The 143,159-nt window shown below is 37.6% G+C and overlaps 2 protein-coding genes and 1 non-coding gene across 7 annotated transcripts; 2 read left to right on the top strand and 1 right to left on the bottom strand.

Moving 5' to 3' along the window:
• Positions 1-7,972: 7,972 nt before the first annotated feature.
• On the bottom strand, positions 7,973-8,086 carry LOC112585876. The gene has a single exon (XR_003110450.2). It is a non-coding gene; the product is annotated as a small nucleolar RNA SNORA26 (small nucleolar RNA).
• A 13,513-nt stretch (positions 8,087-21,599) lies between these two features.
• Positions 21,600-40,043, top strand: IFI44L (interferon induced protein 44 like). 3 transcript variants are annotated; one of them, XM_025288393.3, is made up of 10 exons: positions 21,600-21,750; positions 28,596-28,733; positions 28,956-29,089; positions 29,592-29,640; positions 30,359-30,554; positions 32,846-32,998; positions 34,338-34,509; positions 38,251-38,351; positions 38,631-38,805; positions 38,957-40,043. In XM_025288393.3, the coding sequence occupies exons 2-9, from the start codon at positions 28,606-28,608 to the stop codon at positions 38,799-38,801; spliced, it is 1,104 nt and encodes a 367-aa protein (XP_025144178.2). In that variant the 5' UTR covers positions 21,600-21,750; positions 28,596-28,605; the 3' UTR covers positions 38,802-38,805; positions 38,957-40,043. The 3 variants fall into 3 exon arrangements, with proteins under 3 accessions (XP_025144178.2, XP_006056718.4, XP_044800743.2); XM_006056656.4 differs by having other exon boundaries at positions 28,596-29,089; XM_044944808.2 differs by lacking the exon at positions 32,846-32,998 and having other exon boundaries at positions 28,596-29,089.
• Positions 40,044-43,942: 3,899 nt separating this feature from the next.
• On the top strand, positions 43,943-68,375 carry IFI44 (interferon induced protein 44). 3 transcript variants are annotated; one of them, XM_045166116.1, is made up of 9 exons: positions 43,946-49,050; positions 49,283-49,734; positions 52,898-52,934; positions 53,833-54,028; positions 54,204-54,350; positions 60,655-60,826; positions 62,045-62,145; positions 64,218-64,392; positions 67,901-68,375. In XM_045166116.1, the coding sequence occupies exons 2-9, from the start codon at positions 49,293-49,295 to the stop codon at positions 67,903-67,905; spliced, it is 1,275 nt and encodes a 424-aa protein (XP_045022051.1). In that variant the 5' UTR covers positions 43,946-49,050; positions 49,283-49,292; the 3' UTR covers positions 67,906-68,375. The 3 variants fall into 3 exon arrangements, with proteins under 3 accessions (XP_045022050.1, XP_045022052.1, XP_045022051.1); XM_045166115.1 differs by lacking the exon at positions 67,901-68,375 and having other exon boundaries at positions 43,943-49,050; positions 64,218-64,846; XM_045166117.1 differs by lacking the exons at positions 62,045-62,145; positions 67,901-68,375 and having other exon boundaries at positions 43,944-49,050.
• The last annotated feature ends 74,784 nt before the right edge of the window (positions 68,376-143,159 follow it).

Here is a 143,159-nt window from a genome sequence, read left to right as displayed (position 1 = left end):
TCCTTGGGAAAGAAAGAATTCTACCTCAAGACTGTAATACAAAGATCTTGCCTGAGTTTCCAGCCTGATGACCTGCCCTACAGATTTCAAACTCAAAACTGCAGAAGCAACTCTTGTCTGAGGTTCCAGTCTGCCAGCCTGCTGTATATATTTCAGAGTTGTCAGCCTCCACAATTGTTTGAGACAGTTTCCTAAAATAAATCTTATTTGTTGTGTTCTTCTGGAGAACCCTCACTGACATACTGTGTAACCTTGGGCAAGCTACTTAATGTCCCTTTTCCTCATTTTCCTCATCTATAAAATTGGTGTAGTAATGGTACCTACCCCCACTGGGTTTTCTACATTAAAATGTATAAATTGAATAAATATTTATTCAATTTATGAATTGAATAAATTAATAAATTGAATAAATATTTATTCAATTTATATTTTTTAATGTAGAAAACCCAATGGGGGTAGGTACCTATGACCAACCTAGATAGCATATTAAAAAGCAGAGACATTACTTTGCCAACAAAGGTCCATCTAGTCAAGGCTATGGTTTTTGCAGTGGTCATGTATGGATGTGAGAGTTGGGCTGTGAAGAAAGCTGAGCGGCGGAGAATTGATGCTTTTGAACCGTGGTGTTGGAGAAGACTCTTGAGAGTCCCTTGGACTGCAGGGAGATCCACCAGTCCATTCTAAAGGAGATCAGTCCTGGGTGTTCTTTGGAAGAAATGATGCTAAAGCTGAAACTCCAGTACCTTGGCCACCTCATGCGAGGAGTTGACTCATTGGAAAAGACTCTGATGCTGGGAGGGATTGGGGGCAGGAGGAGAAGGGGGCAACAGGATGAGATGGCTGGATGGCATCATGGACTTGATGGACGTGAGTTTGAGTGAACTCTGGCAGTTGGTGATGGACAGGGAGGCCTGGCGTGCTGTGATTCATGAGGTCGCAAAGAGTCGGACACGAGTGGGCAACTGAACTGATCTGAACTGAACTGAAAGTATATGTATGCACACACATAGCTCATTACAGTGTCTAGCACTGCCTAGTAGATAATTGTTATCTATTTTATATTCTAAGAAGCCTAATGTTAACCTCAGTTATTAAAGGAATATCACTCTTAATTATGTATATTACTTTGGCTCAGCAGGTAAAAAAATCCGCCTGCAATACAGGAGACATGAGTTTGATCGCTGGGTTGGGAGGATCCCCTGGAGGAGGAAATGGCAACTCAGTCCAGTATTCTTTTTTTTTTTTAATATAAATTTATTTATTTTCATTGGAGGTTAATTACTTTACAATATTGTGTTGGTTTTGCCATACATCAATATGAATCTGTCACAGGTATACACATGTTCCCCATCCTGAACCTCCCTCCCTCCTCCCTCCCCGTACCATCCCTCCAAATCCTATGGAGAGAGGAGCCTAGTGGCTACGGTCCATGGGGTTGCAGAGAGTGGAACACAGCTGAGCGACTAAGCACATAGCATACATACTACTTCTGAGCAGATTATACTGAGGTATTCAGAATTTTCTCAACACAGATATAAGCCTTCTTTGTGTATTAGATCTGTCTTGAGCAATATGCCCTAAATACCTTCTGTCTCACCAAAATACACATTGACACTGCAAATAACTATAGATCCTCAGGTATTTTGAGGTGTAACTAGTACTCATTAACTGTGTTGGAAGACACAAATGATTTACTACCTTTTAAAAAACATGAAATGAAAGATGTTTTGTGGTTTATCCACCTTACTTTCAACAATCTGATCTCATGTTTCCATTGGGACTGAATTTGTGAATTCATATCTTCATTCAGGATATCCCATTTCTTCTGTACTTCACAGCCACTCTTTTATAAATTTGCGATCTGTAAACAGACTCTGATGCCTGGGCAACTTTTCACCTAATTCATCATTTTTTAAAAAATATAGCAATGTCATATATTTTATTTGCACATTTTGATATATGGCAAAACCAATACAATATTGTAAAGTTAAATAAAATAAAATTAAAATAAATAAATAAATAAAGTCAAAAAAAAGAAGAAAAAAAAGCTCAGTAGAAATTGCAGTCTTTTTTCTTATACATGAACTTTCATAATGTGTATATTTTTGTACCACAGCCGTAGTTGCCACTATGGTTTATTTCACAGTGGAGTCTTAAGTTGTATCTTTCTTGACACTGAGATACTTTATTCAGACATACATTCATTTGGTTTTATCTTGGTTTTCCTACTTTTGACAGGAAAATGGTTTTGTGGATGCTACTGGGTTTCCCCAGCCACCTCCTCTTCAAGCTTTGATTTTGGATCTGGCTGTGACAGATACTTTTCTGCTTTGTGCCTCAAGCACCAGCAGTATTGCTCAATTTTTCTGCCTCGGGGTTTTCCCCAAAGCCAAGGGAGCTGATTCTGCCCCTCGTGGGGGTGGGATGAAGTGTCCCTGCTGCAGCTCTCAACTAATGTAGAATGGGGAAAGCAGCGGATGAGCACAACAGCCTCTCATTATTTGAAGGAATGATTCAGATGGTAAAGAAACTGCCTGCAATGTAGGATACCAGGGTTCAATCCCTGAGTCGGAAAGATCCCTTGAAGAAGGAAATGGCAACACATTTCAGTATTCTGCCTGGACAGTCCCATGGACAGAGGAGTCTGCTGGGCTACAGTCCATGGGGTTGCAAAGAGTCAGACATGACTGAGAGACTAACATTTTCACTTTCTTTTTGCTGACATCTATACAGTTCTCAGAGGTCCTTGGGGGGATTGTGCCTCCATTGTTTACCGCACTAACCAGTTCAGTAAAGTATATTCCCTTGTTTTTCTCTCTCTCCCTTTCTCAATCTTCCTGCTCCCTCATTCTGGCTTCCTTCATTCCTTCCCAAGTAAACTCTCCACCTTCAAAGTCCTTGTCACAGGCTATGCTTTCTGAGAAACTCAACCAAGACACATTTATAGGAAATGTTCTATTTTGCTAGCTCTTTATTGGAAAAACTATATCAACAACAGCTTAAGAACACATGTTTATCCATTCTTACTCAGCCTTAGTTTTGGAATGAAACAAGGAGTAGTGGAGATGAAAGTGAACTATAAAGAGCATTTCCCATGTAAAGGGAACAGTGCACCTAAACTCCAGCCAGCTGGTAACTTCTGGGAAGAGGCTAGATCTTTTAATTTTTCAAAAGGACCTGGAATAATTAAAGTTTTTGAAACAAAAAATTCAAAATAAAACATCTTGCTTTTAGTCTGGATTGAGTCTTTGGTTTACCAGTTAACAAAATAAAATTGCTGCTGCCAAGTCGCTTCAGTTGTGTCTGATTCTGTGCAACCCCATGGACTGCAGCCTACCAGGCTTCTCCGTCCATGGGATTCTCCAGGCAAGAACACTGGAGTGGGTTGCCATTTCCTTCTCCAATGCATGAAAGTGGAAAGTGAAAGTGAAGTCGCTCAGTCGTGTCTGACTCTTAGCAACCCCATGGACTGCAGCGTACCAGGCTCCTCAGCCCATGGGATTTTCCGGGCAACAGTACTGGAGTGGGGTGCCATTGCCTTCTCCAAAATAAAATTATGTATCTGTAATAGCTTTCCTGTGTGGTAGCCAAACCAGTGGGTATCATATTTCTAGGGATAAGCATAATAAAAATGTTCAGGATCTAAATGAAAAATACAAAATCTTATTAAGAGACACAAAAGAATCTTCAAAAATTGTAAGTATATAAAACTTCCCTAAATTAATCACTAAAAATAGCACAGTACCAGTGAAAATTACAATTGTTTTCAACCTGAAAATATTAATATAAAGGCCATTTAAAAATAAATAAATTAGCTTGATTGCTTCAAAAAACAGGAAGAGATACTTGCTAAAGAAGAAGTCATTAAATTTATTACATTAGGGTAATTAAAACATTGTGAAACCACAATAAGACATCATTTCACACTCACTAAGGTGAATTACAAGCTGGAATCAAGACTGCAGGGAGAAATATCAGCAACCTCAGATATGCAGATGATACCATTCTAATGACAGGGAGTGAAGAACTAAAGAGCCTCTTGATGAGGTTGAAAAAAGAGAGTAAAAAAGCTGGCTTAAAACTCAACATTAAAATAACTAAGATAATGGCATCTGGTCCCATCATTTCATGGCAAATAGATGGGGAAAAAGTGGAAACAGTGGCAGATTTTATTTTCTTGGTCTCCAAAGTCACTGTGAATGGTGACTACAGCCATGAAAGTGAAAGACACGCTTGCTCCTTGGAAGAAAAGCTATGATCAACCTAGACAGTGTATTAAAAAAAAGAAGCATCACTTGGCTGACAAAGGTCCATCTAGTGAAAGTTATGATTTTTCCAGTAGTTATATAGGGGTATGAGAGCTGGACCATAAAGAAGGCCGCATACTGAAGAACTGATGCTTTAGAACTGTGGTGCTGGAGAAGACTCTTGAGAGTTCCTTGGACAGCAAGGAGATCAAACCAGTCAACCCTAAGGGAAATCAACCCTGAGTATTCATTGGAAGGAGTGATGCTGAAGCCCCAATACTTTGGTCATGCGAAGAGCTAACTAATTGTAAAAGACCCTGATGCTGGGAAGGATTGAAGGCAAAAGGAGAAGAGGGAGGCAGAGGATGAGATGGTTAGATAGCATCACTGACTCAATGGAAATGAATTTGAGCAAACTCCAGGAGATGGTGAAGGACAGGAAAACCTGGCATGCTGTAGTCCACAAAGTGGGAAAGAGTCAGAAATGACTTAGCTATGAAACAACAACAACAATTCAAGACAAATCATTAAGCAAGATAATTTTATATGAATAAGCATGGTTCATAAGAACAATATTATGGTCATAAACCATTTCCTCACAGTATTTCGTGTAAAAATGTGTTAGATACACATAGATAACTTGATAGAAACAATAATTTTAGAGAACCCAATTAACTAAACAAATTATACCCAAAAGCTAGATATTTCAATAATGCATTTAAAATAAATTATTATGTAGAATCATTTAAATTACTATTAGATGTAAAATAAAGTTGAAACTCAATTTCATACTATTTAGAGAAAGTGAAGATGTAATTTTCATATTAAAATATGAAATACATCTAAAAGTCCATTCAAGAGAAAATTCAAAACTTTAAATATTTTATTATTGAAGCAGATGAAATTTAAAACAACTGAATTAAACATTCATCCAATGCATTTGAAAATGAACAACAGCAACAAAAATATTGAAAGCACCATGAACTAAAGGAAAATGTGTAGGAAATTCAAAATTAATGTCATTCCCCAAACTCAGAGGATGAGCACAGCACCAAAAATGATAAAGAGTACAGAGCAAATAAGAGATTAATGACTCAGGAAATAGACAACGGCAACTGATAAAAATGTAAAAATCTGTTACTTGTCTAAGAGTTGAGAACCCAATAATCTAATATTCTTGAAAAGCCTAGCAAGCAAAATTGAAATAAAGAAGAAACTACTAAAACCAATGATAAGAAATTAGAGTAACACATTTTTAAAAGTTAAGAAGTGCTGCACACAGTTCCAGGCTTATGATATTAAAAAATCTGGATAAAGTTGATTGTTTCTATTCATCCTAGTTTCTCCTGTCTCAACATACAATGTACAAGTGAATAGTATTTTGCAGTGTTTGATACTGGTTTGTTAACCAGTTGTATGTTAACTGTGCTGTATAGCAGATCTCTACAACTTATTCATCTTGGAAAACCGAAAATATGCATATATCCAAACTCAAGATTTGCCTACATGAAGTGTGTACAGTTTGTTTGTGCATAAATTATACCTCAGTTAAGCTAAAAATGAACAGTATTCAACTAATTTCTTATAATGGCACAGGCTGAATTAACTTCACAATATAGACTCTATTATTGTTTTACTTTTTTTGAAACATTGTTTGATTTGTTTTGTCTCTGGTCGCTTTGTCTAATAATACTTTTGCATACTACATCTCTATCTCTCCACCTGTCTATTAGATAATTTATCTTTTATCCATCTTTTAAAAAAAGTTTTATTGGAGGATAATTGCTTTGTGTATGCTAGTTTCTGCCCTATATCAACATGAATCAGCCACAGGTATACATATGTCCCCTCCCTCGTAAACCTCCCTCCCACCTCCCACCCCATCCCACCATTCTAGATTGAGCTCCCTGTATTACACAGCAAATTCTCACTGTTTTACATACGGTAATGTATATGTTTCCATGCTACTCTTTCAATTCATCCCACCCTTTCTTTAATCTCTTCTTTCATAGAGTGTTATACATATAAGCCTTCCAGTATTTTCAAAACTCTTTCAAAGTTTCTGAAAGCAGGTTGCTAGCTCCTAAGGTTGAAGATAAATTGGAGTCTCATTGTAAACACCATAATATAATCTTATTCTGTGGATACCAAAGCATCAGCATAAATTTGCGTGGTCTCACATCTTCCTCCAAATGCACTATGTTTTAGTGGTCTCAGCTGGATATCTGGGTCAAAATACAGAATCTTGGTGAGAAGCTCATGCTTCACTATAGCTCATCTTTCCCAAGGTCATAAATAATCAAAGACAAATTGTGCCTTCCTAGTATTTCCAATGAAGTCATCAGGCCAAAAGGCATGGCAGTGTAACAGGGAATTAGGAAATAATCAAGCAATTTGTGCATTAATAGAAACAACATCTGTTGGATCCTGATCTCTGTACTTTGTGTTCTTCAAAACAGGTGCTTAATTTTCTAGTGTTAATAACTGTGTAAATTGTAACACTATATCATCTTCATGGGAAATACTAATCTTTCCTTCCCTCTTAACAAATATTTGTTAAACTCCTTTCAATATCTCCTAAATTTAAAAGCCATATATTAAAACTATGTATTAATCATTAAGCTCATGGTAACTGAGTGGTCAATGTTCATTTCATAAGAATAGAAAACACAATGGGAATTTGAAGTCTATATTGGGTTTTATCAATTTAAGAACACCTGGTAGTTTTAAGCATAAAATAATTTGTCCTTAGTTTCTTTTTAAAAAATACTTTATTAAAATATAATTGGTTTACAAAGTTGTGTTAGTTTCTGGTATATAGCAAAGTGATTCAGTTACAATGAATCACTGAGGTCAGCAGTAAAGAATCTGCCTGCCAATGCAGGTGACCTGGCTTTAGTCCCTGGACTGAGATCTTCTGGAGAAGGAAATGGCTACTCACTCCAGTATTCTTGCCTGGGAAATCCTATGGACACTGGAGGCTGGCAGGATGCAGTCCATAGGGTCACAAAGAATCAGACATTACTGAGTGACTAAACAGCAGCAATATATATATATATATATATATATATATATATATATATATATAATAGTTTACATGTGCTAATCCCAAACTCCCAATCCATCCCTCCCCCACCTCTCCTCTCCTTTGTTAACCACAAGTCTGTTCTGTATGTCTGTGAGTCTGTTTCTGTTTCATAGGTAAGTTCATTTGTATCATATTTTAGATTCCATATATAAGTGAAATCATATGGCATTTGTCTTTCTGACTTGCTTCATTTAGTATTATAATCTCTAGGCCCATCCAAGGTGCTGCCAATGATATTATTCCATTCCTTTTTTTTTACAGCTGAGTAGTATCAGGGTCCATGGAGGAGGACATGGCTACCCACTCCAGTATTCTTGCCAGAGAGTCCCCATGGACAGAGGAGCCTGGTGGGCTGCAGTCCATCGGGTCAAAAAGTGTTGGACGTGACTGATTGACTAAGCACAACACAGCACAGTTTCAGGGTGCCCATGTTCCATGCCATGTAACCTACCAGCCATGTATGACTATATCAGGATTAACACTTTTAAGATGGCCTGGAAAGGGCTAATGGTAATTAGTAGGTCCCACTAGATTCATTCATTTTTTTTTTTATTGTCAAACCAAAGGTCAAGTTTAATGACTTTGGTATTAACTATACACATACTAGTAAGTGCTGAGACTTAAAATCTTCTGGTTCAGTTGTGACTCCAGACAGGATCCAGAGAGGAGCTCTAAAATCTCTTCTCTGGGTTTTATGGAGACTTTCTTTACCCTCCTGTGTTAGCCTCTTAAGGCACTGCATCATAGATTCATTCATTATCAAGAATTTGGATATGGAAATATAGAGGAAATTAGTTAATTGATAGCTAGAGGGGAAACAGACAACTGAGCTGTGTTGGTAGCAGAAAACTAGAGTGATGTGAGGACTGTCATAGTGGGGAGGATTAAAAGCTGACCAGATTTTTAGAGCTGTCCTGGTGACTGAAAGATGGTTTGGTGCCTTGAGGACCAAGAGTGCTGTGGACTGGGAACTTGACTTTTTGTGAATTTCTTTGATGATTAATCATGTGCCTAGGGTTCTTACTTTCTTTGTTTGCCTGTACATACTATCAATTAGATTCTTATTAATTAAAATAAACATTCTGTTTATGAATGATGCACACATACAACCACACACACACGTACTTTATTTACTATTTTCAAACATTTTTGCTATATTCTAACCAAGATTTTAAGGAAATAGCCAGTAAAGTGAAATCAAGCACTCATGAAATCATGAGAGCAATATCTCTAAATTAAGATGAGTAAGGAAGGGCTTCTCAGGTGGCTCAGTGGAAAAGAATCCACTTGCCAGTGCGGAAGCCTCAGGATATGCAGGTTAGGTCCCTGGGTTGGGAAGATCCTCTGGAGAAGGAAATGGTAATCCACTCCAATATTCTTGCCTAGAAAATCTCATGGACAGAGGAGCCTGGCTGGCTAATCCATGGGGTCACAAAAAATCAGACAGGATTGAGTGTGCATGTAAAAGTTAGTGAAGTCTCATCAATGTTAATTACTTTATATAGAATGAAAAAATATAATAGTTATATTTTTTAAAAATAATAGAATTATGGAGTGTACATAAGTTAATTTCTAGATACCTTGAAATTTTAACTGAAGCCATGTCAAATAAAATCAAGCACATTTAATATTATATTAGAAAATATATAAAGAAGCTGGGGAGTATAGCTGCCTATAAAATAAAATTATAAAGACTTTAAGCTTTCATAAACTATCTGTTGTGTGGTAAAAAGAATAAACAATGCTTACCCAGTATTGACTATATGGCCAATACACAAACTGAATTTTCCAGAAAAACTTTGTTAGACTATTCTTCATCAGTCACAGACACAGAATTGTATGGTGAGTCAGAAATAATCTTAGTGACTAGGACTTGAGAAATTTAAAGATATTGAAAGCAAAAGATACTCAGATGCAGTGTTATCACTGCACGTAACTTTCAAGTGCCAAAGATTTGAGAAGACACCAGGAAACAGATTTATGAGTTATATCTCAGAACCACTGGCTAGTATATGGTCTGAAGTCACTGCAGTCCAAAGAGTCTGACAGTGTTGTTCCTCCTCTGTCCTCCAGTTTGTGAGTTAATCCCACCATATCCCAGCTTGCAAATTTCCCATCCAACTGGATTCAACTCTACTTTTCTTGGACTATCTTGATACACTTAAAAAACACTTCTATTGAGTGAGGAAAAGGATTGTTGATTTAAATAGTTATAATTATGATCTCTTTTATATATATATATATATATATTTGTGTGAATATATTCTCAAAATCTGGGTCTGCATTGCTTGGAAAACCTCTGTGAGGACAAGGACCCTCTGCTGTGCACATTTCTCTCTTCAGTGCTTAGCTCAGTAACCAGGCACATAAAAGATGGTCCATAAAGATTTGGTACATTAATAATACTTGAAAATAGTTTTAAAATTTCTCTGCCCAGTTCTCCAAACCTGCCATTTTTAATCAGCTGTTCATTCTTTGTTTCTTGACCCTTAATGGCATGGTTTAGACTTACTGGAATCTGATGCACAATAAGAGGGATGATATGAATAATACAGCTGAGGAGATACTTTACAATCTGGCTTTCTAGAACACTGAAATGTACAACTTAATCAATATAATTCTCACAACACTCAAATGTCTTGGAAGTTTTTCAGGAGATTTAGTAGGTAGAGTTTTGATGATTTGCTGAAGTAGCAGTATGAGAGAGGATTAATATTTGAAAAAAATTGTTGATTGAAACTAAATGGAACGAAAGATTCCAGTGCAAATCCTATTAGTTGCAAAGAATTGTTTTTAATACACTGATGTTTTCTATAATATACTATTTACCACTGAATTAAAAATCAGACTTCAAGTAATAAGAAAAACTTTTATTTATATACATATATTTTCTATTATCATTCTTTATCTTTTAATTTTTGAATAGTTGCAAGGGCCTGTTTGCTGATTTGGTGGAATCCAAAATGCTTTTATTTAATTTCAAGAACTAAGTGAATTAATGACTATTTTATAGAAAGAAAAGAGAGTTTTACTTATAATTCTTTTAACATTTGTTATTTTGTAGATAGTCTTCATGAATAGAAAATATATTTATTGTCTATGGAACTGTCATTATTAATATACTTTTATTATTTTGACTGAATATTGTTTCTATGTTTCACTGAACAAACTTTAAAGCCAAAGATTTTATTTATAACAACTTTAAGATAAAACTTAATCCCCAGAAGTCCTAAATGTTTGCAAAAGGAATCAATATATTTCTCTATAATCTATTTCTTTCCTCTTCTCTCTCTGCCTGTCTGTTTCTTTCTCCCTCTCTTCCTCTCTCTCCTAGTCTTCTCATTATGTTACATTCTGACTAAAATTAAAATGTGGATATTTAGAAGCAGTTTTCTTTACATTAGAAAGTGAAGTCATCCAGTGAGAATGACATGTAAGTAGTGTCCAATTTCACTTTAGATAAATCTTCTTCTATTTTGCCAAACTGGTTTGGCTGCTAGGATTTGTGTTGACCCATCAGGTTAGTGGAGAAAACAAACTTCTAAGTCAGGCAAATGTTGGATATCTGCCTTATTAAAAATTGTCAAAGTTTTGATCTTTGACCTGGCTTAAAAAGTGTCTTTAAGTGATAACATTTGTTTTACATAACTTCTATTTAAGTAATCTATTTTCTGTAAATACTAGCACTGTTTCAGGTAATACAAAAATGGGCGAAAAACAGTTCTGATTCCTGACAACGGGAAATGTTTCCTGATTCCCAGCAACTTTCTACAACATGTAAGTGAAAGTGAAAGTCACTCAATCGTGTCTGACTTTGCAACCCCATGGACTGACTATACAGTCCATGGAATTCTCCAGGCCAGAATACTGGAATGGGTAGGTGTTCCCTTCTCCAGGTGATCTTCCCAACCCAGGGATCAAACCCAGATCTCCCTCATTATGGGCAGATTCTTTACCAGCTGAGCCACCAGGAAAGCCCACAGTATGTAAGGCAGAAGTTAAACTACATTCTCTGTTTTCAGTAATAGCTCCTTAGGGGCATGGTTGATTGCGGGGCAGAGGAATGAATCATTGAACATTATTTAAATTCAGCCTGGGAAATGGATTTCTAAAAATCAGCTCACAGAGCGAGAGAAGAGAGAAGAGAGAATAAAGGGATGAACAAACCACGAAGTGAGGCATTCCTAAGAAGCTCCTTAACACTTGTATGTCTAACAGGCAACTGAAAAAACAAAAAACAAAAAACAAACAAACCCACATATCTGTTTAACATCTAAGTTGGTACACTCAAAGTGGAACTTTTGGATTCATGGGCCAAATCTGATTTTTCCTGTTTCCCTTTGGCTCAGAAAATGACACCTTTATATGGTCAATTGCTTAAGCCAAAAATTTAGAAATTGTTCATTTCTCTCTTTCTGCCAGTCCCATATAGAATCCATCAGCAAGGTCTCTTGGCTTTACCTCCAAAATATTCTTCCTCCCTCTTCATTTACTGCCATCTTGATCATCACCACGCTAGGTCCATCCATTGTAACTCACTTGGATGCGTCACCTACTTTTGCTACCTTCCCTTGCCATCTGTGTTCTCAGCATACTTAGTGATGCTTTCAGACTATCTTTGGATCATATCTTTCTTCCACTGAAAACCTTCACTGGCTCCGTATTACACTTGGAACGAAACAGAAACTCCCTGATGTGGTTGATTGATCCACACCATCTCTGATCCTTGCCAACACTACTGGCCTCATCTCGCACTTCTGCTATTGTTCTCTGTGCACTCTGATCTTCTTCCTCTCTTTCTCATCATGCTTGTTACTGCCTCAGATCTCTGATTGCTATTTTCTGTTTCTGCAACTCTTTTCTGGGTCATTTTTGTGGCTGCTGCTGCTAAGTCGCTTCAGTCGTGTCCTACTCTGTGTGACCCCATAGATGGCAGCCCACTAGGCTCCTCTGTCCCTGGGATTCTCCAGGCAAGAATACTGGAGTGGGTTGCCATTTCCTTCGCCAATGCATGAAAGTGAAAAGTGAAAGTGAAGTCGCTCAGTCATGCCGGACTCTTAGCGACCCCATGGCAGGCTACCAGGCTCCTCTGTCCATGGGATTTTCCAGGCAAGAGTACTGGAGTGGGTTGCCATTGTGGCTGGTTCCTCACAATTCAGGTTTTAACTCAAATAGTACTTCTTTGAAGAGGTCTTTCCTGTCTAAAGGAAAGCTTATGTAAAGTAACTCCCTGTAACTTACTACTACCTAAGTTTGCTTTTGTCAGCTTACCAGGATTTTTGCTATTCTGACTTTAGCTTGCTTATTCATTTGTTCAATTATTTGTTTTCCATTTTTCTCCCACTGAAAACAGAGCTTGAAGGCAGGAACTTGTCACATCTCAGCTTCTAGAAAGTGCTGAGCACCTTACTAGCATTCCATATATACTCAGTGAATGAATGATTGAATTCATGAGTGGACAAAATTATATCAGGAAGTCCTCCTGCAATGCAGGAGATGTAGGTTTGATCCCTGGTCTGGGAAGATATCCTGCGGGAGGAAATGGCAACCCACTCCAGTATTCTTGCATGGGAAATCCCATGGACAGTGGAACCTAATGGGTACCCTCCGTGGGGATTGTACATATATTGTTTAAATATTTGTACAAAATATTTAAACAGGATAACACCACCCCCCCCCCAAAAAAAAATCTGTGTGTGTTTACCCAAATGTCAGTTTAAGAAGTTAGAGACAGAATGTAGCTGATAAAAATACCTCAGTTGCCTTAAAAGGAGCTTGTACTCTGTCCAAAACAGAGAAACTCAGACCTGAAAGACAGAGCAAGAATAAAGGCTAGAAAGGGCAAAGGATGGATTTAAATACTAGATTAAGATGCATTTTCTAGTAATTAGATTAAGAGTTTGCAGAAACATGTCCCACCACTGGATGACCACTTTTGAAGTAATCGTGGAGAGGCTTCATGTTATATTCTATTCTGTAAAGAGAGTGCCTTGCTGAATCCTTCAAAGATAAATAGGTAAAATGCCTCAGAACACCAAGAGAATCTAGAAAGTAGGCTGTGTCATAAGTAAAGGAGTATAGCAAGGGTACCCCCTTGTGGCAGGAGAATATGCATTCTAAACGAAGACTGTAACTAGAATTTGTTAAATCTTTCCTATCTTATACCCAGGTGGCGCTAGTGTAAAGAACTGCCTGCCAATGCAGGAGACCTAGGAGATCCAGCTTGGATCCCTGCATGGTCGGGAAGATCCCCTGGAGAAGGAAATGGCAACCAGCTCCAGGATTCTTGCCTGGAAAATCCCAGTAACAGAGGAGCCTGGTGGACTACAGTTCATGGGGTCGTAGAGAGTTGGACATGACTGAAGCAACTTAGCACAGTCATACCCAATATATTTGAATTGAGTTAATTGTACCATATTCATTAATTTCATGTCATTATGTTTGCTTTTATTTCCTTTTCTCTCTTTTAAGCAAGTTAAAGAAATATAACACATATAGAAAAGTATACAAATTACATGTTGATAAATTTATCATAAATTGAACATACCTATATAACCAGCACCCAGATCAAGATTATACTAACACTTACAACATTCCCCTTGTTTCTGCTTCTAGTCACTACTCCTGCCAGGGGGCCACTATTCTGATTTTTAACACCATAGGTAGGTTTTGACTATACTTGAACATTGATAGATCATTCTTTTCCCACCTAGCTTCTTTCACTTAACATTATGTTTGTGGGATCCATCCAGGTATATTGTGTGAAGGTATCATTCTTTTGTTCTCATTGCTATACAGTATTTCATTTTGTGACTATACCATAGCATATTTATTTGTTCTACAGCCAATGGGCATTTGATAAGTTTTCAGCCTGGGATTATTACAAACGGTGCTGCTGTGAACATTCTTGTGCATTTCCTGTGACGAATAATGCATAGGAGAGTGCACAGGTGGTAGAACTGATGAGTCGTAAGGTACTCTCTGTTCTGCTTTCACTGATATTGTCCACTAATTTGCAAAGTGGTTGTACCAGTTTATACTTGTATAACCAGAAGTGCTATTGTGCCACATTTTAACCAACAATTGGTTGGTCTTTTTCATTTTAGTCAATCTGGTAGGTGAATAGTGATATCTCATTGTGGTTTTAATGTTGATTTTCTTGATAATTGATGACATTGAATATTTTGTATATATCTATCACCATTTATGAAGCACTAATTTTTCTATTGGTTTTTCTCTCCTGAGCTTTAGGTGTTCTCGAAATATCCTGGATATGAGTTCTCTGTCAAATATATGAATTGGAACTCTCCCATCGAAATTTGTGGGATGTATTTTCATTTTTATTGGTGTGTCTTTTCATAAGAAATCCTTAGTTTTTAATATTTTTCACTTCAAAGTCTGTTCTATATAATTTTTTTGTCTAAAAGTATGATTGCTTTACCTTTCACATTTCAGATTTGTAATCCGTTTAGAATTGATTTTTAAGTATCCAAACCCCTATTGCTAACATGTTTAGTAACTGGAATACCATGTTTTACAGATTTTTAAAAATAATTTTTAATTAAACATTTTTAAAATTGGAAGATAATTAGTTTCCAAAGTTTTTTTTGGTTTCTGCTGTGCAAAAAGGCAAATCAGCCGTAAGTATGTGTATATATATATCCCCTCACTCTTTTTATATGTTTATTTTTAATTGGAGGATAATTACTTTATAATATTATGTTGGTTTTTGCATTTCTGCCATATATCAACATGAATCAGCCAAAGGTATAAGTATGTCCACTTCCTCTTGAACCTCCCTCCCACCTCCCGCCTCATCCCACCCTTCTAGGATGTCACAGAGCATCAGATTTGAGCTCCCTGTGTCATACAGCAAATTCCCACTGGCTATCTAATATTACATGTGGTAATGCAGATGTTTCAATGCTAATCTTTCACTTCACCCCACCTTCTCCTTCCCTCACTGTGTCCACAAGTCTGTTCTATGTCTGCATCTTCATTTCTGCCCTGAAAATCGGTTCATCATAGTATTTTTCTAGATTCCATATATATGCATTAATATATGATATTTGTCTTTCTCTTTCTGACTTACTTCACTCTGTAGAGTAGGCTCTAGGTTCATCCACCTCATTAGCACTAACTCAAATGCATTCATTTTTATGACTAATATTCCATTGTATATATGTGTCCAAATTTCTTTATCCATTCATCTGTCGATGGACATCTAGGTTGCTTCCATGTCCTAGCTTGTAAATAGTGCTGTGATGAACATTAGGGTGCATGTGTGTCTTTTTCAATTATGGTTTCTTCAGGGTACATGCCCAGTAGTGGGGTTGTTGGGTCCCATGGTAGTTTTAAAGGAATTTCCATACTGTTCTCCATACTGGCAGTATCAATTTGCATTTCCACCAACAGCCCAGGAGGGTTCCCTTTTCTCCACACCTTCTCCAGCAGTTATTGTTTGTAGAATTTTTTGATGTGGCCATTATGACTGGTGTGAGGTGTTACCTCATTAGGGTTTTGATTTGAATTTCTCTAATAATGAGCAATGTTGAACATCTTTTCATGTGTTCATTAGCCATCTGTATGTCTTCTTTGGAGAAATGTCTGTTAGGTCTTCTGCCCACTTTTTGATTGGGCTGCTTTTCTGATACTGAGCTGAATGAGCTGCTTGTGTATTTTGGAGGTTAAGCCTTTGTCAGTTGTTTCATCTGCTATTAATTTTCTCTCATTCTGAGGGTTATCTTTTTACCTTCTTTATAGTTTCCTTCACTGTGTAAAAGCTTTTAAGTTTAATTAGGTCCCATTTGTTTATTTACTTTTTAATTTCTGTTACTCTAGGAGGTGGGTTCATAGAGGATATTGCTGTGATTTAAAGTGTGTTCTACCCATGTTTTCCTCTAAGAGTTTTAGAGTTTCTGATCTTAAATTGATGTCTTTAATCCATTTTGAGTTTATTTTTGTGTATGGTGTTAGGGATTGTTCTAATGTCATTATTTTACACATAGCTGTCCAGTTTTCCTAGCACCACTTATTGAAGAGACTATCTTTTCTCCATTGTATATTCTTGCCTCCTTTATTAAAGATAAAGTGCCCGTAGGTACATGGATTTATCTCTGGGCCTTCTATCTTATTCCATTGGTCTATATTCCTGTTTTTGTGCTAGTACCATACTATCTTGATGACCATAGCTTTATAGTATAGTCTGAAGTCAGGCAAGTTGATTCTTTGAGCTCATTCTTCTTTTTCTAGATTGCTTTGGCTACTCAGGGTCTTTTGTGTTTCCATACAAATTGTGAAATTTTTTGTTCTAGTTCTGTGAAAAATTGCATTGAATCTGTGAATTGCTTTGGGTAGTATAGTCATTTTCATAACATTGAGTCTTCCAGTCCAGGAACATGGTATATCTCTCCATCTGTTTGTGTCATGTTTGATTTCTTTCATTAGTCAGGGCTTCCCCAATGGCTCAGCAGGTAAAGAATCTGCCTGTAATGCAGGAAACACAGGAGATGCGGGTTTGATCCCTGGGTTGGGAAGATGGCCTGGAGGAGGAAATGGCAACCCACTCCAGTATTCTTGCCTGAGAAATCCCATGGACAGAGGAGCCTGGCAGGCTGTCCGTGGGGTCACAAAGAGTCAGACATGACTGAGCACTAGCATGGATGGATCAGTGTCTTATAGTTTTCTGCATACAGGTCTTTTGTCTCTTTAGGTAGGTTTATTCCTAGATAATTTGTTCTTCTTGTTTCAGTGGTGAATGGGATTATTTCCTCAATTTCTCTTTCTGTTTTTTCATTACTAGTGTGTAAGAATGCAAAGGGTTTCTGTGTATTAATTAGATATCCTGCAACTTTGCTATATTCAATGGTTAGCTCTGGTAATTTATCTTCTGCTGGCATCTTTAGGGTTTTCTATGTGTAGTATCATGTCATCTGCAAACAGTGAGAGTTTTAGTTTTTTAACCCTCCTTCTGGAGCCTCACTCTCCACATCCCACCCCTCCATGTCCTCACAGATAGTAGCATTATTTACATGGCCAGGACATGGAAGCAACCTAGATATTCATCCACAGATAAATGCATAAAGAAGTTGTGGTACATATATACAATGGAAGCTTACAGTTGTTTTCATCTTTAGTGTTAGAGTATTAGTCAAAGTACTATTTTTTGCAGTTACTTAGGTTAGTTCTCCCCCCCCACCCCGCCCTTCTTCAAAGTGGTTCCATCGAGTCAGCAGTGGGGGTGGAGCTCCCGGTCCACTTTAGCCAGCATTTCTGGCAACCTGGCAGTGGGTCTCTGTCCACACTGTCTTGCAGTGCCCCTCCACCAGGCCTGAGCTCCATGCAGTTCAACAAGGGGCCCTCCTGCAGGCTCTCTGGCAGAGGTCAAGAACTGGCTCCTGTAGGAACACGACCCTCAGGAGGAGGTGGAGCTCAGAAGCTGGATCGAGGGACTCATTGGCCTGTCCATCGGCCTGACTTCCAGAAGGCTCTGAGGGATGGGATCATCTTGTGCAGAAACACAAACAGACTCACAGACATAGAAAACAATCTTATTGTTGCCAAAGGGCAAAGGTGGGGGAAGGATAAATGAGAAGTTTGGGATTAACAGATACAAACTACTGTATACAAAATAGATAAACAACAAAGATCTGTATAGCATAGGGAACTATGCTCAGTATCTTATAATAACCTATAATGGACAAAAACCTGAAAAAGAATATATTATATATATTTGTATAATTGAATCACTTGATTCTGTACACTTGATGCTAACATAACATTGTAAATTAACTGTATTGCAATTAAAAACACTAATTGTAGTGTATACTTTTAAAAAAGAAAAATAAAGTATGAGAATGAATCAAATCATCCAGGATGTGAGAGTGTTGATAGAGAAGTGAATGCAGGTTTGTTATGGTTCCTTTTTTATAAGCAAGAGTAGTCAGCTCTCATTGACTTAAAGAACAGCAATGTGTTACATGGATATCAACAGGGAAACTGGAAGTAAACTTGTCCAAGAGTCAAGGGAGAAGGGGCCCAGTCAAGCTCCTGTTACTGGAATAGTTTGCTTAGATCACATGCCCTAACTGCTTTAGGATATACATTGTCCTGCTTCTGGATTCCAAGTCCTTGGTCCAATTCTAAAAATGGAGAGTTCCCCCTAATGCCAGAGCATAAATTCCTAACACTCTGGTATAGCCAAATAAATATTAAAAAAAAAAAAAAAGGAAAAGGCAAAAAAGTGGTCAGTTTTATTTCAGTTTTGCTCTTTGTGATAGTCAGAAATCTATGCTGGCCCCCTCTGACCTATATCATTGTGTTACTGACTCCCTTTGAGTGCAAGAGAGATCTGAAAATGATGGACTGTCATGTCCATGATTAATTTCTTGGCTTTAAAACAGAGATTATCTTCACTGGGTGGGCTCCATACAATCAGGTAAACCCTTAAAAGAAAGGGGCTCTCTCTGAAGAAGATTTGACACGAGGGAGATCCTGCTGCTGGCCTGTAGGATTCTGTTGCCACCATGTCAAGTAAGCCCCTGATGAGTGAGAAGACCATTGGCAAGAAACTGGAAGCAACCTTTTGGAGCTTAGAGTGGCCTCAGACTGGCAAATAATAGGGGGCCTGAGTGTTACACTTGATCGGAACTGAATTCTGCCATTACCTGAAAGAGCTTTCCCAGAGAAAGAGGAGACCAATGCTGGCCAACACCTTAGTGAGAGACCCTGAGGAGAAAATCCAGTTGAGCCATGCTGGTCTCCTGATCCATGGAAACTGTATGATAATAAATGTGAGTTGTTTCAAAGCCTCTAAGTTTATGGTATTTGTTACAAAGCAAGAAACAGCAGAAGAACTTTTGTTTCTAAGACATTCAGTTTTGACTGTGCCACCCCTTGCTCTTAGAGTGTGAATGTTGTCTTTCTGATAAAAATTCAAGTTAAATAAGACTTTTTAGAACCCTGTGCTTCCCTGGTGGCTCAGATAGTAAAGAGTTTGCTTATAATACAGGAGACCTGGGTTCAGTCCCTGGGTTGGGAAGATCCCCTGGAGAAGGGAATGGCTACCCACTCCAGTATTCTTGCCTGGAGAATTCAGTGGACAGAGGAGCCTGGTTGGCTACAGTCCATGGGGTTGCAAAGAGTTAGACCTACTGAGCGACTGACACTTTAAAACCCTGATCATCTCTCTAGCCTTGTTGCCTGCCAATCTGATGTCACTCTATTCCAGTCAGACTAAAATAATTGGAGGTCTCATAATACTGCGCTCTCTCTTGCTTCACTTCTTCCTTGTAATTCCTGTCTCAATCTAAACTTCAATCTTTTAGCAAGTGTTTTACTGGTGCCCTAAGACTAGTAGGGCTTTCCTGGTGGCTCAGAGGGTACAGAGTCTGTCTGCAATGCGGGATACCCAGGTTCAATCCCTGGGTAGGGAGGATCCCCTGGAGAAGGAAATGGTTACCCACTCCAGTACTCGTGCCTGGAGTGTCCCATGGATGGAGGAGCCTAGTAGGTTACAGTCCACAGGGTCGCAAAGAGTCAGACACGACTGAGCGACTTCAATTCACTTCACTTCACTTAAGACTAGTAGGGTGAGACCACCATTATCCTGGTCCCCAGACAATCTAGTTCTTATTCCTCCTGTCAGGTAGGTAGAATAGGGAAAAGGAGTCCAAAATGGTGGTGGCTAAAAGACAAGGAAGGGGAAAGCCCACAAAAATAGAACAAAGGAAGGACCGAGGACCTGAGTGAGGACCTCAGGTAAAACAAAAAGCACTCCCTGTAAATTGGCTGGCCCAATTTACATAAGACAGGCCCAGGGAGAGAAAAACATAAAAAGAGGAGCCAAATCTAGCTCTCTCTCTCTCTCCCGCGTGCTGGGGCACTCTTCTCTTTGCGTCTTTGGATCGACATGCCCTCATGCCTCGAAGATGGATTTTCCTGCTGTCTTCCAAATAAAATAGAGCTGTAACACTGAGCTGTAACACTGATTTGTCTAAGAGCTATAACATGGTCCATTCGAGACCTGAGAGCTATAACGCGGTCTGTCCAAGACCCGAGAGCCATGACACAGCAAGGGGGCTTTAATGTCTGTCACTCCAAATCTTTGTTGTGATGAGACAAAGAACTGAGGAACACACACTCGCGTGACATCTATGGTGCTGTGACTCAGATTTAACCTGGCTGAAACAACCTGCAGAGGCCAAGCACAGCAGGAGCCCAACTCAGCGAAGCTCCCGCGGTAGAAGCAGAACGCAAAGAAAACGCAGCGCAGGGGAAGGCCCATCGTGCGGGAAACTGGGACAGTGAAAAACAAACTCAGCAGAAAGTTCACAAAGCTCAGTCTCAGATTCCAGAAGACCTCCAGTTAAGGTAGGAGGTCCTCGCTCCTATGGCCGGAGGGACATGCCTAATGAAATCTTAATTCCTTCACAATCTCTCATTTCTTGTTTCCTTGAACCTCCCGCGAACAGGCGGGCAGCAGTGGGCACAATTGAGGGACTCTGGAGAAGCTACTCCTCAGCATGTCCCAAAGGCGCTATCTGCTGAGCCCCAGTAGCTGCGACACGTCGAGGGGGCTTTAATGCCTGTCACTCCAAATCTTTGTTGTGAGGAGACAAAAACTGAGGAACATACACTCGCGTGACACCTCCTGTAGCCCTTGGCACACTGACAAAACTGTCGGTTTACCTGCCTGCCTCCCTGAGTACAAGGCATGGTCTCTGAGGGTGGAGGTTTTATCTTACTCAGCATTTTGCTTTCCAGGGTCTAAGTCCATGTTGAATGAATGAACTTGTAAATGGGAAAAGAGAATGCGCCCTGCCTTACATATGCATTCAGGAAAAGCCCAATCATAATCTGTTCGTTCCAGTGCAGAGTCTGGGTTTTGAATACCAGCTGACTGCACAACTCTATCAGTTCAATCACTTTGGGTGAAGTCTCTGAAGTTTCATTTTCATACTTTGAGAAATATGGATGCTAGTAAAGTTTACTGTATAAGATTGAAGAAACTAGGGAAATGTATGTAGCCCCATAGATCAGTGCCAAATACATAGTTAAATGAACAAAAAATTGTAAACTATTAGTTTTATTGTAATTTCTTATTAATAATTGCATTTCATGCATGCTTAGATGTGGGCTACTGAGGGGACCAAACATCTTTGCACCTTTTTCTTGTGCTGAGCAGATCTCTCTTTTTTCTTGTTCTCTGTCTCTTTTTTCTTTAGGGAAAAAGAAACTTAACAGCAGTTGGCTTGCTGTTTCCTGCTCATTTGCTGCTTTGAGTTTCACTTTCCTTTCTCAGGAACAGGAAGCCACTGATTTCAACAGAACCTTTAGTCTCCAAACTCTGGCTAGTCCATAAGTGTGACAGAGCAGTTAACACTGCAGTAAGCCTTGTCCCATTCTGAAAAGCTGGTAAGTGACTTGCTGCCATCCAACGTTTCCTAACTGTGGGCAAAGAAATTTGCTTGTTTTTCTTTCTTTGAAGAAGAGTTTCAAGTGAAATCGCTACTAAGATATGCTTTTTGCTTTTGTTGGTTTTGTTTTTTAATGAATATTTCAAATACAGGGAATACAGAGAATACATAAACTTTACTGTAATCTTATACATTTCTGGTTTTTTAAACGATTTGCTTTATTAATAAGAATAGTTTTTTTCTTGAAAACTTCAAGGCATTACAGATCTCACGGAAATTATTGATGAATCTCTCTTATATTTTCTTCACTTCCCTTACTTTCTAGAGAGAAATTGTACCCAGACTTTGTCATAAATTATTGTCATGTTTGTTTTTAATGCTCTTTTACTGTATATATGTGTGTATTTAAATGACCTCCAGTATTGCTTTGTAAATTAACAGTTTATTTATGGTATCATACTAAGATTCTCATTCTCCACTTGTTTCCTTCCCGTCAATATGAATTCTTTGAGATTTATCTGCGTTAAGACAAATAGGTCTAATTCAGTTAGTTCAATGCTCTTTAGTATTTCCTTTTATCAATATGCAAAAATTTGTACATCCAATCTTCTAACATCACCATAAACAATGATGCTATGCACGTTGTTTCCAAAATGATGCATGGCCGTCAGGACAATGTAAATATTCTTGAATTGCTATATCCTGGTCATCTGTTTCACTGAACTTTTGTTTGATGTGAAGTGATATCCCATTGTTGTTTAATTTACAGTTTCTTGTCACTAGAATTCTTGAACATTTTTTCATATGTTTATAGTCCATTTAAGTTACTTCCACTTGTGAATTTCTTGTTCACATACTTTGACTACTTTTCTATTAGGTTGTTTGTGGTTTCTTTATTGTTCATAAGTGGGATAGTATTTGTAAGATATATGATGTTTTAAGGTTGCATTTGTTGTACCTTTTTTGTAAAATATTTTAAGTTTTAATGTAGTTAAATTTATTTTTCTTTCCTTTATAATTTGTACTATTGGTATCTTATTTTAGAAATCCTTCCCAATGCAAAGGTTGTAATGACAACATCTCATACTTCCTTCTAAAATTTTTTTTACATTTAGTGCTTCATATCAACTGGAATTTACTTTTGAAAATGTTATGAGATTATGAGGATGATATGACTTAATTAAAAATTTCTTTCCTATAGAGCTATTACCTCCCCTTCAAGCTGAGTAAACAGTTGTGTTAAGTTTGTATTTGGTTTAGGTTGTTCTTAATTTCACTTTCTGCTTTATCTCATGTTTATTTCTTTGAAATTGTACCCAGCAGTAAAGTCTCCACATGTAAACTTGGCATTCAGCTTTGTTTTCCAGGGCACCCCACCTATGAAAGTGGGTCAGTCTCAGGGCTCTTGACCATCTTAATGCCATGGTCACATTTTCCTAATTATCGTAATTTTATATAATTCTTAACTTGTTCATCTTTAAAACTCTCTTGGCTATTCTTTTCTCCTTGAGATATCATGGGAACTTTCAGATTATCTTCTTACATTCAATCGAAAGAATGTTCTTGGGCTTTTGATCACCCTTGTGCTGAACTGAAAGATACATTTTGGAGGAACTGACATAATTTTTAAGAAGGCTTTTGTCATCTAAGAAAATTGGATAGGTCTTTATTTATTTGGGTCATTTTTCATGTCCTTTATAACATTCTTCTTGTAATTATCTCTACAGAAGTTATTTGTATCTTTAAAAAATTTTTCTCCCAGGTACATTATTTTATTTGCTGCTTTTATGAATAAATTTTAAAAATCTACTTCTTTTTTTTCTTTAGGCTTGTTAATATTTTGCTGAAGATTTTAAAAAATATTTATTTATTTTTAATTGCTTGATGATTTGCTTACAGTATTACACCTGTATTTAGGAGTGAGACTAGCTTGCAGTGTTCCTGCTTGCAATGCCATTGTAATGTGTTGGTCTCTATTCTCTTGAAGTGTTTTTTTAAGATTCTAATGTTTAGCACTCAAAGTTTGGTTTAGTTATCGGACCCACTTATTTTTGCAATTTATTTGTGGGAAGTCTTTAATGGTGAGTTTTATTTTTTAGAATAGCTATGGGACTATTCTTTTTTTTTTTTTTCTATTTATTTTCATGCAGTTTTGGTAAGTTTTTCTCAGAACTGGCCCACTTCAAATGTGCCTGTTTTCAAATTTACTTTTTTTAAATTGTTCAGCTTAAAAAATGTTTTTACTGTTTGTAGCATATGTACTGATATTCTTGTCTATGTTCTTGATTTTGGTACATTGTCCCTCCCCCCAGCCATTTTTTGTTTATCAATATCAGCAATGTTTTACCAACTTTATTATTTATACTTTTTGAAAACTAACATTGGTTCTGTTAATTTTCTCTTTGTATATTTATTTTTGCTTTATTAAGTTTGGCTTTTACTTTTACTATTTACTTTCTTTTGTGTGTGTGTGTAATTGGCAATTTTCCCCTGACTTGTGAAGCTGAATTTTATATTATTCATTTTCAGTCTTTCTTCTTTTCTAATACATATATTTAATTATAAACACTTTTTACAGCATGTTTTAGCTTCATTTAACAAGTCTTGACAATAATTATCATTTAGTCAATTTTCCAGATCTTATTAAGTTTTCTTATTTGATCAATGGACTTCCTAGTACTGAGTGAAGTCACTCAGTCGTGTCTGACTCTTTGTGACCCATGGACTGTGTAGCCTGCCAGGCTCCTCAATCCATGGGATTTTCCAGGCAAGAATACTGGAGAGGGTTGCTATTTCCTTCTCCAGGGGATCTTCCCGACCCAGGGATTGAACCCAGGTCTCCTGCACTGTGGGCAGACTCTTTAACATCTGAGCCACCAGAGATTTCTTTATTTTCTAATGTATTAGGGAATCTATTTTATGTTTGAAATATTTTGAGACTTGCTTGCTTTTTGAGCTTTGTATGACTACTTTGATATCTGCCATATTCTTTCTTTCTCTCATTCTTAGACTTTAGTTGCATAGATATCCTCTCATTTTACTATACTGTCTACTCTCTTTGGTCCTTTGTTCTTTTTCCTTCTCTTTGTCTCATTTTTTCATTTGATATAGCTTCTTCCAACTAATTCTTTCTTTCAAGTGTGTTTAACCTTCAATTTATTTTTCAGAAATAAATTGAATTTATTTCAGATATTTATTTTTAAAGTCTAGAATTCCCTTCAATTCCCACCCTCCATTTTCTGTCAGCCATTTAATCTTATCTTTTACTTATTTGAATACACCAAGCTTGTATGCTAAGTTGCTTCAGGCATGTCTGACTGATATCGACCCTACGGACTATAACCTGCCAGGCTCCTCTATCCATGGGATTCTCCAGCAAGAAGACTGGGGTGCACCACCACGCCCTCCTCCAAGGGATCTTCCTGGCCCTGGGATCAAACCCACCTCTCCTGTAGCTCTTGCATTGCAGTCGGATTCTTTAGGGATGAGCCACCAGGGAAGCCCACACAAAGCTCAGTTGTTTAAAAATCACTGTGGGCTTCCCTGGTGGCTCAGAGGTTAAAGTGTCTGCCTGCAATGCGGGAGACCTGGGTTTGATCCCTGGGTTGGGAACATCCCCTGGAGAAGGAAATGGAAACCCACTCCAGTATTCTTACCTGGAGAACTCCTGGACAGAGGGGCCTGGTGGGCTACAGTCCACAGGGTCACAAAGAGTCGAGCACGACTGAGCGACCTCATTTTCACTTTCAACTTAATTATCAGTATGGATTTGTCTCTATTTTCTGTTTTTTTTCTCTTGGTTTTCTATCATGTTGTTTTGTCTGCTCTCTGGTGTTTATGATGAGTGTGAGACATTGACTATCAAGAAAATGTAGACCTCATTTAAAGTTAAGAAAATTTTCTCTTCACTCAGACAAAATTTATTTTGCATCTGTCCTATATAGCTAGAGACATTGGCAAGTCTCATTTGTCTTAATCCTATTATAGATTAGATTGAGAAGATGAGAGTTGGAATTAAGTCTGTTTCAGTCCATTGGTGGTTCTTCCCTATTCAGTTCAATTCAGTCGCTCAGCTGTGTCCTACTCTTTGTGATCCCAGGGACTGCAGCATGCCAGGCTGCAGTCCATGTCCATCACCAACTCCTGGAGCTTGTTCAAACTCATGTACATCGAGTTGGTGATGCTGTCCAACCATCTCATCCTCTCTTGTTCTTTTCTCCTTCTGCCTTCAATCTTTCCCAGCATCAGGATCTTTTCCAATGAGTCAGCTCTTCGCAACAGGTGACCAAAGTACTGGAGCTTCAGCTTCAGCATCAGTCCTTCCAATGGATATTCAGAACTGATTTATTTTAGGATTGACTGGTTTGAACTCCTTGCAGTCCAAGGGACTCTCAAGAGTCTTCTCCAACACCACAGTTCAAAAGCATCAATTCTTCGATGCTCAGCTTTCTTTATAGCCCAACTCTCACATCCATACAAGACTACTGGAAAAACCATAACTTTGACTAGACAGACATTTGTTGCAAAGTAATATCTCTGCCTTTTAATATGCTGTCTAGGTTGGTCATAGCTTTTCTTTCAAGGAGCAGTCGTCTTTTAATTTCATGACTGCAGTCACCATCTGCAGTGATTTTGGAGCTCAAAAAAAATAAAGTCTCTCACTATTTCCATTGTTTTCCCATCTATTTGCCATGAAGTGATGGGACCAGATGCCATGATCTTTGTTTTCTGAATGGAGAATTTTAAGCCAACTTTTTCACTCTCCTCTTTCACTTTCATCAAGAGGCTCTTTAGTTCTTCTTTGCTTTCTTACATAAAGCAGGTAAGATGGTCTGGTATTCCCATCTCTTTTAGAATTTTCCACAGTTTGTTGTGATCCACACAGTCAAAGGCTTTGGCATAGTCAATAAACCAGCAGCAGATGTTTTCTGGAACTTTCTTGCTTTTTTGACGATCCAGCAGATGTTGGCAATTTGATCTCTGGTTCCTCTGCCTTTTCTAAATCCAGCTTGAACATCTGGAAGTTCATGGTTCATGTACTGTTTAAGCCTGGTTTGGAGAATTTCTTAGCAGCTTCTGAATTTGACAGATGCAACAATGCCAAGTTTACCTCTCTGCAGTCACTTCTTTTCCAAATCTTAGCCAATAATATAATTCTTTACTGCTTTGTTTTCTCTCCAATGCTTTCAAATATATTTATATCACAGTTACCCTTGTTTTTAATTTTTCTTATTGAAAGTAATGGCATGATGGCTAATGTTCTAGCCATCATGGACTTTCCTACCTATTAAATCCTCTCATGTTTCAATTTCTTTCTTTGTGCACTGTTTTTTGAATTGATTTCTCATTTCTATAATCAGATTCATGGATTGGTAAAATAGGCCCTCATTCCAGCCACCTATTTTTGTAAAAAAGTTTCTATTTGAACACTGTCATGAGCTTTGTTTATGACTGCTTTTGCCTTATGTTGGCAAAGTTGAGTAACTGTGGTAAAAACAATATGACCCCCAAATCTTAAAATTTTTACTATGTGTTATTAAGAAAAAGTGTGATGATCTCTGCTCTAATTCATTAATTTTTCTCTACTTTTTAAATCCAGTCTCTAGTTTGTTTTTCCTATTGACTTAAAAAAATTAATGATATTTAAATGTCTAAATTATCTACTTTTCATATCTATCCATTAATGTTATATATATTAAAATATATAATATATTTGTATATGTATATACATTCAGTTCAGTTCAGTCACTCAGTCATGTCCAACTCTTTGTGACCCCATGAATTGCAGCACGTCAGGCCTCCCTGTTCATCACAAACTCCCGGAGTTCACCCAAACTCTTGTCCATTGAGTCGGTGATGGCATCCAGCCATCTCATCCTCTGTTGTCCCCTTCTCCTCCTGCCCCCAATCCCTCCCAGCATCAGAGTCTTTTCCAATGAGTCAACTCTTCGCATGAGGTGGCCAAAGTATTGGAGTTTCAGCTTTAGCATCATTCCTTCCAAAGAACACCCAGGACTGAGAATGGACTGGTTGGATCTCCTTGCAGTCCAGGGGACTCTCAAGAGTCTTCTCCAACACCACAGTTCAAAAGCATCAATTCTTTGGCGCTCAGCCTTCTTCACAGTCCAACTCTCACATCCATACATGACCACAGGAAAAACCATAGCCTCGACTAGACAGAGCTTTGTTGGCAAAGTAATGTCTCTGCTTTTGAATATGTTATTTAGGTTGGTCATAACTTTCCTTCCAAGGAGTGAGCATCTTTTAATTTCATGGCTGCAATCACCATCTGCAGTGATTTTGGAGCCCCCTAAAATAAAGTCTGACACTGTTTCCCCATCTATTTCCCATGAAGTGATAGGACCGGATGCCATGATCTTCGTTTTCTGAATGTTGAGATTTAAGCCAACTTTTTCACTCTCCTCTTTCACTTTTATCAAGAGGCTTTTGAGTTCCACTTCACTTTCTGCCATAAGGGTGGTGTCATCTGCACATCTGAGGTTACTGATATTTCTCCCGGCAATCTTGATTCCAGCTTGTGTTTCTTCCAGCCCAGTGTTTCTCATGATGTACTCTGCATATAAGTTAAATAAGCAGGGTGACAATATACAGCCTTGACGTACTCCATTTCCTAATTGGAACCAGTCTGTTGTTCCATGTCCAGTTCTAACTGTTGCTTCCTGACCTGCATATACATATGTGTGTGTATATAGTTCTTTACACTCCAAGTCCAAATAACATGTTTTAATTGGGTCAGTGACTAAAGAACTCACTGAAACTAGTATAGCAGAAATCACAATACTGTACTGCTCTCTGAAACTATTAAATTTTTTTTCCTACTAGATACAGAACAATGGCAGTGACAACCACATTGACATGGAATGAGGAAAGAAGTTTTCAAAAGCTGCTTGGAAATGTTTCTCTGAGACTTCTTTATAAATCTAGTGTCCATGGAAGAAGCACTGTAAACATGCAGAATAGGTGCCGTTGTCAAGGACCCATTGTAACAGTGATTTATCATTCCAACAATATTTTTGGTGTCTTTACGCTTGGGCATAGTTCTGAAATGTCTGAAAGTTTTACAGAGCCAAATGCTTCCTTCTTTTTTTCACTTCAAAAGAATGAAACAATGGAAATGAAAACTGTAGTTTTAAATTCAACAGTGTCATTTTATCATAATAACCTGACATTTTATTTCTCTAGTTATTGCGATCAAAAATTATCTCTAAATTTTGAAGAAAGTCGCATTTATATACCTAGAATTTTTGAGGAAGAATTAATAGTAAAATCTCACTCAAAGTCCACATTTTTAGAATGTGAAGTTTTTCGAGTTGAAGGTATGTTAATTTGTACATTACTAAGTTCTGATTCTAGTCTTTGTGTTTGGTAACTCATAATTAATCTACAAGAACAAGAAAAAAGAAGACAGACAAGTGAATTTCATATTACACATTTTTTAATAACCTCCAAAATGAAACATGGAAGGCATAAAGGTTATGGGGTTATCACCCAGAAAATGTAGGCAGCTTTGGCCAAAGTAAGTTGAGAAGTATGAATGAAGGGATGGAGATGGAGAGAGAAGTTTCATTATTTTGACACGTGACACCTTTTGAGTTAGCCCTGGGACTCCTAGGCATAATTATACTAGTTTGCAGAGTGACTTCTACAAAGAAGATACTTTTAGCTCCCCTTAATCTCATTATGCTGCCAACCCTAATTCCTAACCAAACAGCTCATCTGGGTTATGCAAAAAGACTCAATGCCCTATTTAGAAGTTAGACTTGGTCACATTTAATCAGACAAGCTTAAAAATTGTTATGCCGTGTTTATTTCCTTTAGGAATTAAGGATGAGGCAGGCTACATAAACAGGATAACAAGAGCAACACAGTAAGTTAGTTTCTTGAACTATCTATTACTCATTTCATTTAGATCAACTGTATGAATGGCACTGACAGTGAGATTAAAAATCATGTTACTTGGAGTGATAAAAATCAGTTACAGTGTTCCTGACATAATGTGTTGAAGACAATTTAGAACAGCAACAAAAACAAAACCACTACCAGCTGAAATTTTTTAAGATCCACGTGATGGCAGTTTGACTTCATGTTTCACTTTGGTTCTGTTAGATTCAAAGTTTTCCAGAGTTGAGAAGACTATTTTAGATAATTCCTCTGAATCCTTGTTTTGAGAATCAAGTTTTCAGAAAAACCTCAGAAAATTTTAAAAACAAAGTCCCCTCTTCCCACTTATAGATAAACACCTGCATTGCATATATCTTATTTCTGTTTCCTCTTAATGTAACATTGTTACTGAAAATTCATTTTCAGTGTTGTTATTTCTTATTATATTATGGGGTCTAAGGCTAATAGTTTAGAAATTATTTGGTTGCTGGTTAGTTTAACTTAGTCAGATATAGATAAGTACATTTGCTTCAAGCACAAAATGTATAACCTTAGACCCTTTCAAGTTATATAAAAGAAGATGCTAATATCAAAATAATAAATAAGTGTTAAAACATGCTTTTTAGCAGGAAGAAAAGCTCAGCAGAATTATATTGTTCCTTATGGAAGTTTGGCTGTTGTATTTAACTACTGCACTTTTCCAGGCACAGAAATAGTCTCCTAGCAGATGTCAGAGCCTACAGTCCCTATGCAGACTTGGTTTCAGAAATCCGTATTCTCTTGCTGGGTCCGGTTGGGTCTGGAAAGTCCAGTTTTTTCAATTCAGTGAAGTCCATTTTCCAAGGCCATTTGACTCGCCAAGCCATAGTGGGATCTGATGTCACCAGCATTACTGAACAGGTAAGTTATTTCAGGATTTCCTGAGGATTTTGTTTTATAGGTTACAATTATGAGGTCTGTTAATTTCTTTGGCACTTTCTCTCAATAGCTTAACCTCCTAATCTATGAATAATTAAATGCTAAATCAAATGTAAAACAGGAATAAAAATTGAATTATAATTTTCCCCCATGAGTTATATTAGACAGAGAAGCTTTCCATTTTAATGGACATAAGCAGTTTTAAGAAGAATGCTTTTTGGTATTTGCAAAAAATAATAAATGTTTAAAAACTTTGTAGAAATCTTTGTCCATTTTATTTGATACATATATATTTACTCATGTCCCACATGATTTTGCCTGGATTGAAATTATTTTCTCTTTTTTTGTAATAAAATAATGAAAATTATGTATTGTAACACTTTTGCATTATATGAGATCATTTAATAGAAAATGATCATGAGAAGCAAAACCTTCATGGGGTAAATCAGTCTACCAATGCTCCTATAAAGACTATCTTATTTGTAAATAAATATATTTAAGGAAATAAGTACTAATGCCATTTTTAAAACTGTTATGCTAAAGATCTTTGATTTACAGTGCAATATTTATCTAGAAGCTTCCATTCTATGCTTGTCAATATCATGTAATCAACAAAAGGAATAAAGGGAATTAATAGAAAATATTAATGTATTGAATATTATCTAACTCTAATTAGAATTAATTTCTTTCATGTTGAGGTACCAATAAACCCCATTCACTTAGATCAAAATCTCCAGTGGAATTGTTTTAGGCATTTTTATGAAGCAATGGGTACTTTGACTCCTTCACAAATGACAATAGGTTACAGAGGAATTCTCCACTTCCTGGTTTGGACTGAAAGAACTGAGTATCGTTTGGTGTCTCTGAGAAGCCTTTTTCTTTGTGATTCTTCCCAAATCTTCTATAGTTGAGTCTATGTTGAAAGTGTATTTGACCAATAAATGAAATTTTTTCAGAGTTATCCTGAAAAATATTCTTGGGATCAGATGGAATGTGTCTAGAAAAGAAACTTTGTTAAAGTGAAAAGTGAAAGTGAAAGTTCCTCAGTTGTTTCTGACTCTTTGTGACCCCATGGACTGTCCATGGAATTCTCCAGGCCAGAATACTGGAGTAGGTAGTCTTTTCCTTCTCCAGTGGATCTTCCCAACAGGGATTGAACCCAGGCCTCCTGCACTGCAGGCAGATTCTGCATGCAAAGTGCTCCCAATGCATGTCAAAATATGGTGGTTGTAAGCTGAGCTTTTCTCATGGAATATCATATTTGATTGAAAAGACAACTGAAAGACTTGCTTATTTATACTTGGATATTTGGTAGACATTTTGGGGAAAAATGCACGAAATGAGGGTATCACTTCAAGGATAACAACCTACAGTGTTTGTTGTCAAAGTTAACATTTGAGCTTTTAAGAAAAAGAGCATGAGGAAGTTTGTATCCACTACTTTGAGCTTGAAAACTTAAGAACTTAAAGACTTATCTAATGAGATTAATGATGGTATTAACAAATATGATATTTTAATATTGTACAATGAAATGTACCAATATTTGGAAGATCCAGATAAGCCAGTGAACCAATACTTTCAAATGACCAATGCATCAAGTTACAAAATCATGGATGGATAAAAAATATATTCAAAGTGTAAAATAGATCAATGAACTTAATGTCATAGTTTGAAAGTATCACAGATTTCACATTGCAGGTAACCTTTGAGAAATTATCACTTGTTCAGCTTTGATGTATTATTAATGAGCAATGTCCATAATTCTCTGAAAGCTGTTAAATTAAATACTCCCTCCTCGCCTACTACCTGTATGTGTGAGGTCAGATTTTTTCATATACTTCAACCAAAACAGTATATCACAAGAGATTGAATGCAGAGGCAACTATGAGAATCTTGCTGTTTTCTATTGATTCAGACATTAAAAAGAATTGTAAAAAGTATATCAATCCCACTCTTTTCTATAATTTTTTGAAAGTAGTTTTTTCCTAAAATTGTTAGATTAATATATAACAGGTTCATATTGTATTTTTAAATAATTTAAGAAATATTAAAAATTTTTGTTTTAATTTCTAGTATGTTGCACATAAATAGATAAGACCCACATGAATAAAATATCTTTGGGAGCCTCAATAACTTTTAAGAAACTTAGTTGATCTTGAGACCAAAATGTTTGAGGACCACAGTATAAATATTAACAAGTTTTTCTTCTTATTATTACATCTTGAAGGCTAGTTGAAGAGTGAACTTTTATACTGCTGTGTTTTGCTTTACAGTATAGGATATATTCTATTAAAGATGGAAAAAATGGCCAATCTCTGCCATTTATGTTGTGTGACTCCATGGGGCTGGATGAGAAAGAGGGAGTAGGCTTATGTGTGGATGACATACCCCACATCTTAAAAGGCTGTGTTCCAGACAGATATGAGGTAAGAATCCTTCAAAGTCTAGAACATTTCAAATCATTTTCAGCAATGCTTTTCATTGATATTTTATCACATGCATTTCCAATTTTTATAAAGTGGTTTCAACACCAACCAATACTACTGGATTTTAAATTAAAAAATATTTATGTAAAGAAAGCAGATAACTTCTATTATTTTCTACAGCATTAAGAAATATAACCAAAAGGCAAGATTTTACTCATATAGGTTCCAGGAAAAGGTCAGGAGGAACTGTGTTTATATTACTCTTTGCAATGATTCTAAATACTAGGAAAGGAGTAATATAATCTCTTGCACTTTTATAATCACTTAGACAAAATATTGAAACAACTACTCTTAGTTGATATGTGATGTTACATTGAAGGTGAGCAGGCTTCACTACTTAAATACAGCCTAAATACCTGATTTCAAAGGTTGGCTCTGCTACCAATTAGGTGTGTACCCATAAGTAAGTTACATGCTTGTCTCTGTGAGTTTTTTTTTTTTTTTTTAATGTGTGAAATGTAGATAATGATAATGCTGATCTCATAGGTGGCTAAAAAGATTAAATGGAAGATAAACTCTAAGTTCTCAGAAAGTTAAACATTATTGTCACCTTTCTTTTAGGTACTGGGTGCAATAAAATTAGCCTCAATTTCTAAGCAGTGATTTCCTTTCCCTCAATTGTGCTTTGAGATTTGAAGAGACTGAGATTTGAAATTAGCTTTTAAAAATAACATTGTTTGTACTTTTCTGAAATATTTCCATTACGGATAATTAAGTTGTAATTGGAGAAGGCAATAGCAACCCACTCCAGTACTCTTGCCTGGAAAATCCCATGGACGGAGGAGCCTGACGGGCTGCAGTCCATGGGGTCGCTAAGAGTCGGACACGACTGAGCGACTTCACTTTTACTTATCACTTTCACTTTTTTTCATTGGAGAAGGAAATGGCAACCCACTCCAGTGTTCTTGCCTGGAGAATCCCAGGGACGGGGGAGCCTGGTGGGCTGCCGTCTATGCGGTCGCACAGAGTCGGACACGACTGACGTGACTTAGCAGCAGCAGCAAGTTGTAATTATATATATATACTTTTTGCCAAAGCAATGAAGTGGGTTGTATTATTTTTTTTTTAATATAATGATGCCATGCTAACAGTGGAGAGGAAGTATGAAAGAATGCTGTGAACTAATCTGGGGCAGGAGTGTCTGGGAGAAGGGAAGTTTTGTGTTGGAAGTTAGTGGCGATCATGCTTGAAACATGAATTGTATCTGAAAGAATTCAGCAGAATTCTTTTAAATGAATGAAAGCATTCTCTTAAATGTTACCTTATATTTCTATAACAGTTTAGTCCCCAAAAACCAATTACACCCCAGCATCCTACTTTCATCACCTCTCCATCACTGAAAGACAGGATCCACTGTGTGGCTTATGTCTTTGATATCAACTCTATGGACAATCTCTCCTTTAAAATGATGGCAAAGCTCAAACAAATTCAAAAAGAAGTAATAAACTGCGGTGAGTTTCAAAACATTTTTACTTTGAAATAAAGATACATTCACAGAAAATTGCAAAAAAATACAGCAAGGTCCCATGTCCCCTTCTTCCAATTTCCAGAGTCCCGGTTTTGTTGGTGGCAGTAGCAGATAGAGATCATTCAAAGGCTTTACTGAAATCCTTAAAGACTAGAATGGCTATGATTTTTTCATCATGTGTGATTTTCCTATGGCTAGATAGAGGAATTACCTCCCCATATTAGGTGACTAGACAAGAAAGATTAAAACCAGGAGATACAACACTCATAAGGCGTGTTATAGCTCTGTTATTTTGTTACATGGGTAGATTCCAGTAACTACCACTACATACAGAACTATTCCATTGCCATGAAAGTCTTTGTCATGGTACCCCCCAACCCTCACCAGTTAATTTTTGGCAGCAATTAATCTCTCCTTTATCTCCATAAGTTTTGAGAATGTTATACAAATGGAATCCCAACAGTATGTCTGATTTGAGGCTGGCTTTCTTCACTCAGTCTAATATCCTTTGAATTACACAAAAGTTGTTATGTATATTAGTTGTTCATTTCTGTTTATTGTTGAGTACTAATTCATGGTATAGATATTCCGTAGTTGTTTTAACCATTCTTTATTAAAGGACTTTTTGATTACTTCTGTTTTTTGGCTATTGCACATAAAGCTCCTTTGAATATTAGTGTGCAGGTTTTTGTGTGGATGTAAGTTTTCTTTCTTCTGGGATCATTCCCCAAAAGTGTGATTGCTGGGTCCTATGCTAACTCTGTGTTTAATTTTTTTAAAGAAAACTCCAAACCACTTCTAAGAATTACTGCACATTTTCTATTTTTACAATATATGAGAGATCCAGATTCTCTAGATTCTTGCTAGTATTTGCAATTATTGCTTTTTTTTTTTTTAATTTAACTTTTCTAGTAGATATATAGTGATAGTTTACATTGCCCTAATGGTGGCTCAGCTGGTAAAGAGTCTGCCTGCAGTGCAGGAGACCTAGGTCAGGAAGATCCCCTGGAGAAGGACATAGCAACCCATTCCAGTATTCTTGCCTGGAAAATCCCATGGATGGAGGAGCCTGGCAGGGTACAGTCCATGGGGTTGCAAAGAGCCGGACACGACTGAGGGACTTCACTTTAATGATTAATTACACTGACCATCTTTTAATGTACTTATTTGCTTGTATATGTCTTCTTCAGTAAAAGATCTCTTCATGTCTTTGACCTGTTTTCTATTTGGACACTTTGTTTTTTTTACTGTTGAATTTTAAAAGACCCATAAATTCTAGATATGATTCATTTGTCAAATATATGGTTTGCAAATAGTTTCTTCCAGTACTCAATTGTCTTTTCAATATCTTAGCAGAGCCTTTCACAAACAAAATATTAAAAATGTTGGTGAACTCCCATTTGTCAATTTTTTCTTTTAAGGATCATGTTTTTCATTTTGTGTCTAAAATCCTTCACCAAGCTTTAAGTCTTGGATTTTTTTGTGTTTTCTTCTAAAAGTTTTATAGTCTTAACATTTTATATTTAAATATGTAATTAATTTTGAGTCACTTTTTGTGTAGGATATGAAGTGTAGGTCAAGTTGTAATTTTTTTATTATTTTATTTTTGCCTATGGATATTCGGTTGCTCCAGGACCATTTGTTGAAAAAACTGTCATTTCTCAATTGTATTGCTTTTGTACCATTATCAAAAATCCATTGTCCTTACTTCTGTGCATCTATTTCTGGGTCTCTATTCTGTTCCCTTGATCTATATGTTCATTCCTCTACCAACATCACACAGTCTTTATCACTGTGGTTATATAATAATAAAAACTATAGGTCTTGAAGTGGGTAAAATAATCCCTTCCACTTTATTCTTATTTGTCAAAATTATTTTATCTATTCTAGTTCCTTTACATTTCTGTAGGAATTTTAGAGTTACTCTGTATATTTCTACAAAAAAAGTCTTAATGGGATGTTGATTGTTTATTAGTTCTAGGAAGACTTTTTTCATCATTAAATTCTTAGGATTTCATGTCATCTCAAATGGGGACTATTTTATTTCTTCTGTCTTAACTTGTATGTGTTTTATTTATTTTTGTTTATCTTACCATCCTGGCTAGTACTTTCAGTTGAATAGTGATGAGAACAAATACCCTTGTTTTGTTTCTGAACTTAGGAGAAGAGATTCAATGTTTCACCACATTAATGTCAACTAAAGTCATTATAGTTTTTAATAGCTGTTCTTTATTAAGTTGAGGAAGTTCTTCTTTATTCCAGCTTCTCTGAGAGTTTTTTTTTTAAAGCATGAATGGCTATTGAATTTTGCCAAATGGTTTTTCTCTATAGATTGATATGATCATGGGAATTGTTTCTCTCTGTAGTCTGTTTATGTCATGGATCATATTGACTGAATTTGAATCTTGAGCCAACTTTATCTCCATAACACAAAACCCATGTGTTCATGGTGCATAATTCCTTTTATATATGCTGAATCCTATTTGATAATATTTTATTAAGAAATTTGGCATCTATATTTATGAGGGATATTGGTCTGTAGTTTTTTTTTTTTTTTTTATTTCTGTAGTGTTTGCCACAGAGAAGGCAATGGCACCCCACTCCAGTACTCTTGCCTGGAAAATCCCATGGACGGAGGAGTCTGGTGGGCTGCAGTCCATGGGGTCGCTAGAGTCGGACACGACTGAATCACTTCACTTTCACTTTTCACTTTCATGTGTTGGAGAAGGAAATGGCAGTCCACTCCAGTTCTTGCCTGGAGAATCCCAGGGACAGGAAAGCCTGGTGGGCTGCCGTCTATGGGGTCACACAGATTCGGACAGGACTGAGCGACTTAGCAGCAGCAGCAGCAGCAGCAGCAGTATTTGTCAGGGTTTGGTCTCAGGTAATATTGGTGTTATAAAATGAGTTAGGAAGTACTCTTTCCTCTTTCATTTTCTGGAAGGGATTGTATTGAATTTTTTTTTTTTTAAACGTTTGGTAGAATTCTCCAATAAAACCATCTGGCCCTGGAGATTTCTTTTTCAGGGATTTTTAAAACCATGAGTTCAATTTAAAAATAGTTTTAGAGCTATTAAAATGATCTATTTCATATTAGATGAGCTGTAGTGTAGTTTGTAGTGTATAGTTTCAGTCTATTTCATCTAAGTTGTCAAATTATGCATGTAGACTTGCTCATAGTATCTTCTCATTCTTTTTATGTCTTTGGGGTCTAAAGAGATATCCCTCTGTCCTTCTTGGGGAAATAGCTGTTAGTAAAGTAGAACTTTGGTTCAGTTACAACCAGTTATTTACTTTGATCTCTATGGTTTTAGGGAAAAGGCAGGGTCCTTAGTAGAACTGTGAAATCAGTGTACTTCACGTTCACAAATGCTCTCAGACAACTCTCCTTGCTTTCTCTCTTCCTTGGGGTTCTTTTTCAGTCTTCAAGATCCAGCAACCACTTTCCCCTCCTGACCAATTTAAAACACACTGTTTGAATGGGATAGTAGCTGATTGCAACTTAGTATACTTTTAATTCCATTTAGAAATAGTCTCTCATGTTGGAAGAAATAATGTCTCCCATTAGAAGAACTTCAGGTCCCATATTGAGATTTCTTGGGAATATTCCATTCTCCTGATCTTAAATTTACCTTACAGAATACTATTTTCACACATATTTAATTATCTTGTTAATACACTACTGTTTATGATATAAATTAACTGATTTATCTACTTGATATAGGTGTAGCACAAGTAGCATTACTTACTAAAGTGAATAATTGCAATGAAGTTCTTCAAGACAACTTCTTAAAGATGAATAATGCTATGATTTCTCAAAGCCAGGTAAAGAATACTTTTTGCAACTAGATAGAATTGTAATAGTTTTATATTTTTTTGTGTGTGTGCATGCTCACACTACATATTCACAGGTAAATGAAGAAATGGATCAATTGGCTGGTTGATTGAAGTTAATACCCTACTTTAAAATAATAATCTGAATTATAATTATATTCAGAAAATAATATTAAGCCATTGTGTTTACTGTTTCTTTCTTAAATTATATTTAAATTCAGTCAAATTTTAGATATAAGACTTACGTTTATTAAATTCTTTTTTCCACAGATACAGAATGTCAACAAGATACTAGGCATTCCTCTTTCTAGAATATTGGTGGTTGACAATTATGCTTCAGAGAGGGAAATGGACCCTGTAAAGGACATTCTGATCCTCTCTGCGCTGAAGCAGATGTTCCGGGCTACGGATGACTTCTTAGAGGATTTGCCTCTTGAGTAAACAGGTGATCTGGCCCTATCCTGCTCCTCTCATGAAGTTTTTGGAAAAACACTAGCTATTTCTCAGTTGGATGGTTGGTACCCATCTGCCTGCAGTAGTCCTGAGCCATGTAACAATATTGCTTTGTTCTCACCCTTTTTTTGTTTTGTTTCCAGATACAACTGCAGGAATGTTCCAGCTCTGCATCAGTTGACTTGATTCAGACACTTGGCCCAAGCTGGAGTTGCTAACAGCCTCTTTGAGATTCTGCTTCTACTTGAGTTTTGCTTTCTGTCCCTGACAATATTTAGCTGATGGTTCCTTCTAAGATCCTTCATACCTCAAGTACAAAGGCCAACCTTGAGCAGTAGTGGGCCAACATATGTTCTATTGCAAACCATCTCTCGTATTTATGCACTATTTACAAATTAATTTCTATGACATCTTTGAATATATCCTCAGAAAAGTTAACTATTCCCTTACTTACTTGTCTTAATTGTTTCAATACTTAATTTAAAACTCAGTGTCAGTACTAACCACATTGAGCATAAAATGGTTAGAGATATCTGCTTCTCTAAATAGTGAGCTTTTCAAGAAGCAGGGTTTGGATTTTGCTTATCTTTGTATTCACAGAAATTCGCACACTGCCTGGAAGGGAGCAAGCATACCTGCTCTTAAGCATATCTCCCGATCTCCCCAGTGTGATAATGTATATTTAAAATTTTCTCCTTATGGAAAGGAAGACTGTGAGAGAATGAAATGCTGGAGATAAATAAAGGAAGGAGAATGTATCACTTAGCTCTGGATGAAAATATGAATTTAAGTTAATTAAAAGAAACAAGTGTTCCCAAGAGATTAACATTTCATTTCTGTGAGAAAAAACAAACATTTTTCCTCTAATGAACCCGTGCCTGATTTTCATTGATTGAATTCCAAACCACCCTAGCCATATTTCCAAAGTAGAGTGATCAAATAAGGTTACTGCTGCTGCTGCTGCCGCTAAGTCACTTCAGTTGTGTCCAACTCTGTGTGACCCCATAGATGGCAGCCCACCAGGCTCCCCCGTCCCTGGGATTCTCCAGGCAAGAACACTGAAGTGGGTTGCCATTTCCTTCTCCAATGCATGAAAGTGAAAAGTGAAAGGGAAGTCTACTACTGCAAGTCAATTATAAGGTTCTTTTATACAAGTACTACCAAATGATTCTAAAGTTCACTGGATAGCTGAAGAAGTTAGAACTATTAATAAAGAAAGATGAAGAATCAGGTTTTCTCTCTTTTTACTTAACTCCTTTCAATTTTCTGTCTTTGTCAAATGAATATGCTTTGGATCAATAGTTCTTTGTATTAATACAATCCAACTTAGAATTATTATCTTTTGGGGGAAGTCCTGGGTATTACAAGGGCAAGAATTCCTTCGGGATAATTATGGGAAAAAGAATATATCCTAAAGCAAATCTACAGGTGAAGCCATGTTCTAATGAATGTCCAGAAGTCATAGTTCAATGGAAGAGATGGATAGGTTCGTTAGAAAATATTTGGGAATAGAATGGTCATAAGTATTGAGGAGTAGAGCCCAAGTAGATGTTGGGAACAAAATTAGAGTGGCAGACAGGATAGTTATGATGTGGATGTAAGGCACAACAGGTCTGGAAAGTAAGGTATGTTTGCCTCCATGTATTCTAGGGAGAAAAAAAAAGCCATAGCTATTGTTGGTTGGAAAAGACAGAAGGTGACTCAAGACCCACCATTGATTTCACCAACTGTAGGGCCATACTTCATCCTTCTCCAGAGTGGTGTCAGCAAAAATCTGGGCAGAGGAAAGTTTTTCTAGATGTAAAATTAGATTCAAAGTGAACTTTATTTGAAAGGATAGCATGGAATACTGTTATGAGGGAGAAGGAGATGCTGAAAAAGATGGGAAGTAATGGAATCATGAACACACTTAAGCAATGAGGGACTGTCTAGGTGAGCCAACATTGTTTGAGAATGTAAATACTGAGGCTTTTTCTTTTTTTTCTATAAAGGGCAGTGTTAGATAATTGATGTCACAATTCTGAATCCTCTGAGTTTACACTACTTTGGGAGCATTTAAACCCCCAATGGAGCTAAATATTTATTTGGAGTTTAGGCTGGAAAGGATTGGTGATGGCAGGAAGCCTCAAAAGGGGTAAACTTTTCTTTAACCTGAGAGAGGACTTTCCCTGACATTGTAGATTCTGCTGATCTTTCTCTACCATCCTGAGAGATAGTAGGACTCACCATTTTGCTGCATTTTAGAAGCCATTCAGGATTTTTTAAACTTTACATAATTTGCAATTCATTTAGTTGTATAGTCCAGCCAAAATTGCTAAAATACTTCTTAGCAAAATAGTGCTAAGGGGCACAGTAGATAAAACAAGGGGAAATATAAGGTAGAATATTGTCTTAAAGTGAGAGGGATGTTGGTGAGATAGTTTAAGTATCAATGCTAGAACCTTTGTGTGGTAGGTGGGGTAGGTGGATGCCACAACATGTTTCTTAATCTACATGTCCATCCATGGATGGATAAAGAAATGAACTATTATTCAACCATAAAAGAAGAAAATTCTGCCATTTTAGACAAAATAGATGGGCCAGAGTATTATGTTAAAAGAAATTAGTCATATAGGGGAGACAAATACTGCATAACATGTCTTAAATGTTAATGAAATGGTGGTGGCCAAGGGCTGAGTGGGAGGGAAATGAGATGTTCATTAAAGGATACAAATTTTCAGTTGTTGCTTAGAGAGTAGTTATTAAATATTTTCACCACACATACAAAGAAGGTAATGATCTGAGATGAGATGATGGGTATGTTAATAAACCATATTGTTTCATAATATATGTTTATTAAATCATGTTGAACATCTAAATTTATATAATGTTTTATATCAGTTATATCTTAATGAAATTAAAAAAAAAAGTAAAAACAAAAGTAATTATTTCTGACAGAAATTTGTAGCATTGTGCAAATTCAACCAGCATCCACCTTAATAAGAGGGGTAGTTACAGTGGGTGATGTGCAAGCCTGTGTCTTCTTTAGAAAACTAATCTTAAAAGATTGTCATGTTGCTTCTTCATGAAAAAGGGAGGCTAATAACTAATTTGGCAAAACTGATCAGGGGACTCAAGTAAGCCTCAGATGATTCAGATACTGGCTGATGATTAATCATCTTGTAGGGACATAACTCCACCTGATGCTAAAGTGGCCACTTGATAGCAAGGCTGATCAAAGTCTTTGTGTTAGTTGCTCGGTTGAGTCTGACTCTTTGAGACTCATTAACTATAGCCCACCAGGCCCCTTTGTCCATGGAGTTCTCCAGGAAAGAATACTGGAGTGGGTAGCCATTCCCTTCTCCAGTGGATCTTCCTGACCAGGGATCAAACCTGTGACTCCTGCATTGTAGCAGATTCTTTACCTTCTGAGCCACAAGGGAAGCTTGATCAAAGTCTTAAGGCATTCCTAAAGCTGTGAGGAAACACAGGTTGGAATCAAGATTTCCAGGAGAAATATCAATAACCTCAGATATGCAGATGACACCACCCTTATGGCAGAAAGTGAAGAGGAACTCAAAAGCCTCTTGATGAAAGTGAAAGAGGAGAGTGAAAAAGTTGGCTTAAAGCTCAACTTTCAGAAAACGAAGATCATGGCATCTGGTCCCATCACTTCATGGGAAATAGATGGGGAAACAGTGGAAACAGTGTCAGACTTTTTTTTTTTTTGGGGCTCCAAAATCACTGCAGATGGTGACTGCAGCCATGAAATTAAAAGACGCTTACTCCTTGGAAGGAAAATTATGACCAACCTAGATAGCATATTCAAAAGCAGAGACATTACTTTTCCAACAAAGGTCCGTCTAGTCAAGACTATGGTTTTTCCTGTGATCATGTATGGATGTGGGAGTTGGACTGTGAAGAAGGCTGAGCGCTGAAGAATTGATGCTTTTGAACTGTGGTGTTGGAGAAGACTCTTGAGAGTCCCCTGGACTGCAAGGAGATCCAACCAGTCCATTCTGAAGGAGATCAGCCCTGGGGTTTCTTTGGAAGGAATGATGCTAAAGCTGAAACTCCAGTGCCTTTGGCCACCTCATGTGAAGAGTTGACTCATTGGAAAAGACTCTGATGCTGGGAGGGTTTGGGGGCAGGAGGAGAAGGGGACGACAGAGGATGAGATGGCTGGATGGCATCACTGACTCAATGGACGTGAGTCTGAGAACTCCGGGAGTTGGTGATGGACAGGGAGGCCTGGCATGCCGCGATTCATGGGGTCGCAAAGAGTCGGACACGACTGAGCGACTGAATTGAACTGAACTGAAAGTTGTGAGAATTTGGATGTCCCCAAATCCCATCCTTAATGTGATGAATGTCTGGGCTAATTTATGGAGGAGAGTAGATTAAATCTGATTTTTGCCCTCAATCTAAGCAAGATGGAATCAAGCCTACAAAACCACTGCAAAAATTTTCTCTGGTGCTGGAGAAAATGCAGGACACTGGGGTTGGTCAGACAATACTTAGGATAATAGTCAGTATCTAGCTGCACACCCCTCACATGGATAGATTCAAGCTATTCCAGGCCCCAGGGAAGAAATGTTGGTGTAAGCAAAACTGCAAGTACAGATGGCAGGAACTCACAAGAGGCAGGGAAAAGATCAACAAGCTGAGCTCAACAGAGGTGGGAAAATCATTACAATTTTTTTAAACAATTTATTTCTTTGGAGTATTTCATGAGAATGCCAGTCTGATATTGATAAAAAAAAATGCAAAGAAAACCACACATAGTTAAGTTTTTGAGCACATTTGTGTTCTATTTTGGTGTTTTGTTGTAGAAGCAATTCAAATGTGAATGGATCACTATAATTTCAATAAGCTTACTATTAATAATAAAAATACAGGTGTGTTATTTTGAGTGTATCAGACCTTGTTCTGCCTGATAGGCAATCAGTGGTTCTATTCTCAATGTAGATTTATAGAGGGAGAATTGTCAAGTCCCCATGACTGACGAGTCCAGGGAGAAAAAATAGCTCATCTACATGGTAGGACTTCAGATATTTCAAATGGGTTGCACATGCAGCTAGAACAAACTCTTAAAATAACTATATATATATATATATATATATAGTTATTTGACTTCCCTGTGTATATTTCACCCCTTATTTCCCAGAGTCATGCCCATTGTCCTCTTAAGAATTAAGATTATTTAGAACAGGGGTTAAAAAAAAAAACAAACAAACCTGAAACAGTGATCTGAGTTTTTTAAACTTCCATATAGACTCTTGGGAGTCCAGGCCATGAAAGGATCTGAACACAGAATTTATGGAATTGCTATGTACTAAAAAGGTAATAGAGGGACTCAGTTCTGTAGAAACTACAAGGTAGTCACCGATCCTGGGAAGAAACACTGGCTATAACACTGGTAGAAAAATCAAGAGAAATAGAAATGAAGAGACCCAGAAGAAGGGTGTCATTAGCAAAGGGGGAAATTCTCAGTACCATGTGAAAGTTAAGACACTGACTAAAAGCCAGGGCAATGTGTCCAAAGTCTTCATTCCTATTTGAAGAAGTCCCACACTTTACATGGTAAAGAAGAAACTGTATCTGACAATCTTGTCAATGTGGCCTGTGAGCCTTTCATTAATAATGGCTTGATTATAATAATGTAACCTACAGATAATCTAATCATCTGTAGATTATCCAACAGAAGGACACATTTCTGTTCTAGAATGTGAGGCTGAGGCTCAGGCTATCTGAGGCTGTCTGAACAGTTGGAGCATAGCTTTTTATAAAGACTTGAGACACTCAAAATACTCCAAACATATAGGGTTGATCCTTGTTGCTAAAAGGACCAGTGGGAGTATGCAAGGGGTTGGGATAGAGAGGACACCAACATAGGCTTTTGGGTGGGATCTATCCCAACTCTGAGCTCATATTTAGTATGTATTAATATGTTTTTTTAAAGTCTCAAGGAAAGGAAAGCTGAGAATATCAACTTTTTGAAGGTGTTGATTCATTTAAATGACATAATTTATGAGCAAGGGCTGTCTAAGTTATTGGGTTATTGTATGTGTGTATAAAGAAGGCAGAACACCAAAGAATTGATGCTTCAAACTGTGGTGCTGGAGAAGACTTCTGAGAGTACCTTGGACAGCAAGGAGATCAAATCAGTCAATCTTAAAGGAGATCAACCCTGAATATTCACTAGAAGAACTGATGCTGAAGCTGAAGCTCCAGTATTTTGATCATCTGATGTGAATAGACAACCCATTGGAAAAAGCTCTGATGCTGGGAAAGATTGAGGGCAGAAGGAGAAGTGGGCATAAGAGGTTGAAATGGTTGGACAGCATCACTGATTCAATGAACATGAACTTGGCAAACTCTGGGAGACGGTGAGGGATGTAGAGGCCTGGTGAACTGCAATTCATGGGGTTGCAAAGAGTCAGACATGACTGGGCAACTGAACATCAGCAATGTGTGTGCATGGGTGGGTAGGAGGGCAGGTTTGAAACTACATCTTGATAAATGCCAGTTCTACAGCATCTTTCAAAAGAATATGAGGTTAGTGCTGACTACCAAATGATTTCTCCTGCCATCTCCATGTCTTATTTTCTTTATTTTTACAGAGCTAAGCTTTATTTATTTTGGTCTCATTGATCATACAAGGAATGTGTCAAGTATTACCCTGAGATTCCCATCTTTCTAATTGAGCTGACAGCTATCTTCCAGGTGATATTAGACCCCCTCGCTCCAGTCTGAGTTCTTAAGGCAGTCTTCAAAATGGAAGAAGAGAGGATCTTCTGCTCTTATGAGCCTTTCAGGGAACAGTGGAACCTGAACATAGGAGAAGTTCAGACCATGGTGACGCTGCACTTAACCCTCACTAATCTCTGAAAGCCTTTTGTTTTATCAAATAATCTCCTCTTGAGGCTGCACCTCCCATCACAGCTTTTCCCATGTTTCTTTGCTGGAGTAAGCTTTAAAGTCTTTCTTATCACCAAGAGTATATAAAGCAGTGGTCCCTAATGCACTAAGATCTCAGGACTCTCAGGACTGGCCAGTTTGACAAGAGGTCTTCTCTACTGAGCATGAAAAGAGGGAAATAGAACTGCTTACCATTGAGCAATTCACTGAGGCCAGTGCAGGAGGCCTCCCTTTCTGTTGCTAGCACAGACCACAACCTCGCTCAGCTCTGTGGAGACAGCTTCTCTGAAGATTCACTTCTTTATTTGCAGCAGAGCTACCTTCTCTAACAATTTCCAACCTTTCCCTAACAAGAGATAGTCGCCACTACCCTAATGCCCTCTGCCACAGTGAGACGAGACTATCCCTCAAATTCCCAGATCCTGAGAGACAGAGTGAGTCTTTTCAGATGTCTAAATGTAGGAGGCTCTGAAGGAAACTGTTTCACTATTTGATGCAGCCAATCACTTTCTCATTCTTCATGTGGCTCCTGGGATAACTTACTCTTCTAGCTTTTCTCTTCTGGTCACACATTCTTCTTGGATAGACCCTTTTAATAAACATGACCTTTAGATGTTGGGGACAGGGGCAGGTCTTGGTCTATAGGACTGCTCTCATTAATTTAAAGTCACTTTTAGTTTTCTAGATAGATAAATATAGATATTGCTGCCATTGTTTTGTCACTATGTCATGTCCGACTCTTTGAGACCCGTGGACAGTGGCCCACCACGTCCTCTGTCCATGGGATTTCCCAGGCAAGAATACTGGAGTAGGTTGCCATTTCCTTCTGCAGATATATAGATGTAGACTTATGCTGATGATTCTCAAATTCAGTGTTCAACTTGGTCCTCTTTCCTAGTCTCTGATCTCATAAACCCAACTAGCTGTATTATGCACTTACCGATTTCAGTATAAGGCAGAATATATGATACCCCCTCAAGAAATCTTCCAGTATACACATCTCAACAAGTGGTTCCATCATTTATCCAGTCTCAAGACAAAAATCCGTGAGGGCCATTGTCCTTTGTCCAAAGGGTAAATTCTCCTTTGTCCTCCATTCCTGCTCCCTTCCCATCACAACTAGTCCTACAATAAGTTCTCACAGCTTTTTTGTCATCCTTAAATGTATGCTGATTCTTACCACTTTTCATTGCTTCTCTCACTATCGCACTAGGCTACACGATCTTTACTTCTCACCTGATACTGCAATAGCCTTCTTGCTGCCCTATATTTTTTCTCTTTTTAGAGTGATCACTGACATTAATCTCTTCCATACCTACTTTACTGCTGCTATATTGACCTCCTTACTGCCATCCAAGGTTTTGCTTGACCTCCTCTGCCTACAATGCCCTTCCTCTGGATGTATCCAGGGCACTCTCCCCACCTTCATTCAGGTCTCTTCTCCAACACCATCTCCTAAGACACTCCCTTATCATATGGTCTAAAGTGGCAGACACCCCTCGTCATTCTTCTCTCTCTTATTCCCATTTATTTTCCTCACAACTTTTTTCTCTAGATAACATTTGTGTTGATTGCCTGCCTTCCAAAGACTATAGTTTTATGAGGGCAGGAACTTTGTCTTGTCTACTATATCCTTAGCCTCCAAAACAGTGGAGGCACATAGTAGGTATCTGATGAATATTGAAGAAAGAATGAATGAAAGAATCTCAGTTCACAACACAAATAGGAAGCTTACCTTGCACAGCTAGAGACTCTGGAGTTAACAGATAAATATTGGCTTTTGCAAAAGAGTATCTTTCTGACTTTTATTTTCATGTTAATGAATTATTTAAGTATATCTATGTATGTCATTGCCTTTAAACTGTGGCCAGGCAGTTTAACTCTATTACAGATTTTTTTACTATACAGGGGAAAACAGGATAATATATTGTTTGGAACTTGTAGACTTTTTTAGCAGCTATAATAAGATATAATTGAGATACATAAAATTGCATCTGTTGAAAGTATATAATTTGATTGGTTTTGACAAAGGTATGTACCTGTGAAACCCCTATCACTCTGCTTTCACTTAGATTATGGTTCAAATCTTGGCTCTAAAATTTAGCAGCAGAGTGAGTTTTGGCAAGGTATTGAACTCCAATAGTTTATTTATCTGAAAACTGGAGGCAAGATTAGTATTTTTCCCACAAGATTATTGAAATGAATAAATGAGATAACATGGATAGTGCCTTGTAAATAATAAGCATATGATAGCTTATGGTACTTTTTTAGCTAAGTAAGAATCCCATCCCCCGCCCATGGGATTCTCCAGGCAAGACTACTGGAGTGGGTTACCATTTCCTTCTCCAGGGGATCTTCCTGACCCAGGGATCGACCCCAGGTCTCCCACATTGCGGGCAGACGCTTTAACCTCTGAGCCACCAGGGAAGCCCAAATAAGTAATACCTAAAAGCTATCTGAAATATTTTTATTTTATAGTGCTTTTTAAAATAGAATAAAAAACTTAAATTCCTCTTTGGGCCAGGCAAACAATTAAAGATTTTCAGAACCAGGATTAGTGGATTTATGAGGACAATTGGAAATGGAATGATATAAAAACATTCAAACTTAAAATCTACCCCCACGCCCCATTCCCACCAAGAAAAAAAAAAACAAAACGCAAGAAGGAAAAGGAATTGTGTTGGCCCTACAAAACAAATCTGCAGGTTGTGTTCAGCCTATAGAATACAAGTTTTTAACCCCCAGCACTGTGAAATAAGAGAAGGGGTTTTAGTGTGAAATTTACTTTATTCAGTAAATATTTTACAAATGACTGGTTCCATTGAAGAGACAGTATTGGAGAGGAGGCAAACAGAAAAGTAGAGGGACCAGTTAGGAAACTGTTTAAACAATCTACATTTGTTGGTTTAGAATATATTGATAGCAGAGATGAAGAGAAATGAACATATTTGATATGCATGCTGGAGGTAGAATAGACATTGCTTTTTTGTGTGTCCATACACAGAAACTGAATTGTCCTTAAAAATTTTTAAAGTCATTAAAAAAGTAGTGAGCTATTAGGCTTTCTTCCTTTCTACTTCAATTCCTTGATTCTTCTAATATAATTTTTATATGACTTTACTATCTAAAATTAACTGGATCTCTTTATGCTTGCTTACTAGAGGAAGTGAGCACACAGCCAACTGGGCTGGACCTCACTAAGTTTCAGTTTCCTGTTCTCTGCTTCTCCAAAGCCTCAAGGTTGCTGAGAAAATTTTTGCTCTCACTTTGTGCCTGCCTAGCTGTCAGACAGAGCAGCTACCCTCAGCTTCAGCCCTTGAAGAGATCCTCCAAACAGGTAAATGGCCTTCCACTTTTCCTAGCCTCTTGCAAATGGTAGTTTTTTTTTTTAATTAAAAAAGAAATCACTTAGAATGAAAAACTAACTAATGACTTTTCTTGCTATTTATTCACCCTCTGTTTACATATTTCATTTGTAATGCAAAGTAAATAAGAAGCATTAATGCAAATGTTTTTGGCAGTGCAAAAGTTTCAGTATTTAATGGAAAATGTATTTGATTTTCCACCAGATTGAGAAGTATGGAAGTGGCAACTCGTTTGACATGGATGCAAGAAAAAAAGCTGCAAAATTACTTTGGAGAAAAGCAGTTAAGCCTTCTCTATAAGGCCAGTGTCCATGGATTTTCTACTGATAGGTTGCTTCAGATATGCTCTAAACAAGGACCTACTCTAACAGTGATTTACAATGAAGATCAGATTGTTGGGGCATATATGCAAAAGGACTATGGGGAAGGAAACTATTTAATCGCTGTTTTTGTCTTTCAAGAGACTACAATTACAGAATGCAAAGTAGGACCATTTAAACTACCTATGTTGTTTGATAAAGACGTTGATGGAAATCTTGAAGTCAGTATACATCTAAAGGGAAAAACAATGTATTTTAGTATAAATGCAATGGAAAAACTTGGACTATCTCAAAATTATATTTCCTTCCAAGACTGTGAAGTTTTTCGAAGTGAAGGTAGGTTTAACCAGATAACCCTTCACATATGGAGGATTCTAGCTGACCCATTTCTGTAAGGACCAATAATTTTTTATATTTGTTCTTATCTTCAGGAAGCCCAGGCTGAAAACTGGCCCAAAATTGTTTTCTACAACACAAACATGGTCAGAAGTTGCATATGCAGAGTTCTCTGGAGTGTGGGGAAGGGGTAGGGAGGAGGAGATAATGTGGAAGGAAGTGAGAGAGAGAGAGAACAGATTAGACTGTTAGAAAGACACCAGAGCTTGAACTTCTCTTGGTTGGTAGTCAATGCAGTTTCATATTATATCCATCATATCAAAAGAACAAAGTTAGTTTGCCCATTGTTTTACTGAAGACATAAATTGTTTCTTATATTTGCTGTTACAACCAATGCTCCTGTATTATCTGTATGCATATAAGTACACAAAAATACTTCTTTATGGTAATGTCCTGATAGTGGAGTTGCTGTTTAAGAATTATGTGCATTTGGATAGATACCTTTGCATTTGGATAGATACCTTCCAAAAGCTTCAGTTGTCTGTGCTACCCACAAAAGCGTTGTAGAAATGCCTGTTTATGTGTCAGATACTGCCCCGGACTCCAGAATAATACTATGCTGCCTTTTAGCCTTTAGCTAATTATATGTCAATATATCAATTGTAATATAGAAATGGCTTCCAGGTGGCTCAGTGATAAAGTATCTGCCTGCTAATACAGGGGATGAAGGAGACTTGGGTTGGATCCCTAGGTCAGGAAGATCCTCTGGAAAAGGAAATGGCAATCCACTCCAGTATAGTACAATCCACTCCATGGATAGAGAAGCCTGGCAGGCTACAGTCCATGGGGGTCACAAAGAATTTAACTTGACTGAAGTAACTTAGCACATAATTCTTAGCCAGGAACATACTGTTAAAGATATTCAAGAGAAAAATACCATCCTTGTAGCAAATATCACTAGTTTATTTCCCAGGAGACAAGACTACTAGCATATTTACAAGAAAATTAGACCTAGTTACTTTTTTTCTTTCCCTGGTAAAGAGAGTGAATGTATCCTAGGTCAGTTGTTTTAACTTCTACCTCCCTAATGATCCATCCATAGTATTATATATAGTAGTAATTTTCTCCTTTTTATTTTCCTATAATATTCATTGTAATGATTCCATCACACCAGAAAAAAGATCAAGTCACTTTTGGTGGCCATTTGGGTTTTCCAGTTTGGGGCTAGTACAAATAATATTGCTATAAATATTCTTGCATATGTCTTTTGGTTCATGTATATATATAATTTTTTTTGAAGAATGTAAGTATGAAATTGCTGGGTCATCAGGATGTGTATATTCAGTTTCAGTAGATACTGATAAAGTTTTCCAACATTGTCATACCCATTTTCATTACCACAAGCAGTGTATGAGACTTTCTGTCTCTCTAAAACTTTCCCCAAATCTTTTATTACTGATTTTGCAATTTGTAGCCATTCTGGTCGGAGAAGGCAATGGCACCCCACTCTAGTACTCTTGCCTGGAAAATCCCATGGACGGAGGAGCCTAGAAGGCTGCAGTCCATGGGATCGCTGAGGGTTAGACACAACTGAGCGACTTCACTTTCACTTTTCACTTTCATGCATTGGAGAAGGAAATGGCAACCCACTCCAGTGTTCTTGCCTGGAGAATCCCAGGGACGGGGGAGCCTGGTGGGTTGCCGTCTATGGGGTCGCACAGAGTCGGACATGACTGAAGCGACTTAGCAGCAGCAGCAGCCATTCTGGTATGTAACTTGTGGTGTGACATTTTGTGAATTTGGCTTTTTTTGATTAGACTAGTTAGTAATTTATTTATTTCATATTTTACATTAATTAATTACTATATTAATTTATTCTTTTTCAATTTATGGAAATTTGTCTTTTTATTTTTGTTATATCTTATATTTCTAAGATTTGTTCCCCTTTATTCTTTTGTTTCTATTTTCTGTTTCTTTCCTTCTTTCTTATTATCCATGAAATATACACATCCCAAGGTTGATATTAAGTATTTATATTCTTATATTCTATACATTTACAATTGTGATTTTTATTTCCTTTTGGATGTTAAAGCAATCTAAAAAGTGCTTTGTGAAATCCTAAGAGGTTGCCCTTCTCTTTGTTTACACTCATTCTTTTCTAGTTTTATTATATTGTAGTCATTGAACACCGGAGAAGGCAATGGCACCCTACTCCAGTACTCTTGCCTGGAAAATCCCATGGACGGAGGAGCCTAGAAGGCTGCAGTCCACCGGGTCGCTGAGGGTCGGACACGACTGAGCGACTTCACTTTCACTTTTCGCTTTCATGTATTGGAGAAGGAAATGGCAACCCACTCCAGTGTTCTTGCCTGGAGAATCCCAGGGACGGGGGAGCCTGGTGGGCTGCTGTCTATGGGGTCGCACAGAGTCGGACACGACTGAAGTGACTTAGCAGCAGCAGCAGCAGCATAAAGGTTCCACACAGTATTATTCTTTGGTTATTTAGAGTTACCAGCATCACTACACCTAATCCTTTCAGTTTTAAATCCACCAAAAAAGAGTAACCCTTTCCTAGAAACAAAAGAATGCTGAGCCTGAGTCTCACTAGTTCAGTGAAGACCTAAGTCTGCCCTTGAATCTTTTATTGTGCTCTCATTGTTTATGCACGAGTACTACATTCCTTTTTGCACCAAGAAGAAAATCAATTGGATTGGAAGTTCTAAGAGGCCCAACAGCTGACAGTAGGTTTTAGAGAAAATCTGGTGCCTGTGGTTTTTTTATTTGTGTGTCTTTGTACATTATCCCCTTCAGATCTATTGGATTTATGGAAGAGAAGATATTTTAGAGTATTTCAAATCTTTCCCTGGCCTGTCTATGCCTCTAGGCCTTGCTTCTCTGATCAGAGAGGCCCCAGCTCATATCTCTCGTGTTGGAGTGGGTCACACACTATTGCTAAATAATTTGATGAGAAAAGATCTTGCAGTGCCCACCAGCTCTGGACTCTTCAAATGAAATACATTAAGGAGATATCCTGTAATTTTCTACTTGCTGTTCCCGCAGAAAGGCAATTTTTGTATTTTTTTCTAGTGACTTCATTGACATTCATTCAGTTTCAATCATTCAACAACCTGTAATCTTCATTATTCTTTGATTATTTCTCTAGATTTATTGGACAAAAGGAGGATGAATGGAATTACTAAGTCAATGTTTTAACGTTCTATTATTCTGTTCATTATCTGAGACTTATTCTATTATCTTTTTCTCCTTTAAGTCTCTTCAGTAATGTCCAACTCTTTGGGACCCTATGGACTGTAGCCCACCAGGCTCCTCTGTCCATGGGATTCTCCAGGCAAGAATACTGGAGTGAGTTGGCCATGCCCTCCTCCAGAGGATCTTCCTGATTCAGGGGTTGAACCTGTGTCTCTTATGTCTCCTGCATTGGCAGGCGGGTTCTTTACCACTAGCACCACCTAGAAAACCCTATTCTACTATACAGTCTGTCAACAAAATTGGTAGCATATAACTTGTGCATCATGAAGAACAAACTTTATCTATAATCATAAAATATTTCATAATTTCAATGTTAAAGCAAAATGAACACTGAGTGGATGAAAGGCATTTCTAATGTTTTTATATACTTAAAGGGAAATTATTATTTAGCTGAATGTCTATATTTTTGCTAGAATTCTTAGAGCTACAGTTTTAACTATTTCAGGGCAGGGGTGGTTGGCAGGGTGGGAATACTTATGATGAACTTAAAGAACATGTTAGAAACCATCTACTTCTATAAACTTCAAAAGTCACATATTGTATTGTGGTTTTTGAAGTCTATTATTGATAATTCATCTTCTTGTTTAGCATAATTGATGTTTATTCCAAGATTTATATATACTTAAGTCCAAAAGTCTTTATGTTTGATTGGTTTTAGTTAAAACTGTTATTTTTACTTTTAGGATTTGAGATAAGATAGTTTCATGTCTTCTTATACAAGTTGCTAGTTAGAAATAAATAATAACATATAAGAAGAAAAGAGACTGAATTCTAGGAAAATTTATGGTAGAGTCTTAGTCAACTGTTAAACTTGTCTTATCTAAACAGGCTCAAGGAGAGCTTATTGTGTGCTATCAGAAATTATGTACCATATGGAGGCCTGGTTCACAAAGTTCGCATTCTGCTTCTGGGTCCAGTTGGAGCTGGGAAGTCTAGCTTTTTCAACTCAGTGAGGTCTATTTTCCGAGGCCATGTAACAAACCAGGCTTTGGTGGGTTCTAATCCAACTGGGACATCTGAAAAGGTGAGTCCATGCTAGATCACTCAGCCTTTGCTTTTTTGTTCAAGTTAACTAGATTTGAAATGTATTTTGCTGATCAATTTCATTACACATAGCATTCATTTCAATTTACAGTGTTTTTTTTTTTTTTTTTTTTTTTTTTTAATGAGGTCTTAAAGCTGCTTTTTTCCCTTTGCAGTACAGAACATATTTCATTAAGGATGGGAAGGATAACAACACTCTGCCGTTTATTCTGTGTGACTCAATGGGGCTGAGTGAGAAAGAAGGCCTGGACATGGATGACATACCCTATATCTTAGAAGGCCATTTTCCTGACAGATACCAGGTATGATTTAGCTAATTATTGAGAATGTATAATTGATACGTAAAATGTTTATTTTTGCCCACAATTGACAATATCAGACACTAGTGCATTGGGATTTATTGTATTAAACTATACTTGTTCATGATCCTTTTCTGCTTTTTGATATTTTATTTTATAAAGAATTAAAACATCCAAGGGGCTTCCCAGATGGTGCTAATGGTAAAGAACTAGCCTGCTAATGCAGGAAACTCAAGAGACCTGGGGTCTATCCCTGGGTCGGGAAGATTCATTGGAGAAGGGCATGGCAACCCACTCCAGTATTCTTGCCTGGAGAATTCCATGGACAGAGGATATAGTCCATATGGTCACGAAGAGTCAGACACAACTGAAGTGACTTAGCACACAAAGCATCCAAAGGATTCTTCTGTCATAGCTGTTATAACAGTGAATGCTATTTTATGTTCACTTGCTTTTGGTTATGTGAAACAGAAATCTAACTACATCAGTATACTCACATAGGTGATTTTTCTTATGTAACAGGAAGTCTGAAGGCAGGCAGTTTTGGGACAGTGTGGCAGGTTATTAATTTCAAGAGTCCTTCTGACTTTTGTTTCTGAGATCCCTCAGCATAAGGCATAATGTTTGCCCTCCCAACCCCACATTCATATGTTGAAGGCTTAATCCATAATGTGCTGAGGTTTGAGGGTAGAGAATTTTGGAGGTGATTAGATCATGACAGTGAAGCCCTCATAAATGCAGTTAGTATCCTTGTAAGAAAGGACACAAGAGATGACCTCTCTAGAAGCCATATGAGGACACAGCAAGAAGGTGGCTCTCAACACACACCAAATCTACTAGCATTTTGATCTTGGGTTTCCTAGCTTCCAGAACTATGAGAAATAATAGTTTTTCTCTCTAACCTGTGATAGCAGGCCAGGATGACTAAGACATGTAGTTTTAATCTTTGTGTTCTCAAGATGATCATGCTAAGCACTGTCAATATTCCAGGCAAGAAAAAGGAAAAGATTAAAGAGAAGAACTACTTCAGTCAGCCTTTAAAAAAAAAAGTTCCCATTCCTTTTTATAAACATTTAGATAATTAAGTTAATTATCAATTCATCTTGTTCCAAATGAATAGTCAAATGTGCCAACATCTTTCATTGAATGTCTTTGCATATTTTTCATTCTAAATATATATATTAATTTTTATTCCATAGTTTGTCCTATTAATATATGTTTAAATTCCATTGTGATATTATTTTTGTTATATTGTCTAATTGTTTTAATTTCCATGGCAATAAATTGTGTCTTGATAACTCACTGGATACATCATTCATTATTCATTTCTCACAGGTTTTTGACTATTTCATACATACAATTTTTCAGATGAACTTGTTTGTGCTTTATTTGGTTGTTTCTGTGTTTGATTTGTTGGTGCTTTGATTGGGATGAAGTGAAAATTTTATATTACATGTTGATATACATCTTTGCACATCCAGTATTTTTATCCAGAAACAGAAAATACTTTATTTTTAAATCATGCAAGATTCTTTCATTCTTTAGTGTCAAGTTATCTTATAGAGGTAGCTAAGTTTATTTTAAAATATCCTTTAAAAGAAATATTTGTTATAGAGAACATTAAACCTATGTAAAAGTGGACAAAACTATTTAACAAATTTCCATTTACATAGCTTCAACAATTTTTTATTTATAGCCAATCTTGATTCATCTATGGCTACCCACATTCTTCTCTCCTGTATTATTTGGAAGAAAATATGAGACGTCATTACATTTCACCCATAAATGATTATGCCTTTAAATATATGTTGCTGTTGTTGTTGTTCATTTGATAAGTTGTGTCTGATGCTCTGGGACCTCATGGACTGCAACACGCCAGGCTTCCTTGTCCTTCACTATCCCCTGGAGTTTGCTCAAACTCATGTCTATCGAGTCAGTGATGCCATCCAACCATCTCATCCTCTGTTGTCCCCATCTCCTCCTGCCCTCAATCTTTCCTAGCATCAGAATCCTTTCCAATGAATCAGTTCTTTGAATCAGGTAGCCGAAGTATTGAAGCTTCAGCTTCAACATTGGTCCTTCCATATAAATATTCAGGGTTTATTTCCTTTAGCTTTGACTGGTTTGATCTCCTTGCAGTCCAAGGCACTCTTGGAAGTCTTCTCCAGCACCACAAATTGAAAGCATCAATTCTTCAGCACTCCCCCTTCTTTATCGTCCAACTCTTACATGCATACATGACTACTGAAAAAACCATGGCTTTGACTATATGAATCTTTGTCAACAAAGTAATGTTTTTCCTTTTTAATATGCTGTCTAGGTTTGTCATAGTTTTCCTTATACGGAGCAAGTGTCTTTTAATTTCATGGCTGCAGTCACTGTCCACAGCGATCTGGAGCCAAAGGAAAAAAAAATATGTAACTGCTTCTATTTTCCACCCCCTTCTATTTGTTATGAAGTGATGGGACCAAATGCCATGATCTTAGTTTTTGAATGTTGAGTTTTAAGCCAGCTTTTCCTCTTCTTTCATCCTCATCAAGAGGCTCTTTAGTTCCTCTTTACTTTCTGCCATTAGAGTGTTGTCATCTGCATATCTGAGGTTGTTGATATTTCTCCTGGCAATCTTGATTCCATCTTTGTGATTCATCTAGTGTGGTATTTGCATAATGTACTCAGCATAGATGTTAAATAAGCAGGGTGACAATATACAGCCTTTATGTTCTTGTTTCCCAATTTTGAACCAGCCTGTTGTTCAATGTCTGACATGCATACAGGTTACGCAGGAGACAGGTAAGGTGGTCTGGTATTCCCATTTCTTTAAGAATTTTCCACAGTTTGTTGTGATCCACACAGTCAAAGGCTTTAGCATAATCAGTGACACAGAAATAGATATTTTGCTGGAATTCCCTTGCTTTCTCTATGATTTAACGAATGTTGGCAATTTGATCCCTGGTTCCTCTGCCTTTTCTAATCTAGCTTGTGTATCTGTTTCACCTACTGCTGAAACCTAGCTTGAAGGATTTTGAGCCTTACCTTGCTAGCCTGTGAAATAAGTGCAACTGTACAGGAATCTGAATATTCTTTGGCATTGCCTTTCTTTGGAATTGGAATGAAAACTGACCTTTTCCAGTCCTATGGCCAACTGCTGAGTTTTCCAAATTTGCTGACATATTGAATGTTGCACTTTAACAGCATCATCTTTTAGGATTTGAAATAACAGCTGGAATTCCATCACCTCCATTAGCTTTGTCCATAGTAATGTTCCCTAAGGCCTACTTGACTGCACATTCCAAGATGTCTGACTCTAGGTGAGTGACCACACTGTCGTGATTATCTGGGTCATTAAGATCTTTTTGGTATAGTTCTCCTGTGAACTCTTCCCACATCTTCTTAATCTCTTCTGCTTCTGTTAGGTACTACCATTTCTGTCCTTTATCACGTCCATCCTTGCATGAATTGTTCCCTTGATCACTCCAATTTTCTTGAAGAGATCTCTAGTCTTCCTGGTGGTTCAGATGGTAAAGAATCTCCCTGCAATGCAGGAGACCCAGGTTTGATCTCTGGGTGAGAAAGACCTCCTGGAAGAGGGAATGGCTACTCTTCCCAGTATTCTTGCCTAGAGAATTCCATGCACAGAGGAGCCTAGCAGGCTATAGTCCATGGGGTTCCCAAGAGTTGGACATGACTGAGAGACTAATACTTTCACTTTTATTTGAATATATATATTTTAAATTTATTATTAAAATTTATATTTAACATGTCAAATGTTTTATATATGTATGTATATATACATATATATATATATACACTCATGGCACATATGTGTCTTTTATTAAATATAGCCATTATATGCTTATTACATCTAAAAGTTATACTTGTTCTTAATTTGCAAACTATTACCCGTTTCTCTTTATCATGCATCTTTTTTTAACAATTTGTTAGAAACATTATTCAAATAAATCTCTCCAGCCTCTTTTAGTCTGTATGTTCTGCCTCTATATCTTCTGGTATTCTTCTTCGAAATTAATTTTTTAAGAAATCTAGTTGTTTGTTCTCTAGACTAACCTATAGTCTGAACTTTGCTATTTGTTTCAATTGATGTGGGTTTCCAACACCATGGAAAAAATTCCAAAACCATGCCTGGGGCATGTGTAAATTCAGCTTGTACTTCATAGGTGGTGTTGTGTTCTTTCATGAAGAGGCATACAACTTTGGGTTTTCTCATTTTTCTAATATGGGTATTCACTGGTGTTCAGTGTCTGGATCCTTTACTGCAGTGTGAAAATAGTGATATTCTCTTTCTGTCACTACTTCATTTCACATATAAAAGAGAAGCTTTCCCTCTTCTATTACTAGATTATTTAGTGGTAGAGCTTATATAGGAAAGGTAGAAATGTATGCTCCATTTTTTCTCTTTTTCACAAACTTTTGAAACAATAAGTTAGTTCTTTGTGTCTGCCAACAATTACCATTTATTATTTTATTATCCATATGAACTCATGAATTGAACATACTTGATATGCCTCTGTTTACTATGTTTTTCTCCATTTTGATGCCAAATGTACCATTTTTGACAAGTGGAAACCTCTACATTTTGGATACTGAGTGGGTTTTTTTTGATAGAAACCTGAAAAATCTTCTATATTTCTTACTTATGATATACTAGATATTCAAGCTACATTGTATATATTTCCAGTTCTAGATTTTAAAACAATGATTTCTCTAAGGAGTCTTCACTTGGGTCATTAGAACTGTTGATTGCTTCTTAGTTGGCCACTGGTTCTTGCCCTTTTCTGTAGACAGGGCTAAGATACACACACATACACACACATACATATATAATATATGTACTTATGATAAAATATAGTATGATTTATGAAGAAACTTTCCATTCAAATTCAGGGCTAGAGAATTTTTACTTAATCTCTTCTATCTTACATAATCCTAAAGGAAATTAACTCTGAATATTCACAGGGAGGGCTGATACTGAAGCTGAAGTGCTAATACTTTGACCATCTAATGTGAAGGGCCTATTCATTGGAAAAGACTCTGATACTGGGAAAGATTGAGGGTAGGAGGAGAAGGGGGGTTGACAGAGGATGAGATGGTTGGATGGCATCACTGACTTAATGGACATGAGTTTGAGCAAACTCGGGGAAATAGTGAAGGACAAGAAAGCCTGGTGTGCTGCAGTCCATAGGGTTGCAAAGAGTCATATATGACTTAGCCACTGAACAACAATCTTACATTTGTATCTCATTTCTCCCAAGCAGAGAATCCCTATTCTCAAGTGCATCAGAGGTGGCAGAATGTCATGTCACCACTCATTTGCTTTATTGCACATAATATTCACTGTGGTCTCAGAGCAAAATTCCTATTATTACTATGAACAATCTAATCATGATCATATTTAATACCAACATAATATAAGCACAATCAAAGCTGAAAACAATTTAGTCTTTTAGCAGATTTTTTTATATTCAATTTAGGAAATATGTAGCAGAAATATACAAATGAATATGCTTTTGAGTCAAATTATTTATCTCTGTGTGGTTATGATCCCATGGGATATAAAAGCTTATTTGTTTAAAGTTAAGGATAGCTTTTAAAATTTAGTTTTATATTTATGTTTGTCATCTATACAAGGTCAAATCTAGAAAAGGTGTACTCAAAGAATCCATCTTTTCTCTGAATACATTCGTCCTCTTTTCTTATAAGTACTCATATAAAAATTTATAGTTTATTTGTAGTTTCTCATTTCTTAGAGAGGTGATAGAATACTATATGTCACTGATGAATCAGATTTTTGCCACTACAAATAGTCCTGAAGTTAATAGCCTTGTATATAGATCACTTTGTATTTTGCCAGTATATATGTGGGACAGATTCCCAGCATAGGAATTGCTAGTTCAAGAGTAAACACATCCTATTTTGAATCACTTCCCCCCCTTGTATTCTGCTGATACCAGGTTTCTTTCTGAATGCTTTCACTTCCACCTTTATCCACATTGCTTCTACTATCTCCAATGCTTTCTACCATCTCCTTATTCCCTTTATCAGACTAACTCTCCCCCAACATTTTAGCTTTCTGAGTATATAACCCTTCCTCACAGAAGCTTTATCTGATCATGTGAAAGGACAGCTATCTAATTGTGTAACAACTGTCTTCTCTACCAGATTGTTAGCCCTTTAATGTTAGAGACATGCCTGTTTTGTTCAGTTTCAGTCACTTGAACTGTGCTTCGTGCAGAGTGTGTGCTTATAAATACTCATTGAATTAATATGTTGCTTTATGTTTACTTGACAGTTTAATTCCTTGAAACTAAGGCCAAAAGGCATTGGTAACCATACAGGCTGCCCATTGCTGAAGGACAGAATCCATTGTGTGGCATTTGTGTTCAATGCCAACTCTGTAGGACAGCTCTCCCATGAGATGGTGGAAAAGATCAAAAGAATTCGAAGGGAGTTGATTAAATCTGGTGAGTCTCTTTCCACTTTACTTCTAAGGGAAATGATTATATTGTTGGGTGGTTTGGGGACAGGATGAAGAACTTAAGAAATTGGATATGTGAATGTGTGTGTGCTAAGTCGCTTCAGTTGTGTCTGACTCCTTGAGAGTCTACGGACTGTAGCCCACTAGGTTCCTCTGTTCGTGTGATTCTCCAGGCAAGAATACTGGAGTGGGTTGTCATGCCCTCCCCCAGGGGATCTTCTCAACCCAGGGGTTGAACCCACGTCTCTTATGTCTCCTTCACTGGCAGGCAGGTTCTTTACTACTAGCGCCACCTGGGAAGCCCTCATAGGTGAATATTCCCCTGGCTGATCAGTGTGATTCAATCAAATTAATCCCTCACAAGCTGAGTGACTTTGTGCCTCAATTTTCTGATCTATAAAATTGTAGTATAATCATAGAGCCTACCTCAGAGATTTATTACAAAGATTAAACAAATCAATATAGATGAAGAGATTACTATAATCCTCACTGCCTGCTACCTTGGCATTCTAGCATGTGTTTATTTACCAAGAATCCTAAATTCCTCCTTGTTTCTTAAAGGATTAGAAAGTGGAAAAGAACATTTCAGTAAGAGAAAGATGTAGGAAAGTAAGATGTTGAATAGGGAGAGGTAGCATCAAAGCTTTGGAGAAGGTAAATAGGATTAGGGAATTAGGGTGCCTTAATAGTTTTTCTAGGCTCTGTTATTCATTCTGTTTGCAGATGAGGCAATTTGTCACAACTTTGATTAAGTTAGAAGCAGAGAATGATTAATTTACTTGTTCACTGAAATTTAAAAGCTTTCAAGCTGGTGTGCAGGGAGGTGATTGCTAAAATCCCATCTTCTTCTTGAGGCGTCTTTTCCCCCATCTTGTGTGTTAGAGTTCTTTTGATTTTCTCTAATCTCCATAAAAACACAAATGTTTGGATAGGATGTGGAATCAATAAAAAATTCTATAGCATACATTTTAGTTACCTCTTCCAAGAGGTGGTTTCTTTTGAAGTCTTGTCTTTTCCCATAGGAGGCAATGAAGGATATTTCCTCTGTTAGATGAATTCCAAGTATGAATGAGTAGTTAAGGGGGATATTTTTTGTCTCTGAAACTGCTCCATAGATAGCATATTGCATAATTGATAGCTGATTAAATGAAAAATATTGGTGTTGTCTTTAATAATGAAAATAATATGGATCTTTTTGACATAGATGTGGTCCATGTGGTGTTGCTCACTCATGTGGATACCTTGGATCTGATTACAAAAGGTGACCTCATAGACGTATACAAATGTGTGCCTGTGAAACTTCAGGTAATGGGTGATGCCATTTGCAAACACATTTTCTGGGGTATTATGTCACTCTAATCACATATTACTGTGTATAAAAATAAAAACAAACACCTACTGAGTTTAAGAAGAATTAAAACAATTGCTTGGGATAACTCAGGCTCATTTTCCAATTTTTAAAAATTAAATATATATTTATATTTACACTGACACAGGTATTTCCATTCACTACAATTTAATTCAGTTAGGTTCTATTCAACTTATATAAATTACCTTGATGATCAAGCAAATATGATAGTCTCCAATCAAATACACAGATAATAAAAATAATTTCCCTGCACTAAAAAGCATATAATTTTGTAGGAAGAGGTAAAGAGACTGGGGAAGGTGGTAGGATAAGAAGAAACTGACAAAAGAATATGATGTGATTGAGTGTGATAAACAGAAATGATTAAAAATAAAATGTTTTGAAAGTTTAGAGAAGGGAAAATAGTGCATTAAAAGGAGGGGGATGATTTCATTACTGGGGTGGTACTGAGGAGGAGCATTTCAAGAAGTGAAGGGACCAAAAGGGGAAAAACTGAGGCCCTGGGTAAGTCAATGCATCAATAAGGGAAAAGGTAGTGTGTATGGGAAGCACTGCACTGTTTAGTTTAGGGGAGGGCTGAATCCTTGGAGTGCTAGAGAGAGGAAGTTACATTTGCATGAGATGATTCTATTAATTAGGTGCATTATATGGAATTACAGCAATGTTTTTGAAAGAGCAATGGTATGACCAACGTTAAGCCAATAAACATCTGCCACCCGTGTGCAGAATAGATTGGAGTCAAGGGAACCTGGAGGTGGGAACCATAGTTGGGAGGAAATAAAGATAGTTAATATTTGTTCAGCACTGCTGCTGCTTGGTGGCTTCAGTCGTGTCTGACTCTGCGACCCCATGGACTGTAGACTGCTAGGCTCTTCTGTCCATAGGGATTCTCCAGACAAGAATACTAGAGGTGGTTGTCATGTCCTTCAGGGGATCTTCCTGACCCAGGGATCGAATCCGGGTCTCCTGCATTATAGACAGATTCTTTACCACTGAGCCAACAGGGAAGCCCATTGAGCGCTAAATATGTGATGTATTTTCTTATTCAATACTTTATAACAACTCTATGAGATGGGCACTGTCATGACCACATTTGATAGGTAAGGAAACAGAAGCACACAGAGTAAAGCAATTGCTAGTTTACTGATAGTGCTAGGAGGTGACAGAGTCCTATTTTGAACCTAGGAAGTGTGGTTCCACAAATAAACTAGGCTAAGCCTGAATTAAGCGTAACATTAAATTAGTCTAGTAAAACTGACTTATCCCGAGAATAACCTTTAAAAGGAAACTGAAAGGGAACTTCCTTGGTGCTACAGTGGATTAGAATCCACCTGCCAATGCAGAGAACACGTGTTTGATCCCTGGTCCAGGAAGATTCCACATGTCTTGGAGCAACCAAGGCCATGTGCCGCAAGTCCTAAGCCTGAGTGCTGCGACTACTGGAGCCTGAGCCCTCTAGAGCCCACACACTGCAACTGCTGAGCCCACGTGCTGCAACTACTGAAGCTCAAGTGCCTAGTGCCTTGCTCTGCAACAAGAGAAGCCATTGCAGTGAAAAGGCTGCACATTTCAACTCGAGGGTAACCTCCACTCGCTACAACTAGAGAAAGTCTGTGCAAAGCAGCAAAGACCTAGCACAGCCAAAAATAATAAAAATTGAAAAGAAATTTAAAAAGGAAATGAAAGGAAATGATAGATTTTAATATAAGGTGTTAAAATGCTTGAATTTCAGTGTAGTTTGTATGAAACTATTAGGTACCTTTCACTTCTAATTCATATTGAATCTATTATGTGTATTCTAAATGAAAATTAGCAATGCTATTAGAACTTGACTTGTGAAGTTCTCGAAGAAACCCCTTTATGGGGCCAGATCTCTGTCTCTACATTCTCCAACAGCAAAAGCATTGCCAAGTTCTTACTTTATGTTAGTACTTTCATAATTTATATTGACATAAAATTGTATTTTGCACTGTTTTAAGATTTCTGGGCTTTACATTCTCTATTGCAGCTAGAGGCAGTTCACAGAAAACTTGGATTCGCTCTTTCTGACATCTTTGTGGTTAGTAATTATACCTCAGAGTGGGAGCTGGAGCCTGTCATAGATGTCCTGATCCTCTCTGCACTGAAAGAGATGCTGCGGGCTGCAGATGACTTCTTAGAGAATTTTCCTCTTGAGAAAACAGGTAGATGTGTTTGATGGTGTAAAAGCTTCAAGGTGTCCACTAAGTGGCTACTTCCAGTTTGGGTGTATACTGGACCTACACTACTTCTTCCCCTTCTTGTCTTGTTTTAAAATGAAAATTTGAAATGATTCATCTCTGTCTTAACAGACCAAGCAGTATCCTTGTTCTCTTTTGTCAAACTGGGCGTTGCTGCTTGGGACTCAGAAAGGGATTGACTCAGCATTGTTTCTGATCAGATGTGATCTTTGATTATTGGTCCTTCCTTGAAGCTTTATACTTATGCCTGTTTTTTGACTTGACTTTTCAATGGCTTTCCCTCATCAGAGCCTGTCTTAATGCAGTGTAATCAGTTCTGGGTAGAGGTGGGTGCTTTTCCTGTTTATGACTTCAGATTTTAGTATTATGTGTATTTCCTGTTATCAACCTGTGTATAGTACATGCTGCACTGTTCCAATCAAAGATAAGGCAGGAGTGTTAACCTAAACTCAAATCTTATTTCAGTTTGTGAGAAATCAGAGTATCATATTATCTCTGGCTCTCTCCCTTGCAAACTCCTGGGAAACTCTCACATTACTATGTTTGCGAGTTTGTGAGAAATCAGAGTATCATATTATCTCTGGCTCTCTCCCTTGCAAACTCCTGGGAAACTCTCACATTACTGTGTTTGCGGTTCTGACTTAGCCATCCTGGTTTTCCCATTCCTTCTCTTCCTCATGGGGTATGCACTCCCAAAGTCAGGGTTGGCTTAGACCTGCTGTAGCCCAGTGTTTCTTCTTCCTACTGGTTGCTTTTTCCTGCTGCTGCTAAGTCGCTTCAGTCCTGTACGACTCTGTGCAACCCTATAGACGGCAGCCCACCAGGCTCCCCCGTCCCTGGGATTCTCCAGGCAAGAATACTGGAGTGGGTTGCCATTTCCTTCTCCAATGCAAGAAACTTAAAAGTGAAAGTGAAGTCGCTCAGTCGTGCCCGACTCTTAGCGAACCCATGGACTGCAGCCTACCAGGCTCCTCCACCCGTGGGATTTTCCAGGCAAGAGTACTGGAGTGGGTTGCCATTCCCTTCTCCGTGGTTTTCCCTGGATAACCCATTAAGAATATGTTGTTTTCCTTTACTCAGAGATCAGAAGAAAGAAATAATCAAATGTGAATAAAGAAAATAAGTTAGCATGTTGCATATTAAAGCTTTTAATTTCATCATAGAAGAGTGAAAAGTGTGAAATGAGAAAACACGGGAAAAAAGGAAGCAGTTGAACCTGAGGGGGATATTTTATTTAAATCTAGAATGGAATTACACATACAAAATCATAATACCTATAAAGAGGAGCAGCACAATTTAAGTCATTAATTGTATAAAAGACTAATAATTTCTTTAAAAATTATGTTCTGTATCTGTGAAAAATTAAAGTTTCTTCTTATAAAACTGAAGTCTAACTTGAGTGTGTGCATACGTGTGTATATGTGGTATGTGTGTGTGATTTTGGAAAAGATTATTCTAATATGACTTGTCAACATCTTCTGACCTTCACCCATATTGTCTTAATTTTTGCCTTCTTATGTTATTTCTAAAGTGCTTGATTCTCTTTGGGTCCCTGTTAATGTTGTATTCTTTAACCTAAAGCCATTTTTGTTTGAATATCTGAACACTTCTTCAAAGATGTAGCAAATTAATATTACATAGAGATTTAAGTTCATGTAGCAATGAAAATTAAAGAGCTATAACTATATATAGCAGTATTGATAAATATTAAAAATATACTATTGACCAAAAGGAGAAAGATATGAATGAATCTATACATGATGAATAGATTTATATAAATCTCACAGAAGTGCTAAGTAAAACAAAGGGAATGATAATATTAAAAATGATGATGGTCATAAAAATGAAGATGGTAATTTTATTTCAAGTGGAGAGGGGCTCTATGTAATATACTGTAATTTATTATCTGTTCTATTAATACTATTCATAGGCCTGGGGATTATCTCCAATTTGGGACTGTTATGAATAATGCTACTACAAAGATTCTTATACACATCTTTTGAGGCACATATAAAAATTGTCCCTAAGATGTATAACTGAGAAATTGCTAGCTCATTGGGTCTGTCTACATATCTTCAACTTTATTGGAAACAATCCAAAAGCCTATTGACAGGTGAATAAGTAAAAAGATGTGGTATATCCACACAATGGAATACTACTCAGCAATAAAAAGAAGGAAATATTTTTACAGGCAAGTGTAGGAGACAGGAAGAATAAAAGAAAAACAGGCCCCGGCAACGGCCACAAAATAAATTTGTAATTATTGATAAACTGGATGCTATAAGGCATGAGACTCTTGGAACAAGTCCAGAGGGAACAGTTCATCATCTTGAAAACAAGATATGATCCTGCAACCCCAGACTGTTTCTCAACTGGCATCTCAGAGTCCCACTTTTACATATCTGGTGGAAAATCTATAGATAAGAATATCAGTCTTAGTTACGATTTGTTATTGGTTACTGTTTCTTAATTACTCAATGGTTAATGATCATTTTCTTCTTTGGCCCTGAAAGCTACGTGAGTTATAGTTTAGCTTCCCGCATATTCTTTCCTTCACGGCTGAAGGTATTATAAAGCTGGCTTGGGTTCAATTTCGGCACCTTCACCTTGGAGCGGTGTTGGTCCCCTGATCCTCGCTTTTATCTGAATTCTTGTGTCTTGTTTCTCATTCTCTCGCCGTATCGCGCTTTCGGAAACCCTGCTTGTCGAGCCAGTCTCGACAGGCAAAAACATACACAAATCAGGTAGACTATTTTATTTCTTTACCTCCCAAGGTGGAGGGGGTTTGCGAAGCGTAAGTAGCCACCTGGTGCTTCTGCAGGAGCTAAAAGTGTCCTTTGTTTCGATCAGAATGGTGGTGAAATGGATATTTGCTTTAATAACATTTTTAAGTTGAATATTTGTATTTTATGTACTTTCCTGCCTGTATTGTATATTCCATACTAACAGAAAAAAATTAATATCATAGAAAACTTTTGGAATTATGCAGAACTGGGTCTAAATCCTATTATGCCATGTAATTTGCAATCTTTTAAAAAATCTTTAATTTCCCATCTTACATAGATATGTCATAAACACTAAATTAGATAATATACGTAACTAAATCATTAGGTAATATATATAATTAGATAATATATGCCTATAAATAAATAATATATGTAACTACATTAATATGTATAATGTATAATATATATAAGATATATATGTAATTAATAACATGTGAATTAGGTGATATTCGTAACTACATTAATCATTAGTGTAGGCACTTAGAAACATAAACCCAGATACTGAAGGACATTGCTAGTCTTATATTACAACAAACCAATAATCAACTATCAATCTCTCTATTGTAAATTTAATTTTATTGTAGTTGAAAATAAACATAAGATTTGGACTTGGTAACTCATAAAAAATGAAAGAAACAAAATTGAATTAAATTTTTTTTCTTTCTTTTTGTTTGTTTGATATGCAGTTTAAAGAAGATACACCTTTAGCTTTAGGAGCATCCAATGTCTGGGATTCAAAATCTCAGTCAACAGAAACAAACTAAATGATTGGGTCATTTCTGCCCCCTAGTGGTCAATGCTCTAAATGGTGAAGATGCTGCTGCTGCTACTGCTGCTAAGTCACTTCAGTCCTGTCCGACTCTGTGTGACCCCATAGACGGCAGCCCACCAGGTGGTAAAGGTCAAATTTGGAAGCTCAAATAAAAACTAAGGCTTGTTGAAATGGAAGATGATTTTCTCCTGGTGTTGAATATATGACAGCATTTGGAAATGCTGAGTTCTGTGCTAGAATAATTTATTCCTGGCGTTATTTCAGACATTATTCATGCATGTTTGCAAACTAAGGTATTATTAACATATCCTATTTTAGCATGTTTAAATAGAAATTTGAATGTATAATGCTCAAGGCCTATGGTGATCAATAAACACATAAAATGGGAACTTTTGTCTTTTGCTTTAAAACAATGTTATTCCCAATGACATTACTTTTGGATAATGAGGTTCGAACCCACTTACACATGAGTTAATTTGTGCAGGCAAATTACATTCATGTAGAACAGAAGAAACGTTATGCTTCAAGAGTCATGTTCCTTCAATGTGAATTTATATTTGATTTAGTATTATTCTATACGAAAAAAGAGTCTGCAAATTAGTTACTATAGCACATTGCTCCAAAAACATGAAAATGTGTCCTGGTTCCCTACCAATGCTTCTTTCAGAGATTTATGATGAATTCCTTTGCCTACACAGCATTATGTCCAAACTTCTTAGGATATTTTTCCTAATCTGGACATTCTTGATCTCAAACACTAAACAAGTGCTCCACTGAGTGACTTCCTCTTCCTAACGGTTTTATGCATTGTCCCATCTCCATGCGATTGTTTATACTTTGGGGAAGTTATTTAATTTCTACGTACCTTGTTTTCTCATCTGGCAAATGGGAATAATTATAGTACCTACCTCAGAGAATTGTTTTGAGGATTAAATAAAAGTATACTTAAAATACTTTTTGAAGTTTCAGAAACACAGTAGACAGTAAATGTTGTTGCTGTTGTTGTTTAGTCGCTAAGTCATGTCCAACTCTTTTGTGATCCCAGGAACTGTAGCCTGCCAGGTTCCTCCATCCATGGGATTTCCCAGGCAAGAATACTGGACGAGGGGGCCATTTCCTTCTCCAGAGGATCTTCCAGATGCAAGGATTGAACCCATGTCTCCTGCATTGGCAGGCAGATTCTTCACCACTGAGCCACTAGGGAAGCCTAGGCAGTAAACAAATGCCTATTGCTATTCATGTTTCCCTTCTGTAGTATTTCATCTTGTATACCTCTCTGCTGCTAAGTCACTTCAGTCATGTCTGACTCTGTGTGACCCCATAGATGGAAGCCCACCAGGCTCCCCTGTCCCTGGGATTCTCCAGGCAAGAACACTGGAGTGGGTTGCCCTTTCCTTCTCCAATGCATGAAAGTGAAAAGTGAAACGGAAGTCGCTCAGTCGTGTCTGACTCTTAGTGACCCCATGGACTGCAGCCCACCAGGCTCCTCCGTCCATGGGATTTTCCAGGCAAGAGCACTACCACCTGCCAATCAGGAATTCATTTCTCTGTCATTTGCATTCTGCTGACTCTTTCTAGACACTGTTCAAGCATTATCACACTATATGTTATTTAGCTACATGGTCATGTATGGGCACACTGCTTTTTGTGGTCAGTTCACTTAGTACAGTTTCTGTGAATAATAGATGTTCAGTAATGTTTGAAGGAATTAAATGAAGTGATTAGAAAACATGTGAAGACTTATGTGGATGTGAACCTGATTCCTGAAAACCGAGCTGAGAATAACATCAAAAAATCTACAGCTGATTCTTGAGCAACACATGTTTAAACTGTGGGTCCACTGATAGTAGATCTTTTTCAGTAAATATACTGGACAAAATTTTGGAGATTTGCACTGGTTTGAAAAAATTACCAATAAACCATGTAGCCTAGAAATATAAAAAAAGTGAAGAAAAAGTAGGTATGTCATGAATGCATAAAATATATATTAATATTCTACCTATTTTATCATTTATGGTCATAAAATACATACAAATCTATAATGAAAACTTAAAATTTATCAAAACTTATGCATTAAAACACGTAAAAACCATACTTGGCACCATTCATAGCCGAGAGAAAAGTAAAAAGCAATGTAAAAAAGTGTAACGATGCAGTGTTAAATCATAACTGTAAAATTAGCTGCAGTACACACTGTACTACTGTACAGGCAACTCCAGCTGCTGTTTAGGTGAGCTTAGGTGTTGTGAGGGTCTGTGAAAAATGCCACGTGATGCTCATCATCTCCATATGTGCAGTTCCTCTCTCCAGTAAACTGTGCATCACAGTAGAAAGTGATCTTTTCAGTTCTTGTGTGGTTTTCATCATGTTTAGTTCTATACCATAAACCTTGGTTAACACCATGGGACCCATATGAAGTGCCGCTAGTGAGGTTGGAAGTGCTCCCAAGAAGCAGAGAAAAGTCATGATGGTATTACAAGAGGAAGTTTAATTGCTGGATATGTACCCTAGATGGAGGTCTGCAGCTTCTGTTGCCTGCCATTTCAAGATAAACAAATCCAGCATAAGGACCATTGTAAAAACAAATAAACGAACAAAACAACAACAACAACAAACCCCAAAAAAGGAAATCCATGAAGGCATAACTGCATCTACACTAGCAAGCAGGAAAACTTTGCACTTTTTGCAAAATATCTTTTTATCCTGTATTGAAAATGCAGTTTTTATGCAGGTGCAGGCATATGTATAGACTAATATGTTTCAAAAAAAAGTGAAGTTATTATATGACAATGGAAAGCCAAAGGAAGGTAAAGGATCTAAAGCTGTAGAATTTAACAGTGAAGGATGGTGTGATAATTTTAGAAAGATGTTGGCTTTAAAAATATCAAGATAACAGGAGAGGCAACCTCCACTGACCAAGAGGCAGCAGACAATTTCCTGGAAAGAGTATCTCCAGGAATTATTAACATTTATTAATACAGAAGGGAAATGTGCACCAGGATTTAAGGCAGGAATGGATAGCTTAGCTCTCCCATTTTGTGCAAATGCAGTCGGGTTTGTGATCAGAACTGCCTGTATCTATAAAGCTGCTAACATCTGAGCCTTGACAGGAAAGGATATATACCAGCTGTTAGTCTTCTGGTTGTACAGCAAGAAGTCCCAGACAAGGAGAAGTCTTTTTCTGGATTGGTTCCATTGATGCTTTGTCCCTGAAGTCAGGAAATACCTCTCCCATAAGGCACTACCTTTTAAAGATCTTTTGATATTGGATAATGTCCCTAGCCACCCAGAACCTCATGAGTTCAGCACCACAGGCGCTGAAGTGGTCTACTTGCTCCCAAACACAGTGTCTCAGATTCAGATTCCAGATCAAGGCTTCTAGGGACTTTAAAGCTCATTACACATGGTACTCTATGGAAAGGATTGTCAATCCTGTGGAAGAGAACCTCGATGGAAACAACATTATGAGAATCTGGAAGGATTACACCACTAAAGATGCCATCGTTATTGTAAAAAAACCTGTAAAAACCATAAAGCCTGAAACAATAAGTTCCTGTGGAGGAAATTGTTTCCAGATGTTGTGCGTGACTTCTCAGGATTTATGACAGAGCTCATCAAGGAAATTATGAAAGAGACTGTGGATGTGGCAAAAAAAGATAGGGTGGTGGCTGTGAAAGGTTTCAGAATATGGATCTTGGAGAAATTCAAGAGCTAATAGACACCACACAAGAGGCATTATCAGAAGATGACTGAGTGCTTCTGAACCAGTGCCAGACAATGGAGAAGATGTACATGAAGCAGTGCCAGAAAAAAAAAACAAACAAAAAACTAACGTTAGACAAAAGCCAGAAGGGTTCTGACTTTTCAAGACTGCTTTTGCATTCTTTTATGACATGGATGATCTCTCCTATGATTTGGGCACTGAAGTGAATGGTAGGAGGATTCAGTCTGTATAGAAACATTTTGAGAGAAATGAAAAGCGAAGTCAGACAGAAGTTATGATATATTTCCATAGTTACACTAAGTGTGCCTGACCCTCCTGCTGCCCTTTCCACCTCCTCTCCCTCTTTGGTCTCTGCCACTCCTGAGACAGCAAGACCAACCTTCCTCTGCAGCCTACTCAACATGGAAATGGCAAGGATGAAGACCTTTATGATGATTTATTTCCACTTAATGAACAGTAAATGGTCATCATGCTGTACAGTTAATAAACTTATCTGTTGTGTATGTTCATGTAAAAATCTAATAACTGTAGGACAAAAACCATAGGAGATATTTTTGTGTCATCATCATTGTCACCTAAGTGTTCATATTCTGTTAATTCCTCAAAATAATTTTTATATCAGAGGGCATATTTTGGGGTGACATATCCTGATTTCCTTCTGTTGAAAGAGAAAGCTGCTACCTCTCTACATAGGCAGAGAGGACAATGTGGTGAGATGGTGTTACCAGAACCAAGAAGCCAAAGCTTTCTGGAGGAAACTGTAACTACAGTGGGAGCTTCCTGGTGAGAAGTGAAACTGCAGAGGGTGGACTGTCCCATGGAAGCTGGAGCCGTAAGAAGGACTTAGATGCTGCTGAGGTCACACCCAAGGGCGAGAAAGGAACTGACAGGGCCCCCATCTCTGCACTACAAACTGCCTTCTAGTCTCTAGCTGGCAACTCCCACTGGCCAAACTCAGCCATAAATCAGATGAGGTGGAAGCCTGGATGAAACAGTCTGTAGGAATGGGCTTGTCTGTGATGTGGATTGCAATGGGTTGCAAACCTGAGGAACAGATCTGGAGGCAGAAGTGCAGCTGATCCTTCTCTAACTTCTTTTCTTTCCCACAAATTACATTTCTATCTCTGGTTTTCTGGTAAATCCTAAACACAAGATGCATATTCATGCCTTTACTACTATTCCTGCAGCACAGAACAAAATCTCTATGCTTTTTGTCCTATTAAAATTTAACCAATTGTTCAAAGTCCAACTGGTATACCACACTGTTTTAAAACATTTCTCATACTGTCAGTTAAATATTATATTCCATTGGTTCTTTATCTTTGCTTATGCTTCTGTTGCAGCAGTAATTTTTGCCTTACAGTAGGGCTTCCCTGGTGGCTCAGATAGTAAAGAATCTGCCTACAATTCAGGAGACCTGGGTTCAGTCTCTGGATCAGGAAGATCCTCTGGAGAAGAGAATGGCAACCTACTCCAGTATTCTTGCCTGGAGAATTCCAGGGACAGAGAAGCCTGGTGGGATACTGTCCATGGGTCTCAAAGAGTCAGACATGACTGAACAACTAACACACAAAGTGTTTCATGTGTAGGTTTTTCTCTCAGTATTGAAAACACATTTAGCTATTGCTTGATGAAAAGTTCCCATGGGCTCAACACTTCCTTTAGTGCTCAAATTAGTGTGAAAACATTGCCTAGTATGGTCTTACCTCTACTAACAGCTCAAGGACCCTGGTACATAGTCTGTCTCTCTCTCTAGACACCAGGGAGGACTTCTGTTAACTCAGAAATGGGAGGAAAACAACTTTCTTCCTGAGGCATGGAAAATTTGAAACTACAATGGATGTCAGGATTTTGTCCTCACTTTCTCTGGAGAATTCACCATCCTAGCATGAGGGCTGCCATCTATGGGGTCGCACAGAGTCGGACACGACTGAAGAGACTTAGCAGCAGCAGCAGCAGCAGCAGCAGCAGCATGATTCTAATTTGCTTAGGGGAAAAAAGTGCATTGAGTTTCTTTTGAAAGATCATTTTCTCCTAAAGACAGAAAGTTTTCTACCTCTTTTTCAAGACAAGCCTGCAGAGGGTGAGATGCTTTTCCTTTACCAGTGGTTATGATTTATCAACACAAATGTTAGGCTTGGTCAGTATCTGCTGTATCTGTATGTCAAACCACATATTTTCCAGTGCATCAAATAACAACTTTCCCAGCACTGTGGGAGGAGATAAATTCACCTGTTTAACATCATTCTTTATTGAACATCTATGTACTGTAAACTGTGCAGGTGTCTTGAGAAGGGTCATTCTGCACAAAGTTTAGTCACAACGATAGCTGGATGGCAAGGCAGTTCTTTACAGGGATGTGGACTGGGGCTGTTGAAGGTTCTTGATTTAAAGTGACACAATTTAACTGCATCATAGCAATGCCAATAACATGCATTTCAATGTATCATTCTCAGTCATTCCAAGATCTCAATATCTAGAAGCTTGCAAATATTTTGTAGTCTCTGCAAACTTGAGATATTCTTCAAGTCTCAAGCTATGAGTTTTTTAGACTTACTCCTTTAGTGTTCTAATTTTGCTCCTTCTCCATGCATATTTTGTTTTTAAAACATTTGGCAGTCATCTGGGCTACATTTTCTTTGCATTCCATATGCATGGAAAACATGCTTATCCTGAAAATCATGTAAATTGTGTTATAAGAATGGGCTCCTAGTTGTATTCAAGAAAATTGATTCCTTCCAACCTTCATGATCATTATTCATGAGAATCCCCATTGTGTAGCGTATTTTCCCCAATTCTAGAGTTTGGGGAGTGTAGTATTAAAACGGGACTCTGGAAGCATACAGTCAACATTTTGCTTTGTTGTTAAGTAGCTCTAAGATTTGAGTTTAATTTCTTTACTTCTGTAAGACTTAGGTTTTTCATTTGTAAAGTTAAGAGCTTGGACTTCGCAAGATTAATTCTAAGCCCTTTTACAGGTCTGAAATTCTATGATATTATAATGACAAAAATCCTGATGTAAATATTTGCATATATGGGACAGGCAGTTAAAACTCTATAAAGTACATCCCTCTGACACATGAAGTTCTAAGCAATTAAACTTGATTTTGAAAGTATCTTCGCTGTACGAGTGGTGGGAGAAATCTTTAAATAAAGACATGGGCCCCTGTAAGTTACAAACTCTTTTTCTGTGACTTTTCTCTCACCTTTTCATAGTTTTCCATTCAGAACAAGTTTTATCACCATTTGCAGCCAAGTAGAATCAAAGTAGGATATAAAAATCGATCCATGTTTATACCATTTTCGTACATCATTTAAGATTACCACATGATGCACCAAATATCTGTAATTGGTTCCAGTTTCTCATTTATGGGCTCCAATAACACCACTGTATGTCCAGAGAAGCGAGAATATCATTTTACTTCAACCAGGTTGAGTCCGTGACTAAGAAGAGATAAGTTCATAATTGGCAATAAGAGCTGGGAAGTGGGCAGAGAGGAGAATGACAATCCATGGGGAGAGGGAGAAAAAGGCAGAGCAGTGGGAGAGAGAACTGGGGAAACTGAGAATCTGACTGCACTGAGAAGGAATGATCTCCCAGGTCTCTGGAAGCTCCCACGTGGATCGCTGATCAGTATGTTGGCTGGGTCACTCTATTCAGCTGCTCAATTCATGTTTTCTCTTTTTTTCCTTTTTCTCTTTGCTGCTGTTAGTCACAGAATGAATTGGTTGCATTAGAGACAGCATCAGTCATAAAACCACAATACATTTTATTTTCCCTGGACAACATTTATTATTGCTGTTTTCCCTTAATGTCAGTTATTGCAGAAATTTAGAATAATATACAGAATTAAGAGGCTTTCCATGTGGCTCAGTGGGTAAAAAATCTGCCTCCAATGCAGGAGCCATGGAGGATGGGTTTAATCCCTGGATTGGGAAGATCTCCTGGAGAAGGGCATGGCAACCCACTCCAGTATTCTTGCCTGGAAAATTCCATGGACAGAAGAGCCTGGCAAGCTACAGTCCATGGGGTTGCAAAGAGTTGGACACAACTGAAGCAACTGACCATGCATGCATGCACAGGGTTATGAAGCAAAAAGTCACAAGGGCTAACTGTAATCCATTCACTCTTTGAATCATCACTTATTAATTTATACGATACTTCAGTTCAGTTCAGTCGCTCAGTCATGTCCACTCTGTGACCCCAAAAACCGCAGCACGCCAGGCCTCCCTGTCCGTCACCAACTCCCAGAGTCCACCCAAACCCATGTCCATTGTATCAGTGATGCCATCCAATCATCTCATCCTCTGTCATCCCCTTCTCCTCCTGCCCTCAATCTTTCCCAGCATCAGGGTCTTTTCAAATGAGTGAGCTCTCCCCATCAGGTGGCCAAAGTATTGAGGTTTCAGCTTCAACATCAGTCCCTTCAATGAACACTCAGGACTAATCTCCTTTAGGATGGACTGGTTGGATCTCCTTGCAGGCCAAGGGAGTCTCAAGAGTGTTCTCCAACACCACAGTTCAAAAGCATCAATTTTTCTGTGCTCAGCTTTCTTTATAGTCCAACTCTCACATCCATACATGACTACTGGAAAAACCATATTCTTGATCAGACAGACCTTTGTTGGCAAAGTAATTTCTCTGCTTTTTAATATGCTGTCTAGGTTGGTCATAACTTTCCATCCAAGGAGCAAGTGTCTTTTAATTTCATGGCTGCAATCACCATCCACAGTGATTTTAGAGCCCAGAAAAATAAAGTCAGCCACTGTTGCCACTGTTTCCCCATCTATTTCCCATGAAGTGATGGGCCGGATGCCATGATCTTAGTTTTCTGAATATTGAGTTTTAAGCCAACTTTTCACTCTCCTCTTTCACTTTCATCAAGAGGCTCTTTAGTTCTTCTTCACTTTCTGCCATAAGGGTGGTGTCATCTGCATATCTGAGGTTATTGATATTTCTCCCGGCAATCTTGATTCCAGCTTGTGCTTCCTCCAGCCCAGTGTTTCTCATGATGTACTCTGCATAGAAGTTAAATAAGCAGGGTGACAATATATAGCCTTGACATACTTCTTTTCCTATTTGGAACCAGTCTGTTGTTCCATGTCGAGTTCTAACGGTTGCTTCCTGACCTGCATACAGGTTTCTCAAGAGGCAGGTCAGGTGGTCTGGTATTCCCATCTCTTTCAGAATTTTCCACAGTTTATTGTGATCCACACAGTCAAAGGCTTTGGCATAGTCAATAAAGCAGAAATAGATGTTTTTCTGGAACTCTCTTGCTTTTTGGATGATCCAGTGGATGCTGGCAATTTCATCTCTGGTTCCTCTGCCTTTTCTAAAACCAGCTTGAACATCTGGAAGTTAACGGTTCACATATTGCTGAAGCCTGGCTTGGAGAATTTTGAGCATTACTTTACTAGTGTGTGAGATGAGTGCAATTGTGCGGTAGTTTGAGCATTCTTTGGCATTGCCTTTCTTTGGGATTGGAATGAAAACTGACCTTCTCCAGTCCTGTAGCCACTGCTGAGTTTCCCACATTTGCTGGCATATTGAGTGTAGCACTTTCACAGCATCATCTTTCAGGGTTTGAAACAGCTCAACTGGAATTCCATTGCCTCCACTAGCTTTGTAGTGATGCTTCCTAAGGCCCACCTGACTTCACATTCCAGGATGCCCAGCTCTAGGTGAGTGTGAGTGATCACACCTTCATGATTATCTGGGTTGTGAAGATCTTTTTTGTACAGTTCTTCTGTGTATTCTTGCCATCTCTTCTTAATATCTTCTGCTTCTATTAGGTCTATACCATTTCTGTCCTTTATTGAGCCCATCTTTCCATGAAGTGTTCCCTTGGTATCTCTAATTTTCTTGAAGAGATCGCTAGTGTTTCCCATTCTATTGTTTTCCTCTATTTCTTTGCATTGATCACTGAGGAAGCCTTTTTTATCTTTCTTTGCTCTTCTTTGGAACTCTGCATTCAGATGGGTATATCTTTCCTTTCCTCCTTTGCTTTTTGCTTCTCTTGTTTTCACAGCTATTTGTAAGACCTCCTCAGACAGCCATTTTGCTTTTTTGCATTTCTTTTTTTGGGGGCTGGTCTTGCTCCCTGTCTCCTGTACAATGTCTTGAACCTCCATCCATAGTTCATCAGGCTATCAGATCTAGTTCCTTAAATCTATTTCTCACTTCCACTGTATAGTCATAAGGGATTTGATTTAGGTCATACCTGAATGGTCCAGTGGTTTTCCCCACTTTCATCAATCTAAATCTGAATTTGGCAATAAGGAGTTCATGATCTGAGCCACAGTCCGCTCCCGGTCTTGTTTTTGCTGACTGTATAGAGCTTCTCCATTTTTGGCTGCAAAGAATACAATCAGTCTGATTTTGGTGTTGACCATCTGGTAATGTCCATGTGTAGAGTCTTCTGTGTTGTTGGAATAGGGTGTTTGCTATGACCAGTGCGTTCTCTTGGCAGAACTCTGTTAGCCTTTGCCCTGCTTCATTCTGTACCCAGGTGTTTCTTGACACTTCAGGGTAATCAAATCCCCTCACCAAAATCAAAGATAAGGAAAGTCATCAGTGCACAGTAAAACTAAGTTTGAAGCATCTGAATAAAAACACTGTTCACTTCGTTGTCTCAGGTGCCTGCCAAGAAGTACATGAATATGCAAACAGTGGAGAATCAGGTAGGATCTTGGCACTATGTGTCATCAACAAAAACTGCCTGAGAGTTCTTCCTAAAAATGAATCATTAAGAGGGTTTGTGTGCATGTGTGCTCACTCAGCTGTGTCTGGCTCCTTGGGACCCCAAAGACTATAGCCCACCAGGCTTTTCTATCCATGGGATTTTTTCAGTAAGAATACTGGGGTGGGTTGCCTTTTCTTTCTCCAGGGGATCTTCCCAACCCAGGGACTGAACCCATGTCTCTTGTGTCTCCTGCATTGGAAGGTGGATTCTTTACCATTCAGCTACCTGGGAATCCCTAAGAGTGTTTCCACTTTGGCTCAAATGGGTGACCCACTGGTCTAATGTGGTGTTCCCTTGCAGGAGCTATGAAAATTCATCACAGTTAAATGTTCAATTGATTTTCCAGTCAAAGTTCCAAAATTATTTAATGGGAAAAGATAGCCTTTTAAAAACCTATGCCAGAACAAATGGATAAATAAACGAATGGGGAAAAGAAACTCTAACCCTGATCTCACCCCATATGCAAACATTAACTCAAAATGAGTTATAAAATTAATTGTTAGAGCTAAAATTATTAAATTTCTAGAAGAAAGCTTTAAGACAAAATCTTTATGACATTGAGCAAGGCAGATTTCTTAATAGACTCTAAAAGCCACATAAAAGAAAAAAAATCAAAATTGATTAGATCAAAATTAAAAACGTTTTCTCTTTGAAGCACCTTGTTAAGAAAAGCACTGAGAGGGAAAAAATGAAACTATATCAACAAAGTGCTGATATCAGGAAAGTAAACACTTTATCCAGAACATATAAAGCACTCTTACTCAAAGAGAAGAAAATTTTTTTTAATACGCAAAAGGCATGGCATATTTCACAAAAATGGCCAATATTCACAGAGGATGATCAACATCAGTAGTCATCAAGAAGATCCAAATGAAAATGTTAGTGAGATATCCCTATACACTCATCTGAATGGCTCAAGTCAAGAAGATGGACAATACTTCTCACAAAAGATGTGAAGCAACTGAAACTATCATACCTTGATATGGAAATTCAAAATAGCACATTAACTTGGAAGATAATATGGTGTAAGTAAGTAAGTGTAAGTTGCTTAGTCATGTCCAACTCTTTGTGACCCCATGAACTGAAGTCTGTCAGGCTTCTCTGTCCGTGGAATTCTCCAGGCAAGAATACTGGAGTGGGTTGCCATTTCCTCTTCCTGGGGATCTTCCTAACCCAGGGATCAAACCTGGTCTCCTATGTTGCAGGCAGATTCTTCACCTTCTGGCCCAACAGGGAAGCCCCTTCTTATGAAATTAAACATGTTTTATGATCTGATACAGCAATCCCATTCTAGATATTTATCTAATGAAAAGGAAAACATATGTCCATACAAAGACTTGTACATTCATGTTTATTGCAGCATTGTTTATAATAGCAAAACCCCTCAACTGATGAATGGATAAATTGTGTTATATGTAGTATATCCATATATGATAGTTTATCTTATGACCTGACCTTATCGTGGAATGTTCAGATGTCTCTCTGTGTGTGGTTCTGTGTGTGCTCAGTCATGTCCAACTCCTTGCGACCCCCTCTGTCCATGGAATTTTCCAGGCAAGAGTTCTGCAGTGGGTTGCCATGTCCATCTCCAGGGGATCTTACCAACCCAGGGATTGAGCCCATCCTCTTGCATGTCCTGCAATGTCAGGCAGATTCTTAACGATTGTGCCACCCAGGAAATTAGGCATTATTTATGGTTAAGTCTTTGGCTATTTCCAGAAGAGACTGGCATTTGAATTGATAAACTGAATGAGGTGCATTGCCCTCCCCAATATGGGTTGGCATCTTTCAATCTGTTGAGGGCTTCAATAGGATATAAAGGTGGAGGAAGGGGTGATTTGCCCTGTCTGCCCAACTAAATCCTTAATTAAGCTATTAAACATTTAAATTTTGAAAAGTAAACCTATCCACAAAGAAAACCCCATTCCTAGATGAATTCGTCAAAGTATCTTACATACTTTTACACACAGAGTGGAAACACTTCCAAACTTATTTATGAGGTCATCATCAAATTAATTTCCAAATATGTCAAAGATAAAACAGTAAAACAAAAGCCAATATTTTGTCACTATCACAGTATATATATTTATATGTGCTTGAATTTTGCAATATATTGTAGTTTTCATGGTAAAAATTTGGGCCCCTCCTTTTTTTGCTAAATTTACTCCTGTTTCATATCTTGATGTTCTAGTACATGATGATAGTTTCTAATTTTACTTTAATATTTTTAATTGTGATTATTACAGCAATAAAATTGATCTTTATATTATTGACTATGTCCTGTGATCTTGCTAAATTTATTTTTGGTTCTAGTAGCTTTTGTATAAATTCAATGGGATTTTCTGTGTACATGGTTGATAATGTCCTTGACAAGTAAAGGCAATTTTTAGTCTTTCTTTCCAATATTTATGCTTTGCCTTTATCAATCAAGCCCCTCTCTGTTTGTCTATCTATCTATCTAACATCTATCTCTTTGCCTGATTAAATTGGCTAGTTAAAACCTCCATCACAAGGTTGAACAGAAGTGAGATAGACATCCTTCCCTAAGTTATGATCTTAGCTAGGAAGATTTGAGCCTTTCAAAATTGATATTAGCTGCAAGATTTTCAAATATGCCTTTTATCATGTTAAAGTAATTCCCTTTTATTCCTATTTTTCAAAATTTTTTGTCATGATGGGAGTTAAAGTTTTTCTTGTTTTCTCCCTGCATCTATTGCGATGATCACATGGATTTTTTCCTTTATTTTACTTATATGGTGATTGATTTATTTTTGATTGTCCAACTGATCATTCATTATTAGTATAAGCCATTCTTGGCCATTATACATTTTTCTGTTTGTATATTTATATATTTGTGTATGTGTTTATGGGATTTTGGTGTGTAATTCTTTTTTTCTGGAGATGTCTTTGTCTGATTTTGGCTCCATTACATGAATTGGAAAATGTTCTCTCTTCAGTTTTCTGGAATGGTTTTTGTAGGATTGGTATTATTTTTCCTTAAATGTTTGATAAAATTTATCATTGAATGCTTCTGGGCCTCTCTTTGTGATAAGGATTTTGATTATAAATTCTAATTCTGTAATTGCTATAAGCCTATTTATGTTTTCTATTTCATTTGGGATATCTTTTCATAAGTCATATCTTTCAAGCACATTGTCCATAGGCCAGCTTTATTGGCATTAAGCTGTTCATAATATTTCCTTATTATTCTTTTTTTGTTTTGTTTTTAATTTTATTATTATTATTATTTTTACTTTACAATATTGTATTGGTTTTGCCATACATCAACATGCATCTGACATGGGTCAAAATCTACAGTGATGCATCTCTTTTTTTATTTTTCTTTTCTTTTTGGTCATTATAGCTAGATTTTGATTATTTTATCAATTAATCATTACAAACAACAAGCTTTGGTTCTACTGATTTTCTTCTTTGCTTTTCCATTTCTATTTAATTGATTTTTTCTCTTATCTTTTGTTAGTTATTTACTTTTGAGTTTACTTTATGCTGTCTTTTCTTGGTACTTACCACTAGGGTCTTGTCAATTTTATTAGTCATTTTTAAAAATCAGATTTTGATTTTGTTGATCTCATCCATTATATTTTTGTGTCCTATTTAACTGATTTCTGCTTTTACCATTGTTATTTCTTTCCTTTTACCTCACCATATATGAGCCTACTCCTTTCTTGAAATAGTGATAGGTCTATTTTATCTATGAAAGCATTACTTTTCTTGGAATCTGTTTCAAGTTAACAGACTTTTAATGAGGATAATTAAAGAGTTTCTAGAATTTCCATGAATCAAGACATTTATTGACTATGACTTGCTTACAGCAAGGTCTGCCTTTAAGAAATCAACTAATCACGTGTTGACGTTTTCTACTTCCACGTTTTTGGGAAATAAACAGTCTATGGTTACTGAAAAGCAGGAGGAAATAATGAAGAGAGAAAGGTGGAGGTAATTCAGTTCTGAGTGCTTTGGGGCTCAGTATTTGCATCAATACGTGATAGAATGGGGCAGCTGATGGTACTCAACTGCAACTCTGATTCTCAATGGCAATTCTGACAGCGTAGTTGTCATAGATTTATAGTCTCCCAATGGCATTTTACTTTCTAAAGATGTCCTTGGTACAGAATTCTGTTCTTATGTGGGTTGTAGTTCGGCCTCTTCTGTGGCACACAGTTAATTATATCTGCTACTGTAAAGTGCACTCTTTGAACATTCAGTGAAAATATACTTTATTCCAGGAAGACATCTCCTGGGATTTCCAGCCTTAAGTCACTTTTTTGTGGGAACGAAGCAGACAGCTTTATCATTTGGCAATCCTAGTAGAAAGAGACTTGAGACTATTATTTCCTTTAAAAAGAGAGAAAATAATAGTTCTACCTCTGATTTTAAGAGAGTATTTTGCATCAGAACAAACTTCCTGTCTTGGAACAGAAAGTAATGAAAGTCGGATACAATAAGAGAAGAATAAGTAGGTAAAAACAGCTATTGGAGAGAAACCAAGTCAGCCAAAAATAAAAAAAATACAGCAAGGTGAGCTCTTCTTTCTCTGTACCTTTTACACCTTGAGGGCCTTGATGATTAACAGTTTTGAAAATCAAAGGCCAAATAAAAGCAGAGGCTTAAAGCTTGTTTTGGTCTCACTGGGCTAGTGATGTAAAATAGAGGAGTTCAGAAATACCAAGGAACTCATCACTTCATGGGAAAAGTCCTGAAGAAAACAGAACCATGGAGAAGTAAAACCATCTATATGCTTGGTTTTTGCCCTCATATTATTATACAGTGAAGAACAACACTACTTTGAAGAATCTTAGCTTGTTTTCTGTGTATACACCTGGAGCTTTTCAATTCTTTGTTTGGACTTAACCTCCACAGACCACCAGAGTTGAGATTAGTAAGGGAAATACATAATATAAGCCCTTCCTTTTTCATATTTGTAGTTTAAGATGAACTAACACATCAATGGAATAGCAGTAAAGGACCTTCAAGATACTTGAGAGCAGCTTCTGGTGATGAAGGGACTACAGGTATGAAGAATAAAGAACAATAGATTTTGAGAGTTAGAGGCTGGCTGCATTGGTTCTCATGTTTTCCCTGAAAACCCTTTCACTGGTGTCTCAGGTTGGAGACACTACCTAGGACTTCTTAGCACCTCACCTCACTTTCACCAATTGTGACCTTCAGGCAGGAGTCAGCAACCTTTTCCCACAGAGGCCAGTTAGTAAATATTTGCAGCTTAATGGGTGATGTCCTCTCTGCAGCAATTACTGAACTCTGATGGTGTATTGTTAAAGCAGCCAAAGACAGAAGGTAAGTATGTGGAGATGGCTGTGTTCAAGTAACATTTTATTCACGGACACTGATAATTAAATTTCACATATTTTTCATGCATCAGGAAATATTATTCTTCTTTTGATATTTTCTTCCACCATTTACAATGTAAAAAACATTTTTCACTTGCAAACTGCACAAAATTGGCCCATGGCTGCTGCTTGCTGATCCCTGTCTTAGAGCTTCAGGGTTTCCCCTGGTGGCTCAGATGGTAACAAATATGTCTGCAATATGGGAAACCTGGGTTTGATCCCTGGGTTGGGAAGATACCCTTGAGAAGGGCATGGCAACCCACTCCAGTATTCTTGCCTGGAGAATTCCATGGACAGAGGAGCCTGGTGGGATACAATCAATGGGATCACACAGAGTCGGACACGACTGAGTGACTAACACATTAATGTTAACATGTTAACATCTTAGGGCTTCAAGTCCTTCCTGATATTCTGAATCCTCAGGAGACTCAGTACTGTTTTCCCATAACAACAGCATTATGGATCATATGAGATTTTGAGGAAATATTCTGAGGACGATCTGTTCCTGGAATCAGTTTCAGCCAGTTAATAGCCACACCATCAAGGAAGAGATGATGGCTAGTCAATTTCGTAGTTATTCTCAGTGTATGCTCCAGAAATAATTCACTTGATTTTTCTCCTTCTTTAATTGGCAGACTCTAAACATGGATGAGGAATGATTTAATATGATATGCTATTCCATTAAGAAGGGAAGGTGAAATGAGACAGGATTTTTTGTTGAAATTTTACAATTGTTGTAGCCCATGGGGTTGCAAAGAGTCGGATACAACTTAGTGACTGGACAGCAACGATAAATAACTTCTATTTATGAACAAGTCTAAGACTTGGCTAGATTCTTCCACATTTTCAGGGGGACCATCAGTATTGAAGTAAGTGACTGGCTGGTTGGCTGAAACAGCATTACAGAAACTGACATTTATCCTTGCTCTATGAGTTGAACCAGAGAATGGTCTGAAATAAGAAATTAAAAGAGAAAGATGGGGGAATGACAATAAAATAATAAGGCATTTGATAATACACTTTCAACTGTAAGTAAGATTGTTATAGTTCAGAAATTTATATTAAATTAAAAAAAACAGAAATTCATCCCCAAGATTATAATGTTCATGCAAATCTTTTAAATTCAGACAGGAAAGTATTACACATACATTTTAGGTGTCTATAAGGACACCTAAGGACATCTAAGTTCCAAGACATGTTTCCAACTTTGGAAAAGGAAAATCAAAGCTGATGTTTATAGCAAATTTTGGAAATGGATTTTCTTGCCCCTATCAGAAACTACACTCTGTTTCTTCCCTGAAAGAGTACTTCTAACAAAAGAATTAATTCTGCAGAGTTTCTTTAACAAAGAAAAGGCTTAAGATGAAACATACCAGTATGAGGTCAAGAGGTTGCTTCAGAGAAGAGATCTTTAGCAAGAAATGGAGTATTTAAGTGAAAAGACTCACTCCTGGCTCCCCAAAAAATATAAAGTTGTTCAAGTTAAGCAAGAATTCTGCAAAGGCTATTAATTTAAAGGACCAGTAGATGGCATCAATATGTCAGGATAGACTCAAGGCTCAAGGAAAGAAAAAGGGCAATTTGGCAGCTCCTTACTTCCACGATCTAAGCTTGTACTGTTTGCCTCTCTGATCCTATCTGACACTCTGAGTTACTGCTTCAATTTTATTCCACACTCAGGAAGGGTCCATGAGCACATCCCGGGGGACTTTGGACCTCAGCGAAATGATGTGATCAGAAGAGAGTCATATTTACCATTATAACTTCCCTGCTTCTGTCCCTATGCTAATTTTCCTTTCTTCCTCCCTCCCTTCCTTCATCTTCCCCTTCCTTCTTTCCTCCTTCCCTCATCCCTTCCTCTGAACCTCAGGTACAAATATCTGAGTGAAGTACATTATGCTTACCATCATCACAGGATGAAAATCTGTCTCTTTCTCTCATTTTCCTTCTTTCCCTGGACTTCCAGATAGATCTCCCCATAGGTATTCAAGGAACGTAGTTGGTACCTACCCTTAACAGTATATGCACACATATAGACTATGTGATGTTTGATGCATGTACATATATTTTTAATTTTTATAAATAGTAATATGTCATTGATCTTTGTTTCTTGTTGTTTTCACTCAACACTCCATTTCTAAGAAATGTTCAAGTTGCTATTACTCCTGACTGCTAGCTATTATTATTCCATAGTATACACCTACTATGTTTTACTTGGCTATTCTTTTAGTGATGGACATAACTAGGTCTTGGTTGTTTGGGGGTGATCTTCTATTTTTCTCTTTTCTCTTACGGCATGGTCAGACTTTAGAAAAAACACACTTTGTAAAATGGCTTCCAAAAATGTGATAAACAGTGAATGAAACTGAGGAAACAGTTGTTGGGAAAAACATTCTCAGTTCTTTGCTCTGTTTCTTTAAGCCTTATAGAAAGGCTTTCTGATTCTCATTATTACTAATTTTTACATTTTTTACCAAGGACAAGTTTAAAAACCAAGGAGATATTTATGTTCATTCTACTTTTAAGTTTGTTTCCTCTTGTTCAAACAATGTGTTTTAAAAAGAGAACGAAAATGAGAATTTTAGGAAATTAAAATAACTGGTTCATGCTTTATAACCAACATCATGGCTACTTCTAATCTTACTCTGCTCTACATATATAAAATGTTTTAATGGAAAATGCACATGCATTCTGCAGCATGAAGTATTAGTAAACTTCCCTTGCCAGATAGATGGGCAATACTACATGTCTTTGATGCTACAAATTGAATTGTGTTCCTCCAAATTAGTGTTGAAGTCCTAACTCTCCATGTGACTGTGTTGGAGATAGGACATTTAAGGAGACGATTTAAGTTAAATGATGGGATAAAGGTAGAATCCCAATTCTCTAGAACTGGTACTCTTTCATAAGAGGAGGAGGAGACACCAGAGTGTGCTGTCTACCACATGAGGACCTGGCAGGAAGTCAGCCTTCTGCAAGCCAGGAGGAGGGCCCCTACCAGCATGTGAACGAGTGGTACCCTGATCTCAGACTTCCAGCCTCCAGAACTGTGAGAAAATGTTTCTGTTGTTTAAGCCACTCAGTCTATGATGTTTTATTATGGCAGCCCGGGCTGACTAATGCAAAGGTGCAGATAATAAATATTTTAGGCTTGTGTGCCAGGACCAACATTACAAGGCTTATTCTGGAATGCCTTTCTAAGAGGCTGACAGTTGGCTGAGAAATCAATCACAAGCAGTATCCAATTATGCAAAACTCAAGGTGTTCCTGACAGTGTAAACAGTAAGTGCAAAGTCTTCAAGGTGGTGGAAGTGGCATCCTGCTTGTGGGGGAACAAGAGAATAGGGACAACAATAGGGCCAGTGTCTGGCTTACAGTCTGGCATAAGAGTGTGAGATGTATGAAATAAGGCAGGCTAATGAGGAGGGTGAGGTCCTGGTAAGAATTTGGAAAGGAACTTGGATTATAGTCTAAGGGTCGTGGGACAGTTTTGGTGTGTGTGTGTTTAACTTTGTATTTCTTTTTGGAACACTTTAAAGGCTGAAAGTAACTTCATCTGATTTCTGCTGAAAAAATCACTTTGGCTACCTAATGGAGTGGAAGCTGGGAGTCTAGTTAGTAGGTAATTGCAGACCTGGAATATCGATGCTGGAAAGCATGGGTAAATATCTGGCATTATTTAGATACTGAATCATCTAAATTTATTGATAGAGTCATAACAGAGGGCAAGAGAAAGACAGGATGACACATTGTTTTTATTTTTGGTTTCAATAGCAACAAAAGGGGCAGCGCTATTCACTCAGATGGGGAAAATAGGGAAGGGATAGTCTTTTCCAATGGGTGGGGGAGGTAAGAGTTTATTTTGGAAGTGTTGCATGTAAGATGCTTATTAGAAATGCATGGAATTATTGAATAGGTAGTTATATATACAAGTCCACATCTCAGGGTAGAATGGAGGTTGATGTATTGTCTTCTATATGGAGATAAAAGAAGAGTTTGAGTGGAAGCCCCTAGGGCAGGAGCGAGCAAGACAAAAGAGAAGAAAAGGGCCCAGGGTTGAGGCTGGGGCATTTATAGACTGAGCAAGGGAGGAGCTGCCCTCAAAAGACACCAAGAAAAAACTTTCAGGGAGGCAGGAAGAAAACTTACCACAGGATAGCAGTCATTTTGGAAAAGAGGGTCAGACAGGATTTCCAATTGCTTTGTGCTGACAAGAAGTTGTGAAGAATGAAGATGGATGCCAACCACTGGATTGGCAATGGAGGTGGTCAGTAGACCTGACAAGAGCCATTTGTCTAAGAGAACAGGATGGAAACCCCAGTGGACCATGTTGAAGAGAGAGTAGAGGTTTGGATTTGGAAGTTAGGAAGGAAATAGGATAAGTACTGGATTTGCCTTCTAAGATTTGAGACTGAAATTCATCCCTGCCATGGACTAACTGAACCAGCTGGGAAAAATCACTTAATTTCTTTGAATTTCATTTTGCTTTTCTGTAAATAAAATGCTACCCATTTGGGGATAAAATGCTACACACTACAGTAGTTATGGGATTCAGTTAAAGAATGCACGGAAAGTGCATTATGCATATAATAGACACAAGAGTTTTTTTCCTTTCACATTCTATTCCCTTGATCCACCCCTTCTGTAGGTTGTGAACGTTTCCATGTAAGGATCCACAGGTGGCCTTTGCAAGTGCCCAGAAACTCTGGGGTTGTGAACACAAAAACTACTTTAAAAAGAAAAAAGAGAGAGAGAGTTTGCTGCTCTAGTTTCCTCACTGTGCTTGCTGTGCAGTCTGTAACTTGGTCTCTGAAGGCCACCCACCTGGGAGAGTGAGAGGATACTGGCCGGATAGGCTGACAACTCTGCTTGAGATTTATCAAAAGGTTCTGGCCTAAGGTCTGTCCACATCTCAGATGGACACTCCTACAGACTGTGAGCAATAGGAGAACATATATAAGCGAAGGGAGATGTACTTTTAAGCAGAAAACGAAGATTCGCCTTGTCAAGTGGGAATCTGAGAATTTCTAGGCGCCTTGGAGTGTGTTGCTCTTTTATGCACTTTGTCATTTAGTCACTAAGTTGTGTCTGACTCTTTTGCGACTCCAAGGTCTGTAGCCTGCCAGGCTCTTCTGTCCATGGGATTTCCCAGGCAAGCATACTGGTGTGGGTTGCCATTTCCTTCTCCAGGGGATCTTCTTGACCCAGGGATCGAATCTGTGTTTCCTGCATTGGCAGGCAGATTCTTTACCACTGGACCACCAGGGAAGCTGCGCATGAGCTTACCCACATAATAGAAAAATGGGTGGAAAGGAACCAGCGAATGGTCTTCCCCAAGTCTTCTGTAGTGCTGCCACTTCCCGCAGGAGATACTGTTTCCTAGAAGATCACACTGAAGCCACAATCAAAAGAAAGTGAGTTATTCCAGTTGAGGGATATGCCAACATTTTACCTTCTTTGAAGAATGTCTCCTTTCTCTCTCTTTCTCCACCCTTGCACCTGTCACTAGAAAAAACATTGCTTTTAAGCTTCATAATTTAAAAAATGCTTTACTAATTAAAATATTTGTTTGTGTAATAACAATAATAATAACTAATTATACCCAGCCTGATGAGTTGAATATCACATTTCAGCCAAGTAGAACTCAAAACAGCTGAGCTATTAAATCCTGATAAGTGATAATGGAAAAGACTGTTCAGCCTTAACTCTAGTGATGCTACTAGCAACTCTATAATTATAATTTCCTCTTTCATTAAGGACCATAATTTGCCATTGATTTTTATGTAAAATCCCATTGACTTCAATGGAAATTCCTTACACATACCAAAGGGAAAATATGGCCTTTATTATTTCCTTGAATGTTTCTAAAACTCATTTTTTACGGTATGATTGGATGCCATATCAGGCAAATTTTCATCCTATTCTTTATATTTTATTTTATGTTATAAAATATATATAAAACTGCTACAAGTCACCTTAGAATCTTTGTTATTTTTGAAAAAGTTAGTATAGGATCATATTCCCAAGAGAATTGTAACACAGCTTGCATCTGTTTAAAGATAGATTTAAGTTCAACAGAACAATCTTCATAGAATCTACAGACTCCCATCTCCCAGTTTCATGACATGTTTCACCCTGTTTTATTATTTTATTTGTGCATATGTCTGTGAGTATGTTGATAATGTCTGAAGTCTGTGAACTTTCTGGGTTATGTTTACATGGGACATGAGACATGTTAGAATGCAAATTCCCTTTTCCTTCTCAACCTGCTGCTGCTGCTAAGTCGCTTCAGTCGTGTCTGACTCTGTGTGACCCCATAGACAGCAGCCCACCAGGCTTTCCTGTCTCTGGGATTCTCCAGGCAAGAATACTGGAGTGGGTTGCCATTTCCTTCTCCAATGCATGAAAGTGAAAAGTCAAAGTGAAGTCGCTCAGTCGTGTCCAACTCTTAGCAACCCCATGGACTGCAGCCTACCAGGCTCCTCTACCCATGGGATTTTCCAGGCAAGAGTACTGGAGTGGGTTGCCATTGCCTTCTCCTTTCTTCTCAACCTACTCACTCACTATGCCAGCTAGCCATGTTTCCACAGCCCCACTCCTGGCTCCTCTTAAGACACATGGATTCTTACACCTAGGTGCCTTCTGTTACATGGGCACAATCACAAGTATGGTGCCAGAAATACAATAATGACCGTCATGCTTTTCCTCCATTTTATTTGCCATCAAAGCAGTAGAGATGGAGAAAGGTAACATTATATTTGTGTATATATATATATTTTAAAGATGTTCTTGATGTGGACCATTTTTAAGGATTTGATTGACTTTATTGTAGTACTGCTTCTATATTTTTTTGGCCATGAAGCATATGTGAATCTTAGCTTCCCAACCAGGGGTTGAACCCACACACCCTGTATTGGAATCCACACCCACTGCTTAACCACTGGATTGCCAGGGAAGTCTCGTAACATATTCTTGTCAGTTTTCTTTATGTCTCCCCCTTTTCCCCTCTCCTTTCCTTTCTTTTTCCCTTCTCATTCCTCCCTCCCTCTCTATGTCTCTCTCTTCCTCCCTATTCCTTCTTTCCTTCTCCTCCTGATAAAGACTTGATGCTTACTATTGAGAGGACTGTACACTCGTACCTTTCAGTTAAAGCAAAGGCATGAGTAATCTTCACTGTGGGAGGCAGCACCCCTCTCTATTGCTTACTGAGCATCATGTGAGATGATCCTGGGAATTAGAGTTGGATGTGGATTCCACCTTTAGGAGTGGTGCTGGCTCCAGGCCCATGCACAGTGCTGGGGGAAATGAAACATAGTTCTCCCTTGGTTATTTATGATTTTCTAAAATAAAACTGTCCATTCAGTTCTGGGAAATGTGGCTTTATGAACATGTGGCAGTGCAGGTGTGCGTAGAGCTCAACTCTGTCACTGTCTCAACAACGACTATGGACAAGTTACCCAACTATTTTGGGCAAAGTTACTATTATTACAAGAAAAGGGTTAAGAATCAAGTGACTCTAAGGTCTTATGTTATCAGTTATGGTTGTTTAACAAACTAATCCAAAATTTAGGTGCCAAACAATTTATTCCTGCCCATGGGCTTCCCAGGTGGTGCTAGTGGTAAAGAATCCACCTGCCAGTGCAGAAGACATAAGAGACATGGGTTTGATCCCTGGATCAGGAAGATCCCCTGGAGGAGGAAACCCACCCCAGTATTCTTGCTTGGAAAGTTCTATGGACAGAGGAGCCTTGTGGGCTATAGTTCATGGGGTTGCACAGAGTTGAACATGACTGAGTGACTGAGCACATGGGTGGCCTGGGAAGGAACAGCTCTAGGGTGAGAGAAAAGGGGTGGCTCTAGTTTAAGCTGTGGATGAAGCTGGAACTGGCTCTTTCAGAGAGTTGAACCCAGAACTGCTCCATTTGTGTTTATTCTGGGCCCAGGCTGAAGGGGCAGTAGCTACTCTGGGGAGGCTCTTCTTGTGTTGCTGTCAGAAGCACAAGTGAGTAAAACCAGTTCCCCAAGGTCCTGTCCAGCCTCATTCTGGGTCACAGTTGCTAACATCCTATTGGTCAAAAGCCGTCCTGTGTGGCTTTTCCTGAAGTGGGGCAGGGAAGAAAAATAACTACTTGATACCGATGAGATTAAAAGCAGAATTAATTTTCTCTAGATATTTATGTTTCCATTTTATATATTGGTGCCTCCAGAAGGGAGGGCTTCAGTAGGATACATTTAGGGGAGAATTTTTAAAATTATGGAGATGGGGTGCTGAGACTAAATGAAAAACAAGGCTTTCAAAATATTAGTTAAATAAACATCATGGAAAAGTTCCCTGTAATCATTTTATTGTTTTTTTGTTCCTTTTTAAAATTTCATCCACTGATTTGATAATATTTACAGACTAAGTAAAACATTAGACCTGTAGTTGCTCAGTTGTATCCAACTCTTTGGGACTCTGTGGTCTGTCCGTGGAGTTCTCCTGGCAAGAATACAGGAGTGAATTGCCATTCCCTTCTCCAGGAGATCTTCCTGACCCAGGGATTGAATCCAGGTCTCCTGTATTGCAGACACATTCTTTACCATCTGAGCTAAAGTAGTGATAGTATGTCCAGAGCAGACACACATGCAAGAGATTTGAAGCAGATTTTTGAGTGAAAGATTATTATTCCATTTTTAACATTGTCTTACCAGATATAGCACATAAGTTCAGTTCAGTTCAGTCGCTCAGTCATGTCTGACTCTTTGCGACCCCATGAATCGCAGCACACCAGGCCTCCCTGTCCATCATCAACTCCTGGAGTTTACTCAGACTCACACCCATCGTGTTGGTGATGCCATTCAGCCATCTCATCCTCTGTCATCCCCTTCTCCTCCTGCTCCCCCAATCCCTCCCAGCATCAGAGTCTTTTCCAATGAGTCAACTCTTTGCATGAGGTGGCTAAACTACTGGAGTTTCAGCTTTAGCATCATTCCTTCCAGAGAAATCCCAGGACTGATCTCCTTCATAATGGACTCATTGGATCTCCTTGCAGTCCAAGCGACTCTCAACAGTCTTCTCTAACACCACCAGTTCAAAAGCATCAATTCTTCGGTGCTCAGCTTTCTTCACAGTCCAACTCTCATGTCCATACATGACCACAGGAAGAACCATAGTCTTGACTAGATGGACCTTTGTTGGCAAAGTAATGTCTCTGCTTTTGAATATGCTAGATAGGTTGGTCATAACTTTCCTTCCAAGGAGTAAGCGTCTTTTAATTTCATGGCTGCAGTCACCATCTCCAGTGATTTTGGAGCCCAGAAAAATAAAGTCTGACACTGTTTCCACTGTTTCCCCATCTATTTCCCATGAAGTGATGGGACCAGATGCCATGATCTTCGTTTTCTGAATGTTGAGCTTTAAGCCAACTTTTTCACTCTCCTCTTTTACTTTCATCAAGAGGCTTTTTAGTTCCTCTTCACTTTCTGTCATAAGGGTGGTGTCAACTGCATATCTGAGGTTATTGATATTTCTCCCGGCAATCTTGATTCCATCTTGTGCTTCTTCCAGCCCAGCGTGTCTCATGATGTACTCTGCATATAAGTTAAATAAGCAGGGTGACAATATACAGCCTTGATGTACTCCTTTTCCTATTTGGAGCCAATCTATTGTTCCATGTAGAGTTCTGTTGCTTCCTGACCTGCATATAGGTTTATCAAGAGGCAGGTCAGGTGGTCTGGTATTTCCATCTCTTTCAGAATTTTCCACAGTTTATTGTGATCCACACAATCAAAGGCTTTGGCATAGTCAATAAAGCAGAAATAGATGTTTTTCTGGAATTCTCTTGCTTTTTCTATGATCCAGCACATAGCAAATATTAATTTTCACATAATATATTTCATACAGAATATAACTACTTTTTCTTTTTTTTTTTAAATTTAGTGGTAATTGAGGCATGCAGGATCTAGTTCCCTGACGAGGGATGAGAGCACAGAATCCTAGCCACAGGACCACCAGGGAATTCCCTACCTTTTCTTATAACTGATTTTAATTTCTATTTCGAGCTGCATTCCATCTGAAGGCAGAGAAGGTTTTTATTTTCCTCCTTACGCTTGCAGGGAAATTCAGTCCAACTCAGGGATTTATTTGAAGGTCATTTCAAGTTTAAACTAAAAGGAAATTAAAGTTTTTTTTTTTTCCCCCTCTTGTCTTTCTTCTCCTTTGTTATAATTTTCAGTCCTGGGGCAGTGATCCACTGCTGCAGTGCCAGTGGACAGAAGTCCTGCCCTATTCTGATATCCAGAAAGTTGTTCAAACCACTTGCATGGGCCTTGAAAGTGAAAGCATAGTTGCTCCGTCGTGTCCGACTCTTTGCAACCCCATGGACTGGAGCACTCCAGGCTCCTCTGTCTGTGGGATTCTCCAGCCATTAATACTGGAGTTGGTTGCTATTCCCTTCTCCAGGAGATCTTCCCAGCCTGAGTATTGAACCCCGGTCTCCCCTGATAGTTCAGTTGGTAAAGAATCTGCCTGCAATGGGGGAGACCCTTGGGGTAATAAAGTACCCTAAGGAAAGATGATCACAAGGCAAAAAGGAAGGCAGAGAAAAACTTGCCAATTAATATCTCATTGTAGCATCCCATCTCAGTGATCCTAGGAGATAAGAAAATATACTTTAACAACAATAATGGTTTACAATGATAAGACTTCTCAGTGTTTTCAAGTATTTTCACATCATCTCATTTAATTCTCACAGTGACCCTCTGGGGTTGAGCTAATTTGCAGCTGTGGAAGTGTGAATATATTTCACCACTTAATGAGCTATGTCTCCTGGGTTTGTTACTTTAGCAGGGTTAGGAAATACAGGTATCTATGTAGCTGAAGCCCCTGGGGAAAATGCTGCACCTTTTCAAACATCATTCTTTTTTATTTTTAAATTTGAAATTGCTAAATAGCAATGGATATTTATTGAAGTTTTTCCAGGTGTACAGAAAGATGCTTCTATTCACAGATATTTAGCCTCTTAAGAAACCACAGTTATTTAAATTCACAAGAATATTATCCTTTCTTCTCTACATTATGCTTGCCCACATATTAGCTTACAAAGGGGGATGTCCCAGCTGAGTCTACTCCTAGATTTGGAGAGGCTGGTCAATTGACATGTTGGCCCCCACAACTCCCATTTTGCTTTTGTTGATGTGGGGAGGATCAAGTGGCCTCTAGGAAAGAAACTGAAAAATCCAGAGATAGAAGTAGGAGAGACAGGAAAATGGAATAGGATGAAGCAAGAGTCAGACACGACTGAAGCGACTTAGTCTATTACCTGGTCCTGCCTCTTTGACTAATTCTGAGCTTTAGAGAAAGAGAGCTGTAATGAAAAAACTAAAGAGAGCTTTCCTTGGGAGGGTTTTGTGAGATTTTACTTGAAGTCCTAAGTGGTAAAATATGCAGAATGGGGTAGTCTCTCAGTTTCTGCCTGGAGCAACCTAACTTCATCTTAGGCAACACTCAAAGCTATACTTGTGAGTAAAACTTAATAATTTTAAAGGAAGTCCATTCTGGGTTCAGCCTCCTGCATAAGCAGGGAGACTAAAATGGCTGCAAGCAAAAACTGAAAGAAAAGTATTGCTTCACTTTGTAAATCATTAAAGGGCACAAGTCCATCAGAGTTTCATAGAAAGGAAAGCCAGTCATTCTTTTGCTGCAAAGACTTGTATTTATTAGATCCTAGTTTAAATCCTAGGAGCTTAGGCAAGTAATTAAATTTTCTGTGGCTCAGCTCAATCATCTCTAGAATGGGGGTAATAAAACAACTATTTCATTGTATTTTTAGGATTAAATGAGTAAATTTAGGACATGGACATCGCAAAGAGTCAGACACGACTGAACGACAACACTTCATACAGTAGGACCTGGACAGTTTGTGGTTTTAGGGAAAATATGTCCCCATATTTCTATGGTTAGGAGGAACTGGAAAAATTTGCTTCCTTTTCCCCTTCCTTCCTTCTTCCTTCCTCCCTCCCCACTTCCTTCTTTCTCTCCTGACCTTGTTTTTATTTCTTTGCAATTACCATCTTTCATCATTCTTCTATTCAATTAAGATTTCCTTTATTGGCCCAGTATACCCCCTTACTGATATTTCTCAATTTTACTTCTATGTTAAAAGCAAAATTTTTATTCTGGAATAATTTTAGATTTATAGAAAAGTTGCAAAGATAGTAAAGAGAATTTTCCTTATATCTTTTACTTTGTTGTTGCTGTTGCTCAGTCACTCAGTCATGTCTGACTCCTTGTGATCCCACAGACTGCATCCCTGTCCTTTACCATCTCCCAGAACTTGCTCAAACTCATGTTCATCAAATCGGTGATACCATTCAACCATCTCATCCTTTATCGTTCCCTTCTCCTCCTGCCTTCAGTCTTTCCCAGCATCAGGCTCTTTTCCGATGAATCAGCTCTTCACATCAGGTGACCAAAGTATTGGAGCTTCAGCTTCAGCATTGCTCCTTGTAATGAATATTCCGGGTTGATTTCTTTTAGGATTGACTGGTTTGATCTCCTTGCTGTCCAAGGGACTCTCAAGAGTCTTCTCCAGCACCACAGTTTGAAAGCATCAGTTCTTCAGCACTCAGCCTTCTTTAAGGTACAACTCTCACATCAGTACATGAGTACTGGAAAAACCATACAGACCTTTGTCGGCAAAGTAATGTCTCTGCTTTTTAATGCACTGTCTAGTTTTGTCATAACTTTTCTTCCAAGGGGCAAGCGTCTTTTAATTTTGTGGCTGTAGTCACCATCTACATTGATTTTGGAGCCCAAGAAAACAAAATTTGTCACTGTTTCCATTGTTTCCCCATTTATTTGCCTTGAAGTGATAGGACTGGATGCCCTGATCTTCGTTTCTTGAATGTTGAGTTTTATTTTTTTTTAATTTTTAATTTTGAGATAAAGTAGGTCCTCTTTACTGCTTTTCAGAAATATTTTACAAGAGACTGGAATTCCTTAAAAATTTTTTTACATGTGGACTATTTTTAAAGTCTTTATTGAATTTGTTACAATATTGCTTCTGTTTTATCTTTTTTTGTTGTTTTTATTTTATCACAAGGCATGTGGGATCTTAGTTCCCTGACCAAAGATTGAACCCATTCCTCCTACATTGGAAGGTGGATTCTTAACCACTGGACCCACCAGGGAGGTCCCTGGAATTTCTTTATTTTATTTATTTATTTTTCAAATTTTGATCGGAGGCTAATTACTTTACAATATTGTGGTGGATTTGCCATACATTGACATGAATCAGCCATGGGTGTACATGTGTTCCCCATCCTGACCCTCCCTCCCACCTTCCTCCCCATCCCATCCCTCAGGGTCATCCCAGTGCACCAGCCCTGAACACCCCATCTCATGCATCGAACCTGGATTGGTGATCTATTTCACATATGATAATATACATGTTTCAATGCTATTCTCTCAAATCATCCCACCCTCACCTTCTCCCACAGAGTCCAAAAGTCTGTTCTTTACATCTGTGTCTCTTTTGCTGTCTCGCATATAGGGTCATCGTTACCATCTTTCTAAATTTCATATATGTGCGTTAATATACTGTATTGGTGTTTTTCTTTCTAACTTACTTTGCTCTGTATAATAGGCTCCAGTTTCATCTACCTCATTAGAACTGATTCAAATGCATTCTTTTTAATAGCTGAGTTATATTCCATTGTGTATATGTACCACAGCTTTCTTATCCATCCATCTGCTGATGGACATCTAGGTTGTTTCCATGTCCTGGCTATTATAAACAGTGCTGCGATGAACATTGGGGTACACGTGTCTCTTTCAATTCTGGTTTCCTCGGTGTGTATGCCCAGCAGTGGGATTGCTGGGTTGTATGGCAGTTCTATTTCCAGTTTTTTAAGGAATCTCTACACTGTTCTCCATAGTGGCTGTACTAGTTTGCATTCCCACCAACAGTGTTAAGAGGGTTCCCTGTTAAGAGGGTTCTCTTTTCTCTGCACCCTCTCCAGCATTTATTGTTTGTAGACTTTTTGATAGCAGCCATTCTGACCGGCATGAGATGGTACCTCATTGTGGTTTTGATTTGCATTTCCCTGATAATGAGTGATGTTGAGGAATGTTGAGTTTTAAGCCTTTACTTAGTTTCCCATAAAGTTAACATACTAATTATGGAACATTTGTCAAAACTAAGAAATTAACATTCAGTTCAATTCAGTTCATTCGCTCAGTCATGCCCAACTCTTTGCGACCGCATGGACTGCAGCACGCCAGGCTTTCCTGTCCATCACCAACTCCTGGAGCTTGCTCAAACTCCTGTCCATCCACCTGGTGATGCCATCCAACCATCTCATCCTCTGTTGTCCCCTTCTCCTCCTGCCTTCAATCTTTCCCAGCATCAGGGTCTTTTTCAGTGAGTCACTTCTTCGCATCAGATGGACCAATCACTATTATCTAAACTAAAGGCTCTATTTGGATCCTATCAGTTTTTCCATAAGAGTAATTTTTCTATTACATGATCCAATGAGAGATATAACATTGCATTAAGGTACTTCTATTTTTAAGAGAAGAAGTATCTTCATAAAATATAAATACCCAGAAAAAAATTAAACCAAATTCTATTAATTTGTTTATGACACAATTTTGATAAATTAGGTAAAAAATGAAAAGAAATTAAAATATTTTGGCTTTTAAATCCATTAATATAAATGTATTTTCTCTATATATAATGTCCTAACTCTCTTTTATAGTTCTAAAATGTTGGAGAAAATTAGTAGTATCATCCCAGAAAATACAATGTTTAGTTGGGATCTTTTAAGGTAACTTTCAGGAGAGATATATATTACATATGTTATTTATTAGATACAGTCATTTATGCATTTGAGCTTTAATTAGGATCAAGGCTACATTTTAGTTTTAATTTATAGATCTATGAATAATAAAATAATATAAGTAATATATTTTTAATAAAATTATTTTATTAGGTCATAATTTGGTATTAATTTAATTTGCTGCTACTGCTGCTAAGTCACTTTAGTTGTGTCCGACTCTGTGTGACCCCATAGACGGCAGCCCACCAGGCTCCACCGTCCCTGGGACTCTCCAGGCAAGAACACTGGAGTGGGTTGCCATTTCCTTCTTCAATGCATGAAAGTGAAAAGTAAAAGGGAAGTCGCTCAGTTGTGTCCGACTCTTTGCGACCCCATGGACTGCAGCCCACCAGGCTCCTCCATCCATGGGACTCTCCAGGCAAGAGTACTGGAGTGGGGTGCCAGTGCCTTCTCTGTAATTTAATTTAATCACCACTTAAATACTGGATGACCTTGGTAATGTTACTTAACTTCTTTTTGCTTAAATTTGCTCATATAAAAATAAAGAGATTGATTCAGATGGTCTCAAAGGTCCAATTAACTCCAGAAATTCCCTATCTATGTTTTATTTCATATATGTATATATATTTAAAAATAGCAACTCCATGAGACAGGTAAGGCATGGGGCCCATTGGGGTTAAATGATTCATCCATCCCACCCAGTGAGTAAGTGCCAGCTCTGAGGCAAAATAAGGTCTTAGAACTGAAAGACCAATATATATTTATCCCATGGAGCCCTCTTTTGTGAAATACTTTAGGAATCAAAAACACACATACACATAGCTCATTAGTTATGGAGCAGCACATTAATTTAAAAACTCTGGATTACTCACTCTGTAGCAGAATTTTGCTTCATTTTCCCCAAGACTCAGAACTAGTAATATTATAATTGTTTTATTGTTGCAAGGTTATATCCATAGTTTTCTTTTTATTTTGAGAAAATAATCTTTCGTTTAGCTCAACTTTTGGCAGTTTGTGATCTAGAGAAAGACACTCTATGACCCATATTTTTGGAAGGAAAGTTGCAAAGTACAGAAAATTAAATGCCTTTGACACCATCACCCAAGAGACCAGCACTTTATCACTGATGGGACAAGTCTCTGAATTTGATCTTGCATACATTAAAAAAATATATTTATTTTTAATTTATTTATTTGGCTGCACTGGGTCTTAGTTGTGGCTTGTGGAGTCTAGTTCCCTAACCAGGGATCAAAACTGGTCCCCTTGCATTGGGACTTTGGAGTCTTGGCCCCTGGACCACCAGGGAAGTTCCCTGTGTATATTTTTAATCCATCCCTAACAGCCCTCTGCTTTTTTGCCTGATCTCAGCACTCTAGTTGCAAAGAATTACATAGTTAACTTCTTTTACTTTCCCTGAAGGTCTTGTATGCAGTAGTGGGGCATGCTTATTACTGAGAAAACTAGGAATAGCTGTGTTTTCAAACACTCATCTGGGTTCTCATTTTTGACAAAAGCAAATGAAGATCTAGATTCTGAGGCTTGCGGGGGATGCACTTGGGTTTCATTATGGTCAGCATCCTGATGCATCCACACAATCTGTCTTTCTTATGAAGATGTGCAGTCCATCACTGAGCAATGGCACTAATGAGCCTTCCAAACAACCAGGATCACACTTTTTAATAAGGATTGGAAAATGAGACCTACGATTTTTCTCTTGTCAGAGAGAAAAATGAATGTGAGAGATATACAAAGTCCTGCCTCATGTAAAGTGGCACTTACCTTTCCAAAATGACACGCTTGCTAGTGAAGTATACAAAGATGCCTTAACAGGTACTAGAGAGAACCATAGGGTCTGCTGGTATGCAGCATATAATCATATAAGATCTGAAGTTGGGCGGCAGTGAAGTAGGGGTAGGGGGAAGTAAAAGCTGTTATATATTATCTTGTCTTTCTAAAAACTCCTCCCTTATTCTCATAATAATCATCCAAAAATTTGACTGCAGGAATGCTACCAACATTTCAGGCATTCTGTAGAATCTGCCTAACTATATACTAAAATGAACCATGGCTGACTTAATCTGATATTTGTTTATCAGTAGAATGTGGCTTTAAATATACAGGGGTATGATGACATCCAGCAATTAAAGGGTCATTTGTTCACATGAAAAATAGGAGCTCAGAGGGGAGCATATTGCCAGCACCCAGCTTAATGCTCATTTTGAACACAGAATCTTGATCTTAGCTGAAGAAATGCTTTGAGCAAACTCTGTTGGAGAGATGTGATTTGGATGCCTAACAACATACAGTGGATATGGGCTGTTCAAACTGACAAATGGAGAAGAATATTAAAAGAACAAACATAGAGTCAAATTCCTTTAGAGATCAGGATCTAACATTATGTCCATTTACTGATAATCAAAATGTGGCCTTTGTAGCACAAAATATCCCTGGATGCTTCAGGGTAACTACAACCAGTCTCAATTACTAACCTGGATTATACTTCAAGATTAGTTCCTGGGTTAGGAGTAAAAAGCTGCAGTTTTTTTTCTCTTCTATGCCAGGAAACATGAAAGAAAAAAAATGCATGTAGCATTTTCAGCAGGCTAAATATGAAATACTTTATACAATGAAATATTAAAGGTAACCATTTCTTGTTTCTTTTCATCTGAGCATGATTAAAAAGGGAAGGATGTGATTATATTTTTGTATTGGATGGAGCAGAATTTCTGGATAATCTTATACTCAGCTTGATTGCTTTATTGATAAGAAAAGGGGACATGTGGATGTATATTTTATGAGTAATGCATTTATTAAGCACAGACTGTACATAATGCATTAGGCTTTATGTGAATTGCATTGGATTTATCTTTCTTTTAGAGCATATTTTAAAAATATTTTACTGCATCTATTATAACCCCTTTATAGCTAGGGTATCCCTCCATGGTAATAGTGGTTTAACATCTTAGAGTAACTTGTAAGATGATAGTCAAGGGAAAAAGGTCACTTGGGCATGTGCAATTAATAATCAACATCTCTTGTCTCCCCATTTCCTCCTTTCCCTTGAACAATGCTTTTTTTCCCCTTATAATATTCCAGTCAATTTCACTAGCAAATCTGTGAAGAAAATAAGATGATTATAAATTAATAGTAGGAGAAATAAACAGATCTAAACTTAGTTTCTAGAGGTAGAGTCAAATGTCTCAGTCCAACAAAAGTAGCCTAAAGCTTGAGAGTGTGTCATGTTCTCTGACAAAGGGAAGCACACTTCTGATTGCTCTTTGTTGAGAACAAACAACCTCTGCAAGCAACCAGAGTTGGCTTCCACAGTCAGCCTTAAAAAGGAGACCATTATACAAATTATGTACCAGCTACCTGTTTTCCCTTAATCACTGCCTGCATATTAGCTAATATATTAGCTCTAAATTTGTTTTAAGTTCATTTCATTCTTAAGGATAAACCCTTCAGAGATTTTTTAGACTTTTATAAACTTCTAATTAAAATTTCCCATGTATTCTCAAATCTGGCACAGCATTAGTCAGTTTTAGCATTAACCTGACCACACGGCTTTATCATCTGCAGCATGAATAAGCCATATCCTTTAATGTTGAAATAATCTAAATGGAATAATATGATTCATCCTCCCACTAAAAATTCTCAGCTGTTTGGAGGTTTATCATGGTATAGAGATGAGTGTTAGAGCCTCTATTTGGATTAAGTTTGCATAACTAGCATGTGCAAAGCTTCCTTAATTTATTCCTGGCTTTGCTATTTATAAGAAATATATTGCATATAAAGAACGTTTAAAACCATATAAAACAATACAAATTACACTGTAAGTTTGAAGGGACTCTCAGCATCATTTATTTGCTGAATCAAACAATAGTAAGGTCATCTTAGAATTATACTTTCCTGACTAATCTGACCCACAGATTTCAAAACATCATAAAATGTTATATTGTCCCAACATGGTGTCTGTTATTCACAATTTAATACAAAGAAAGAGATATCAATAAAACACTAGATCTGATTTCAATATTCTAAATTATCTCATTCACTTAATCTTTTCCCCTATTGTTGTTTAGCATAAATTCTGACTGAGATCAGCAGGGGAATACATGTCACCATTGAAAATGAAATTTTTCAGTTATTTCCATCACCATTTCTGTAAAAATGATTTTTGTTCTAGATTCCTCTAGTAATGCCCACTGTTATAGGACATCAGATTGTTCATAGACCTGCCTGTTGTTGGCACATTTCCTGTGCTTTAAATTCCATGGAGGGGGGCCAACATTGCCTCTATTACTTACTACCAGCTACTGGCTGACATAGTGACTGGCACATGTCAGGTACTTAATCCATATTTATGGAAATGTATGAAAATGTATGAATGAATGAATGATTTAACTGTTCTCTGCCATATTTGCTTTATTCACAGTTTTTGTGTAGTGCGGACATCTCTGTTTCATTCCTCTGTGTAACATACCTGAAGCTTGGTGATTTAAAACATCTTTTATTTTGCTTAAGTAGCAGGAATCAGCAGTATGAGCTGGGTTGGGTAAGGACACCTAATTTCCTTTCCACTTAGCATGGCTGAGGCAGTCCAGTGTTTGGCAGCCAGAATCCGCTGAAGACTTCTGACTCAGGCGTCTGAAGGCTGGGCTGGGAAAACTCAAATTGCCCAGAGCTACAACAGCTGGGTCTTCTTGGGCATTTCTCCTCTCATTGTGGTCTCTGCTGAATTAAATCTTTATTATAGCTAGTCTCTTATAGAGTGATTTGAGACTTCGAAGTCATGAGTTTCCAGAAGGAAATAGAGGCCAAAATGTCTTTTGCAGCTTAGCGTAGGAAATCACATAGCATCATTTCTGCTATACTCTGTTGGTGGAGGCAGTTACAGGAGTCCACTCAGATTAAAGGGGAAGACACACAGACCTCACCTCCCCATGAAGGAGCATAAATATTGTATTTTAAGATGAGTACATGGAATGAGCTATGTAAGGGTGCAGTCGTTTTTTGAAAAGTACTGTCACAATTGCTGATCTTGTTTTATTATTTTACTTGGAAAGTTAGTTAAGATTTTTGATCAGAAACTTATGAACCCTTTTTTTTTTACTAGAAATAAATTAAAAAAAAATATAAAGCGGGGCGACTCAATTAAAAAAAAAAAAGAAAGAAAGCTTAACTGAATCAATAAAAGCTTAACTGAATAATAATTATTTTCACAAGGCCATTTAGAATACTGGCCAATGTGCATTTCTCATTTTGTTTCTAGGAAGATGAAAGATTATTTACATTTTATCGACTTAAAATTTTCTTTTGATTATTGGTCAATTCCAGTTTTTAAAAGTGGAGAAAATGAAATAAAAGCATCCAGAACCTACTTTCTTATTATCTGAAGACTGTGAAGTACAGTATCATCTGAAGAATGTGAAAATTTGATGGCAATCTTCAGAATCATTTTATTCTATATTATTAGTCCCGTTCCAACCCAGTTCTTAAAACTATGTCATAATATTGTGATCATCTGCATTATTATTACACCCTGGGGCTTTACATAGATCAAATCATTCTCCACAGGTCATAGTATCTCTGATCAGAAACAAAAATCATTAATTATATTATATTCATGTAATTATATAAATAATTATATGTAATTATATTATATACAATTAGTTAGAGACTAGAATAGCATTTGTTAGATCATATTGTAAATAAATTCACTCCTTAACAAATTAAGGCAACTTATATTAACTTAGTCTACTGACAATGGTTTCCGTAAAACTAGAGGACAAAATTTAAAGGCTGCCTATTTATTTTCTATTGGTTTTTACACTTTTAGAGAATTCATTTTTAATTGCTCTTAATTTCCAAATATGAAGTATAGTGAGTTCTCCAATCTGAATTTTAAGCAAAATAATTTAATGGAAAGGAAAGGGTACTCAAATGAGGACAGACAGTTAGGTTGAAGTCCCCACAAAACCACAAACTCTGTACCCAGGCAAATCACTTAGCATCCTGTAGACCTGTTCTTCAAACTGAGAAATGAAATAGGTGGCTGGGTGAAAAAGACAAAACATTATCAATAAGCAGTTCGGGAAGAAAGCTCACAAAGTTGAATCCCTAAGAGACTCTCAAACCTGGCCAGGGTGATAGAACCTTAAGGAAATAAAATAAATGAAGAAAATTATACTTATCAGTATTTCTCAGGAAGGAATTGAATGTGGATGAAAGAAATACAGCACTTTGATAGACCTCTTTGGTGGGGCATGAAACCTCCCAAGAGCTGGAAACAGTTGTATTCTAAGGTGATGGGCTTTGGTTTTGTGGTGTGAAGATTATGAGGAGGGTTCAGTGTGTTCAATTTGGGGGCATTAATAGAAAAAATGTTAAGCTTTGTCTCAAGGAAATTTCACTCTCTTTTTTCCCAGTGCTGCCAACTTTCCACTTCCTCCATTCTTCCCTCCCTCCCTTTCCTTTCCCTTTCTACTCACATTTATTGGCCACTTAATTTGTGCCAGGTACTGTTTTAAGAACTTTCCATGTATTAATAGTAATCCTTTCATAAGTAACTGTTGGACACTTACTTAATGAACTTTATTATCCTCCAGAGGTACTCACTGGAGCAGTTACATCTGCTTCCTCATTTAGTCAGACTTTCACTTTCATCTTGTCCCAGGTCTTGGGTTTACTGGGATCCTGTATCGATGAACAAAGACTTCTCTTCGAGCTCAGCATGATCACTTCAGGTTTTCCTTGATAACTCATTTCTTAGTCATCAGTTTAAACTCCTAGAAACCAAAACACCAACAAAAAAAGAAAAAAATATTGGAGGAACAATAACAGAAACCATCACCATTACCACTACAAGGAGGAGGTTGTTTCTTTGCAAACTAAGGTTTATGTTGCTGCTGCTAAGTCGCTTCAGTCGTGTCCGACTCTGTGCGACCCCCTGGACTGCAGCCTACCAGGCTCCCCCGTCCCTGGGATTCTCCAGGCAAGAACACTGGAGTGGGTTGCCATTTCCTCTCCAATGCATGAAAGTGAAAAGTGAAAGTGAAGTTGCTCAGTCGTGTCTGACTCTTAGCGACCCCATGGACTGCAGCCTACCAGGCTCCTCTATCCATGGGATTTTCCAGGCAACAGTACTGGAGTGGGGTGCCATTGCCTTCTCCCAAGGTTTATGTAGGATGATACAAAATAAATATCATGGCATTATGGGCAGAACCATAACAAAAGATGAAACTTGTGAAATGTCAAGACCAAAGACAAAACTGGAATGAAAAACTAGCTGTTATGTGGTGCTGAGAGGCAAGGAAAGGAATGATAGAGATTAGGAATCTGAGATAATTGAAATGGATGATTACTAAAGTCTATGAATATTTGTTAAAGAATATATAATAAGAATTTCATGGACTCTGTGGGAGAGGGAGAGGGTGGGAAGATTTGGGAGAATGGCATTGAAACATGTATACTATCATGTATGAAACGAGTCGCCAGTCCAGGTTTGATGCACGATACTGGATGCTTGGGGCTGGTGCACTGGGACGACCCAGAGGGATGGTATGGGGAGGGAGGAGGGAGGAGGGTTCAGGATGGGGAACACATGTATACCTGTGGTGGATTCATTTCGATATATGGCAAAACCAATACAATATTGTAAAGTTTAAAAATAAAATTAAATTAAAAAAAAAGAATTTCAAAATGACAGAGACTCTGCGCAAATTGTCACACATATCATGAAAGTAGAGAGGTTAAAACAAAAATGATTGTTCTTCATGTTTTTCAAGTAAAAATATGTCTCTCATTGAAAGGGGCACCTCATCTTATTTTTCTCTACATCTCCAGTTGTATTCTTGGCGTGCAATTGAGGTCAAGAAATATTTGTGAAAGAGTTAATAATGCAATTCATTTGTGCAAATATTAAGGATCAATAAGGATAACATTAAAAATCAGGAAGAATTAAAATTTGAATCATTATGTATTAGGCTATCATTCAATACCTCAGTAGTTCATATTTTATAAGCAAAATCTAAATAAGTTTTTCTGATTACTTTTACATATTAATATTCCTTTTATTTATTTATTTAACACCTATCTGTGCTAGCATTTGTCATTAGCTCTGCCTTAAACAATGATTCTCAACTGTTGGCTCACATTTGAATAACTTTATCTGAATTTCCAGAAGTTGATACAGGCATCTGTATTTTTTAAAAGGGTCTTGGATCATTCACATGATCTCCCCTTGTTAAGAACCCCTGGAATACAATATTGTTTCCCACCTCACACACATGGCTGATCCCTACTTGTTTTTCTGTTTTCCTCTGAGATTTAGCATATGGTTAATAATAAATGTAATAAAAATTAAAAAATTTTCCCTTTTCTGATATTTATGAACAAACACAGATGGACAATACCAGCCAGAATATATCTGAGAAGCCTAGGCTGCATTAAAATTTTAAATGGCTGTTATCTTGTATTATGATTCAGATTTATAGGGACAGACATTGTCCATTAAGTCTAGCATATCAGCATGGAGATAATTTGTTCCAAGGAAAGAAAAATTCTAAGAGTTTATAGCATTAACTATGGCATTCTATAGAATGGCTATGTGAAAACTCACTTGGAAATAAACTATTGCATTTAGAAGTGAAATATTATTTTGAAGAGAAAATTATTTATAAATAAATAAATCTATAATATTCCAAGAGATTCTTACTACCTTACAAGCTATAGTTCCTGTATAGTTAAATTAACTATGGGGTTTCCCTGATAGCTCAATTGGTATAGAATTCACCTTCAATGCAGGAGACCTTGGTTCTATTCCTGACTTCAGAAGATCCCCTGCAGAAGGGATAGGCTACCCACTCCAGTGCTCTTGGGCTTCCTTGTGGCTTAGCTGGTAAAGAATCTGCCTGCAATGAGGGAGGCCTGGGTTCAATCCCTAGATTGGGAAGGGAAAGGGGAAGGGAGAAGGCTGGAGAAGGAAGGGAAAGGCTACCCACTCCAGTACTCTGGTCTAGAGAATTCCATGGACTCTGTGGACTGTATAGTCCATGGGGTCGCAAAGAGTTGGACATGACTGAATGACTTTCAGTTTAATTAACTATCTTCAAATTCTTTTATGGTAGAAAATATAATTAAAATATATCAACTGCCATATTCAGAATTGCCTATCAATATCAGCATGATATCCAAAGTAAATGGTGATTTAATGATGTATATGATTTATTTTTTAGTATATTTTTATTTTCTAGAATGAGAGGAAGGACTTATTTTAGTTCAAAGACTAATATTTCTGACTAATTAAATAGTTCCAATTATACTTTTAACATCTAGAAAAATTGTATAAATGCCTTTAAGCTAGGGGGCTTAATTTCACAGCCAGGATTTTGAATAAAATCAATATGCTTGATGAAAGTATTATACAATTGTCTGAAAATTGTCCAGTTTAAAGGCTTAATGGTATAGAGCTGATATTAATGCTTATGATCATTAACTCTGAAAAATAGTGAATAAAGGGTTTTAATTCATTAATGGAAAACTGAATCTCTAGCTTTTGACTGGTGCAATGTGGTTGATTTGCATTTCTACTCCTCCATATGCTTATGTTCATATTATGAATTTTGCAGCTCTGTTAATAAATGAAAAATTATGGTCACAGGTTTTATTTTAGCCATTATTAAACTAATTTAATACTTATGATGGATAAAATAAATACTTTGACCTTCTGTTTTAAATCTAGTTGTTGTTCATGCTAAGGCTCTTCAGTCGTGCCTGACTCTGTGCTACTGCATGGACTGCCAGGCTCCCCTTTCCATGGGATTCTCCAGGCAAGAGTACTGGCATGGTTGCCATTCCCTTCTCCAAGTTGATGTTCACCTACTGTTTATTTTATTCATTTTCTTTCAGCAAATGTATAATTTCCTAAAATTGTCAAGTTCTAATGATAACAGATATAAGTAAGTTTTGTACTCATCCTTCAGGATACTAAAGGACTAGTAGATGAGAGCATTTGAAAATCTCTTAACATTTTATAATTGCAGAAGAATGTACCAACAGGGATATTTAACAACCCTATCTTAGAAGGATAAAGATCTGACAGGGAGATTATATTTAAGTTAGGTCCTCTATAATGTGTTGGTATTGACCAGATTGGCTGGGAGAGAAAAACAGACACTGCTTTGCATGACCTAAGGAGCCATGAGGTGAAGTCCATCTGAGCAAGGAGGAGATGGCATTCATGGCCAGGGGTACAGCATAGACAAAGGTACATGTATGTGGATGCCTGCAGATCAGTCTACCATCTGAATAGTATGAGAGAACAATGTTACCATACTGAATCAATACATTTTGAGTCAAATCAAAGTACTCTCCCCATATATTCTTTTAGAATGAGGCTAAGCGGAAACAGTGTCAGATTTTATTTTTGGGGGCTCCAAAATCACTGCAGATGGTGATTGCAGCCATGAAATTAAAAGATGCTTGCTCCTTGGAAGGAAAGTTATGTCCAACCTAGATAGCATATTCAAAAGCAGAGACATTACTTTGCCAACAAAGGTCCATCTAGCCAAGGCTATGGTTTTTCTAGTGGTCATGTATGGATGTAAGAGTTGGACTGTGAAGAAAGCTGAGTGTCGAAGAATTGATGCTTTTGAACTGTGGTGTTGGAGAAGACTCTTGAGAGTCCCTTGGACTGCAAGGAGATCCAACCAGTCCATTCTAGAGGAGATCAGCCCTGGGTGTTCTTTGGAAGGACTGATGCTGAAGCTGAAACTCCAATACTTTGGCCACCTTATGCGAAGAGTTGACTCATTGGAAAAGACCCTGATGGTGGGAGGGGTTGGGGGCAGGAGGAGAAGGGGACGACAGAGGATGAGATGGCTGCATGGTATCACCGACTCAATGCACATGAGTTTGGGTGAACTCCAGGAGTTGGTGATTCATGGGGTCGCAAAGAGTCGGACACGACTGAGTGACTGAACTGAACTGAACTGAATGAAGGCAGAGTGCCAGGTCTACTGAGAATTTAAACATTTGGATTGTGAAGGAGGGAAAAGTTTTTCTTGATCCTCTTGTATCTCTGGTTTGGTCTAAAAATTAAACTACCAAAGACAGATTAATCAGAGAAAAGCATATAAATGTTATTAAATTTTTATACGTGCATGGGAGCCTTTCCAAGAAAATAAAGACCCAAAGAAATGACCAGAACAGGAAGTTTTTATACCATTTAGACAAGGAAAAAGAAACTCATGGAAAACTGACAAGATAGAGAAGCTTGAGACAGAGATAAATGGAAACAGTGAAGAAGTAACTAGGAAGGTTAAGGGTTAGTTGAACAAGTTTTATTGTACAGATTTCTTGGCCCCAAGTTTCCTGTCTCTGATGACAAGGATGTCTTCTTTCCTCCTGGTGCTTTTCACATGAGAGTTTTATGATCAGTTTCCGGACAGATGGGAGAGGTGGGAAGGTCAGAGTAATCTTCCTGCTTCTGCTATTTCCCTAGATTCCTTTAGCATAAGACAGTTAAATTGCAAGGTGGTGTATTTTGGGGTAGTATACTGACCCCATCAATATACTAAAGGCTAGCTGTGTTCCTGTCCAATGACTTTTGTCTAAATGCAAGGGACCATTATGGTTGTAAAATATAGCATCTTTTGGATCTTCATAATGTGGAACATTATACATACAAAATACAGTGTTATTAATGGGGTTTAAGAAATACATTCTGGGGGTTTCCTGATGGCTCAGTGGTAAAGAATCTGCCTGCCAATGCAGGAGACATGGGTTCAAGTCCTGATCCAGGAAGACCCCACATGCCACAGAGCAATTAAGCCCATGTGCCACAACTATCGAGCCTGTGCTCTAGAGCCTAGGAGCCATAACTACTGAAGCCTGGGTGCCCTAGAGCCCGTGCTCAGCAACAAGAGAGGTCATCACAGTGAGAAGGCTGCGCACTGCAACTAGAGAGTAACCCGCTCTCGCTGCAACTGGAGAAAAGCCTGAGCAGCCATGAAGGCTCAGCACAGCCAAAAATAAATAAAATAAACAAAATTAAAAAAAAAGAAACATACTAATATCTTGTCTCTTCATTGTCTAATTTAACAAATCGTTGTGCTATAAACAAAGTGATGGAGTTGTTTTTTTTTTTAGATTGATATTTTCTGAGGATATTTAACCTCAATTTTTTATTGAGAATTAAGTCCAATATCTGTAGGGAAAATTTAAATCCATCACAACAAAGCAAACAATTAAAAAAAATCATTCTTTGTAAATTCATTGCTTTTCCAGGTGGACTAATGGGGATAATAAGTGGGTGATGCTGGGAGTAAAGGGCAATCTAGAGTCCTCTTCCCTCATCTGTGGCCTCACAGACTCCTCACTTCAGTATTATCTAGCTCACTGTTTTCCTTTGGAAATTGTATAGCAATTCGTGCTTCCCTGGTGGCTCAGACAGTAAAGAATCTGCCTGCAATGCACAGGACCTGGGTTTGATTGCTGGGTTGGGAAGAGACCTTGGAGAAGGGAATGACAACCCATTCTAGTATTCTTGTCTGGAGAATTCCATGGATAAAGGAGCCTGGTAGGCTACAGTACATGGAGTTGCAGAGTCGGACATGACTGAGTAATATTTTCACTGTTTTCTAGCTCCTGCGATTAAATTTAGCTACTCAAACCTCTACATAGTAGTTAGTGAAATACGTTGTTCCACCAGTTGCCTGGACCCACACTCCTCAGAGGTAGTAACTGTCACTTTTTATTACATAGTCTTACCTTTGGAGGCATACCCCAATGTGATATTTTTATATATTTATTTAAAAAATTCAATGACAAATACAATTTGGTGAATAACATTTTGTCTCCCTATTACTGCATATATCTCAAGGACCTATTTGTGTTCCCCTTATCCATCTTTACATAGATTTAAAATTTCCCCTAGTTAGGAATTATTACTATGAGTAAGTAAGCACTTATTTCTATTCCCAATTAATTAACTTTCCAGTTTAAGTCAGATTTTTCTGCATGGCAAACAAATGTCCCATTGAATACCCCCTTAAAGAAGATGTCTGTGTAATCATATACATAAAGTCTATTAACTTTTATGTGATATGTGTGTGCATGTGTGTATGTCTGTGTATGCATGTGTTTGTGTGATGATAGGATTTATTTAAATGATGGAGTAGAAGTGAAAGTGTGAGGCATTCAGTGTGGTGTGATATACAGCAGCAGTCCCAAACATCCGGTTCTAAGGCCTGATGATCTGAGGTGGAACTGGTGTAATAATAATAGAAATAAAGTGCACAATAAATGCAAAGCTTGAATCATCCCAAAACCATCCCCTGCCATGGCCCGTGGAAGAATTGCCTTCCACAAAACTGGTCCCTGGTGCCAAAAAGGTTGAGGACCCCTGTGATACAGTATTAAATAGAGTTTAGAGATGCACCCAATGGGAAAAGAAGCCAGGTGCAAACCAAATTCTTGATGGAAGCCTCTCCCATGTTCACATATCTTCTTCTTGTCTCTGGAATATTCAATTATATTCAATGAATATTATAAAATATTCAATATATATTCAATTATAAACATTCAGTTTTAGAATTGGCATTTATCTCTGTATTTCTAGTACTTCAACTTGTTTGAATATTTATTTACTGATTGAAGAAAATATGGTTGAGCTGGGAAGGTCAGATGGTTACAAAGTGCCAGTCTCTCAGAAGTGGAAATGGGATGAGGAAAGGCTAAGTAACGGGTATCTTGAGTAGAGGGGAGCTGAGGAGACTGGAGGGATGAAGGCAGAACCAGCGGTGTCGTCTGTGGGCAGGATGGGTTTCTCCTTACTCATCAGCATGCAGCTGGGGTGACGCCTTCCATAATAATTGATTAGAAGAGGTCATGCATTTGAGACAAAACCTGAAGGAAAGGGATTATTACACTAAATCAGATTTCACTAAAAGGAGATAAAAGTACTGTTTCTGAATAGATGTACTTTACATATTTTTTCCTTGGCAAGAAGTTTTTGTTTGACCTACTACTATTAAATGTCCCCACTTTTTTTTTTTTTTTTTGGAAAACTGAGCACCAAAGAATTGATGCTTTCGAATTGTGGTGCTGGAGAAGACTCTTGAGAGTCCCTCGGATGGCTCAAGCCAGTCAATTCTAAAGGAAATCAACCTTGAATATTTATTGGAAGGACTGACGCTGAAGCTGAAGCTCCAATACTTGGCTACCTCCATGTGAAGAGCTGACACATTTGAAAAGACCCTGATGCTAGGAAAGATTGAAGGCAAAAGGAGAAGAGGATGAGATGCTTAGACAACATCACTGGTTCAATGAACATGCATTTGAGCAAACTCTGGGAGATAGTAGAGGACATAGGAACCTGGTGTGCTGTACAGTCCATGGGGTCACAAAGAGTGGACACATGGCTGAACAACCGCAGCAACCTTTTGTAGATACAATAGACACTGCTGAATCTGATGGAAATTTTATTTCATGAAAACTGTTAAGTCCTGTTAAGTGGATACAGCAGTCAAAGGTTAGATCGATTCCTGTGCTCATACCAAGAAATAAATGCACAGAGTATACTTACTTAAGAAACTGATTAAAAGAAAACATTACCTGGGAATAATGATGGTGTCCTGTTCTTACTTCTGAGGGTTCTTGTTTTGGTGATTTTTCCTCCCCAACACAGAATAAGAATACACTGACAAACAAGTGTGTGATTTGCCTGTGGATATCTTGTTGAGAAGAATATTTATTATTCAAATTCACATTTATTCATGTCCTGTCTCCCCAAAGACTTGGGGACTAGTTAACAAATATGCATCATAAAATCAGGGCAAAGAGAATTAAGAATAAAAACCTAGGAGGAAGAAGTTATACATAAGAAGAGATTGATGGGACTGCAACAAAATTTGTGTAATCTGTTAGGACTGAAATCACTCTTTTGTTCTAACCTCAGATTTAGTGGCAAACTTCCTGGAAACCAAAGCAAGAAGGAAGATATAGCCAGTATTATAAGACTTATGATAAGAAAGGAAGAAGCACACTAACTACTTAAGGGAAGCAAAACTTTTCCTAGAACAGAATTCCAAAAGAAATTTTTCATGTGGAACTTTGTTTAGAGGGCATTTTGTGACATGGTATATACTGCCTTTAATAACATTCCTCTGAAGTGATGGATTCCATATGGCTGTTCCTGTAATTATTTTTAACAAGAGCTGGAGACATTGCTAAAATGAAATTCAGTGAAGGCAATTCTATGAGTGGCTATAATAACATGATCTGAGTGAACAACCTTCTTTTAGCTCCAGATGATCAAAAGATGGTTCCTATATCTATGTCTTTGAACCTAGATCTTTGGGAAAAAAATCCCTTCTTGCTTGTCATTAGGTTAATTTGAGTTTTCTATCTTAAAGTTAGATTCTTACAAAGTTTGTAATTTATGGTATACTGTGAATGTTGACATTTAAAAATAAATCTTCATTATCTTTTTATATGAATTCACTGGAAACTATTCAACTCAGTAATGAGAAATGTATCACTGAAATATATAAACAGTATAAGCTCCTTTTGACAAAGATTTTACATTGTTTTACACTGATTATCCCTGAACTTTTAATTCTATTCCACTTTTCTCACAGTTGTTCAGTTGATAAGTTGTGTCTGACTCTTTGCGACCCCATGGACTGCAGCACGCCAAGCTTCCTTGTCCTTCACCATCTTCCGGAGCTTGCTGAAACTCATGTCCATTGAGTCAGTGACGCCATCCAACCATCTCATCCTCTCTCGCCCCCTTCTTCTCTTGCCTTCAATCTTTCCCAGCATCAGGTTCTTTTCTAATGAGTCAGCTCTTCACATCAGGTAGCCAAAGGATTGGAGCTTCAACTTCAGCATCAGTCCTTCCAGTGAATATTCAGGATTGACTGGTTTGATCTCCTTGCAGTCCAAGGGACTCTGAAGAATCTTCTCCAGCATCACAATTTGAAAGCATCAATTCTTTGGTGCTCAGCTTTCTTTATTATCCAACTCACATCTGTATATAACTAATGGAAAAACCATAAATTTAACTATATGGACCTTTGTCAGCAAAGTGATGTCTCTGCTTTTTAATATGCTGTCCAGGTTTGTCATAGCTAACTTAATTCTAGGGAAAAAAATTTTCCTGAAAGTTTCTAATGATGACTCAGATATATTTCTCTGCAACAAAAAATGTACATAAGTTATTTTATTTTTTAAAATTCCTTGACCATAAGTTTCAAATGTTGAAACTTTCTACTGAATTGAGTTTATAAAACAATGACTATTAATAGTGGAGAAAAATTACAGATATGGGTTGAAATTGTGTGAATAACTATTAAGCATAAAAGTTAAATATCTCTCTTAATTGGATAGGTGGGGTTTTCCTCCAATTATTATAAAACAGTGAAGGATATCTTGTTCTTTTATAAAATGAGAAGACAACTGTAAAAGAGAGTCAAGAAAGGAAAACTTGGACCCAAAGCATTCTATTAGAAAATCAATTTTAGGAGGAAGCATTACATGCAGAAATTAAAGATGTAGAAATTGATTCCTATTAACTTTTCTATAGATTTTTTTCTTTTTTGAAAATGATTGCATATCCTTGTTTGGAAATGTCTGGACTCCCAACTTTTTAGTCATGGTACACTTAAATGGGGCATAACTCCCTGTAGCTCACGTGATCTTGCCCTGTTCTAGGGGTTCATGATGTTTTAAATAGCTGTACATGTTTAGGCATAGTAAGGATTTATTTGGATTTCTTACTAAAATCCTGAAATAATAATGCTCAGTAAAATTTAATAATATATTTAATTTAGGTTCAGTTCAGTTCAGTTCAGTCACTCAGTTGTGCCCGACTCTTTGCGACCCCATGAACCACAGTACACCAGGCCTCCCCGTCCATCACCAACTCGCGGAGTCCACCCAGACCCGTTTCCATCGAGTCGGTGATGCCATCTAGCCATCTCATCCTCTGTTGTCCCCTTCTCCTCCTGCTTCAATCTTTCCCAACACCAGGGTCTTTTCAAATGAGTCAGCTCTTCGCATCATGTGGCCAAAGTACTGGAGTTTCAGCTTCAACATCAGTTCTTCCAATGAGCACCCAGGACTGATCTCCTTTAGGATAGACTGGTTGGATCTCCTTGCAGTCCAAGGGACTCTTGAGTCTTCTCCAACACCACAGTTCAAAAGCATCAATTCTTTGGTGCTCAGCTATCTTTATAGTCCAACTTTCACATCCATACATGACCCCTGGAAAAACCATAGCCTTGACTAGACGGACCTTTGTTGGCAAAGTAATGTCTCTGCTTTTGAATATGCTATCTAGGTTGGTCATAACTTTCCTTCCAAGAAGTAAGCGTCTTTTAATTTCGTGGCTGCAATCACCATCTGCAGTGCTTTTGGAGCCCCCAAAAATAAAATCAGCCACTGTTTCTACTGTTTCCCCATCTATTTCCCATGAAGTGATGGAACTAGATGCCATGATTTTAGTTTTCTGAATGTTGAGCTTTAAGCCAACTTTTCACTCTCCTCTTTCACTTTCATCAAGAGGCTCTTTAGTTCTTCTTCACTTTCTGCCATAAGGGTAGTGTCATCTGCATATCTGAGGTTATTGATATTTCTCCCGGCAATCTTGATTCCAGCTTGTGCTTCCTCCAGCCCAGTATTTCTCATGATGTACTCTGCATAGAAGTTAAATAAGCAGGGTGACAATATACAGTCTTGATGTACTCCTTTTCCTATTTGGAACCAGTCTGTTCCATGTTGAGTTCTAATGGTTGCTTCCTGACCTGCATACAGGTTTCTCAAGAGGCAGGTCAGGTGATCTGGTATGCCCATCCCTTTCAGAATTTTCCACAGTTTATTGTGATCCACACAGTCAAAGGCTTTGGCATAGTCAATAAAGCAGAAATATATGTTTTCCTGGAACTCTCTTGCTTTTTCAATGATCCAGTGGATGTTGGCAATTTGATCTCTGGTTCCTCTGCCTTTTCTAAAACCAGCTTGAACATCTGGAAGTTCATGGTTCACATATTTATGAAGCCTGGCTTGGAGACTTTTGAGCATTACTTTACTAGCGTGTGAGATGAGTGCAGTTGTGCAGTAGTTTGAGCATTCTTTGGCATTGCCTTTCTTTGGGATTGGAATGAAAACTGACCTTTTCCAGTCTTGTGGCCACTGCTGAGTTTTCCAAATTTGCTGGCATATTGAGTGAAGCACTTTCACAGCATCATGAACACTAAATTTAGAAACTGTGTAGTTACTACTAAATTCCTTTAACAATATGAAAATAATAAAGTCTTTGGAATTTTATGTCTTTCACTATGAAGAGCTTAAGGTCTTACATTTCTGGATCAATCTGTGGTTACAGAGGAGGCCGTCAGAGCCAAACAATAGCTATTTACCTCAGGACAAACTTTGAAAATTACTAATCTATGTCATGGATGGTCTGCATGGTTGCCAAACAATCTTTTATAAATGTTACCTTTTAAAACTGAGTTCATTCTCCCACTAGAAAATGGGGAGAGGTTATCCAGTCTCCCATCTCCTGCTGGTAGAGAGAGGTCACACCCAGAATGGGCATCAACTCTGTACATGATCAGGTTTGCATGATGGTGCCTGAGAAATCCCTCAGATGGAGAAGAAGAGAAAGAACTGGGTCTGAGGTGGGAAACCATCAGTGGGCCAGAAACTGTTCCCCGTGGCTGCAGGCAACTCTTGTAGGTCCAGGGAGATACAGCCTGGAGTATCACCAGCATCTGCTACAGTAAACTTCTATGAATATATCAGTCAGTTCCCTGATCATGGGGGCCCCATTAAGATCGTCATGAACTCAGAGGTTCTCAGGTCACAGAAGTGTGGCCTGATCTGCTAATATATTGCCTAGAAATTCAGTCCAAGTTCTCATTTTCTCCTCTGTAAAATAAGATCATTACAAATCTTCCATGTGAGATTGTGGTGATCATAAATGCACGCATGTGTGTTCAGTCACTCAGTCGTGTCTGACTCTTTGCAACCCATGGACTGTAGCCCGCCTAGCTGCTCTGTCTATGGAATTTTCCAGGCACGAATCCTGGAGCGGGTTGGCATTTCTTCCTCCAGGGAATCTTCCTGACCCAGGGATTGAACCTATGTCTGCTTCATCTCCTGCACTAGCAGGCAGATTTTTTTTTTTAAACCTCTGAGCCACCCTTTTCAACTGTGAATCATTATTATCTAGCTCAAGTGGCGACTGTTTTCCAGGGACTCTGGATAATTTGTCTCCTAGGATATTCTTGAGGGTTGTCTGCATGATTCACTTGCCAGTATAAAATGCCATCTATTCACCATAAAAACAAAGCAAAACAAAAAAAACCAAACCAAATCAAAACAAAACCAAAAGACACACAAAAAAGTGAGTCCATGAGTTCACAATAATTTGACCCTTAGATTTGGTTTCTATGTTTGTTTTTTTTTTAATCCCTCACTAGCACACTGAAGGCAATCACAGACCCTACCAAAGCAAAACAATGACTCAAGAAACTCATTCCTGAGTGCAAGTCAGAAAGATCCAGAAGCTCACCAACAAAGCTGATTCTTCTGCTCCCAAAGACCATAGAAAACCTGGGTTAGTTCAGACTCTGCAACCAGGCTTTTGGGATTCTAATCGCAGCTCTACCACTTATTAACTGTGTGTTACCTTGGGCAAGTTACTGAACCTCCCTATGACTCAGTTTCCTTATCTGTAAAATGAGACTTAAATGAGTTAATATTTATGAAAAGAAAGATGCATAAAACAGTGCTCAGTGTATATAGCTGATGTATAAGAGCTTGCTTATTTGAAAAAAAATACATATATGCACATAACACACATAGCATTTATACCACTTTCATATTAATTAACTACTGTATTTAACTCTTTCATTATTTTACAATGGATACATTTCAAGAAAATACAGCTCATTACTTCTAGATCAAAGAACTATTAACTGACATATTTGCAACTCAAATCCAAATTTTCTAGGTCCATATTTAGAGGTTTTGTTTTGTGTTTGCCAAATCTTTAGCTGAATTGACTTTACTCCTGGAATTGTCTTATGACTTATAAATGGATTTTCTGATAGTTAACGTTTTAACTTACAGAAAACTTTCATATGATTAAAGCATACCTGAGATTGGATTTTAGCCAGGCTTTCCAAATCCTAGAGGCTGGTTAGAGACTACTTTTGCCTAGGTTTTCCTGGTCCCTGGTCACTTCTAGAATAGTTATATAACTGTCAAACAGACAAGGGATGATCACTTCAAATAGTAATAGATAACACTTATGCTTAATGTGAAAGGCCTCTTCCACACATAATACTCTGTCCAAGAAGTGGATAAAAATTGTAGTTAATAGAGGATGGTGTGAAGACACCAGAAGACACCGAAAGCTCTTTCTGCTTTCAGCTCCTCTAATAAAATTTTCATTACATTCTCCCTGATTGCTAATTATTTTCTCCTTTTGTTTGAAACAAACTTGAATAATAATTTCTTATGGTTTTATTTTGTTAAGATAAAATTACTGCTGATCTGTAAAGAGAGAAACCTGTCCTTTAGAATTTTTAAGAGCCATTTCTCCTAATTTTCACTAAGTTAATCTGGAAATTGTATGTCTGAGTTTGAGGGGGAAAAAAATCTAGAAAAGATTTCCCCCTTCTTGCTGGTTGGAACTGAAAAATCTCCCAGCTCTGTATGAACTTCTGGTTTGCTCATCTTAGAGGCCCCGGACAGTTTCTGCCCAGCCTCATGATGTTCCAACACAATGTACAGCTAATGCCTAACTTAGAATTCAGCAACAAAGTCAAAGAGATTTCCAGTGCACTTTCTCTTCCTCACTACCTCCTTGCCAGGACTCTGCCCATAAAGTCAAGCTACCCCAACGTCATTGAATTGTGATGCTTTGACTCCTCAATTCTGTGAGCCTTTTCTGCTCTGCGTGGGTTCCCCTTCCTGTACCACATCTCTGGGTAAGCAGGTGACAATAAGGCTCCTCTTGTTTGTTTTCCTTCTCTTAGGAATCAAAGACCTGTGTTGCCTGTTGTCTAATGTTTGAAAACAACTCATTTCATATATGTTTCTGGTGGGAGAGCAGATTTGGTACTTCTTATTCCATCTTGGTCTATTGAATCAAATAACAAAACATAGGTTGGTGCTCTTTTTTTTTTAATGTGTTTTTAGCAATCTATTTGCATTATATGTTAAAAGTATATCAATCTGGAACAGAAGAGAAGTAAAAAGAGCTGCTTTGAACCAAAATTATTTAAATTTTAATGTGTATACAAATCACCTGGGCATCTTGTTAAAATTCAGATTTCGATTCAGCATGTATGGGGGCTGAGGGTCTAACAGTCTTCCAGGTGATACCAATGTCACCAGTCCAAGGGCCACATTTTATAAAGTGATGTTTTGTGTCATAGGAGATTCAGCTTTTGGACTCAGACACATTCTGAGCATTGATAACGAGCACATTAGATTCACTAAAGGAACAAAACCCGTGAAGAAACACATGGGCTGTCCAGGTAAGGAAAGAGACTTTCATCTCTTTTCTGCTCCCTTCTCTCTACCCCAAACCTGACAGTTGGTATTGAAAGGGGGACTAGAAAGAGATGGCTCAGTTCATGTCTTACCTTTGCCTGCTGCAGTCAGAGTCAGGGTGCCAGGTCAAGGCTCTGAAACTGAATCAGGGTTCCAGTTCTTGCTCTTCTAGCAGCATGTAAAACACTAATAGATTTGAATTAAACTTCTACATTATCAAAGGTGATAGAATTGGCCCAAGATAACATCAAAGCCCAGGTAGATTATACAGAACATAACTGAAAACAGTGATTAGAGAAAAGAGTTATTTCATATTTATACTTCTCCATATTAAGACTGCTAGACAAAGTGGTTATGTATATACATTTGCCTTGAGAACATTTTTCAAACACATTTTAAAGTCTGGATGAAAGTGAAACGAAGTTATGCATACAATTATTTTAAATGTTACCATAGAACTGTGTTTATATCATGGAAGATTTAAAATAGTCTCTTTATCCAGAACAAAATACACACCCACACATACCCACACACCCCAATCTTCATAATAGAGCCAAGTCCCTATTTTTATGAGTGGCATCTCCTGTCAACCACCCATGGTTGGTCACTTTATTTCTAATGTGTTTACTTTCTGGAATGCAGACTTGTTCAACTTGAAAGTTATTGGGCGATGCAGTGAAATCTAGGTAATAGAAAACATTCAATGTAAGGCCGATTAACTCTACAGAGAAAAGATATTTTGTGAAACTGCATAGGCAATAGTATTGGATGATTTTTTAGATGCATAAATTGAATTACAATTATTGCCAAAGGCAAGCAGCACCATTAGAAAGCACATCAAAACAGTAACCAAACCAGACACATTGCCAGCATTTTTAATGGATGTATCAATTGTCCGTGGAGATGCTGTTGAGAAATAACTTGATGAGACACTTATTCTGCTGTGCTTTGGAAAAAGGAATACTTACAATGTGCATTGCATTGGTTTAGAAAACAATGAATGTTTTTGGAGTGTAAGTGAGCAAACTCATGAAAAATTGTGCATATGTACCCACACACAATCATATGCACACATGCACAGACAGGAAACTAAAGCTGTGCTCATCTTCATGATATTCATATAGAATATTTGCCCTTCAGCCTTCAGCCAAAAAGTTGTATTTCTTCACAACTCCCCAAAGAAAATTTGAATTCTTTTTCATAATTCTGACATCTGAAGCTATTTTTCAACATTTCTATAGGAAAAAGAGAAAACATAACTAAAGTTTCCTTAAATAGATCTGCTCTTGGGTTTGACTTCAGTTCTACCTTCTCTGTGAAATTTTTCTGGTCATTTCAGCAAAAAACCATTGGTCTATTTCTCCATCATTTTAACTTATCAGCCTTCTACTTATCTCACTTGTTATTTAAACACTGCTAGCGTCAATAACAATTTTTTCTTGTGTTATTTTCCCCAATAGCTCTTCAAGGGCCAAGGGATTTGTTGTTTGGGGTTATCTCATAGTATTTTCCATGATGCCAACACACAATATTAGCCATTCCCAGACATGTCTTCACAGCATGAGCAAATTTCTTAAACAAGGAATAAAAATGGACATTTCTCTTTTTTATTCCTTTTAATAAACTCTTTATCATGGTTAAAAATAATAATAATGACTACCTTCTGTTGCGCTTTAAACATTACCTGCTAGATACTACTATATTATCCACATCTAATACTTCAGTTAATTCTTATGGTAACTTTTTGAGATGGATAGATATTTTCTCTATTTTCTAGATAAGGAAACTGAGGCTCAGAGGTTAAAGACTTGTTAGTTGCAGGCACTGGGTCAGAGTTTAGGTCTGCTTCAAAGTTTTATTCCTGTTATAGTCAGCCTTCTGTTACCCAATATGTGCTAAGTTGCTTTAGTTATGTCCAATTTTTTGCAAACCCATGAACTGTAGCCCACCAGGCTCCTCTGTCCAAGGGATTCTCCAGGCAAGAATATTGGAGTGGGTTGCCATGTCCTTCTCCAGGAGATCTCTCCGACCCAGGGATGGAACCTGTGTCTCTTAGGTCTCCTGCATTGGCAGCCGGAGTCCACTAGCGCCACCTGGGAAGCCCTGAACCCACTATGCATATGTTAACTAAGAAGTCAGAGACGTCCCTGGTGGCTCAGATGGTAAAGCGTCTGTCTGCAATGCGGGAGACCCGGGCTTGATCCCTGGGCCGGGAAGATTCCCTGGAGAAGGAAATGGAGACCCACTCCGATACTCTTGCCTGGAAAATTCCATGGACAGAGGAGCCTGGTGGGCTACAGTCCACAAACAGTCGAACATGACTGAGCGACTTCACTTTCACTTTCAATAAGTCAGAAGATCAGATTCTAGGTTCAGCTCTGCCTCTAAATAGGTCACTGATGTTATAGTAGCCACTACACACTCATCTCTGTTAGTTGCAGTTTTCCTGGTGATAAAATAAACCCAAGACCATAAAACCTACATGTGCGTGTGTGAAAGTAGCTCAGTCATGTCCGACTCTTTGTGACCCCATGGACTATATAGACCATGGAATTCTCCAGGCCAGGATACTGGAGTGGGTAGGCTTTCCCTTCTTCAGGGCATCTTCCCAACCTACATATGTGTTTCCAAAGAACTAACATTTATTGAGTATCTATTATAGACCACAAACTAATCAATTGCTTATGTACACTCATCTCATTGAATTCTTCCAATGCCCTTAAGTACATATGTTAGTATACCTCTTTTGTAATTGATGAAAGTGAAATGTGAAGATGTCAAATGAATTACCTAAAGATATTTTATCTGAAAGTGTCAGAGTCTGCACTTGAACCTGACCCTAAAATCATTGTCTTTCAACTTCACCATGCCCACAACAGGAAGAGAATCTGCTGTTGAGTTAATTTGATGTAGAAAATTTTCTATTTGGGGAAGAAAGATAAACATCATTCATGCCCTATATTCCGCTATTAGTGATCAGATTAGTTTCAATTTAAAAATATTCTCCTTGCCAGAAATGTGTAGTTTAAGGCAGAAGTTAATCATGCCAAAGTATTAATCACTCAGTTGTGTTCAACTCTTTGCAACCCCAGTAGCCTGCCAGGTTCATCTGTCCATGGGATTTCCGAGGCAAGAATATTGGAGAGGGTTGCCATTTGCTTCTCTGGTGTATCTTCATGACCCAGCAATTGAACCCAGTTTCCTGCATTGCAGGCAGATTCTTTATCATTTGAACCACCAGGGAAGCCCCAGTCATGCCAAATTGGTCATAAAAAAAAAAAAAGGCAAAACGTAAAGTTGTAAAAATATCTGTCTCTAGATACAATTGTAATTTTTATCACCTTTGAGAATCAACAAAGTGTAGACAATATTTCAAATATTTATTTCAGGCAAATAATATAAGAATGTCATTGAAGCAATTAAACTTGTTTAATTTTCCAGTTTACAACTAATATTTGTAGATATCTCTAGTGTGGTAACATGTTTAATATATCCTCCTAAAGACATGTAGCAAAGCAGTTGCTTGCCTTCTAAATCTAACAGTCTAATTTTTTTTAAACTGCTGGATATTTTTTTTTTTAACTGCTGGATATTTTTTTTTTTTTTCAGCAACGAATTACTTAGGGATGTATTTGGGGATTGCTAGTGTTTGTCAATTTTATTCACCCTAATCTGGCATATGACCTGCTATCTCCCTTGCACCCCCATTTCATCATTGAGTATTATGTCTGAATTCAGAGGAGTGAGCTGCATTTATGCTGCTGTTAAAATAGTGTAGAGTCAGAAAAGCAATTTCCTGTTTAGGGGGAAAGAATGAACAAAACCATAACTATTTCTCTCAGGATGTGTCCCAGTGCAATTTTCACCTTGAATTAAACCTTTAAGTCAAAATCTGCAGATAGTGCCCAAAACCTTTTGGCTTACTATTATAGGGCAGTTAAGACTATTATTTTCTTTTTCTTCAAATAAGTATGCAAATCTGATAATGATCAGAAAGTTGTTATTGTTTGCATTTACATGAATATACTTTATTTAGTATTAGGTGGTTCTGCCTGAGAATCCTCTTAAAATATACACATAAAAAGGAGTTTTCTCTGTCACAGGCAGGTCATCCTAGTTGTGAATCCAACTTCATTGGGAAGGTCTTTTGTGCAACTGAAAAATAGGGAATGTGCTTATTTCTGTTTCTCATCAGGTCCTGACAGCAAATTTCTCAAGGTGATATTCAACATATGAAGTGAAAAGCTACAGCAAAACTGGCCTTTATGTGTGCAATCTAAATAACTTCTTTACTATGAATATATTTTTCTAATGACTATATAGCCCAAGAATTCATTTTGATCTTTGCGGCAGCATAATTGAGATAATCTGAATCTTCTGCAGTTCTTAAGGACTTCTGAGGACCCTTAGTGAGCCAGACCCTGAGTTCCTCTGACAAGTATATTGAGAAAATGTCTATGATACCTGGAAGTGAGGAAGTTCCTGTCACACTAGTTAAATCTGGAAAAATACCAAGAATGCAAGTTTTTATAGCAGTGCCTGCTTGTGTAAAGTCTAACCATGGATAATATTTTGGCCTAATTTATCTCTTGTGAAATCGATTCACAGTGAATCTTATGAAAATTGAGCACAGCTCTGTCTATTCTGCTGTTCTGGGTGGAAGTATTAGACTACTGGAATACATCAGCACTAACTGGTCTGCTATAGCTCTCTATCAGTTTACCTGTACATTAAAGTAGGATTTGAGGATATGAAATTGTGGATATCTCTTAGTAGGTTAAATTCATAATCTAGCATCTCTTAACTGCTTTTCGCAGAACTTGATACGTCTCTGCTGCCTATCATTAAAATGATCAGTTTCTTATTTATTCTTGAAAACATGGGATTCAACCCCTACCTAGGGTTAAGTGTAAATAACAATGTTCCAACTAAAGTTACCTGAGGGAAGAGGCATATCTTGAATTAATATAGCTGATCCTTTAAAGAGGGCTCTTGGCAATTGCATTGATTTCATTTTGCTGAGTGACTTTTAGACATTAAAAAGTAATTGAATATTTTACTCCCTTTACTCTGAGACATCTAAAACAGACAAGGATATTTAGGAGTCATTTTATGTAAAGAAACACATACTCCATAGTCACAGTTGAATACTTTTGTGCATTTTCAGTATGCTGTCTTTGCAGAATACACATCAACAATCAATGCATTTTTTTTTCTTTCTGGGTTTTTTTCTCTCTTTAGTTTACAGAAATACTAGAACTAGTAAGTAAAGTCTATGTATTGCATTATGAGAGAATATATTTTTAACTGTGGTCAACATATTTCCTGTTGTGTTAGGTTAATAGCTCCTTTCCATTGTTTACTCCAGAAAATTCATTTTCCCAAGGTTGTTCCTATTGCATTAAGTTATTAAAAAATAAAAAGACAATAACCTCAGGTGTAGAAAAGGTACCACAGCTAATATATTGCTGCCACTGTCGTTAATACTTTTCCTGCAACTCCCAGCATACATGCTTGCTGGGATCCGTTTTCTTTCCCTGAATCCTGTAAAGTCATGGTGAACAGAGTTATATTCGCAAAGTATCCAAAACTGAAATCTTCTGTTATATGCAAATACACATATTTCTTTGATTCAAATAGCCAATTTAGCATCTCAACAACAGAACAATGTCATATTGAACGCACAAAGTTCTTTATTCAAATGAGGATAGTGAGAACCGGTCTAGCAGAATCTCCCTACTTGTGACTACCACTATAACCAACACATATTTGCTAATAGCTGCTGGTGTCATTGAGTTGAAACTCAATGCTTTGGCCTGGAACCTGTGGTTTGGAACAAGAAAGGTCTCTATTTAGAATAAAAAAAATTCTAAGAAATCTTATGACATTTTATCTTCAATTTTTGGTTTCATCCTACCTTAAATTACTCCCATGGTGTTAGTTATCATGGATCCTTAGATATAGTAAGTTAGTGTAAGGACTTGAGAATGTGGGGGTTAGAATCAAATTTGATATACAAGATAAATTTAGTTGCTTACATGCTATACTAATCTCTAAGTCTGTAGCATCACTGGTAGTCTTCCAGTTTCTATACCCAAGACAGCAGCCTGAAGAACCACTGCTGGTCCAACAGTTTTTCTGGAGACTTGGATTTTAGCAGAAAGGAGTCTCTTTCTTCTGGTATTAAAATCAGTCATGGTTATGCTTTACAAATGTTGGTCCAGACTTTCATAGCCCCATAGAGACAAAGCTATCTCAGTTTTCACTCACGTCACACGCACAATTTTCCAAGAAAAACACACAGTGCCAGAGTGCAGAAGGAGGCTACTGTGGGCAGTTTCTGCCTTGGCCATGTGAAGGTGCTAAAATCTTAGCAAAGAAGCCTATGTATTCATTCATTCAACAAATACTAGTGAATATCTTTAATATGTTATACATTGCTGTGTATTAACAGGTACTGCAGATAGAGTCATGAAAGACAGAGTGCCTGCATTCTTGTGAGGGACACAAATAATAAATAATGGAACTTCAAATCCTACCTGAAAGGCAGAGTAAAGAGAGTGATAACTGATTTGGAGGCATGATTCAAAGGCAAATCCTCTGAAGAGATGCCATTTGGACAACTGTGAACAAAATGAAGGAACCAGTCATGCAAAGATCTACGATAAGAATGTTCCAGGCAAAGGGGACAAAAGTGTGGCAATATGAGGAAGGAGCTAGCTTTATGTGTTTGAGGACCAGCAAAAGGCAAATATGGCTGGGGTGCACTGGCTGATGTGGGAGGAGAGAGTAATTCTGGTTCCATTAACTGAGATAAGAAAAAGTACAAGTGAGGCCTTCTGTTTCTCCTTCCGTTCAGTCGGTCAGTCATGTCTGGCTCTTTGCGACCCCATGAATTGTAGCATGCCAGGCCTCCCTGTCCATCACCAACTCCTGGAGTTCACCCAGACTCATGTCCGTTGAGTCAGTGATGCCATCCAGCCATCTCATCCTCTGTCGTCCCCTTCTCCTCCTACCCCCAATCCCTCCCAGCATCAGGGTCTTTCCAATGAGTCAACTCTTCGTATGAGGTGGCCAAAGTATTGGAGTTTCAGCTTTAGCATCATTACTTCCAAAGAACACCCAGGACTGATCTTTAGAATGGACTGGTTGGATCTCCTTGCAGTCCAAGGGACTCTCAAGAGTCTTCTCCAACACCACAGTTCAAAAGCATCAATTCTTCAGCGCTCAGCTTTCTTCACAGTCCAACTCTCACATTCATACATGACCACAGGAAAAACCATAGTCTTGACTAGACGGACCTTTGTTGGCAAAGTAATGTCTCTGCTTTTGAATATGCTATCTAGGTTGGTCATAACTTTCCTTCTAAGGAGTAAGCGTCTTTTAATTTCATGGCTGCAATCACCATCTGCAGTGATTTTGGAGCCCCAAAAAATAAAGTCAGACACTGTTTCCACTGTTTCCCATCTATTTCCCATGAAATGATGGGACCAGATGCCATGATCTTCGTTTTCTGAATGTTGAGCTTTAAGCCAACTTCTTCACTCTCCTCTTTCACTTTCATCAAGAGGCTTTTTAGTTCCTCTTCACTTTCTGCCATAAGGGTGGTGTCATCTGCATATATGGGGTTATTGATATTTCTCCTGGCAATCTTGGTTCCAGCTTATGCTTCTTACAGCCCAGAATTTCTCATGATATACTCCGCATATAAGTTAAATAAGCAGGCTGACAGTATACAGCCTTGATGTACTCCTTTTCCTATTTGGAACCAGTCTGTTGTTCCATGTCCAGTTCTAACTGTTGCTTCCTAACCTGCATATAGGTTTCTCAAGAGGCAGGTCAGGTGGTCTGGTATTCCCATCTCTTGCAGAATTTTCCACAGGTTATTGTGATCCACACAGTCAAAGGCTTTGGCATAGTCAATAAAGCAGAAATAGATGTTTTTCTGGAACTCTCTTGCTTTTTCAATGATCCAGTGAATGTTGGCAATCTGATCTCTGGTTCCTCTGCTTTTTCTAAAACCAGCTTGAACATCTGGAAGTTCACGGTTCACATATTCTCCTTCAGTTCAGTTCAGTTGCTCAGTCGTGTCCGACTCTTTGCGACCCCATGAATCGCAGCACGCCAGGCCTCCCTGTCCATCACCAACTCCCAGAGTTCACTCAGACTCATGTCCACGAATCAGTGATGCCATCCAGCCATCTCATCCTCTGTCATCCCCTTCTCCTCCTGCCCCCAAATCCTTCCAGCATCAGAGTCTTTTCCAATGAGTCAAATTTTTGCATGAGGTGGCCAAAGTACTGGAGTTTCAGCTTTAGCATCATTCCTTCCAAAGAAATCCCAGGGCTGATCTCCTTCAGAAAGGACTGGTTGGATCTCCTTGCAGTCCAAGGGACTCTCAAGAGTCTTCTCCAACACCACAGTTCAAAAGCATCAATTCTTCAGCGCTCAGCCTTCTTCACAGTCCAACTCTCACATCCATGCATGACCACAGGAAAAACCATAGTCTTGACTAAACGGACCTTTGTTGGCAAAGTAATGTCTCTGCTTTTGAATATGCTATCTAGGTTGGACATAACTTTCCTTCCAAGGAATAAGCATATTTTAATTTCATGGCTGCAGTCACCATCTGCAGTGATTTTAGAGCCCCCCAAAATAAAGTCTGACACTGTTTCCACTGTTTCCCCATCTATTTCACATGAAGTGATGGGACCGGATGCCATGTTCTTTGCTTTCTGACTGTTAAGCTTTAAGCCAACTTTCTCACTCTCTTTCACTTTCATCAAGAGACTTTTTAGTTTCTTTTCACCTTCTGTATTCTCCTTAGTGGACATCAAAAGTTTAGCTTCAACTATGCTAAATTGGAGGAGCTTATTTGACATTCAAATGGAGATTTCAAATAGACATTGGCCATTTAAGTCTGGAGTTCTGCAAGAATGATGGGACTGGAAATATGAATTTAGGAGGCATCTAGCTTTTGATGGCATGCAACTCCAGGTGGCCAATATAGTCATCAAGGGAGGCAGATAGAGGAGACAGAGAAGAGAAGACGTCTAAGAACAATGCCTAGACATACTAACATCAGAGGGGTAAAAGAAGGGAAGGAAACATTAAGGAGGTTTCACGTTGTAAAGATTGATACATAGTGCTGGTGAACACTTAAATCTCACAGTACATCAGAAAACTGTTTTACCTAAAGTCTAAACTTAAATTATCAGGGACTGAGGGAAAGAATTCTCTGTAACTTCTAGTTAAAACTACTGTAGAAGGAAGAAAACTTTCCAAAGCAGATGAGGTCAAGGTCAAAAGGTCATGTGTAATCAAAACAACCCTAGCTCATCATCTCCCCAAAATTAAAGATTTAGACCAGACATATCATATGCCATGGTTAGAAATTTAAAAAAAAATTGAAATATATTGAATACATAGGAATGTTTAAATTAATTAATGAGAGCAGCATATTCTTCTTATTTATTAATTTTAATTTAGCCATTTTTAATGAATGTGTGTTTTTCTGTAATACCAAAGTAAAAAAAATATTCCTTTAAGCCATTGTAATAGATAGAATTCTAAATCCTATTTAGAACATCTCTTCTGATGTTCATAGCAGGCAAAAAGCAGTTGACCTCCTCCTTTTTCAGCATAAGGTCTTAACCAGGCTTTTTCTTTTTTACCTTGGGTATACTAAACATTAGAAATGCTCCAAGCAAATTGTCTAAAGAAACATCTCCCTTTTAAAGTGTCCTTTGATAAGGTAGTTTTAAAAACAGGAAAGAGCTCATTTGAAAAATATAAAAGAAACCCTGTCATTACATCAGACAGAGTTATTTCCTTACCACTGAATTTGCCCTTCACTTATCAAAGAGTTGTTTACAAGGGTTGAGAAGGCTGACATATCTCTCTGTTCTTTAATTCTTTGTTTATGAACTGGAGTAATCAAACAAGAATGTACTTAGCATGGGGAGGGGTAAACAACCATTGCTTTGTTATCATAGTTTAAAAAATTACAGAATTTCTCAGGAGATTTGTATCATTGTTTGATACAAAGCATTTTCCCTTTAATTAAGAAATATTCATTTTCAGAGATTTAGTAAACACATTTTAATTATTTCCCTGGTAGTGTCTGAAAGCAAATGAGCTAGAAAGGTAATGCAAAATTCTCCTATTCACCTTGAATTCATTTGAAAGATTTTTAAGTTCGAATATCTTTTAGCCCAAGGGCTTCCCTCATAGCTCAGTTAGTAAAGAATCCACCTGAGATGCAGGAGACCCCGGTTCAATTCCTGGGTCAGGAAGATCTGCTGGAGAATGGATAGGCTACCCACTCCAGTATTCTTGTGCTTCCCTTGTGGCTCAGCTGGTAAAGAATCCTCCTGCAATGTGGGAGACCTGGGTTCGAACATCCCGGGGTTGGGAAGATCCTGTGGAGAGGGGAAAGGCTACCCACTCCAGTATTCTGACCTGGAGAATTCCATGGACTATGCAGTCCATGGGGTCACAAAGAGTCGGACATGATGAAGCGACTTTCACTGTCACTTTCACTTGCATCTTTTAGCCCACATTGTTTACCTTAGCTGGTGAAGCCTTGTTTTTATTTTGTGCATTTGTGGCCACTATCTTCTTAGCAACTAAAGCTGATGCTACTTCATCTTCTATAGAGATGACAGATTTAAAACATAGCTGCCTTTAGAGACACAAGGGAGGTGGTCCAGTTAAAATGAGACTTATCTTCATTTTTGAGGATGGTCAATCTATTTGAGATTTTCTCAGGATCCCTGAAAATACCATCTATATTTCAGCATTTAACTCCATGAAACCCATAGAAATTAACAGACTACAAATTAACTGTAGGAGTCCCTCAAAATTTATGGTGATATATTTGAAATACTGTAGGAACTTCACAGATTGCAACACTTTTTATTCCCAGGAGAATTTCATTCGTGTATTTGCTCTGTAACATTTCCTTCTATATAAATGTTCAAAGACCAAAGTAAGCATTATTAATGTTAGAAAGGACAACACAGACCAAAAAAAAAAAAAATGCCATACACAGATCTTATCTGATACCCTATCTGCTTCTACAGGGCTGAAGACTGAAAATTTGTGACCCCCCCACACATACTTTGAGATCCTAACCTCAATTGATGACAAGAGGTGGGGCCTTTGATAGTTGATTAGGTTGAGGACAGAGCCTTTTTGAAGGATCCCTTTCAGTTGGTAAAGAATTTGCCTGCAATGCAGGAGACCAGGGTTCCATCCTTGGGTTGGGAAGGTCCCATGGAGAAAGGAAAGACTACCCATTCCAGTATTCTGGCCTGGAGAATTCCACGTGTTGCAGAGTCTGACATGACTAACTTTCATTTTCATTTTCTAAAAGAAACCCTAGAAAGTTCCCCCCACACCCTTGCTTCTTTAGGTGAGGACACAACAAAAAGATGATCTCTGTAAGCCAGGAAGTGGGCTCTCACCAGACATCACGTTTCCAGTGTCTTGATCTTGAATTTCCCAGTCTCCAGAAATGTGAGAAATAGATTTCTGTTGTTTATAAGTCACCCAGTCTGTGGCATTCTAGTATGGTAACCCAAACAAACTAAAACACATAGTTAACAAATGAATGTCAGTGTGTGTGTGTGTGTGTGTAGTCATTAAGTTGTGTCAGATTCTTTACAACCTCATGAAATGTAGCCCACCAGGCTTCTCTGTCCATTGGATTTCCCAGGCAAGAGTACTGGATTGTCATTTTCTTCTTCAGGGGATCTTCCTGACCCAGGGATTGAACCTGCATATCCCTATTGCAGATGCGTTCTTTACTCCTGAGCCACCAGGGAAACCCACAATATCTGTCTCAATTTTGTTTTTATAGTGGAGCATTTTGTTACTGAAGATGATGCTTACTGTAGTGAATCAGCTCAAAATCTCAATGGATCAATAAAATAGAGGTTTCTTCCTTTCTCACATAAAATCCAGATTAAGTGTTCTTGATTGTTGGACAGCTTTCCACATTTCCAATCTCCTTCCATTTTGTGACTCCTCCTTGATAAGTAAGGAGAAGGTGAAGAAGGCTCATTTCTTTATCAGTTTGGCTGGCAAGTGTTTAATATTTCTTTTGCAGACACCATCAGCAAGGCTCAGTCCCAGGGTTCCAGTGACAAGCAGAGACGCCTGAGAACTGCAGTTCATTGTTTGGCAGGTGTTCCCAGTAACAACTCTGGACAATGGAAGGAAACCTTTTATTGTCCTTCAGATTTATATCTTTCAAACATCCTTGACAAATGCTGAAGTGATGGTTTTTCATTTAAAACAAATTTGTTAGGTCTTTATCAAACTTGAAGAATTTTTAAAAATGTGTAAGAATCTGACAAGGAGAGCTTCCAGGTGAGAATTTATCTGTTAAGGGATTTTTTTCTTTTGCTTTAGAAAGAGTCTTTACCTTTTGTCTTTCTTTTATTTCTAGGAGAGTATTTAATTTTAAAATTAGTGAAGCATTGATTTCCAAATGGTTTACTCATACAAATGTTCAGCAGGAGGCCAATGTCGAATGAATCAAGAGACAGTGTCTTGTAAATTGTGATTTCCATTGAATGGGGGTGGGATAGGTGTTTTTCCCTCAGACATATATTCTCAGCTTTTGTTTGAAATATTGCCTTTAGGGGTTTACTCCATTGATCTTGAAACTTCTAAAGAACCATACAAAAAAATACAATTAAAATGAAAGTGAAAGTCAGTCAGTTGACTCTTTGTGAGTCCATGGGCTATACAGTCCATGGAATTCTCCAGGCCAGAATCCTGGAGTCTGTAGTCTTTCCCTTCTCCAGGGCATCTTCCCAACCCAGGGATAGAACCCAGATTTCCCACATTGCTGGTGGATTCTTTACCAGCTGAGCCATGAGGGAAGCCCAAGAATACTGGAGTGGGTAGCCTATCCCTTCTCCAGCAGATCTTCCCAACCCAGGAATCAAACTGGGGTCTCCTGCATTGCAGGCAGATTCTTTACCAACTGAGCTATGAGAGAAGCCAATTAAAATAGTCTTGAATTATAAATACTAGTATTTATACCTCTTGGCATTTTGGCTAAATCGAGTACAGTATGATCTTTCCAGGTGGCACAGTGGTAGGGAATCAGCCTACCAATGTAGGTATGCAAGAGACCCAGGTTTGATCCTTGGGTTGGAAAGACCCCTGGTGCAGGAAATGGCAGCTCCCTCTAGGATTCTTGCCTGAAAAATTCCATGGACAGAGGAGCCTGGTGGACTACAGTCCATGGGGTCACAAAGAATCAGACATGACTGAGAACACACACATTATAAATACTAGTATCATTTAAAATTTAGCCTTGGAAAAGATTCTTGTGATCATGGGACTCAGTATAGAAGCTTGAGGAAGGAGAGAATCCAAAGGACTGAGTTAGATGGGAGATGGAAGGATGATGCCAGTGAAAATTTTTATTTATTTTCTAGTTATGTCAAGTGCCAGCTCTGGGTGGGGATGCTGATTTGGGATACAGTGAATAAGCATCCGTGAATAAAGAAAAGTCATTACTTAATTCACTCAAAATATATTTTCTAGGTGCCTATTTGTTAGGAATTTTGTGAGATGCTAGAGTAATGAAGAGGATGGTAGTTTCAGTTTTTGTGGAGTTTAGAGTATATTGTAATTAAAATTGAATTAGTTACAGTGGCAAATTGAATCAATAATAATGATAAATAGTAATGAAATTTGGTCAATAATTTGATAGTTTCAGTTTCATTTGAAATAATTTGACTTCCAGTAATATATTTTAATTTAAATTTATGTGTAATATTTCTACATTACAAATTGATATATTTACAGGTATCTAGCTATAGGCTCAGAGAAGGCAATGGCAACCCACTCCAGTACTCTTGCCTGGAAAATCCCATAGACAGAGGGACTTGGTAGGCTGTAGTCCATGGGGTTGCTATGAGTCGGACACGACTGAGCGACTTCGCTTTCACTTTTCACTTTCATGCATTGGAGGAGGAAATGGCAACCCACTCCAATGTTCTTGCCTGGAGAATCCCAGGGAAGGGGGAGCCTGGTGGGCTGCCGTCTATGGGGTCGCACAGAGTTGGACACGACTGAAGCGACTTAGCAGCAGCAGAAGCAGCAGCTATAGGCTAAAAGGCAGCATAGTGTTGTGTATTCTTACAGTCCAGAGTGGTACCTGGTATATAACAGAAATTCAATCAATGATATTGGATGAATGAATAAATAAAAACAATCCTGGGTAAAAAATTAGGACACTCCTAATTTTAGAAGTCTGTTTGTCTGCCAATGACTTCCAGTGTGACACCATAAATGACTCACTGTTTCAGTTTCCAAATCCATAAAATGAGATGAAAATATCCACCTATTTGGCAAAACTAATACAATTATGTAAAGTTTAAAAATAAAATAAAATAAATAAAAAAAATAAATTTAAGTCAATTTTCTTATTAAAAAAAAAAAAAAGAAAGAAAATATCCACCTTACCATCTATACAAGGCAGTTCCTTGTATAGAAACAAGATAGCAGATAGGTAAGACTTGGGAATATTGCAATAGTCAATAAACCCAAAATGGAGCATATTTTTATTTGACTAAGATATTTCCACATTCTCTTTTAGAATAATCTTTCTGATTGTCACTTTTTTTTTTTTTTTTACTTTGCAATATTGTATTGGTTTTGCCATACATTGACATGAATCTGCCACGGGTGTACATGTGTTCTCCATCCTGAACCCCCCTCCCACCTGACTGTCACATTTTTTAGTGAAATAAAAATAATTTTATTTTATAAAATTGAATTGTATTATCAAGACACAAGTATATTTTCTGAAATATTAGAGCCTAGTGTCTCTTAGAAATGTAGCCTAATAAGAGTAACTTGGAGCCCTGCAAAAAATATCAAGGAAGTGGTACCCCTTTCTTGATTCTTTCCATTCCTGGAGATATGCTTCCCAACGTAAATCCTCAGCCCATCCTTTTTCAACCTGGATTGCATAAGAGAAAGAAGTGTTATTTGAAGGCAATCTAACAACAGACTAAGAGGGAGGAGGTGCACACGCACACATTTGAGATGAAGATGAAAGAGGCATGTTTTATTCAAAGTTCAACATCCATTTATTTTGAGGATAGAGATGTCTGTGTTGTGACTCATGCATGCTGAGAAAAAATGCCAAGTGTCTAGATAACTAATGTTAGTAAGGAAAGATTCACCAAGAGGGGGCAGAAGCTCATGAAATGCTAATCTTTGAATAGAAGAGTGGGAATCAATTTTATATTTTGATCTTTTTGGAACATTTCAAAGGACTTAATATTTTGGTACAAAAAGAGAAATTTATACATTCTGAGAATAATGATAAGCACTTCTCTCTACTACAATTCATCTTTGAGGCTTTTTTTTCTTTTTTACTGCTTCGGCTTTCCCATTTTTCTTTTGTCTTTATGCTGTTCCTCATCTTCCCTCTAAACTTTCAGACTAAATATTATATTCATTTACCTTTTAGGCTTTCAGACTAAACAGTCTATTCCTTTACCTTTAAAGGAATTTTGATTATTAATGTGTTCCTTTTATGCTAAGTGTTGGAAAACCATAAAATTTAAGCTAGAATTACAATACTTCCTTCATAATCCCTCCTTTAACAAATAATATTTGGGAGCATTAAAATGTTATAAAGAGACAGTACATTTTCTCCAATCATTGACTGTATGATGAGTGGTATATCCTGAAAGTGAACAGAGAGTTATTTTATAAAATGTAAAGAACAAATACTAGGGCTTAGATATGAACTGCACACTAACAAGAGACACAAGGCAGTTTGGATGACGGTGGATCAAATTAATCCTTGCAAAATGACAAGGGCAAACACCAGGGATCTCTATTATGAAATGCCTTGGAGTAAAGGCTTAGCAAGAAGTCAGCCTTGCATAAGCATAAAAGCCAAACTCTTTTAGAAACTAAATTGCTGGAGATGATTTATTTTGATACAAAAGAGTTTATTTTTTTTTTTTAGATCTTTTTCTTAAATAGAAATATTGATTTGCCAATAGGACATATATATAGTTTTATATCCAGATAACAATGATTTCAAAAGGAAAGGTGAATGGGACACAAAAGGAGCAATCACAGACTATAGGCATAGAATAATTTCGATAACATTTGCATTTGAGTATAAATATTGAGTTAAAACCATAGCCTCCTTCAACTTGTAATTCAAATGCAAAAAAACAACTTGACTTCATCAAGCAAGGTAAATTCACACTTTACTTGGAAATTTCTAAGGTATTTACAGGAAGTCAAGGAGAAGATGTAAAGTGAAGAAAAAAATGTATCTGACTAATAACTAAAAATGACTATTGTTAAAGTGAAGAAAAAAATGTATCTGATTAAAACTAAAAAAGCTATTGTTCCCCATCCTGAACCTAGATGGGGAGCACATGTATACCTGTGGTGGATTCATTTTGATATTTGGCAAAACTAATACAATATTGTAAAGTTTTAAAAAAAAAAGCTATTGTTGATTCAAGGAATATTATTGAGTGGAATCTTTCAACATCTTAAATATGTCTTGATGTTAAAGGCAATGCTGTTGAATGTTACAAGGGAAATGTTGGCTCTGTAATAATAAATCTCCATGTAACACAGAAATAAGTGGGTTTAATGTTTGCATTAGCCAGTCTTGATAGAGACTATCCATATCTAAATTCATGTATTGTGTAATTTGCATGTTTTGAGTGTGGTAAATGTAGCTACAGAGAATCCATGCTTTAAAAAAAGTAAACATGCCACTTGCTCTTTTAAATTACTCTGCTGCATTTTTAAGAGTCTTAAAAATGGTTACTTGGTGTGCATAGAGCAGCAACTGCTGTTCATTCTGTCTTTGCCTCTAGTTTAGCAAAGGATATTTTGAAAAGGAATACATCAAAATATGTAATGCAATGGAAATAAGTTTCCCTTTTCTTTTTTGAAACTTTCATTCCAAGGATTTCATCTGCCTAGCAGAAAATAATGTGTCTCACAAAATCTTCATGGCCACCTATTACTGTGGCCATATTCTTAGCTCCATCTTAGCAATTGGCGTGGGTCAGAAAATATGATATAAATTAAAAAAACAGATTATCCTGTATTGGAATAACACAAGGGTTTTGTCTGAAAATAAACACAGTTGAAGAACTTGTACAAATGTGGTACAGCTGAGCTGATTAGGAAAAACACCTCTTTTAGACTGCTTTTCCCTTTTTCAACTCTTTTGTCTCTGTCATGATAATCAAGAAAGGCTATTTCAACTAGTAAAAATAGCAACATGAAACACCAAAGTAGAAAATTTAGATCTCAAATATGAACTGAGGGACTTCTTTCAGAAGTTTGAAAGATCAAAATTTTGAGTAGACTATCTTCCAAATTGCAGAATTTGAGATTAATCAATGACCATAAAGCTGAACACCAAAGGATTGTTGAGAATTTTGAAACACAAGCTGAATATACAATTGTTTGAAATCACTAACATCCAAATTCATTTTTGAAGCAAGGCAAAAAGTGCTTTGGGCATTTTGCATTTCTTTTTCTGCTAGCCTTTTATATTAAATATTTAAGTATTTAAAATATACCTAAATTGTTTTTGACATATTCAAAGCACATGTATACATTTAAAATATATGTAACATGTGCATGCTAAGTCACTTCAGTCATGTCTGACTCTTGCGACCCTATGGATAGTAGCCTGCCAGGCTCCTCTGTCCATGGGATTCTTTAGGCAAGAATACTGGAGTGGGTTGCCATGTTCTCCTCCAGGGGATCTTCCCTACCCAGGGATTGAACCTGTGTCTCTTATGTCTCCTGCATTGGCAGGCAGGTTTTTTAAACTAGTGCCTCCTGAGAAGCCCATATGATAGCAAAAAATATAATAAACATTGGTGAAGCCATTATGCAACCTAAGAACTTAAATGTTAATGTGAGTTTCATCTATTTGTGTATACTTGATTATTCCATGCTTTCCACTGGACAAAACTGCTTTGAAGCCTTTTAGTAGTGCTAATAGTTTCTACACTAGTATATAAAGCTATATATGTCATTATTTTGACATATGTATGTAAACCAGAGGCAACATATGATCCAATTGTTCTTGTGTTGAAATTTATAAAAATAGTTCTCTGTTTTATGTAGTCTTATACCTATTCAGCATTATAAGGTGCGTCCATATTTTTGTAAATAGCTGTGTTCCATACATCTGCACTGCTTTGTAATATTGATTCAGTAAAAATAAAACATCATTTATTTATCTATTCCTTGGTCAAAGGACGTTTGTGTTGCTTCCAGCATTTTATTATTATTAGTGTTACAGTCATGAATACTTTGCCTGTGTCTTCTTGTATACTTCTGTAATAATTTTTACAGAAAATTTTAGGTTTTACTCTAATATCTGTTCATAAGAGTAGAATGATTGCTTCGTAGGGAGTGTAGATGTGTGTTTAACTTTACAAGATAATGTCAACATGTTTTCTGAAATAAATCCAAAATTGCAATCCACCAGATTGTCTGAGTTCCTGCTGATCTACATCCTTCCTGTCATATTTCTTAAATTTTTGGCACTCTAATGGGTATGGGCAATAATTACAAATAATTAATTAATTAATAATCCCTATCTCATTGTGGTAAAGTTGCATTTCATTCATTGCATAATTGGACAAATATTTGATCTATGTGCTAGGTATCAATTGCCTGTGCTGTGGATCTGGCAATAAACAAAACAGAAGAAAAACATCCCTGCCCTCATGAAAGTTAAGTTTTAACCGAGCAGAGACTGGACATGAACATAATAAAAAAGTGAATTATGTGGTACATAAGGAGTGACAGACGATGAGACGGTTGGATGGCATCATTGACTCAATGTACATGAGTTTGAGAAAACTCCAGGAGATAATGAAGGACAGGGAAGCCTGCTGTGCTGCAGTCCACGGGGTCACAAAGAGTCAGACACTACTGAGCAACTGAACAAGAGGGTAACAATTACCATTGAGAAAAATAAAGTGAGATGGGGAATCTGGAGGTAGAAGGCCAGCTGCAATTTTAAGTAAGGTAACTAGGGTTGATGTTTTTGAAAGAGAATTTCAGCAAGGACTTGACATAGGTGAGGGTTTTAGTGATGCAGAAGGAACAGCCAGAGCAGGAAGGATCCTGGGACGTGTTGTAAGCATAGCCTGGAGGCCATGACATCAGGAGCAAGTTGAATGAAGGGAGAGTGATAGAGTGAATGAAGGACCTAGATCACCATGTATCTCATCAGTGATTTTAGGGATTTTAGCACATATATGGGGAAATGCGAATCTACTGAAGATTTTGAGCACAGGACTTACATGTTCTGAGGTCATGGTAGAAGTATGGAGACCAATAAGGAGAGGATTAGAAAAATGAGGAAAGAGGATGGGGTTTTGGACTAGGTTGATATAAGTGGAGGTGGTGGAAATTGAGGAGAGTATATACTTTTAGAACACTGGATAATTTTATCCTTGAACATGGGCAATCTCCCTTTAGATCTTTTCCAGGCAAGAATTCTTGGAGTGGGTTGCCACTTTCCCCTTCAAGGGATCTTCCCAACCCAGAGACTGAATCCATGTCTCTCGAGTCTCCTGCATTGCGTCAGATTCATTAACATTGTGCCACCTGGGACTTTTTGGTGCATATCTTGTATCAGGATAAGAAGTTCCTTCTCTGCTTAGTTTCCTGTTTGCTCTTTATATGAAGATGGGTGGGTATTTTATAAAATTTCCAAATCTCTTAGGTGCCCTTGTGCTCTTTCCCTTTAATATAATAGATTTATTATTAAAGAGTTTAATAGGCTTTTTAATGTTAAAGCTTATTTGTATTCCTCAGATAAGTTCAACTTGGCCATGGTGTACATTTTTATGTTGGTTTGGATTCAGTTTGTATATCTAGTGTTTGAATTTTTGCTTCTATATTCATAAATGAGATAAAGGTATAATTTCCCTTGCTAAAACTATCCTTTTCTAGTTAATGATACCAGTATTTTCTAGTTTTTGGCTGTCAAATCCACTACAGAATTTGTCCACACTAAACTAGTAAACAATATTTTAGGACATTACTCCATTGGATTTTGTACATATTAACACAATTTAAATATTTTATGTCTGGATCACTGGTTTTTTCAGGGTAACAAATACTTGATTAAGCTAATGAAATCAAGACTTGGTCAACATATACTATGTCCATTGTGCTTTTGTAATTCACAGAGGGCTATTAACTTATGTGTATAGATAAACAATACACAAATGATTATTCTGCAGGGCTGAAGGTGTTGCAAACTGAGTGCTATAGGAATGCAGCGTTTGAACATATAAGTCAGAATCATTATGTGAAGTGTCTACTATTTCATCGGATATTTTGGTTTGTTTGATTTTTTCTTTTTTGCAAAATGTTGTGTATGTTTATCAGTTCCCAGATCTCCACCCTAGCCATGTGGGCTCTTGTCATGTGTGCCTGCTGTATCTAATCAACACCTTCAGGTTCACAGAGTCTTATAAATAGTGACTTGACCCTAAGATCAGAGATCTTTTTAAGCAGTAAGGTTCTTTAAATTGTTATCATTTCTAGCTTTCATCAGACCATAAGAGTTGTCAAATAAATATGAATGATTAGGCCTGAAAACTTTAACAACTTAGAAGAAAAATTAAACTACCAACTTCATAATATTAAGAAGTTGTTTAAACTGATTCTTTTCTTCACAATATTATGGTGTTAAACATTTGCTTTCTAAAATAGCACTGGGCTTGAAAACTCCAAAGGCATTGTGTTTCTTTGACAAATTGATGACTTTCCTGGGTAGAATTATCAAATAAAAATACAAGATATAATATTTAGGACATATACTCCTACATTTGTTGTTTATTCAAATGTTATTTTTCCAAGTTTTCAGTTTATCTAAATTTATCTGGGTGTTTGTATTGAATACCCACTCCAGTATTCTTGCCTGGAGAATTCTGTGGACAGAGGAGCCTGGTGGACTGCAGTCCACAGGGTTGCAAAGAGGTGGACATGACTGAGCGACTAACACACACACTTGCTAAATCCAGTAAACTTCTTCCTAGGGGGATTAAAAACAAAGACAAGTTTGTTCCTGTGCATTTTTTGTATATTTAAATAGAATTCTAGACAGTTTTTGGTATATGGTATATTTGCTACTTTTGAATTACAAATATTTGAGAACATAAAAACAAATAAGAGAAAGAGGAGCTGCTGGATCCTCTCCTAACAATGACTGGAAAGTCAAGACTACTTTCTAGTCTGGGTCCAAATTCACTTTGAGCAACTAGTTCAAGAGGATTGTGACCTTAAATGGTATGCTAGCGATGAATACATGTGAGAGAATAGGATAAACTCCACAGCACAGCTCTACCTTGGAAAATAGACTCAGGAGTCCAAAACCAGAAAATAGTTTGGTTAAAAGTAGATGAAATAACTGGTATTTTCAACTGATCCTCATAGACACCCAACAAGACTCAATGCCTTCAACTGCACATTCTATGATCTGATAAGTTTTCCTGGAATATTTCAAAGAGGAAGTATGATAAATACTCATTCTGCTGATAAACCCTCAGTTTCTGAGAAGTTCATCTTCCGAATAGAATAAAAAAATAATTTCCATTTCCATAAACAAATCTGCAATTATGTTGAAAAGAACAGTTCCAAAGAACTTTAAAACTGCCTTGGGAATTTGTATGAAACCAAACAGAAAACTCATGTAATGACTAAAGTGGCTTTGTGGGCTGAATATGCAAATAATCTTGTACAGTTAATTATTTCAGGTAATATTATAATTCAAGCAGAGATGAAGGACACTTTACTACATGCAGTGAAAAAAAGTAGATTTTTCTCTATATTTAGTAAAAGCCAGCCACCTCCAAATATGACTCCCTCACTTTAACGCTCATTTACAAAAACAAAGCAAAAAAAAAAAAAAGCAATATGCAAAATTTATCAATATTAAATTTCCCAGTTGAATGTATACTTATGTTAATTTCTAGAAGAATATGTAAGACATATCATTATACTGATTTTAATATTTTCTGTAATAATGTACCTTTAATTAGAAGACTGTTTTAAGAAAGTTGAATTCCAGTCCCATTTCAACAATTACTCATGTTAGTAGATGATGAAATGACTGTATTTTGAGTAGAAGAATATTCTTAAGCCTTATAGTATTAATGTTATATTAACAGTAGTGCATTCTTTCCAATGAAAGCAGATGTGTCAACTACCCAAACTTATTAATGTATTTTGGAAATTAATTTAAATTCAATCTATTTCCTATCTCAAATATATATATATTTATTTAATTACTTTTTTGATATTTTTCTTATATTTTATGATGATTTTTCCCTGCCTTCAATGATTTGATATGTGAATACAGTAAAATAATTTAGGGCAAACTACCTGCTAAGTTAGGGTTTATAGTATCACAGATTGTGGAAGACTTAATTTGCAGTTAAATAACACTCCTTCTATATTAATTTAGATTGTTATCTCCCTATTAAATACCCCTCTTACTTAGAATAAACTTATCTGTAAAAAGTATTATTGAACAGAAAGAGTTTATTTTATTTTTTGATTCTAGCAGTGGCCAAGTCAATTTACAGTGCAAAAAAAAAAAAAAAAAAAAAAAGTTTGAGTCTGGGAGTGTTTTTTGGTGAATACCTCTCAATAAGGGATGGTAAGAAAATTTTAATCTAGATACTGGACTTTCCAGAGTGGAGGTCTAAAGATATCTCTTTAGTCCAGGAATTGATTATGAATGATTTATCTGACATTTAATAAATTCTTCGTGCTATGCTATGTAGTGCCCCACATAGTCCGTGGCTTCAGGAATTTCCATTTATTTGAAAAACAAGATACGGGCTCCTGGTCAACCAGTCAGATGTACAATGAACTGCACTA

This window comes from Bubalus bubalis, chromosome 6 (assembly GCF_019923935.1).
Source record: "Bubalus bubalis isolate 160015118507 breed Murrah chromosome 6, NDDB_SH_1, whole genome shotgun sequence".
Classification (NCBI taxonomy): domain Eukaryota; kingdom Metazoa; phylum Chordata; class Mammalia; order Artiodactyla; family Bovidae; genus Bubalus; species Bubalus bubalis.
This window is presented reverse-complemented; position numbering and strand designations above follow the sequence as displayed.

Bases quoted from the DNA above. Each gene is read 5' to 3' on its own strand.
- IFI44L (XM_006056656.4), top strand. From the start codon at position 28,606: ATGGCAGTGACAACCACATTGACATGGAATGAGGAAAGAAGTTTTCAA. The intron at 29,090-29,591 runs GTATGTTAATTT...TATTTCCTTTAG, and splicing joins TGAAGTTTTTCGAGTTGAAG to GAATTAAGGATGAGGCAGGC. The intron at 29,641-30,358 runs GTAAGTTAGTTT...GCACTTTTCCAG, and splicing joins AGGATAACAAGAGCAACACA to GCACAGAAATAGTCTCCTAG.
- IFI44 (XM_045166115.1), top strand. From the start codon at position 49,293: ATGGAAGTGGCAACTCGTTTGACATGGATGCAAGAAAAAAAGCTGCAA. The intron at 54,029-54,203 runs GTGAGTCCATGC...TTCCCTTTGCAG, and splicing joins CAACTGGGACATCTGAAAAG to TACAGAACATATTTCATTAA. The intron at 54,351-60,654 runs GTATGATTTAGC...TTTACTTGACAG, and splicing joins ATTTTCCTGACAGATACCAG to TTTAATTCCTTGAAACTAAG.